Here is a 144,179-nt window from a genome sequence, read left to right as displayed (position 1 = left end):
AGCCTGGGGACAGAGCGAGACTCCGTAAAAAAAAAAAAAGAAAAAAAAGAAAAAAAAAAAGATGATGATGATGGTCTCAAATCTTAGGGAGATAAAGGCTTCCAAGAGGAACCTCTCCTCCCCTTTCCAGCCAAAGGCTTGAGTAGCTACTGCAAATAAGCAGACACTATAGAGCAAGCTTTCTGGGTACAATGTTTCCTTCTCTCTCCTTTAATCCTTCAGGTCATGGGAAGCATCAGATAAATGTCAGCTGGTGTGTTTAACCTAAATAACACATACATATGAAGAGTACCTACACACTAGAGAAACCCAAAGGCAAAGTGCCTGAAAAGAATTTGCAGCCTGGTCTTCGACCTGAGTCACTTTCCACAACCATCGTCATTTGGTGGCTAAGCCACTAAACACTTTAGGATCCCTGGAAAATTTGTTGAGGAATTGTTTAGACAAAGACTGACTGGTCACAGCAAAATACATACTTTTGACGGTAAACCTCCTTCAGTGTTACTTCTTTTATAAAACAAGGCATACCAGATAATCCCTAAGTTCCTTCCAACCCTGAACTTCTATGAGCATATGGGTGTGCTGAAGCCAGCGCTACCTGCTCTCAAGAGCCAACCGTTAAATATTTTTTATTTTTTACTTTTATTTTTATTTTTTTGAGGCTGAAGTGCAATGGCGCAATCTTGGCTCACCGCAACTTCCGCCTCCTGGGTTCAGGCAATTCTCCTGCCTCAGCCTCCTGAGTAGCTGGGATCACAGGCACGCGCCACCATGCCCAGCTGATTTTTTGTATTTTTTAGTAGAGACGGGGTTTCACCATGTTGACCAGGATGGTCTCTATCTCTGGACCTCGTGATCCACCCGCCTTGGCCTCCCAAAGTGCCGATATTACAGGTGTCAGCCACCGGGCCTGGTCAATATTTTTTAATTTTACAAGCCAGTGGTGAAGCCACGGACAGCGTGAAATTTGCCATGTTTGGAATATTTACAACACAGAAATTGGCAAAAGCTACAAATCAGGGCTTTTCTTCAGAGAATTAGCTTACTAGCATACACTCAATGGGAGCCATTTAACCAAATACCATCCATTTGAGGGCACTGTATTAGATGCTATAAGAAAGCAATTCTCAACCAGCCATATGGCCTCCCTCCCAGGTGGCAGTTGACATGTGAGAAACATTTTTGTTTGTCAAAATAACAGGTGGGCACTCTAGGCATTTAATGAGCAGGGGCTTGGTCTGATAAATATCCCACAATGTGTATGATAGTTTCCCCAATTTGCTCCCTGACTTCCTAAACTTCCAACCCAAGTTTATCCTTTTTTTTTTTTTTTTTTGAGTTGGAGTCTCACTCTGTCACTCAGGCTGGAGTGCAGTGGTACAATCTCGGCTCACTGCAGCCTCTGCCTCCCACCTCAGCCTCCTGGGTAGCTGGGATTACAAACATATGCCACCATGTCCAGCGAATTTTTGTATTTTTAATAGACACAGGGTTTCTCCATGTTGGCCACGCTAGTCTTGAAATCCTGACCTCAGGTGTTCCGCCTGCATCAGACCCCCAAAGTGCTGGGATTACAGGTGTGAGCCACCATGCCCAGGCTGTCCTCTCTTATTGAGTCTTTCTGTTTATTGCTACTCCACTGTGACTCATTTATCAAAAACTCATTTTAGTCTAGTTCCATTGAGTCAGACTGTGTATCACGTAGACTCCAAGTGACAGAAACCCAACTAACAGTGGTTGAAACAAGTGATGATTTTCTTTTCTCGCACTTACGATCATGAGGTAAACAGTTGCTGGCTTTGTTTCAGCAGCTCAAATATACCAGGCCTTAGGCTCGATAACCATCTGGCCTCTTCCTAATGATAATGTGTTAGTTCATTCTCACACCACTGTGAAGAAATAGCTGAGACTGGGTAATTTATGAAGAAAAGAGGTTTCATTGACTCACAGTTCTGCATGACCGGGGAGGCCTCAGGATACATCCAGTCATGGCGGAAGGCACCTCTTCACAGGGTAGCTGGAGAGAAAATGAGTGCAGCAGGGGAAATGCCAGACACTTATAAAACCATCAGATCTTGTGAGAACTCATTCACTATCACAAGAATGGGGGAAATCTACCCCCATGATTCAATTATCTCCCACCAGGTCCCTATGGAGACACATTCAAGATGAGATTTGGGTGGGGACACAGCCAAACCATATCAAGTAGCAAGTGGGTTGTGAAGCTGCAGCAGTTGAGACCATTTTCCCAGCAGGGGATGAAAAATTGAGTCAGAAAGGGGAAGCATCTATATCCAAAAGCCAAGGCTTGCACGGAAGTCCCCAGTGGAACACTTCAACTCATCCCTCAAGAGTCAGGCTATATCACACAGCCACCCCAGTTGAAGGCGAGCCAGAAGTGGGATCTTAGCTTTCAAGACTGTAGAATGAGAGGGAAATGGGGAAAGAGGGTTGGATGGGTAATGAAGAAGCCAACCACAGTAGCTGTCATAGGCAGGAACTCTTCTGCAGAACTTTAGGGAATACTGAGATCTAATACAGAAATATTAAAGCTATGGAAACAGGCTCACTCAGAATGAATTTCTTGTCGTAAAACAAACACACATAATCACAGGTTAGTTGGCACAGTTATGGGCTCTCATCAAAATGTCTGTCCTCCACTTTTATTCATTGAAGATCCCTGTGAAAAATGTTTACTCTTTGCATTCATAAATAATTCCTAATTTTCTTTCTTATTTCCTTTTCTTCCACTGGGCTTGGTATTAAGATAGGGAGAGGTTTTTCTTTTTTGTTCTTCTATCTCCTTTGGAGACAATAGGTAGAAAGTGGGTTAATTACTCAAAATCTAATTAGAAAGGCATTTTCCCATTCCCAAGAGTACATGTTAATTTGATCATAGAAGCATCAGGCATTAAGGTATCCTTATTTTCTCCACCTTGAAAAAATTAAAACATTGTTATTTACTTGCATGGTTTCCTGTCTATTGGCACTAGTTTAATCCCTGTTATCATGGAAACTTTACTTAAGAGGTTGGAAGTGTGGGAGAAAAAAGATTGTGCTCTTGCAATTCAGCTTTCAAATTAATGCAAAAAGGAAGTAACTTCCAAACATGTGTTAGTGATGGGTAGAATGCCAATTCCTTCATTTACAATAAAGGGGAATATGCCTTTTCAGTGGGTAATCTGTTTGGATGAACTAATATATGTAAAGAAGAATCAAAATATCACATGGGCCAGGTTTGGTGACTCACACCTGTAATCCCAACACTTTTGGTGGCCAAGGTGGGAGAATCACTTGAAGCCAGGCATTTGAGACCCACCTGGGCAATTATAGTGAAGCCCTATATCTACAAAGAATCTTAAAAACTAAAAATTAGCCAGGCATAGTGGCATATGCCTGTTTTCCCAGCTACTAGGGGAGCTGAGGTAGGAGGATGTCTAGAGCCCAGAGGTTTGGAGCTGCAGTGAGCTATGATCATGCCACTGCACTCCAACCTGGGCAAAATAGTGAGAGATCCTGTCTCTAAACTACAAAATAAAAATAAAAACATCACACACACCCCATAAATATATACAGCTACAATGTACCCATAATAATTAAAAATAAAAATTATAAATATGCTTATGTAAAGAAGAAATATATCCGTTAAAAACCAGGGGAGTATTAATGAAAAAAGAGGTACAGAAGCAAATATTGTCAGCATGCCCCAAAAGCACTCCCAGCAAAAGCCTTTTCCAATGGATTCTGCACAGTCTACTTCCACTGGCATCCTATATTTGCTGTGAAAAGATGAACCAAGCTAAGTCGGCCATTCATCACTTGATTTCTCTCAATGCCCTTGTTTCACACCAAATATCTTGGGGAAATGATTTTATTTCTCTATCAGATCTACTCCCAGGGAGAGAATGGCCTGGTCAAGGGGACCTTGCATGTCAGAGCCCCTAGCTTTAGGGCAGTGATTCTCAAACTTTGGTATTCCCTGGGAGATTCTGTTCAATCATGGATCACTGTGTTCTACCCAGAGAATCTGATTTAGTAAGTCCGCAATGCTGCAATGAGGCCCTAGAATCTGCCATTTAATAGTTTCCCAGGTGATGATGATGATGATACTGGTCTGGTGAGCATATATTGAGAAACAATCCTTTAGTTAAAACAGTATGTGGCAATAAATTTATAGGTGATGGGATGCCGGGAAAGAATACACCCAATTGTCTATATTTTATCTGTGAAGAAGAAGGCATGGTAATCAGGAAAAAGGAGTGGAATTGGAGAGAGAAAGGCTTGAGCAGAGTGTGAAAATTTTTAAATGATCACCATGGGAAATAATGAGCACTTAAGCAGTGCTAAGTCCCTAACCAAGGTCAGAGAAGGTAATTACCGTGAAGCTTCATTGAGTAATGACTCTGTGCTAAGTTATATGTTAGGAATCTTGAATGCATTTTTTGCTCCTAAAAGTCTATGTATTACAAACTTTTGTTATCCCCATTTTACCGGGGAGAAAACAGGCTCATAGGTAAAGTAAGTGGAAAAGCTAGGATTTGTATTCGCAAAGTTTAATTGCAGAGTTCATACCGTCAGCAATCATGCTAGTCTGAGACTAAATCATTAAATTTCTTCATTTTGAAATGGGAAAGTTTAATGATTAAAACTTGGGCTCTTATCCAAAAGAATCCAAATGGCTTTTTTCTGCAGTCAATGTTGAGACCACCTCAAAACATCATTTCGGTGTTCTCACTCTCTGCTGATGATAGTATTGAAGTGAAAGAGATGTGAAAGACACAGCAGGAGAAGACAAACAGAGAAGGGTGGGCTGGTTTCTCCGGAAGAGCCTCCCAGCTTAGAGCGTTGGCCATAATATAGCTGATCCTCAGCTCTTCAGATCCGCTGCTAAACTCTCATGTCACCAATGGATTGAATGCCAACTCATTTATTTATAGTGAAGGGGAACGCGTCTTTACAGTGGTAACCAGAATATTTGTATTCCACCTCCGGAGTACGTTCTTCTGCCAATCAAAGTACCTGGGATCCAAATTGGTCATCAGAAAGCCATTTGTTGGACAGATAGTCAGACTAGAGAAAGTAAAGTGAGGTTCCAGTATGTAGGTAGGAGATGCTGGTATGATCAGGCAGGTGTTTTCACCTAGCTTCCAATCTGATAGCCATACTTGTGCTACACAGGTTGATAATTTTTTTGTATTTAGGTTATCTAAATGATAAGATGCAGGAAACCATAAATTACAGCCACTCTATAGGAATATTCCATTTAGAAACAAGCAGCAAAAAATAAAATGATGACTAGCACTATAACGTAAAACATCTCATTAAGAAAGAGATGATTGAATGTTTACTGTAATTCAACAGTAGGAAGATGTTTAAGAAATTTCCGAGTCATAGAAATTTTTTTACATTTACATATTTAGCTAAGAAAAAAGCTTCGGTTTTCTTGAAACTTTAGTATGTACCAAAGTGAATTCCCATATGACATAAATGAGAATATATACTAAGAAACAACTATAAGACCCCTGGTATTTTTTTTACACTGCTATTAAAAAACTACCCGAGATTGGGTAATTTATAAAAAGAAGGTTTAGTTGACTCACAGTTCCATATGGCTGGGGAGGCCTCAGGAAACTTACAATGATGATGGAATGGAAAGCAAGGCACATCTTACATGCCGCGGGAGGAGTGCGCCCGCAAAGAGGGAAGCACCATCAACTCTTGTGAGAATTCCCTCACTACCACGAGAACAGCAAGAGAAAAATCCACCCCCGTGTTTCAGTCATCTCCCACCAGACCCCTCCTTTGACATGTGGGGATTGTAATTCAAGATGAGGTCTGGGTGGGGACACAGAGCCAAACCATATCACCTGGTGGTGGCTCCCCATTTAGTAATCTAAAAGGATTTTATCTGTGAAGAAGGAGGCATGGTAATCAGGAAAAAGGAGTGAGATTGGAGAGAGAAAGGCTTGAGTAGAGTGTGAAAAGATTAAGCATTTTAGATTACTAAATGAACTGAGCAATAACACAGGTACTTACCTAAACTTAAGCAAAGACCAGCTACTTGTGAAGCAAATATTTTAACAGATATAAAAGAGTCAAATGTTCACATTAAAAGGCCAGAATAATTAATTATTTTGGTTATTTTAACTTTACCCAACATAGAAATATATCCTTGGAGTATAAAGCTAAGAACTATACTCACACATACAGTCACGCATTTCTAAAGATGTGCAAAATATTGCTTTCCAAGGATATTTATACATAACTGAAACACTGTTCTATTATGTAAAAAGACAGAAACATGTTAATAATCCAGCATTATTTACAATGACGTACTAAAATGCTAACTTGAAATAATTACTAGATTGGTGCTATTCAATTGCCAAAGTCTGGACCTAAAAACTCCCCATTCTGAGTTGTTTCTACAAAAAGAAACTATCAGTCACCTAGAATGTAAGTCAGCACCTTATTTCATCTGCCTACAGCACCTACATGACACATCTCATGGAGAATAGCTTTAAAAGATGAATGGTATTAAAAGACAAAAGCTTTGAGAGCTAGTAAAATCAGCCTCATCAACACAAAGGTTACGGGCAGTTTTTTTTTTTTTTTTTGAGATGGGATATTTTTCTGTTGTCCGAGCTAGACTGCAGTGCCACAACATAGCTCACTGCAGCCTCCTGTGTTCAAACGGTCCTCCCACCCCAGCCTCCCAAAGTGCTAGGATTACAGGGATTAGCCCTGTGCCCAGCCTAACAGGCAACTTTTTACTGCTATAATTCAAAGTATTTTAAACTCTATAAAAGCATACTTTTTAGCACATAAAATAATTACCTCTAAGCATACTTTTTGTGATAGAATTCCAACAAGTATAATTAAAAACCTTATAAAATGCTCCCCAAAATAAACAGCACTTTTTCACAATATGACATTCTAAAATGTAGGGACATAGATGAACCTGGAAATCATCATTCTCAGCAAACTGGCACAACAGAAAATCAAACACCGCAGGTTCTCACTCATAGGCGAGTGTTGAACGACGAGAACATATGGACACAGGGAGGGGAGCATCACGCACTGGAGTCTGTGGGGGTGGGAAACAGGGGAGGGACAGCGGGGGGGTAGGGAGTTGGGGACAGATAACATGGGGAGAAATGCCAGTTATAGGTGATGGGGAGGAAGGCAGCAAACCACACTGCCATGTGTGTACCTGTGCAACAATCTTACATGATCTTCACATGTACCCCAAAACCTAAAATGCAATTTAAAAATGTAAAACTTTGGACTATATGACAAGAGGACAAAAAATGTAATCTAAGCTAATCTGATGTTCCTCAAAAAAAAAATGAGTAAAATGCTATCAAACTTATGAAATTTATTCCGCAATTTTGAAGACGTTTAATTTAAATACAGGTTGATTGGTAACCTGGTGTCTGGCGCCATCTACTGCACAGCAACAGTAACTTCTCCCTGTATGTTTCTTTAGCTAGACACCGCAAATTACTTAGTTTACATAAGAAACATGTACCTGTGTAAACTCCTAGCAATTAATTTGAAGATAGAAAAATAATTGCTATGTTTAGAGTATTGCTTTGTCTTTTTTAATGGCCTTATATTTTTTAAGAAAATATGTTGATTAAAGTTATTTACAAAACACAAAAAATACAACTTGATAAGCATGGGCAAAATTTAAAAATGAAGAGCACCAGGGTTTGGAATGAATTTTTTTTCTTGCTTTTTTTTGAGACAGAGTCTCACTCTGTCGCCCAGGCTGGAGTACAGTGGCACACTCTTGGCTCACTGTAACCGCCTCCTTCCAGGTTCAAGCGATTCTCCCGCCTCAACCTACCAAGTAGCTGAGACTGCATGTGCACGCCCCCGTGCCAGGCTAATTTTTGTATTTTTAGCAGAGACAGTTTCACTATGTTGGCCAGACTGGTCTCAAACTCCTGACCTCGTGATCCGCCTGCCTCAGCCTCTCAAAGTGCTGGGATTACAGGTGTGAGCCACCGCACCCAGCCAGGAATGAATTTCTTATTATTCCTTACAAGGAGGTCTGCATGGTAGATTGTCACAAAGCTGGGGATGGTGACCTAAGTCATGTGACAGGTCAGAATGAAAGACTTGCTTTCTCCATATATAATTAAAACTTGTTATCTAGCATAACATAAATCAAGACCTATAAATTAGCACTATGAGAAATGAGTTGCTCTCATGATCACCTAACACCAAGGGAGGAAAAGATATGAAGACATTTTCTGAATTGTCAAACAAAACTAAATATATGATTCATACAGTTCCGTTTGACTTGAAGGTTTCAAGATGAAATTCGAAGGTTTTGCTTTTGCCATGTGACCTGCAACACTGTGGGCTGCCAAACACTGAAATAATGTTGATGAGCAGATACCTTTCTGGGTAGCCATTTTAATAAATTCTCCTTTCCCACAAATTGTGTAAGACCAGTTATCTCATGCGGTTCAAGCCGCTGTAACCGAGTGCCATAGCCTGGGTGAATTACAAACAACAGAAATTGATTTCTCACAGTTCTAGAGGTTGGAAAGTCCAAGATTAAGGCAGATTCCATGTCTGTTAAGATCCTACATTCTGGTCATAGCGTCTTCTCACTGTGTCCTCACACAGCAGAAGGGGCAAGGGCGCTCTCTAAGGCCTCTTTTATAAGGCCACCAATCCCATTTACGAGGGCTGCACCACCATGACCTACCCACCACCCAAAGTCCTCACCTCCAAATACCAAAGGTTTCAACATATGAATTTGGAACGAACATAAACTTCAGGCTAGAGCACCGCCTTGAGTGTCAAGAAGGTAGCTTAGATACATTTGTAGGTAACTCTTCCTCCACAGCGTTTACAGAAATTACAATTACATACCCCTGCGTTGATTTGTTTGTTTCACACCTGTCTCCAAGAGCCCAGCATTAAGCTATTTCCATTTTGTTCTCCATCTATCCATAGTACCCAGCACAATGCCTGACACATTCTCACATATACAGTGTGGATACAGTAGGCACTTAATGAAAATTTTGACCAATTAATTAAAATATAGACCTGGGGCAGAAGTGGGAGTGTGGGCAACGTGGGAAAGTCACGAGAAGACAATAAAGGAAAAGAAGAAACAAAAACTCAGAAGTTTTATTCATTGACCTCATGAGAGGACCAGACAGTGCCCCAGCCATCATTTAATAGACCTGAGCAATATTTGTTTGGCCTATGAACACCTCTATGTTTTAAATTCCTACTGATACTTGATAAGACACATGTGCACACACAACGCTCTTCTCAAGAGGACTCAGTATCAATGGCTGATTAAAATGCGACCACACCTGGTGTCAGTCAGGGTTCCGGCAGAGAAGCAGAAGCGTGGAAGTGGGATTCATTATAGTGATTTGACCCCACAGAACTGTGGGAGTTGACTAAGCAGTTTATGGAGCTTTTGTTTCTGTATCCAGGCCCTGGAGGAAGCGGGGCTGTCATTAAAGAAGAAAAGATGGCGTGAGTAGGAAAAAGCAAGGAGAAACCCTGGCCTATAAGGACGAGATGGAACACACACGGGCAGGCCGAATCGCGCCTCAGTCTCTCGGTGCCCCCAACTCCAGCGAGGAAAGTGACCTGCTGGCACTCGTCCTCACAAAGGTAAACACACTCCCTGGGCACAGGAGCTGGAGCAGCTGTGAGGCCGGCTGCTGCCCATGTCCCCAGGGCGGCCAACAGAGGTGCAACCACAAGCATAAACAGAGCAGGCCGCGGGCCCTGCACCCACCTTCTGAGCATAAAAACAACATGCTGCTGCTTCTCCTCCGTCTTCCAAATCTTGTACATCAGTGTCCCTTCTGGACCCCATTAACTCTGCAGGGAAGAGAATTCAGGGAAACATCATTCCAGCGTGGCTTCGTTGACTCAATACAAATCTCCTAGAACAGGTTGGGTGATTTGGCGTTGCTCTACCGGCAGGTGAATCTACTCATTATGCAAGGGAGTGCCAGGAGTCTCACACAGGCACGTGTAGCGCACTGAAGGCCTGGCCTCGAATGGAGACGGCTTGCTGAGACACAAGTCGTCCTCTCTTAACCTAGAATCAAACTTTACAAAGTCAGGCATCTGCAGATGCTGCGATCATATTTACAGGTAAAACTAATGACTTCCACATGAGGAGAAGCCTACTTACAGTCATTTCAATGTAAAGTTACAACAGTTAAGATGCAATCTTTTTTTTTTTTTTTTTTTTTTTTGAGACGGAGTTTCGCTCTTGTTACCCAGGCTGGAGTGCAATGGCGCGATCTCAGCTCACGGCAACCTCCGCCTCCTGGGTTCAGGCAATTCTCCTGCCTCAGCCTCCTGAGTAGCTGGGATTACACGCACGCGCCACCATGCCCAGCTAATTAATTTTTTTTTTGTATTTTTAGTAGAGACGGGGTTTCACCATGTTGACTAGGTTGGTCTCGATCTCTCGACCTCGTGATCCACCCGCCTCGGCCTCCCAAAGTGCTGGGATTACAGGCTTGAGCCATTTTTTTACACATTTCATTTTATTATAACAAAGGAACGTGTACACTTTTAACGTTTAAAACTAAGCATCATCTTTCCTTTCCAGTGAAACAAAAAGAAAATTTAAAAATAAACAAGAACAAAATTACAATAGAGAATGTCTATTCCAAGTAAGATCCTACAGGTTCTGCTGATTCTCCCACTGAGTGGCAGGGCTCAAGTCATCATTAGCAGAGAATTTATTTTAAAAGTGTCATCTTCAACTGCAAGGATGTCTGTCACATGTCACAATTAAACATGCCAAAGGAGAAACCATGTTGTCAAAATGCCCACTTAATCCACCCAAATATCTCAAACCCAGACTTTGCTGACCTTCGATAACTCCATTTTTTAAATTTTTTTTTTTTTTTTTTTTTGTAAGCAAGAAAAAGTAGACAGATACATGTTGGTAAATGCTGTCCATACTCACAAAGAGACACAGTGTACCCTCTGAACCGAATATACAGAGAAAGGAGGAAAAAGGCTAGAATTCTACGCACTGCTACCCAGGGGCCTAGCACCCTCCAGCTTTCAGCAGGGCGAAGGGAGCAGGTTTTTCTTTTTTCCCACAGAGCTCAGTGGTGTTGATTCCATACAGGTTTTGTTCAGACAGGAAGGGATAAAAATGAATTTCAAACAGAAAGGGGTAGGGACTCTTTTCCCATTGTATTCTGCTCAAGATATTTACCCCAAAATAAGTTGAGAACCATGGTGTAGAGAAAAGAGACCTCAAAAACAGGGTGACTGAGCACAAGATGAAAAAAAAAAAAAGACTGCAACTTGCTCCCAGGGACTGGAGAAAATTTTTAAAAAGGAAGGTTGGAATCCCTCCGTGTTCTATTAGTCATCTTGTCCTTCATCCTCCTCTCCTTCCTTTCCTTCATCATCTTCATCTTCTTCACCTTCATCCTCATCCCCTTCTTCATCAATATCTTCTAATCCTTCCTCCTCTTCATCATCTTCTCCTCCTTCTTCATCATCCATGTCGGGAACCAAGTAGTATTGTAATGGGTTTGGCCAAATACCATCTTCGATGACCTCTCCTAACTCATCAGCACCTGCATCAGAATGGTCAGTAAACCAGGTAAAGCAGCTCTCTGGTTCCTCATGCTGCCTCTCTCTGCTGGCTTTATTCTGCATTTGACTTAAACGTTTCGTCAAATCCTTTCCAGATTTCCATTTGATTTCAGTGGACTTTGAAGATGGATCACCACTCTCATTCAGATGAAATTCTTTGGAGAGAACTTTCATCAGAATAAAAATCTATTCTGTAACCTGATTTACTTCAAAGTCTGTCCCTTCAACTCTGGTCAAACAGTGCAGTGACTCTTTGTCCTCCTTCCCAAGCAGTGCAGAAACTGTGGTTGGTTGACAAATGTTGTTACCCAAAAATTTGGGATTCTGGCCATCAATTCTGACCTCTTCTGAAAAAACGGTTGGTGGAGTTTGTCATAATTCTGTTCTACTTTCAAAATCTCCTCACTGGCTTGTTCATTAGTCTGTCTATTTCATTTTGTACTTTATCAATGTGTTCAATTGCTTCTTGCTGTTCTTTTTCTCCCTTCTTTGGCAAGCCTGCAGAGGCCGATATCTCCTCCTATCCCAGAGCTGGAGGTGGTCTCGGTTTCTTCTTTTGAGGCAGGAGTGGAGACTGGCGTCTGGGGGCCATGCTGCTGGGGAAGTCCGAGAACCAGAGCACGAGTCTTCTCGCTCGTGCGGAAGCAGGCAGAACACTCGATGTGATCGTTTTTGAATCATCTTAATAGCTAACTTGCCCATGATGACTTACATGGGTCAGAATCATGCTAATTGCATTGCATTGGCTGGGTACAGTGACTCACACTTATAATCCCAACACTTTGGGAGGTTGAAGTGGGCAGATCACTTGAATCCAGGAATTTTAGACCAGCCTGGACAACATGGTCAAAGCCCATGGAGAAACCTTAAGATGGAGTTTCCCGCAATGACGGGGCAGGAGGTCAGTCGCCCTCATTATACCCACTCCTTTCGCAGTTTAGACACAAGGACTGACCAGCATTGATGTTAAAATAGAGATCATAAGACTGACAGCATGGACCTTTTGTCGCAATAAGATACGAAATCGTAAACAGAGCCTAAGGCAGTGCCCTCTGCTTAAGAAACAAGCTGTCTTCTAACTGCCACAAGGCTGTTCTTGTTCTCTAGCGACTAAACAAGAACTGGCTTCGAGATGAACAGTATCAAAACAATCGCAGCTCATCCACCGCCAGATGCTGACCAACTGAACCCTTGTTCCACAGCCTTAACTACAGCTTTGAATGGACAAGAGACTGATTTCAGTAAATATCTCCAGGTCAGAAGAACCAGCAACCATCGACTAGCTCTGGTCAGTTTTCAGATGTTGTGTATTTGAATGCCTTTGTGTCCTAAAGAGACCTTTTGACATGTGGGACCTACTTGTAATACATTTAAGTGTGAACTCTCCACCCCAGAGTAAACATGGATCATATGTAACATGCATGTTTGTTCCACAGCCAAGCAACAGGATCACCTTCATGAATATTCATAGCTCCTGCCATAACCTGTTGAATACATATGTTTAGCCAATCTGTTCAGCATGAAAGTCCAACCCAACCCCTCCTTCAAAGTACCTGCCTCTGGTCTTTGCCTGAGACTATGCTTCCCCGCCTGTCAGAATGGCCACATTGCTAACTGTAACCCTTTATAAGAAATCTTCCCTTTCTAGATTTAAAAATCTTATGATTTTTCTTTTTTTTGAGATGAAATATCGCTCTTGTCACCCAGGCTGGAGTGCAATGATGCAATCTTGGCTCACTGCAGCCTCCGCCTCCCAGGTTCAAGCAATTCTTTTGCCTCAGCATCCCAAATAGCTGTGATTACAGGAGCATGCCACCATGCCTGTCTAATTTTTGTATTTTTAGTAGAAACGGGGTTTCACCAGTTTGGCCAGGCTAGTCTCGAACTCCTGACCTCAAGCAATCTGCCCACCTCGGCCTCCCAAATCGTAAGGATTACAGACGTGAGCCACTGTGCCCAGCTTAATACTTCTTTAGTTAAGTGCCTAAACAGAGTTCCACTCAGTACAGACTTCCCAAAAAGTAAAGTGATATTGGATGACTGGCGCCATACTTTTATGCTCCAGCAGATGCATAGATGTAAGGTACATTTTTAGAAATCGATTTAGCTCAAAATATGTTCCAGGAATAAGAGAGATTTACCTGTATTAATGTCACCCTTTAAAAATTGCAAACATGCATTAGGAGAGATAATCCCATTAGCCATTCATATTTTTTTCAAAGAAAACTATATAACAAATATTTATTAATACTTGTCATGACTCAGAAATGTATGGATTTTATTTATATTTCTATATAACTTTTATTATGACCATAAAAAACCCTATAGTCAGTAACAACGTAATTGTACATTTTACTAAAAGTCTGTAATTACACTGTTTGTAATGTAAAGGATAAACACCATACGTGTTTTAGGTTGACATCTAGTTTGGCTTAGAATTTACTTTTGTTTGAAAAGAGAAAACACGATCAACTGGAATTGTTAGGCAGTGCTGGAGGAACTTAAATTGGGTCACCAGGACATTAATGAGACTAGCGTACAGGAGATACTAAATACCTTATTTTTTAAATGAATGAATGAATGAATGATTCAGAAACAACAATGGAAGAGCTAAAAGATAAATTACCCGATTTTCACATTCCTCTGAAGCCCTAAATTGGCTGATGCTACTTCAAGTCATCTCCCACATTGCCTTGGGCAGGTGGCCTCAGATTTAGATTTAGCAAACATCTATTAGGCCCTTACCATGTGCCATACATTTCCAGAGGGATGTTAAAACCAACACACATCTGAAAGGATGCAAAGCTCAAACTCATAACAACTTCACCTCCTTGTCTGGGCACGGTGGTTCACACCTATAATTCCAGCACTTTGGGAAGCCAAGGCAGGAGGATCACGAGAACAGGAATTTGAGACCAGCCTGCCCAACATGGTGAAATCCCACCTCTATTAAAAATGCAAAAATTAGCTGGGCATGGTGGTGTGTGCCTGTAATCCTAGCTACTCAGGAGGCTGAGGCAGGAGAATTGCTTGAACCCGGGAGGCCGAGGTTGCAGTGAGCTGAGGTCACGCCACTGCACTCCAGCCTGGGAGACAGAGCAAGACTCTGTCTCAGAAAAAAACAACAATTGACCTCCTTGTTTTCCCCCTCAATTTTCACACATCTCCTGAGGGAAAAACAAAGAAAGGAGAGAACTATCTTCCCTTTCATCTGCCCCTTCTTTCCTGTCTTTACTGATAATAAATTCTTCTGAACTTCTAGAGCCAAACTACACACAACCTCTATTTCTCAAGAACGTTGAAGTCTCCCGTCTTGGACCTTCACCAGTCAGGATCTATTCCGTGAGGGATTTAGTATGAGAGGGCATTATCCTACAGAGCTCAGCAGTGGTTCCTCTGTTGTGCTTCTCTCTTACTTGTGTGGAAGAAATACATGGAGACCATCCAAATGAGAAAGAGGAAAGGTGATTCATTCAGAACTTGCTCCAGCAAGGGAGTCAGCCACATCGTTTGTGTTTGGCAGAGAAGCAAAGGCAGGCAGAGAGGTGGAAAAGCTTTATAGTGGAATAAAGGGAGGCTCGGGTACATCCTGATTGGAGGTTGTTGGCCTAGGAAAGCTGGAGGCAGAGTAATTAGAAGCCTACCCAAGCCCTCCTTCAAAGTGCCCATCTCTCATCTTTGCCTGAGACTACCCTTCTCAGCCTGTCAGAACTGCCACATTGCTAGCTGTAACTCTGTACAAAAAAACAAAGTTTCCTTTTCTATATTTATACATCTTATGATTTTGCTTCAGTTAAGTGCCTAAACAGAGCACTTGGTTAACGGTCGTATTTGACATTCCTGATTGGTTGGTGATCATATTTGACATTCTCCTGTTGGTCCTATGTTGTAAGTGGGGACAAAAATTAAGGACACTTAATTACATAGACCATGTTCATGACTGGGAATATAATGAAGATGTCAATTCTCTCCAAATTAATCTATAAACCTACTAATATTCCATTTCAGATTTCATCAAGGTTTGTTGAACTTGACAAGACAAAGTTAAATTCATTTGGAAGACCAAAGAGCCACAAATCACTTTGTATGAAAAAGACAGGTGATGTCCTCCCTCTAAGAAATATCACTGTAAATTGTCATGATTAAGACATTGTGATCTTGACGTAGTAAAGACAAAAAACATAGGTGAAACATATTAGAAAGTAAATATAGAAACCTGATGTCCACTGAATTAACATTATAAATCAGCAGGAAAGAATAAACTTTCAAAACATGGTTTGTAGACTATCGAAAGAGATTATTAAGATCCTTAAATTCACCCCATAGATAAAAGCCAATTTTAGGAGAATTAAAAGCCTAAATGTGAAAAACAAACTATAGAAAATTTCAGAAGAAAATGTAAGAGAATAACTTTTCTAAATTGTGCTAAGGGACCAGGCATGCTGGCTGGCCCCTTGTCACAATTGGGATTACATGCCTGTAATCCCAACATTTGGGGAGGCCAAGGTAGGAAGATTGCTTGAGCCCTGGAGTTCAAGGCTAGCATGAGGAATATAGTGACCTGTCTCTACAAAAAATAAAAAATTAGCCAGGCATGGTGCCTGTAGTCCCAGCTACTACTAGCTACAGGTACTATAGCTACTACTGGCACCTGTAGTCCCAGCTACTTGGAAGGCTGAGGTGGGAGGATCTCATAAGCCTGGGAGTCGAGGCTATGGTAAGCCATGATTGCATCACTACACTCCAGCCTGGACAACATAGTAAGACCCTGTCTCTTTTGAAAAATTTTGACAAGGAAGGAAATCCTATACAAGATACAAAAAGTATAAATCATAAGAGAAAATATCAATTAACTTAACTACATTAATTCCTGAAACTCTTATATGAAAAAAAGACACATTTAAAAAAGAAAATATAGCTAAAACCACAAAATTATATACTTTTAAAAGGGTGGGTGGTTTGGTTTATAAATTATATCTCAATTAGGCTGGCATTTACAAAGGGTAAACTTAACAATAACCTACCACTTCATACCCATAAGATTGGTAAAATTTTTAAAGTCTGGCAATACCAAGAGTGTGCAATCACGTGAAATATACCGTGGAAATAAATGCTGGTGAGATATAAATTGCTACAACCACTTTGAAATTTGTCAATGTCCAATATATTTGAAGATGTTTGTACTCTATCATCCAGAAATTCACATCCACATATATATATACTATAGAAACTTGAGCACATGTGACCTAGAAGACTTGTACAAAATGTGCCCAGCAGCGTTATATTAAAATTAAAAAATTTAAACTCATCTAAATAATCACTAAGGGAAATGATTAAATTATAGGATATTCATAAATGAATTACTGCATAGCAGTCAAGAAGAATAAACAAAAGCTGCGCGAATCATCATGGTAATGCCATGTCGCTACCCCTGGAAAGTAGGGGGCAGGGAAAGAGCCTGAAGGGGACACAAAGGGAGCTTCGTGAAGACGAAGCTTCATTTCGCATCTGCGGAATGCTTTATTTTGTGTTTCCAAAATCTGAGGCGAAATGTAGCACCAATGGCATTTGTAAGATCTGAGCAGTGGTACATGAGTGTTTATTATCTCATTTTTGTGCTTTGTTTATTTGAAATAATTTAAAATAAAGGAAATCCCTTTGGTGTTTAATAAGCATGCATTATTCTTAAATTAGAGTGAATATTAATAATATTAATGTCAATACACCTATTCTATCCAAACACTTCATTATCCAAAATTTTAGAAGCAAAGGAATAGTAGCAAAGATTTCCAAAATTTCCAAAATGTCCTAGAAGCAAGACTTATGAAATGAAAAGTGTTCTCTGCATTCTTCCCCCGCCCCCACCCCAAGATGGAGTTTCCCTCTTGTGGCCTAGGCTGGAGTGCAGTGGATCTCAGCTCACTGCAGCCTTCACCTCCCGGATTCAAGTGATTCTCCTCCAGAGTAGCTGGAATTACAGGCACGTGCTGCCACACCAGGCTAATTTTTTGTATTTTTAGTACAGATGGGGTTTCACCATGTTGGCCAGGCTGATCTCCAACTTCTGACCTCAGGTTATTCGCCTCCCAAAGTGCTGAGATTACAGGCGTGAGCCACAGCGCCCAGCTATTCTCTGCATTCTTACTGACACACATGTAAGAGTGGCACGCAGAATCCTTATAATTCAATCCAATGTATTCTTCCCATTTAAATGGAAGTCACTAAGTATGTACTGATGAAATGGTACTAATAGAGTATTCCTTCTATTTTTCAGTCCAAACCATGCTCTTTACAAGGCTTACCCAAAATATCATCATAAGGTAGTAATCCCAAACATGAACCAGTTTTTTTACTAGGCCCTCCATTTGTTTTTCCAGAAATGGCCAGGTTTTCTTGTTTGTTTTGCTCTTAGCTTACTGAAACCTCCACCCTCCCAGGTCCAAGCGATTCTTATGCCTCAGCCTCCCAAGTAGCTGGGATTACAGGTGCATACCACCACGTCTGGCTAATTTTTGTATTGTTAGTAAAGATGAGGTTTAGCTATGTTGGCCAGGCTGAAGACCCTGTTTTCAGTGTCCTCATAAGCCCCCAGGTAGGAAATCATCCATGGATTCCAGGTGCAGCAGCACTCTTTGGGTCTGTCCCCTCTCTCTTTCTATTGACTCTGGCTGTGGTATCTTTCACTTTTGAAGAGATACGAGCAATGAGAAAATGGGCAAAAAAAGCGAGCATCAAGATTAAGGAGAGATGTGAGACTATCAAGGCAGTGGGCAAGCCGTCCTGGCTGCCTGCCCTCCTTGATGGCAAATGAGCAAGTATGTCTCATGCATAATGTCCCAGAAACAGGATCTGGACCCATCTTAACAGACTGGACCCAGGGCTAATTTCTACCCAGAAAACACTGTGAGGGTAAATATAAAAGCCTTTACTTGGACACAAAAAAATCCCAGTGCTACATGTACGGGAAAAGGACTAAATGAATTCACAGCCATGTGTTAAATGTTTTTAATTTGTTTAATTGACCAGAATACTCACAGTCAGTAAACACTGAAATGTGGCTCAGACAATGTAAATGCTACTGCCGTTTTAGAACCCAGGAGAATATAAAGTGTGTGCTCGTTAGGCCCATCATAGATGATACCAACATCTGGAGCACTACATCTAATTCTGGGCACCATGTTTTAAGAGCTGCTTTAGCACATTTAAAGAGCAGTAAAACTTGTGAAGAAATCAATAACCACTTTATGAGGAAGAGTGGAAAAAACATAAAGAGAATCGAAGTCCTACGGATATAAGCAATGACTTAAATCCAAGAGCAGCCCTAATCCTGCTAGACACAGAAAACAGTGTGTGATCACACTGGAGGGGGCTGGTAGACTAATGGGGCACCCGTGGTGTCAGGCGAACGTTAGAAGCATGACACTATGGAAACCCATAATGGTGAGCTCATAGTGAAAAGAACTCATGTTAGAGAGAAAAAAATTAAAATGCTACTGCTGTGTTAGAATCCAGGAGGGGAAAGGGTGTGCTCATTAGGCCCATCATGTATGATATCATGTATGAATCATGTATGACATAGTGTATGGTATCATGTATGATGTCATGGGTATCCTACATGATGGGCCTAACGAGCACACACGATACCATGGGTTAATCATTCTAAAAATGTTAGTTTTTCTTCAGTTTCACCCAATTGATACAGATCAACTGCCTAAGAATAAAAAAACATATAATTTACTTACAAAAGACTGAATAAAGGGGTCAGCATGACAATTTTGGGGGGTGATGGGGTGATGGAATGGAACGGCGTCTTGATTATGGTAGTTGTTACAACTCTTCACATTTGTCAAAATCTATAGGTCAGTACATCAAAAAGAATAAATTTTATACTTCGTAAATTATAAAATAAACTAGTCGGCCAGGCACCATGGCTCACGTCTGTAATCCCAGCACTTTGGGAGGCTGAGGTGGATGGATCACGAGGTCAAAAGATGGAGACCATCTGACCAATATGGCAAAACCCCATCTCTAATTAAAAAATACAAAAATTAGCTGGGCATGGTGGCCCATGCCTGTAGTTCCAGCTACTGGGGAGGCTGAGGCAAGAGAATCGCTTGAACCCAAGAGGCGAAGGTTGCAGTGAGCTGAGATCGCGCCACTGCACTCCAGCCTGGGTGACAAAGTGAGACTCATCTCAAAAAATAAAAAATAAAAATAAAAATAAACTAGTCAAAATATTTTGTTTAAAATAAAGTGAATTTTTTCTAAAGATAGCTTCTTGTTTACACCATACTTGTTCACACTGATTCCAAACAGAGAAAAGTAACTAATGAGAGGCCAGGCACTTCATCTTCTTCATGCCTTGGGGAGGGAGGGATTTATGTATGGTAATTCTGGAGTGACTGAAAAAGAAAAGTTCCATTTGGTCTTTCTGTGTTCACTCCTAAAGGAGGTGCTGCTGATTCTTACTCTTATACTCAACACTCAGGTCAGCTCAGAAACGGGGGCTGGAGAAGAGCGGTCAGTCGCTTCTTCCCTTCTTCTCATAGGACCAGACAGAAACATGCACATGAACTGGAAAGGACATAGGACACAGGGACTAGGTCTGGTTGGATCCCCGGCCTCTCTAATCTGTCTGAACTGAAAAATAACAAACAAGGGAGAAAAGAGCGTTCACTCTTTTTTTTTCCTCTTGCTTCTTCTCCTTTCATCATAGAGGTGACTTACTACTGAGTTTTCATGATCTTAGCCTGACCTGGAAGTCTAAACATAAGATCATTTATTTGCCTAGAAAAAAAAATCTCTGTATGCATTCACACAAGCTTAGAATTGTGAAGTGATTTTTCTTTTTATGTACTTATATATTTATCTTAAGAGACAGGGTCTCCTATGTTGTCCAGGCTGGAGTGCAGTGAGTATTCACAGGCACAATCCCAGCATTGATCAGCACTGGAATTTTGATCTGCTAAATTTCTCAGCTGGTTTACCCCTTCTTAGGCAATCTGGTGGTGCCTCACTCCTGGAAGGTCACCGTATTGATGCCAAACTTAGTGTGGACACCCCATCGGCATAGTACACTGCAGCCCAGACTCCCCGACTCAAGTGATCCTCCCAACTCAGCCTCCCAAGTAGCTAAGACTACAGATATGTGCCATCACACCCAGTTATTTTCATTTTATATCTTTATATTATATGGTGTTTTATCAGGTAAGAAATAATAATAAATAAAAATCAACATCCGAGTTTTCTAACTAGTGGGTATTATTTAAAGACACTGAGAGGGTTCAATTATTATACCAACAGATGGAATTTTCATCTTCGGTACATGAGTTCTAAATTGTAGGTATGTCTAGAGCAACTCAACCCTAGCACCATGACTACTTGACACATGAACTGAAGAGGCTGCCTGCAACAGAAGAGGCTTTTGTGAATAATAGTCTCATACTTAATTGTGTCACCAAGAAATGAAGCAATGCCTGGCCAGGCGCGGTGGCTCACGCCTGTAATCCCAGCACTTTGGGAGGCCGAGGCGGGTGGATCACGAGGTCGAGAGATCGAGACCATCCTGGTCAACATGGTGAAACCCTGTCTCTACTAAAAATACAAAAAATTAGCTGGGCATGGTGGCGTGTGCCTGTAATCCCAGCTACTCAGGAGGCTGAGGCAGGAGAATTGCCTGAACCCAGGAGGCGGAGTTGTGGTGAGCCGAGATCACGCCATTGCACTCCAGCCTGGGTAACAAGAGTGAAACTCCGTCTCAGAAAAAAAAAAAAAATGAAGCAATGCCTAACCTCCTGCTCCAGATAATGCAGGAGCTCTATGCCAGCTCACCAGAGCCTCGCACTCCCAACCTCCTAAAGAAGGAGTCTGTAGAAGGCCTTGGCTCTCACCTGTCCACTGTGCCCCTAGAAGCTGCAAGACAGAACAATTGTCCAGTGGCTCCCATAAGAGACATACTAAACTAGATGTCTTCTGCTATGAGATTATTATATGAATCCTTCAGCTTATAATGCATCATTAAGAAAGCATACTTATATTTGCCCTTTTTTTGAGATGGAATCTTCCTCTGTCACCCAGGCTTGAGTTCAGTGACGCAGTCTCAACTCACTGCAACCTCCGCTTCCCAGGCTCAAGCAATTCTCTTGCCTCAGCCTCCTGAGAAGTGGGAATTACAGGCGCCCGCTATCACACCTGGCTAATTTTTTTATTTTTGGTAGAGATGGGGTTTCACCATTTTGGCCAGACTGGTCTTGAACTCCTGACCTCGTGATACCCACCTCAGCTTCCCAAAGTGCTGGGACTATAGGCATGAGCCACCACACCCAGCCTATATTTCCCCTTTAAAGCTGTATGTGTAAACCTGTTTAATACAAACCAATGCAAAAATAAACATGTTGAACTAACACATTCTCAACATCTGCTTCTAAAGGTGTTTCTCTAACACTTCCATTCTTTGAAAGAAAACAGCTTATGATGCATCTTTAAGAAAGCATGCTTACAAACACTTTATTTACTTACATATTTATCTTCAGAGACAGGGTCTCTTAGGCAGCCCAAACCCTGCATGTCAGCCACCATCACCCAAAATACCAGGCACATGTACTAATATGACCCAATTTCCCTTCCTCTCCACCCTTCCAAACCCTGCTGGTGCATTCTATAGAATGTATAGTGTTATCATCAGGAAACTTGCTTTATCTTCAAACTCTTCTCTGAGCCTACTCCTCTCATCTTTCATGCCCTTTCTAAAACCTGCTTATTCCATAAAAACATCTCCTCTTCCTTCCTCACAGCCCTCTAGAGGAGCAGCTCTCTTTTCTTATCCCATGAGGCTTGGGGTCTGGGGATGGGATATTGTCCTTTCTATGCTGGAAAACCTAGCAGTTCTCTTTCTAAATCATATTCCAATTCTGTCCAATGCACTGCATCTTCACCAACACTATCATCACCCAGGCCTTGCCAACCCTCTCCTAACCTGTCTCTTTCTCTCCACCCTTACCCTCCTGTGGTCCATCTCTCCACCACAATCATCTTACTTTTAAATGGCTGTGATATCACATCTCTCTGCTCCTTAAACCACACCAGGAGTTTTAGTCCTTACTTTGCCTTGCAAAACCTGCATGATCTGAGTCCTGTCTCCATCTCTGTCTCTTGTACCACTTCTAGCTTTGCCCACTGTAGTGAAGAGAATTGTGTCCCTCAAAAAGAGACATGTTGAATCTCTAACACGGCCTACCCTCATACCTGTAAACGTGATCTCATTTAGAAAGAGGGTCTTTGCAGATGTAATCAAGTTAAGATGATATCATTACAGAAGGCCCTACATCTAATAACTGGTATCCTTATTAGAAGAAAAGGTCATGTAAAGACAGACATTGGTGGAGCATGGTGGCTCATGCCTATAATTCCAACACTTTGGGAGGCCAAGGCGGGAGCCTCCCAGGAGCCCAGGAGCTCAAGTCCTGTCTGGGGAACATGGCAAGACCCCCATCTCTAAAAAAATTTTTTTAAAAATTACCAGGGCATGGTGGTGCTCATCTGTGGTCCCAGCTACTTAGGAGGCTGAGGCAGGAGGATGGCTTGAGCCCAGGAGGTCATGGCTACAGTGAGCCATGTTCATGCCACTGCACTCCAGCCTGGGTGACATAGAAAGACCCTGTTTCAAAAAAAGACACATAAAGAATGCCAGGTGACAATGCAGGCAGAGATTGGAGTAATGCATCCATAGTCCTCCCATAGAGGATCCTTTCTTGCCCTTCTTAGCTTTTGATAGCTAAGACGGACTGTAGCCCAGCTGACACCCTGATTTCAGACTCTGGTTTCCAGAACTGTGAAGCAATAAATTCCTGTTGAGCTAAGCCACCCAGTTTGAGGTCATTTGTCATGGCAGCCCTAGGCCACTAATGAACCCACACTCTCTAGGCACATTGACTCCTCTGGGCTCCTTGAACACACCACGCTGATTCCTGACCTAAAAACTCTGTTCTAACTCTTCTCTCTGACCAGAAGGTTCTTCCTTTATACGAACAGCTCTTGCATGCCATTCATCTCAGCTTCAATGTCACCTCCCCATTTTAAAACATTCTACTTAAAATAGCTACCCAGCTACTTCCTATTACCTTAACCTGTTTTAGTCCCCTGCATAGCCTATAGCAACTGATGTTACACTATTGTTTATATATCATCTGGTTTTCTCCATGCACTAGATGTGAAAGTGATTTGATTATCTTAGTTATTGCTCCTCTCCTGAGTGCCTATACAGCGCATTGTACCACGTAGGTAAGGTGACCAATTGGTCCCAGCTTGCCCAGGAATGTTTTTAAAACAGTCTCATGTCCTGGGAGGCCCCTTGGTACCAGGAAAAGCAGGATGGCTAATCACTCTACTAGCAGACGCTGTTAAGCAATCCAATTATCCATATATATTAGAAATTGAATGCATTCATTAAACTGTCAAAGAAATAAAGTTCTTACTCTAAAATCTAACAAAACGTATTTGAGTATTTCAGGCACAGGTGACCACTAGATGGCTAGATTCAGTAACATATCAACTTTCATTAAAATTAATACAAAGCGAGGAGACATTTCATTCCAATTAAAGTATTAAGGTACTTAGCTGTTTCTCATGCTGCTGTAAGGGTATAGAACTATATACCTTTGAAGAATTTATAATTCCCATCTGTATTTCTGAAAAGTCATTGAAATTTTCCATGCTGAAAAAAAAGATGGATTTATAAATACTATGACTAATAACATTTTTAATGTTATTTCTGAAATTTTTGTCACACTAACATGAAAAATCTATATTGGGACAGAAAAAACTGTGACTACAATGATATCTTGTGTCCAGGAATTTAAAATATAGTCAATATGAATTTATTCACAAAGTAACCACCTGAAGATTTTAATAGATGCAGGGAAAAAAATCAGCTGCTCTGAAAGAAACTCATTGTTGGAAATGTTGTGAAAGCAAGTTTTTCTCAAGTTTATAGATCTTAGGGAAGAGATAATCCCAAGCTGGTGTCATTTACTAAAAGAACCTCATAAAGTCGCTAAGGCCAAAAACTGCTCATCTCAAGGCTTCTTGTCTGTAGTGAAGATTTGCTGCTCTAATTACTCCAGAGATTAAAATTTGCTCAAGGAAACAGTTTCTAAAACAGAGCTTGTAACTTCAGGAAATTTCATTCTTCCTTATTCCCAGAGATCAGATCTATCTGATCTTTGCAAGACATAATACCACTTTTGTAAACTTATAAACACATTCAAGCAATATTAGCAATATTGCTAATAAATTTAACAAATTCCAATAAATATGCTATTTATTTAAAATACATGTTTTTAATTTTTACCAGAATTTAAAGCATAAACAGATATAAAAGAATGCCCACCATGGTGGCACACACCTGTAATCCCAGCTACTCAGGAGGCTAAGACAGGAGCATTGCCTGAACCTGGGAGGCAGAGGTTGCAGTGAGCCAAGACCATGCCACTGCACTCCAGCCTGGGTGACAGAGTGAGACTTCGTCTCAAAAAAAAAAAAAAAAAAAAAAAGAACGCCCACTCATCACTGTGTGGACCTATGGGAAGAAATAAAGGCAACAGGATCAGAGAGAAGATCAAGGCAACTTTATCAGAAATGTTTCTTAATTTTATAAGAGAGATAACAGTTTAATATGTTCTTATGGGTGCTAATGCTTGTTACTTTTTTTTCCCTTTGAACTTTTCCAATTAACGAGGAAGAAAAGCCGGGAACCATGGCTCACGCCTGTAATCCCAGCACTTTGGGAGGCTGAGGAGGGCAGATCATGAGGTCAAGAGATTGAGACCATCCTGGCCAACATGGTGAAACCCCTGTCTCTAATTAAATACAAAAGTTAGCCGGGCATGGTGGTGGCCTCCTGTAGTCCCAGCTACTCCGGAGACTGATGCAGGAGAATCTCTTGAACCCGAGAGGCAGAGATTGCAGTGAGCCGAGATGACGCCACTGTACTCCAGCCTGACAACAGAGCTCTTACTCAGTCTCAAAAAAAAAAACAAAGAAGAAATAAAGAAATACCTATTGCTCCCAAGAGTCGTTTGACTTTCCTGCAAGGAGTCTGACAAGCCAAAAAAAAAAACAGAAAGAAATGGAATGAGTTCAAGGTGAAGAGGCCTTTGGCCTATTTGTCTGAAATCCAGGAAGCTGTAAAAAATCAGGATGGATTACTCTAATTAGAAGCTGGTTACTGGGTAGATGGGTTTCTCTCTTTATACACATGTTATTAGAAAAACAGGCATTCTGCAAAAATGCAGTTCTGATGAGAGCTGCATTTATAAAATGAGAGCATTTTATAAACAATAGCCTTATGCTTATTGAGACTGGTGGGGTGAAGGTGAGAAGAGAGCGATGAACGTGTAGAGTCCAGCCCTACAGGGTTCTGTGAGCCCCTCTCTGCTGGTGCGGAGATGAGAAATTGTAGAAATAAAAGACACAAGACACAGAGATAGAGAAACGAGAGTTTGGGCCCGGGGGTCCACTGCCAACCAAATCGCGGAGTCCTGCAGTGGTCCCGAGTGTCTGAACACTGAGTTTTATTGAGTACGAAAGCTGGGGACAGGGTAGGTAGGGCGTGGCCTCGGTGGTCGGTGATAGGGAGGGGCCCCAGATTTTCAGGTAGCCGAGGAGCACTTTTCCATACTTGTTAGGAAAGAACGAAGACATTAAGATTGACATCACTTTTACTCATTAATTCTTACAAGAGAAAAGGAAGCAGGTGCAGAAGCGGATGATGAGGTTGGCATGGAACGTGACCACTGAAGCACAGCATCGCATGGAGACAATTAAGCCCCGGGATGTCTGCGCACCGACCTGACAGCCTCAGGCCTGCGGCAAGACCTTGCAGAAGCGGAGTTTTCGCCTAACTCCTCCGAGAGAGGAGACATCTCGGCTGTTTTGGACGTCTCCTTCCCTAGCTGGCCAAACAGCGGGTGCTTTCCCAGCGCTGGCGCGGCCGCTCAGCCAAGGCGCCCTCCAGCAGCGCTTATGCTGGCTTGACAGAGGGCTTAACGTGTCTTGCCTTAGAGTCATTCATTTCAGTGTCGCCCCAGGTTCACACTTCCGACCAGAGACACATTAGTAAAAGAATTAAGATACCTATGAATAACTAAAGTCACCTATGAATAACTAATAACCACTACGGTTATATTTCTAGTTACTTTCTTCTTCATTATTTATATGGAAATAGGCTGAGACTTTTGGCTCCTGCCTCGACCCTTATGGGATCTCCCCCCTACGTGAAGGTATGGCGAAGTCATAGTCAAAGAATCTCAGTTTCATGAAAGACATATGTGTTTTTCAGTTCTATTGCACAGCATGGTGAATATATTTATATTAGATTATTGTACCTTTCAAAATTGCTAAGAGCAATTATTTCATGCTGTATTTATAAATTATAACACCACTTTGTACCCCATAAATTTATACAATTATACGTTGACAATTTACAATTAAAAATAAAGTTTGATTTACAATAAAAAAGTTTGGGCCGGGCGCGGTGGCACAAGCCTGTAATCCCAGCACTCTGGGAGGCCGAGGCGGGTGGATCACGAGTTCAACAGATCGAGACCATCCTGGTCAACATGGTGAAACCCCGTCTCTACTAAAAATACAAAAAATTAGCTGGGCACCGTGGCGCGTGCCTGTAATCCCAGCTACTCTGGAGACTGAGGCAGGAGAATTGCCTGAACTCAGGAGGCGGAGGTTGCCGTGAGCCGGATCGGGCCATTGCACTCCAGCCTAGGTAACAAGAGCGAAACTCCATCTCAAAAAAAAAAATATATTAAAGTTTGATTTATAATTAAAAACAATGTGAAATAAAATAAAACATTGATAACGGAAGTGCAGGAGACAATAGCAGATGAAATTTTCTCTAATGCTTAACAGAAGCTTTTGAAGAGCCAAAATATTGGTTCACAAATATCAAAACAATGAAAGGTCCACGTCCTTGTTCTACAGTCTGGGAAAAGTGATGGCCAGAGAGAAAGGAGCATGGAAAACTGTGTGGATTAGCACATCCCCTCATCACCCCTGAATCAGTCAGGGTCTAGTCAGAAAACGAAAGTCACCGTAGTTTATTTAGAAAGGACGGCATTTGAAGCTGGGGGAGGGTAAAACCCAAGGAGAGAAAAGGAGGGGGAAAGAGGAAGGGACAGTATAGAGGGAGCTGCTGGGGTGGGGGGGAGACAAAGCCGCTTCCCAAGACTCCAGCTGAGGGAGAGACCCAGGCTTTTCCCAACCTCTTCTCCTCTAGTCTTCCATTGGCAGAATTTACGTGGAAACAAGAGGACAAGAGAGCTGAAGGCATTTCCTGCATTGCTGAGAAGGGAAGAGAAGGGAGAAAAATGTACCTGAGAACAAACAAATAACCAGCACAACCCGAGCCCACCAGCGATCAATGGAAGAGAGAAAGCGAGCCAGTGCGAGCAGCGTTTCCTGATGAAGATCATGGAGCAAGGTCCATGAAGTCCTAAGCAATGTCTACAAAAATTCATCTGACCCCATTACTGACCCCATTACACTCGGTAAGTTGTTCGAATAAGGCTCCCAAACGCGAGAGAGTCAGAGACTATTTACTGCACTCATGAGACCTCCCAGAAAACAATAGCTGACAGAATCAAACCAAGAGATAACTGGAAAACAGTGGAAAAAGCACTGCTGGAGGGATGGAAGCAATTTAAGAGGCAGTCACAGAACCGGGAAATGTGGTATGCAGTGTCCCAGAATGCAGCAGTGTAGCAGTAATAATAAAATGGGAAGTGGTGAGAAGGGAAAGGAGTGAGAAAAGAGGGGAAAGGAGATGGGAGAGTTGAAAAGTAGGCAATACAGCTGGAAGCCATTTATCATCCAACAGCTGGAGGTGACTAAATGGGATGGGAAAACTGGCATGTTTAAAATGTTCTTGTAGTAGGTTCAGTAGGTTCTTTCCTTCCTTTAGGCTTTTTTTTTTTTTTTCTTTCGAAAAAGAGTCTTGCTCTCTTGCCCAGGCTGGAGTACCATGGTGCAATCTCGGCTCACTCTAACCTCCACTCCTGGGTTCAAGTGATTCTTCTGCCTCAGCCTCCCAGGTAGCTAGGATTACAGGCACATGCCACCATGCTTGGCTAATTTTTGTATTTTTAGTAGAGTAGGGGTTTCACCATGTTGGCCAGGCTGGTCTCAAACTCCTGACCTCAGGTGATTCTCCCACCTCGGCCTCCCAAAGTACCAGGATTACAGGCACCCATACCCTTTCAGCATTTTTGAATAAATAGCTTTGAAGTAGACACTTCTTAGGGAAATAAAATTTTTTAATATAGTCAGGATTTTTAAAATATTCTTCCATATATTTATATCATTTGGTTTGGATCAGTTCAGATTCCTTAACAACAACAAAAAAGAATGTCTGCAGTGAGGTTAAAAACCACAATCCTACTTTTCATTCCAGAAGCTAAAGTGCACAGAGAGGCAAATAAAATACAGAAACAGGACAGGCGTGGTGGCTCACATCTGCAATCCCAACACTTTGGGAGGCGAAGAGGGAGGATTCCTTGAGCGTAGGAGTTCAAGACCAGGCTGGGCAACATGGTAAGACCCTCCCATATCTACAAAAAAAAAAAAAAAAATTTAATTAGCTGGATTCAGTGGCATGCACCTGTGGTCCCAGCTACTCAGGAGGCTGAGGTAGAAGGATCTCTTGAGCCCGGAAGTTTGAAGCTGCAGTGAGCTGCGATCACGCCACTGCAATCTAGTGTGGTGACCAGAGTGAGACCCTGTCCCAAAAAAGAAAAAGAAACAATATGTTTATCAAACATCTTGTGAAAGGTAAATGGGAATGAATATATGAAGCTTCCATATAATTAAAGTTATTACGTACATACCACAACCTTGTATTTAACACTTTGAATAAAGTGCATTCTAAGATTCATTTTGTAGTTTACTCTCTTTTATAGTACAAGATCCAATTTAACTTTTTCTTCAAATTCAAAAATGCTAGTTGTTTCCCTGGGCAGTGAGTCTAGAGGTGTTCTCAGAAGCTACCTTAAGTGCAGTGTGTTTGCTCAAGGTCTTATCAGCTTTTCTTAAAAGCTACTTTGTTATTGGGGAGGGAGGGTAGTAATAGGTTCTGATGTTCCTTTAGGGCTGCATTTTTGTGTATTTGTTCTTTCTCAGATGTGATTTTGAAGAGTTGTGACTGAATCAGAGAGCCAAAAAGTGAGATGATGTAACAATTAAGATAGGATCATACATAGACAGGGGTCGCAGAAACCTGCAGGATTCCTGGAGTTCTCTACAGATACCTGTAATTAATTAAATCCTCTCTCTTTGAAGTTTAAAAAAGAAGATACTCTTCAAAACTGTCATCTGCCAAAAATATGTCGGGAACTGAGTCATATACTAAAGTAAATATGTCTTATTTTTATATCAGAGAGGCAGTGTATATAGTGATTAAAAGCCTCTTAGCCAGACTGGCTGAGTTCTATAGATTCTGGAGCTAGTTACATGAATTCCCATGCCCCAGTTTCCTCAGTTGTAAAATGGGTATTATAATAGTACCTACCCATAGAGTTCTCTCTACCTCATAGAATTCTCAAGAAGAAAAACATGAGTCAGAATTGGTAAAACACTTATAACTGTGCCTAGAATATAGAAAGTACAATTATTATATAAGCTAGATTAAAGGGGGAAAAAGGAATTTTAAGAGAAATGGTTTTGGTCCGTATTCCTTAATGTTGATGTTAGTGTTTTCGTTTTCTCTGTGACTCTGAGAACAAAGTATATTTGAATATACATTGGCCCTCTATATCTGTAGGTTCTACATCCATGGATTTAACCAACTGAAGATCAAAACTGTTTTCGTAAAAGCAAAATGGATGGTTGTATCTATATCAACACGTACAGACTTTTTTCCTTGTCATTATTTTTTAAACAATGGAGCATAACAACTATTTACATGGTATTTACATTGTACTGGGTATTATAAGTAATCTAGAGGTGATTTAAAGTATACAGAAGGATGTGTGTAAGTTATATGCAAATACTATGCCATTTTATATCAGGGACACGAACATCCTCAGATTTTGATATCAGATGAAGGGTCGGAATCGTTCTCCCACATACACCAAAGGATGACTGTACAGTTCTGACCAGGCCGGCTTCATAGGCATGTGACCTGTACAAGAAGGGTTCCCTCCACCCATGTTAGAAGAGAGTCCCTTACTTGGTTTAATGCTCTACTGTCACTGTCTTGAGATTCTTAAGACTATCTGAATACATATTACTTTGCACTGGGCCCTAAAAATAATGTCCCCAATCCTGACTTGGACTCCCTGTTCTGTTTTCTCTGATTCTTATAAGCCCAGAAGCCCTAGGCTGCTTCTTGTATCTTCTCTCTGCTCACAGGTTTGAGGTCGATCACTCTGGAGCAAGGACACTAAGAGAATTGAACATTCAGACCCAGTCAGGTGCAGTGGCTCACTCATGCCTGTAATTCCAGCATTTTGGAAGGCCAAGGCAGGATCCTGTGAGGTCAGAAGTTCAAGACCAACCTGGCCAACATGATGAAACCTTTTCTCTACTAAAAATACAAAAATTAGCCAAGCATGGTGGCACACATCTGTAATCCCAGCTACTGGGGAGGCTGAGGCAAGAGAATCACTTGAACTGGAGAGGTTGCAGTGAGGTTGCAGTGAGCTGAGATTATGGGCAACAGAGGGAAACTCTATCTCAAAAAATAAAAATCAAAACATGAAAATCCAGGCCTATTGCATTGTCTTTCTCATAGAATGTTTATATCAACATGCATCTATACTGAAAAGAAAAAAAAAACATGGGGAAAAAACAGCTCCTCCTCTGTGGAAACACAACCTGCACAGAACGACCATTTCCCCTCAGGAGCTACATTATCCAGTGCAGAATTTCTGTTCTTTCCTTCAGGATCTCTTCCTTCCTTAGGAATGTAGCTTAAACTGGACAGATTTTATTCTACTCGTGTGACCTCAAACAGGCAAGGTCTCACTTTCAAATCGTGTTTAACCGAGGACTATAGTTAGTTGCCAGATACACAGACAATGTGAGATCAAAAGAAGATAAAGTATGCAAAAACATGTTCTCATCCGGAAGGCGGGGCAGTAGGCACAGCAAGAGGCAACGCATTTCTGCTTTCTGTCCTGGGGCCACAGGAGCACCTGGCTCACAGTAGCTGGCTTCATTTTCCCAGTAAAGAAAATGAGTGCCAGGAACATTAAATTGTTACATAAACATTTCAAAGTCAAGGTGAAGCACAGGTATGCACGTTAATTAAATCACCACTGATTAGACAACTGCTTTGGGTTGGTCAGAGAAAAGGCATGGAGAAATGGAAGATCAATAAGAAGCATGCATTTTCCTTAAAGGGCTCACACTCTACATAGAGTGACAATTAAAGGGTAAAGAATTACCATGTAGAATTGTAAATATTTCCATTAAGGGAAACTTAGAAAGTGCTGAGGCATCATGCTTTCTCCCAGCAGGCCTTGGGGAAGGCTTCCCAGGGAAGGCCAGAAGGAATTAACCCCTTGGAGAGGGCAGAGGGTATTCTAATAAGGGCAGAGGCCCCAAGCAAGGAAGGTGTGTGGCGGAGGAGTTCATCCACATGGGGCATCTGGAAAGAACAGGCAGTGAGACTGAAGTGGGGAATGGGCATAAGGCTTCATTCTGTGGGTGAGCCACTGGGGAACCTTGACAGGTTTTCATAAACAGGGTGCTGTGATCAGAACTCTTTGAGAAGATAATTCTGGGCATTTAGCAGATTATGCATTGGAGTGAGAAAATTAAGGAGGCAGGAGAATTTATTAACAAAGAAACCAGTCCCAACTGTCCATCAACTGAAGAATGAATAAACAAATGTGGCATACTCATACAATGGAATACTATCCGGTCATAAAATAAAGTTAAGGCATATCACGACTTTACCTTTTAGTTTTGTTTCCAAAGGAATTTCTTGCCATTTCTGGAAATGCATAGTATACAAATGCTACAGGATATAAATAGAAAATGTAATTAATGAAGAAAAAAATTCTTCTCACTGAATGTGGTTGTGAAGCGAACAAACTCATAAGCCCATTTTTCACTTTGCAGGAAAGTCGTGAAGATAACACCTCCCAAGTCACTCCTTTTCAATGTATTCTTTTATGTTTTAGTATTTAGAAGTTTTCCTTTTGAAACCATTGGATATAAAGCAGTTACAAGGAAATACAAGCCCTCTTGTAGGAAAGCACAGGGGTGTTCTGTTGGGAGACCCCTGCTGGCTCCCACACTGCAACTACCCCACTCAGCGAGTATGGAGGAGGCTGAGACCATGCTGGGCCTTAGTGTCCATATTTGAAACAAAGGGGCTTAATCAGATGGTTTCAAGGCAACCTTCATTCTTGAACTTCATCTGATAACCTGATGCGTACAGTGACTATGAAGAAGGTCCCTGACATTTGGCCAAGCTCGACTTGACTCATGGTTTTGCTATGTATTTTATCACCTTGCTAAGCCTCAGTTTCCTCGTTTCAAAGATGAGAATAATGAATATGATAACATCTACTTTATCATATTGTTACAAATATTAAGTAAGGAGTATATAAAATGCCTACTTTGGACACTGGCATATACTAAGATTTCAAAAAATGTTTCCTTCTGTTGTTGATATTAGTGATACACTACAGAAAAATTAGGAAAGGCTCTGATATAGAAAGTATAAGAAACTTTAAATTCTAACAAGAACAAAAGTGAGTTTTTTTAATTGACACATTTCTCATTTAAAAAAAAAAATATATATATATATACACCGCTCAGGCCAGGCGCAGTGGCTCATGCCTGTAATCCCAGCACTTTGGGAGGCTGAGGAAGGTGGATCACCTGAGGTCAGGAGTTTGGGACCAGCCTGGTCAACATGGTGAAACCCCATACCTACTAAAAGTACAAAAATTAGCCGGGTGTGTTGGTGCACCTATAATCCCAGCTACTTGGGAGGCTGAGGTGGGAGAATTGCTTGAACCTGGGAGGCAGAGGCTGCAGTGAGCTGAGATGGCACCATCGCAGCCTGGGCGACAGAGAGAAACTCCATCTCAGAAAAAAAAAAAGAAAGAAATACTGCTCATTGTAAGAATTTTAGAAAATAGTTTTCAGGCATTAGTTCTTTTAAGAAAGGATATTTGAAAAGATAATATCTCTTCCAAAACATAATATTTACAATTAAAAAATGACCAAATACCTTCAACCTTTAGGATTGCCAAATCTAAAGCACTGAAACTTCAAAAAGTCATTTTTTCAAGCTGCGGAATGCAAAGCCGTGCAGAGTACAATTCCCGTAATTCATGCTCTCTCTTTTTGTGACCCTGCCATTTATTTCCTCCCAAGGAGGGAAACTATGGAAACCATTACCCAAGATGTTTCTTCTGGACCCCCTGCTTGTGCCAGCCCTATTTCCGGTCAGCAAGCAGCAGCTGCTGTTGATCTACAGTTGCCCTTTTCCTCTGCACCTGCCCTGCTCAGCCCAGCAGAGATAATTTGCAGCAAGCAGGGCCTCAGAGCTGGAAGCCTGGCAGCCTTCCAAGGTCTTCATATCTTGCTAGTGAACAAGATCCTGCCTGTATGGCTTCGAGGCAGTATCAGTGAAACAGCTCAAAAAGGATTTATGAAGAACAATTTCGTGCTAAAGACAATGGTATATACCAACAGGGAAGACAGAAAGCATCACTATGATTTTGCAGTCCTTGGCGGCCCTGTACTAGACTAGGTGCTAGACCAGACTATGATGGTTGTAGTTTTTATGACACTAAAAGCCTCCTATAAATGTTATTCACCCATAAAAAGTAATGACATTTTGATATATACTACAACATGGATGAACCTTAAAAATAAGTGAAATAAGCCAGGACAGAAGAACAAATATTTTATAATTCCATTTACATGATGTACCTATGATAAGCAAATTTATAGAGATAGAGAGTAAAATAGTGACTATTTAGGGCTTGGGGAGGGTGGAGAAATGGGTAAAGAGTATATATTAGGGATCATTATAAAGTCCTGCATATAGACAGTGGTGACAGTTACATAAATTATGAATGTACATAAGGCCACTGAATTGTACTTACAAATGCTTAAAATGACACATATGGACCCAGCAATCCCACTTCTGGATATTTATCCAAAAGAGTTGTGATCAGTTTGTCCAAGAGATGTCTGCATGTCCCCGTTCATTGAAGCTGTGTTCACAATAGCCAAGGTATGGAATCAACTGAAATGTCCAGGAATCAACAGAAGAATGGATTTTAAAATACACTGTATATGCACAATGAAATATTATTCAGCCTTAAAAAAGAAGAAAATTCTATCATTGATAACAACATGGATGGAACTGGAGAACATTATGCTAAGTGAAATAAGCCAGGCACAGGAAAGAAAATACCATATGTTCTCGCTTACATGTGGAACCGAAAACAATTGAACCCATAGAGGCAGAGAGTAGAATGGTGGCGATACGGGCTGAAGGTGAGGTGGGTTGGCAGGTGATGGTCAGAGGGTACCAAATCTCAGAAGAGAAACATGGTGTGGGATTTTTTTTTTAGTTCTATTGCACAACGTGGTGAATACCGTTAATAATAGAGTATCGCACATTTCAAAATTGCTAAGAGTAAATTTCAAATGTTCTTAACACAAAAGAGGTTAAGTTGTTGAGGTGATGGATACGTTAACTAGCTTCATTTAATTATTTCACATTGTATTCATGAGTTATAACATCACTTTGTCTCCCATAAATATATACAATTGAGAACATTCAATTTATAATTAAAAATAAAAATAAAATTACAAATATTATTTTTCTGCAATTTGAAAAAAGCAAAGCAATAAAATGTACTGGGTAGAGGGGAGCCTGTTGAATGCAGTTTCTCAGAGAAATAAGCAGCTTCAAATCCAACTTAAACAGTCCCAGTTTGAACTTCATGCATAAGTATGGTATACACCAGTTTTGAGAGAGTGGCTATCTTTGAGAAGATGGAAAGGGAAATGATCAACAGAGAGTTACTTTGAGTATCTCTGTAACTATTTTAAAAAGAAAATCTATCATTTCTTGGCCTTTTGGCTAAGACTAAGTGTGTTTAAAAAAATCTAAACAAAATACAGCAAAATGTTATCTGTTTAAACTTAGGGTTGTGTACAGGTATCTGTTACATCATTTTCTATTCTAAATAAGTAAATTTTTCACACTGTCAGCTTCTTTCCTCAAATATCCACCACTTCCTCTGCTATCTTTGCTTTCTGCTTGGGACCTTGCGTCTTACTTCCCAGAGAGCAATAATGCCATCAGAGGGTCCTAAGCCTCCCTACCACACCCACCACCCACAAGCATCTATACCCACAATTTCTGCCTTTTTGCCCATTGGCATATGGGACCATCCACATCCGATTCCCGGTGCTTCAGCACTAGGTACCATGGCCTGTCATCTAGCCGAGACTATCTCTGCGATTGTTCTTCATCACCTGCCTACTCTGCTAGAATATATTTTCCAGAAATCCATGGATTTCTGTCTACATGGTTCTCTGATGTATCCCAAACATAGAGATCAGTTGCTGACATGTAGTAAACTCTCAATAATTATTTATGAAGTAAATAAATGCAATCCTTTTCTATATTTTAAAACTTAAATATTTGAATAGAAGAATACAACTTGAATGCACAGAAATTTGGGTTTAAAGATTCTGCCCCTGATTCCATAAGCCATTTAAATGTCTCTGAAATGCCAATATTCTAGCACCCACGCTGCATCTCCCAGTAGTCAAAATAAAATGACAAAATATTTTGTCATCCATGTTCCCATTATTCTTTTAGAAATAATGTTTATTATTTGACAGCACAATAGGGTGACTATAGTCAATAATAAGTTAATTATATATTTTAAAATAACAGGGCCAGGCACAGTGGCTCATGCTTGTAATCCTAGCACTTTCGGAGGCTGGGGCAAGTGGATTGCTTGATCCCAGGAGTTTGAGACCAGCCTGGGCAACATGGCAAAACCTCATCTCTACAAAAAATACAAAAGAAATAGCCAGGCATGGTGGCATGCACCTGTAGCCCCAGCTACCCAGGAGGCTGAGGTGGAAGGATCACCTGAGCCCAGGGAAGTCAAGGCTGCAGTGAGCCATGATTGCACCACGGCACTCCAGCTTGGGCAACAGAATAAGGCCCTGTCTCAAATAATAACAATAATAATAACAATTAATAAAATAACTTCATGTAATTGACTTGTTTATAACCCAAAGCGTAAATGCTTGAGAGGGGCATGAATACCCTGTTCTCCGTGATGTGCTATTTCATGTTGCACACCTGTATCAAAGCAGCTCATGTATCCCATCAACATCTGCTATGCATCCACAAAAATTACAAAACATATTTTAAAACATTAAAAAATAATAGGTCTGTCTCTCTTTCCATGGCATGGTATCTCTAGAGACCAAGAAATTTACGTAGGAGGTTACATTCAAACCCCTAAGAAATGTGAAAATAATTTTAGAACAGACAAAGTTGGAGCCATTAGAATACCATGGATTAAAAGCCGAAGGCACGTTTTTAGACAGCAGAAATTGCCAAGGTAAGCTCTCTCTGACTGATTGTCATAACAAATGCCTTTGCTCTGAAATGCATATGCTATGTTTCTCAAAACACTAAACGAAATATAGGCTTAGCATATAAATGTGGTTATTTGCTTGACATCTGGACTTCTATCCTCAAAGCAGGAAACGAATGTCATCATTGAAGAATTTTGTCCTTCTGACCTATTTGAGTACAGTCTGAGAAGATGCAATGTAGAACACTTTGGAAATTTGTCCATGCTGACCTTCATGGTAACACAAAAGATGAAGGAGTGTGTGTCTTCAGGAAGGTCTCATCCAGCGGGATTGCATAGGTGAGTTTTATTTTTGAAACATCTCCTCTACTGAGTGACCATTCCAGTTTGAAACTTGATACAGTTTCTTATGATATACCATAAATTACTATCAAGAGTCTTTTTAGCTGGAATGTGAACTAACAAAAATTAACTTTTACTTTTAAATACTATACGTTTTAGCGCTACAGCTAGTTATTCTACTACACCTTAAATTCAATAAACTTAGTAATAGCTGAAGAAAATCTTTTAAACATATTTTTCCCTTGATACATGATATTTTGACGTTGTGGAATCTGACTTCTGTGCATTTTGGGGGTGGGGGTTAAGTTTTAAGACTAAAGAACTGAATTTTTCTTCTGGTCAAAGTGATGTTCTATGATCTAATTTAGGGGAAAACCAGACCTAGGGGCCAGAACAGCATGTTAAGTCTCAAGAATTTTAATCATTTCTCTGAGCTTGTATTCAATCTAAAGCATTCTCTGTGGCTCTATTTCTACATCTAAAGAGTGGAATACTAAACTCATCACGCAAATACTGCCCTGAGTTTGTTACGTAGGGGATTTGGTGCTTCTGTGGCCCTTTCTGCAGCGGCTCAGCCCAACTTGAACATTCAGGATTGAGGTCAAAAGTTAAAGTCTGTCATTGTCGGTACCACCAAATAATTTATGTTCTTAAACTTCCTTGTTCTCAGTATAAGAATGAGTAATTCTTTTTTTTTTTTTCTTTGAGACAGGGTTTCGTTCTTTTTGCCTGGACTGGAGTTCAATGTCGCAATCTCGGCTCACTGCAACCTCCGCCCCCCAGGTTCAAGCGATTCTCCTGCCTCAGCTTCCCAAGTAGCTAGGATTACAGGTGCCTGCCACCAAGCCTGGCTAATTTTTGCATTTTTAGTAGATACAGGGTTTCACCGTGTTGGCCAGGCTGGTCTCAAACTCCTGACCTCAGGTGATCCACCCACCTCGGCCTCCCAAAGTGCTGAGATTACATCAGTGAGCCACTGGGCCCAGACTTCTTTTTTCTTTTCTTTTCTTTCTTTCTTTCTTTCTTTCTTTCTTTCTTTCTTTCTTTCTTTCTTTCTTTCTTCCTTCCTTCCTTCCTTCCTTCCTGCCTTCCTTTCTTTCTTTTTTTTTTTTTCTTTGAGACAGAATCTCGCTCTCTTGCCCAGGCTGGAATGTAGTGGCATATGACGTTGTCTCACTGCAACTTCTGCCTCCTGGGTTCAAGTGGTTCTCCTGCCTCAGCCTCCTGAGTAGCTGGGATTACAGTCACATGCTACCACATGCCTAGCTAATTTTTGTATTTTTAGTAGAGATGGGGTTTCACCAAATTGGCTAGGCTGGTCTTGAACTCCTGACCTCAAGTGATCCACCCACCTTGGCCTTCCAAGTGCTGGAATTACAGGCATGAGCCACAGTGCCTGCCCAAGTAACTTTTTTTATTTTTCTTTTATTCAAACAAGTAAATATTTACAAAGGAGATTCAAGTATGATATTCATTACGGCATAAAGTAGAGTTACCGAGTGTAAATCAGTTATTGCAGAAGATGTTAAGTCTTTCAGCAAGTTTCTTTTCAAACTAACTTAATATTTAGTCAAGTGCTCATTGGTATATACCCAGCTCAAGTCAGTGAGTCATAATAAATCTTTTAAAGGTTATTTTTGTCAGCTACCACCAAAACGGAAAAATATATCATGTATTCGTTGATAAAGATGGGCTCATCTTGTTACACAGTTGATATCAGAATATTACGGATTAACAAATTAATATTACTTTGTACAGAGAGAAAAAGAGAGAAACTTGTCTTAGTGCTTCACTATAAGGGCACGGAAAGCCTTAGATCTAACTCATATATATAATTTGTGTTTGCTCTACATTGGCACATTTCCAAAACAACATTTTTTAACAGCTACTAAAATATCCATCACTGATTTGTGTTCTCATTTTAGCAAAGACCATGTCTTATTCATTTTTGTATTTCTTTTTTTTTTTTTTTTTTGAGACGGAGTTTCGCTCCTTACCCAGGCTAGAGTGCAATGGAGCAATCTCGGCTCACTGCAACCTCCGCCTCCTGGGTTCAGGTAATTCTCCTGCCTCAGCCTCCTGAGTAGCTGGGATTACAGGCACGCGCCACCATGCCCAGCTAATTTTTTTTGTATCTGTAGCTGGGATTACAGGCACGCGCCAGCATGCCCAGCTTATTTTTTTTGTATCTTTAGTAGAGACGGGGTTTCACCATGTTGACCAGGATGGTCTCGATCTCTTGACCTCGTGATCCACCCGCCTCGGCCTCCCAAAGTGCTGAAATCATTTTTGTATTTCTAAAAATTAAAAGGATCCTGGGGGTACATTTGACAATAATGAAGATTCACTGAGTAAAATGCAAGCACACATTGACATTGGCAAGTAATACTTAGAAATCTGTTCCCTTCTTTAGCATACAAGTTTTTTATAGGCACAAACTGAGCATCAGTTGATTTGGAACATCAGTCTTTAATGTACTTCTTTCAAACTGATTTGTAGTAATTTATCCTATTGCTTTTACTGAAGGTTATTAGTAGATGCGCATTTTCTTACCTTTTCCCTCTTCCCCATGGATCTTCTTCAAAGGCCATTTTCTGAGGAGGTGCCCTTCCTTCTGCATTGGCTTATTCCATCCACGGAGATGTCCCAGAAGCCTTCACCAGCAGCAATGGCACAGAGACTGTCATCCCTTAAGGAAAAGATGGGCCCAGTCCTCTGCTAAACAGAAACTATCTTCCATCTACCAAGGGAAGGACTGATTTTCTAAGAATCAGAATGGAATTGTGGAAACCATCTGAATACAGGAGAAAGGTGGACAGCTTCTTACGGTGCACTTACGTGAAATTTCATCTTCTCTGTAATCAGATAAAATGAATAAAGCGAGTTTCTCATGTTCATTGCCAATGCTTACAAGAAACACTATTTGGAGTGATTATTAGCAAATCCAGCAGCTTATGTTGCACTGCTTGGGATTTAAACTGATCGCTTAACACTTCTCCAAATCTCTTTCACCGTTTCAGTAATTAGGAAACAATTTAGAGAGATGACTATCTTGGAAACATTTTGAACAAAAGAATCAATGAGGGAAATTTAGGCTTGGGAAAATGTCAGAGCTTTATTCCCTCCTGTTTTAAAAGAACATAAGGAGGCCAGGCGTGGTGGCTCATGCCTGTAATCCCAGCACTTTGGGAGTTCAAGGTGAAAGGATCACTTGAGTTTGGGAGTTTGAGACCAAACTAGACAGCATAGTGAGACCCTTGTCTCTAAGCAAAGATTTTAAAAACTAGCTGGTTGTGGTAGCTTGCCCCTGTAATCCCAGCTATTTGGGAGGCTGAGGTGGGAGGATGGCTTGAGCCCAAGAGGTTGAGGCTTCAGTGAGCTATGACTGTACCACTGCACTCTAGCATGGGCAACATAGCCAGACTCTGTCTCAAATAACAAGAAGAAAGGAGGAGGAGGAGGAGGAGGACGAGGAGGAGGAGGAGGAGGAGGAGGAGGAGGAGGAGAGGAGGAAGAGGAGGAGAAGAGGAGGAGGAGGAGGAAGAAGAAGAAGAGGAGGGAGAGGGGAGGGGGAGGAGAATGGGGAGGAGGAGGAAGAAATAAAAAGAAAATAGTCTTTGCTAACAGACATTAGTCTGAACCTGGATCAATGTTACCAGTCTGATGGCTTGCTGGGAGTTTCAGGGAGAGATTTGATAGTTACCCTAGATACTCAAAGGCACTTGCTTCCTTGGTACCACTTCCAAGTTCCACCTAAGGTTCTTCTTATTATTATTATCATTATCATCATTTTTACTGAGACAGGGTCTCACTCTGTCACCCAGACTGGAGTGCAGTATTGCGACCATGGCTCATTGCAGCCTTGACCTCCTAGGCTCACACATTCCATCCAACTCGGTATCCCAAAGTGCTGGGATCACAGGCAAGACCCACCACACCTGGCCAATTATTGTTTTTTAACGAGTGTAATTTCACAACCTCTCAAGGTTACATCTCAAACAACTCTAGGGCCCCTTCCCTCCCACCTTTGCCTAGAGAGCAAAGTATACTCTGTGGAGTTCAGTAGGAGAGACATTTTGCCCTTCCCTTGAGATATCCATCTAATGCAGCACGTGCAGCGGGCTCCTCCCCTTGGCTTTATATCTTAGCTCTGGCCTTGGGATCTGAAGACTTTCTTGGCTGCAGCTAATTTCAGTGGCTTTCCTGAAAGTGTTACATGTACGTCCAGACATTGAAATCTATTGCCAGGTTAGACTTCAGTTTCCATGAAGGAAAAGCAAGCATATTGAGCTACACCTATTTGTAAAGAATATTTAAAATCAACGTACTGGGGAAACTAACAGCATGTTCTGCCATCTGATTTATTTCCACATATGGTTCAATGCACTACTAATGGTTTCCATCTGAAAGGAGCAAATTTATTTACAAAGATGTTTTGCGATACAGGTTACAAGACTTAATGTTCTTAAGAACACACCAGTTCTTTAGAAGTCTGAATGATTCAGGCTTCTAAATCTAAGAATTGCCAGTCATAAGTTCTAAATATAATTAAACAGTATTTGATTTTACTGGAAGTTCCAAATGATAGAAAATTAGTGTATTAGTCAGGGTTCTCCAGAGGGACAGAACTAACAGGATATATGGATATATGAAAGGGAGCTTATTAAGAAGAATTGACTCACACAACCACAAGGTAAAGTCCCACGATGGGTCGTCTGCAACTTGATGAGCAAGGAAGCCAGTGCTGGATCAATCCAAGTCCCAAACCTCAAAAGTAGGGGAGACAACAGTGCAGCCTTCATTCTGTGGCCAAGGCCCGAGACCCTCTGGCAAACAGGTCCGAGTGTCCAAAAGCTGAAGAACTTGGAGTCTGATGATGCAGGAAGCATCCAGCATGGGAGAAAGATAAAGGTCAGAAGACTCAGCAAGTGTCTTCTGCCTTTTCTACTGTGCTGGCAGCTGCCTCTCCCAGGCCACCGGCTCAAATGTTAATCTTTGGCAACACCCTCACAGGCACACCCAGGATCAATACTTTGCATCTCTCAATCCAATCAAGTTGCCACTCAGTATTAACCGTCACAATCAGTCCACAAATGGGGGTTCACGTATACTCCCCTCAGTAAACTCTTGTACAAGAGGTAAAGAGTGGGTGAGCATAGATGGTAATAACATTATTTTCTGAAATATCTGCCTAAGGGTGCTCCCACATATTTACCTCCATTCTCTATGTTCAAATCCCGGCCTCAAGAAACCTCTTGGTCAAGCCTAGTGGCTCACACCTATAATCCCAGCACTTTGGGAGTTCGAGGTGGGTGCATCCCCTGAACTCAGGAGTTCAAGACTAGCCTGGCTAACATGGTGAAACCCTGACTCTACTAAAAATACAAAAATTAGCCAGCCATGATGGTACATGCCTATAATCCCAGCTACTAGGGAGACTGAGGCTAGAGAATAGCTTGAACCAGGAGGTGAAGGTTGCAGTGAGCTGAGATCACACCACTACTCTAGCCTCAGCAACAGAGCAAACCTCTGCCTCAAAATAAAATAGTAAAGAAATAACACGGGGTAGCTCCCGAAACTCAGCTCTCTTTCTTCTTTCCTCTGGATTGACAGCCAGTTGGAGCCACCATTAAAGAAAGTACTCAAATTCTAAAATCCTGGTGTTTACATCTAACACAGTTCCTATGTTAGCTGGCCGATAAGTTTGGAAATTTATATTTAATGTATCTCCAAAGAGCTATTTGCATTTCCAAGAGCGTAACAACCGTAGGTGTTTACTTGATAGGCAGACCAGCTTTAGACCATCTAACTATACAGCATAGCTTATGCAATTCCCTCGCCTTTCAGAGGCTTTCTCAAATCTTGGTTTACCTGGGTAAAAAAGCACCAACTCTATGCTTACAAGATCAGACTAGGGAATAGAAAAATCAAACATCATATCAGGTTTTAGACTAAATTTTACTGTGGTTTAGGGTAAACATCACCAACGGACAAGGATCGCTGCTTTTATGATTATGTAGGTTAATGGCCTGATGAAACCAATGGTCTTTAGTTTCCATTTTGACTGCAGAGCAGTGTAAGTTCAGAGCCTGGTCTTGCCATTCTGCCTTATTTCCCCGTGTTGACATCAAGGAAACCCATTTCAAAGGAAATATTCATTTACCATTTCAGAGTGTACATTTATGAACATGAAACTCATTATTAATATAAGAGAGCCAATTTCCTTTGGATGACATTTGAGCTAAGAACAGGAGGAAGGGCTGGGTGTGGTGGCTCACGCCTGTAATCCTAGCACTTTGGGAGGCCAAGGCAGGCAGGCAGATCACTTGAGATCAGGAGTTGAAGATCAGCTGGTCCAACATGGCAAAACCCTGTCTCTACAAAAAAAATCCAAACATAGGCAGGCATGGTGGCACACACCTGTAGTCCCACCTACTCAAGAGGCTGAGGCAGGAAAATCACTTGAACCTGAGAGGCAGAGGTTGCAATGAGCTGAGATTATACCATTTGCACTTCAGCCTGGGTGAAAGAGTGAGACCCTGTCTCAAAAAAACAAAAAGAACAGGAGGAAGAGCTGGCATAATCCAGCTAGAAAACCTACTCACCAATAGGAAAACTGTGATGTTAATCAAGTCCTTCATTAATCAAGTCCTTTGTTAATCAAGTTGCAGTAACTTACTTCTTATATTAACACTCAGAAGAAAATTTATAAAACAATATAGTACATTTATTAGAGGAAAAAAGTGAATGGAGGCTGATGAATGTATGTATAGGGAAGAAATATTAGCAGAATGATGCATTAAATGTCTGATTTTTCTTGTGATAGATCATCTGTTCATTTACGTAACCCCTATGCTTTGATTATAGCTATCAGCAAACAAAAATATTGCCTATGCTCCCCCCCAAAAGAAAATCACAGAAAAAGGTTTCCAGCCTCATTCAGTTTGATAAATAAGCATCAGAATAATTTCAAAAGTATTTAGTGACAAAGAAATATAATATTTGTAACTATTAGCGAAAAGTAAAATTATACATTATGCATCTATGAGACTGGCTATGGAGATGAAGGAAAATGCAAAAACAAATTAAGAAAAGTAATATATTCAGGGGCTGCAATGTAGGATGTTTCTGTGCAGCGTTTTATTTAGTGAAGTTAAAGATACCAAGAAGCACACCAAACCTGTTTATATTTGAAATAGAAAATCATGCTGGGTGTGCTGGCTCATGCCTGCGATCCCAGCACTTTGGGAGGCTGAGGCAAGTGGATCACCTGAGGTCAAGAGTTCAAGACCAGCCTGGCCAATGTGGTGTAACCCCATCTTTACTGAAAATACAAAAATTAGCTGGGTGTGGTGGGGGGCACTTGTTATCCCACCTACTCAGGAGACTGAAGCAGGAGAATCACTTGAACCCAGGAGGTGGAGGTTGCAGTGAGCCAAGATTGGGCCATTGCACTCCAGCCTGGGTGACAAGAGCAAAACTCCGTCTCAAAAAAAAAAAAAAGAAATCATTTCTCCATCTGAAGGAAATCTATTGGTTAAGTTTTAGTAAACTCTGAACCAGAGAACCTGCAAATGTCACTCTTCCAACAGGAAGTATCTGGTTCATTCAGGGTATACCACAGGCTGGCCATCATAACATTTAGGAAAAATGTCAGCTATCACAATCCTCTACCTCCATATTTTTACCCCACCTACCTATGTTGGTTTCCTAGACTGCTGCCACAAAGTACTGCAAATTTGCCTGTACCAACAGAAATTGATTCTCTCACAGTTCTGGAGGCCAGAAGCCTCAAACTGAGGTGTGGAAGGACCATGCCCTTGATGAAGGCACTTGGGAAGAAGCCCCTTTGCCTCATCTAGCTTCTGGTGGTTGCTGACATTTCCCAGTTCTTGACTCTTCACTCCAATTTCCACCTCCATTGTCATGAGGCATTCTCCCTGTGTGTCTCTGTATCTTTATGTGCCTTTTTAAAAACACCAATCCTAGCCTGGACAACAGGGGGAGACCCTGTCTCTACATATAATTTAAAAATTATCCAGGCATGGTGGTGGTGCACACCTATAGTCCTGGCTACTGGGAAGGCTGAAGTGGGAGGATCACCTGCCCTGGGAAGTCAAGGCTTCAGTGAGCTGAGATTCTACCACTGCACTCCAACCTGGGGGACAGAGTGAGACCCTGTGTCCAAAAAATAAATGCAAAATAAAAAATAAAACACCAGTCATTGGATTTAGTGTGCAACGCAATCCAGTATGATCTCATCTTAACTTGATCACACATGCAAAGACCCTTATTTCCAAATAAGGTCATGTTCTGAGGTTGCAGGGACACATGAGCTTGGGGAGGCACTATCCAACCCAGTACGTTCACCAATGATAAAAATACTTTTTTAGTAATCAGTTATCATCTAAGAATCGAAAAGTTTTTTTTAACATACATACTGTGTTAAGAGTCCAAATACAAGTACTCCCCAAATTATCTTTTTTTTTGGAAACAGAATCTTGCTCTGTCACCCAGGCTGGAGTGCAGTGGTGTGATCTTGGCTCACTGCAACCTCCCCCTCCCGGGTTCAAGCAATTCTCCTGCCTCAGCCTCCTGATAATTCAAATTATCTTTTTAAAGTTTCTTTTTTGTGTGTGAGACAGAGTCCCCTCTGACGCCCAGGCAGGAGTGCAGTGGTATAATCTCAGCTCACTGCAACCTCTGCCTCCCAGGTTCAAGTGATTCTCTTGAGTAGCTGGGATTACAGGCATGTGCTAAAACACCCGGCTGATTTTTGTACTTTCACTAGAGACAGGGTTTCACCACGTTGGTCGGGCTGGTCTCGAACTCCTGACCTCAAGTGATCTGCCCACCTTGGCCTCCCAAAGTGCTGGGATTACAGGTGTAAGCCACCACACGCGGCCCCTGAAATGACTGAAATTATATGTACACATCAGACAACTTCTCCTGCACTGGGTGCAGCAATGCAGATTGTTGTTGTTCTTTACTTCCTGTTTTTTTCTTTTTTAGTTATTTTTAAAAAAAGACAGTTCCTTGTTTTAAAAAAAAAATGCACACACTGCTGGAGAAATCCATCATCCCTGACCCTCTTTTTAAAACATGACCTGCTTCAGGAACATGCTCTAGTTTTATGCTCCCCTCTTTAGCTATAAAATAGATTTAATTTTTTCCTGTGTACCTATCATTCTGCCTTAGACAAACTTACAATACCTGGTAGCTTCGGTTAACAAATAATACTATGGAAAACAGGTGATAGTCATCATTAATTTAAGATAACAAGGACAGCCATGTGGTTAAAATGCAAGTTTGAAGAAGTCCACTCTTACAGCTTTTGTGTATGGAGAGCAGTGATCTCAAGACATTTCATCTTCAAAGACTGAACTGGCAATGGTGCTTTTATGAGCAGAAAAAGTGTCATACTTGAGATAGCTGTTGTTTTGGTCTGGGGCTTGAAGAGAAAAAAAATTATTGAGCCAGGCAAAGTGGCTCATGCCTATAATCCAACACTTTGCGAGGCCGAGGCAAGAGGATCACTTGAGCCCAGGAGTTCAAAACCAGCCTGGGCAACAATTTCTAAACATGTATACTCTGTTTTACAGTCCAGATACAAGTACAATACAAATACAGAGCTTCTATGGCAAACACCTGTCTCTACAAAAAATACAAAACTCAGTGGGGCATGGCGGTGAGCACCTATAGTCCCAGCACTTGGGAGGATGAGGTGAGAGGATCACTTGAGTCCCGGAGGTTGAGGCTGCAGTGAGCTATGATTGTGACACTGCACTTCAGCTTGAGCAACAGAGCCAGATTCTATCTCAAAATATGTATATATATACTCATGTAGGCAAGAAATCCTACCTAAGAGGTAAAAAGGGCTGTATCTCTCAGGTGTAAGGATTGGTGAAATCCACAAAGAAATTGCCCCTAGAAAATTCTATCTATACATGTATTTATACGTACTGCTCAAATTATATTTATGAGCACCTAGAGTCCCAGCACTTGGGAGGCTGAGGTGAGAGGATCACTTGAACTCTGGAGGTCAAGGCTGCAGTGAGCTATGATTGTGCCACTGCACTCCAGCTTGGGAAACAGAGCAAGATAAATGTGTGTGTGGGGGGGGGTAATTTTGTGTTTCTGAATTTTAACATTTATTTTATGGAAGACCAGGCTATTTAACCTCCTGTGCTCTTGGACTCAAAACTGCTCCTTAAAGATGTTTTAGTCCTGAAAATAAGAGGAATTATTCTAAGTCACATCCAAACCTCTAATTTCTCATCTCACTCAAGTCCATGGAGAGGCAGTTTTGGATCAGTAAGCTCTGGCTTCTCACTGAGGACTAGCAATTACATGCAGAGAAGGAATAAGAAGCGCTGAAGTAACACATCCAGTGGAAGGTCAATTTCTTGGATTCTATTTATCACCCAAATGACTATTTGAAGTCAACATAAAGAAATATTTTTTTGCAACTGAGTGCAAAGCTGTGCTTGAATATAGTGAGAAAGAGCACAGTGACCTGTGTGTAGATAGACTCTTCTGGGGCAGTCTCTATGGATTTCACCAATCCTTATACCTGAGAAATACAGGCTTTTATTACCTCTTAGCTAGGTAGGATTTCTTGCCTACATGAGCCAAAATAATCACATCGGCTCTTTCTACCTGGAAAGCCTCCCTAGCTAACACCTGGTAAGACTTCACAGGAAAAAGGAAAAACTTGACTAGATTTGACTAAACTATAAAACTATTTCTTAATCTTTACTGTTTAAATCATTAGTGGTATTTCTAATTAGTCCCTCTAAAGCTCTCATTTCAGTAACAGGACCCTGCTAATATTATCTAATGATATAGCAAGAGATCCCAGGCATTGAAACTGTTGTTCTTATTTTTCATTTGCTAACCATTCACATTAAACCATGGATTATGACACGTGCAATGTAACTGCACTGTTGAAGTAGGTGGGGTTTCATTTCCATCTACTCCAGAGACCAAGTTTAATTTTACATCTTGGGAAACTGACACCACACGTGCTTGCAACAGTATGTTTTACTTTTTCACTTATATAAAATACAATGCCATATATATGGAAAAGGGTTAAAAGACTGAAAAGGGCTGTGTGTTTTAACATATTTTCTCTGTTACACAAGCCACACTACCAAAAAATATTTTTAAATATCTTACAGGCCAAATCTATTTAGTCGTTATTTTTCACTGCTTCTGATTCAAATCATTTCAGGCTAAAATAACAAGCATGTATTTAGACCCAGCACCCAATTGGGTGGTGTCTGGGGAAACAAAGAATTAAGAGGAAAAAAAAAATCACCTTCACTCCACCCCACCCCTCCCCTCCCTCTCTTGGCCACACACAGCATCTCAGCTCTACCCAGGATGGTCCTAATTCCAAAACCTTAAATTCAAACACACTCCTCTCGGAAGATGATCTCCTGCCTCCGAGTTCTCATTCTCTTCTATTCACTCCACCTCTTCCTAGTTTCATCAAGACCTCTAGGTATTTGAGCTCTTTATTTCTTGCCCATCTGCCATGACCTCTTTCTTCCTTATCCACCACAGACACGGTACTTCCTCAGATACTTTCCTGCCAATTCTCTTGCCCCCTTGTCCCCTCAACATGCCTCTTCCCTGAAACGCCAAGCTCGAGCTAACCAACCCTTCTCCTGTTGATGTTCTCAGGGGCATAGTTGGAGGCTGCTGGAGGAAAGCCCACCACCCCACAGATTGCAGCTGGCCATGAATGCTGCCCACCAGGCTTGTGTTTCCTGGTCAGCTGTTCCCCCCATGCTCCAGTGACTATTTCTAACCTTCTCAGCTGTCTTCAAACCTTCTACCCCCGTAGCGCAGAGACAGCTAGCTGAGGAGCCAATTAGCATCGCCTTCCTCCAGGGCCCCCAGGAAAGCCACAAACTACCAAGTTCAAATCATGGAGTGTGAGCAGAAGTGATGTGCCAGCTCATTGCAGCTTCTGCCCCCAAGAAGGTGGAGGAGGCTCAAACAATCCTGCCACCATAGCCTCCCAACTAGCTGAGACTATAGGCACATGCCATCATGTCTAGCTAAATTTTTTGTATTTTTTGTTACAAGTTTGTTATAAGTTTATATGTTGGATAAGTTTGACTTACTCAAACTTCTCACAAATGTTCCTCTCTTTCCCCATCTGCAGAGTGGGTGCTAGGGCCTGGCACCACCAGTTAAAGAATCAGAGTCTGTCTCTCTCTCAACTGAAATGCAGAATGACTTTGTGAAGCAAATAAGCAAATCAGGCACACACCTTCAAACCCTGCCGCTCTGCTCTGTGCCCAGTGGGAAATACATTATTGTTGGAAATGTCTAAAACTTTTAAAGTAAAAAAAAAAAAAACCCAGGCATGGTGGCTCATGCCTATAATCCAAGCCCTCGGGAGGCTAGGGCAGGTGGATCGCTTGAGCCCAGGAGTTTGAGACCAGTCTAGGCAACATGGTGAAACTCTGTCTCTACAAAAAAACAACAACATTAGCCAGACATGGTGGCATGTGCCTGTAGTCCCAGCTAGTTGGGAGGCTAAGGTGGGAGGATCATTTTGAGCCAGGGAAGCAGAAGCTGCAGTGAGCCAAGATCACACCATTGCACTCCAGCCTGGGCAACAGAGTGAGACCATCTCAAAAAATAAAAATAAAAAATTTCAGTGATGTGTCCCTCCTCTGGACCAGGCTTATCCAAACTTCTCTCAAACGTTCCTCTCTTTCCTCATCTGCAGAGTAGGTGCTAGGGCCTGGGGCCACCAGTTAAAGAATCAGAGCCTCTCTCTCAACTGAGGCACAGAATGACTTTATGAAGCAAATAAGCAAATCACACACACACACCTCAATCCCTGCCGCTCTGCTCTGCCCAGTGGGAAATACATATAGGCTCACCATCGAGACGCTGCTGGGGTAGGGTGGCCCTTCACTAATCCACCCTGTCCTCACTCCTCCTACCCAGCAGAAGGCCTTGCTTCCTCTTCTACCAAAGAAGAACGGAATGTATTTTGTTTTCCTTTAAATAATAGATACCAGCTTCCCATAGCCTGAGTAATTAGGGCTTAATGATACCCATGGTCATCAAGGAGATGAGCTCTCAGCTGATGTGAGAGCAGCAGACATTAGGGCCTCCAGCCTCTAAAACTCAGCACAGAGGGCAAGGTCTGAGGGCCTGGGGGCAAAGGAAGCTCACAGACCCCAGCTGGAGACCTCTGCCTTTCCACATTCCCAACAGAATTATATTCTAATGGAATGTGTTTTTCTGCCTAAAAGTCTATTATTGCACTTCCTTATGTTTCTATAACAAAAATAGGTGTATACATTGAAGTAAAAAAATTTATTTCCTTTAATCTTAGAGCGCTGAATTTAATTTTTTTCTGGATTAAATTATCTTTACCATTGTGATCAGTGAACAGTTGATCTAAGTACCTAAATATTACATATTTTAAGTCATTAAACAGAAAGTAAATATCAAATGCAAATAAAATATATTGAGAATGAAGCTCCTGAAAGGTGAATGGTACTATTTGCTTAATATTTTAGAGGGTTTTTGCAACTTTTAATGTATCTGTAGATGAGAGTCTGAGACAAATTTGGCATTGATTTTATTCCCATTTTCGTTTTTTGGTTTTTTTTCATAAATGCTGTTGTGAAAAACTTGTTCACATAAATAGAAATGGGAAGAAATTTGGGCATAGAAATATTATTCAATTCTCTGAACAACTTCTCAGTTTTACTGATAAAGTTATTGTGAATGCTTTACCACTAGAAATAAGGAACTTTCTTAGTTCATCTGTCATTGAAAAAAATCACTTGATTAGCTGCCAGGTGAGAAACAAATAAACAACATGATTATTTCCTCCTTGAACTGAAAACTCTCTGGTTTGCAAAGGAGCCTGTCAGTCCATCATTCACTTTCTCAACACTCCCACTGCTACCATTTGCTTGCTTTCTTGTTTTTTGTTTTTGGAAACAGAGTCTCACTTTGTTGCCTCCCAGGTTCAAGTCATTCTCCTGCTTCAGCCTCCCGAGGAGCTGAGATTACAAGGGCCCACCACCACACCCAGCTAATTGGGGTTTCGCCCTGTTGGCCAGGCTGGTCTCAAACACCTGACCTCAGGTGATCCACCCACCTTGCCTCCTAAAGTGCAGGGATGATATGGGTGAGCCACTATGCCTAGCCTACCATATGTTTTCATATTCAGAGGAGTTAGACCCAGGGAAAATACACTTCAGAAAGGTTTGTGTGAAGGCAAACACTCAGGGAGAAAAATTTTAGGAAAATATACATATGGAATGTGTTGCCCCCAGCAGTCTGGAGGAAAAGGACATCCACTCAGTCTCTTGAGGCTGAGTCCCCCCTGAGACTAGGCTACTGGACCTTTCTCTCTGATTCCATCAGGTAGGACTTGGTATCTTCTAGGACCTGCAATCCGGTTGAGAGCCAGCCCCTGAACCCAGGGGTAGGAAATTTCAATCCTTGAACTACATCTGGACAGGAACACTGCTCTCCTTCACTCCCTCTGGGTCTGGGGAGGAAGCATTAAAACTTGCTTTGTGGCTGGGCACCGTAGCTCACCCCTGTAATCCCAGCACTTTGGGAGGCTGAGGCAGGTAGATCACGAGACCAGGAGTTCAAGACCAGTGTGACCAACATAGAGAAACACGGTCTTTACTAAAAAAATGCAAAATTAGCCGGGTGTGGTGGTACAGGCCTGTAATCCCAGCTACTTGGGAGGTTGAGGCATGACAATCAGTTGAACTTTGGAGGCAGAGGTTGCAATGAGTCAAGATCATGTCATTGCACTCCAGCCTGGGCAAAGAGAGCAAAACTCTACCTCAAAGAGAAAAAAAAGAATAAAACCTTTCTTTGTGTGTTCACACTGTATGTGCATTTTCTACATAGAGAAAATCTGTAACGACGATGAGTGTTCCAGCACGTCAACACACTAGAGATTCTCACTGAATTCTCTTCCTCAGGTTTGGGCAAGGGCTGTTCATGTCACGTCACTTCACGGGCTGCTTGTTCTGGAATGGCTGTTTGAACCAGAGCAAATCCATCTTGAATAGGGGCTGGGTAAAATAAGGCTGAGACCTACTGGGCTACCTTCCCACATGGTCAGGTATTCTATGTCACCGGATGAGCTACAAGGTCAGCACAAGATACATGTCATAAAGACCTTGCTGATAAAACAGCTTGCAGTAAAGAAGCTAGCAAAAACCCACCAAAACCAAGATGGCGTGGAGAGTGACATCTGGTCATCCTCACTGCCATGCTCCCACCAGCACAACAGTTTACAAATGCCATGGCAACATCAGGAAGTTACCCTATACGGTCTAAAAAGGGAATGCGTGAATAATCCACCCCTTGTTTAGCATCTCATCAAGAAATAATCATAAAAATGGCCAGCCAGCCGCCCTCGGGGCTGCTCTGTCTACAGAGTAGCCTTCTTTCATTCCTCTACTTTCTTAATAAATTTGCTTTCACTTTATAGACTCTCCCTGAATTCCTTCTTGTGTGAGATCCAAGAATATTCATTATTCATTCAAAACTCCATGTTATAAGCTTCTCTATCATGTAGGGATCAAGAACAAAAGCAAGGCTGGGCTCCTGGCTGCACGGAGTGGTACCTTGAGCCAGGCCTGGGTCCTGAGGGTCCCTGGGCCCCATTTCCCATCCATAACCCGAGTCTGCTCGACCACAGTCTATCCTGATGCTCAGTGCACAGACACAGGGCCCTGCTCCTGTGGGCCTTCAGAGGGACAAAACAGAGCAATCCCCCACAGTCGGACCTCCCAAAGGCCCACAATGGGAATGCTCTAACTAAAGCTCTCCTTCCACTCCTGCACTATTCCTTTAATATTACTCTCTCAACAAGCAGAAAAATGGGCTATCAGGAGGCTTAGGCGGCACTGCAGACACCCCAGGCGGACACACGCTCAGACAGCTCTCTCTGCGTACAGCAGACCTGCCTCCACCCGCTTGTGTATTATTGTTCTGGTTAGTTTTAAAGGAAAAGCCCCAAAACTCGGAAGCTCCAATCAATTCCTAATGTGGGACATGTTTTCCAAATATGGCCACCAAAACCATGCAAGAATAACCTGAGAATAAGAAGCTACGGTTACACAGATTTCTGAAGCATCGTTTTTCAAAAGCATCTCTTCATTTGGCTGTTCTGAGTTGTATCCTTTTTAACAAGCCAGTAAATCCTACGTTTTTCCAGCAAATTCTCAAACATGCGGAGAAGGGCATGGAAACCCCTGGTTTATAGCCAGTCAATCAGAACCAACGTGCAGGTGGCAACCCAGGACATGCAACTGGCATCTGAAGTGGTGCCAGTCTTGCAGGATTGAGCCCCGACCTAAGGGACCTGCACGATCTCCAGACAATTATCATCAGACTTGAATGGAATGGCAGATCACCCAGTTGTTGTCCAAAGAACTGGAGAATTGCTTACTGCAGGGGGAACAAAAAAACCCACACACATTTGGCATCAAAAGTTTTGTGAGTAAACACATTTCGGGCACCAGCGAACTGCTAGAACTGTGTCCCCTCCATTTCCCCAGGTCACTAATGAAGTAGAGGAAAACTGTAGCCTCTTTCTCCCTTCTGTCTTTTTTCCTGCTAAACTAAAGAAGACTGGCAGCAGCATTTGAATTTGCTTTTGTTTTACTCGTATCCCACTTCTCTGTGTGACAGCCCCATGCACTTAGAAGAAAAACATCTCGCTTCAACTTCCACCTATGGACCTAAAAATTCTGCTTGTAGTCCAGCTAGTGCAGTAGAGTTTACGATACCTATTTTTCAAATAAGAACGTTGAACTTTTAACATTAATTGGCCCAAGTTCACACAACCTTGCAGTCTCAGGACCCAACGTGGAAGCCTGCTACAGAGGTTACTGCCTGAGGGAACCACTACCACATCACACATAAGGTGCCCAATCATTTTTCCCCCACACATACTTTTTCTAAATCCACCCACATTTGGGAAACCTCTCTGGTTCACTTATTTCACTGAGGAGGCAGAGATGGCTCACCCCAGGAAGTCACACGGAGTAGGGAAGAAGGGACAGTAACCCAAGGGTAGGAACCCTCCTCCCAGTAACCAAGCAAACAGTGAGAATGAGGTTGGCAAGAGTGGAGTGTCATTAAGCTTTCAGTCTCCCGCATATGTCTTGTCAGACCCCACAATGATTATTTGTGGAACGTTAAGGAAGAAAAGGTCCCATGATAAATAGTTGTGTCTTCCTCTTCCCTAATCTCATTTATCTACCTCCAGAAATGTTTCTGACTCAGCCCTAGAATTTGAGTCATAGACACACCCGCACATACTGGGCAAGTCTTGTCCTAGATATTCTGTGATCTCAGACCTCCAGACTTATCAAACTGCTTTGAAATTAAGCTTGGTCTTTCTTGCCAATTATAGATTCCTTTCTCTGTTAAAACAACCCTCCAGCTTGGAAAGGAATTTCAACACCATCCCCGGACTTTCCCTTTGGGCAGGTCTACAAGCACTCAGCAAGATGATTGGTTCAGCAACTGACTCTGACAATGGGTTTTCAGTGTGAATCTTTTCTAAAGGAGTAGAATTGTGAGGCACCTGTTAGGAAGCATGCTTGGACTTGTGAATCTCCAAGACAGACACTCATTTTCACATTCAGACCTCTTGTGCAACTGGCCTCATCATTTTTTTAAATTAACATATTAGCTGGGCATGGAGGCTCACACCTGTAATCCCAGAACTTTGGGAGTCCGACGAGGGCAGATCATGAAGTAGGGGATTAAGACTATCCTGGCCAACATGGTGAAATCCCGTATTTACTAAAAATACAAAAATTAGCTAGGTGTGGTGGCATGCGCCTGTAGTCCAAGCTACTTGGGAGGCTAAGTAGGAGAATCGCTTGAACCCGGGAGGTGGAGGTCACAGTGAGCCAAGATTGCACCACTGCACTCCAGCCTGGCAACAGAGGGAGATTCCATCTCAAAACACACACACACACACACACGCACACCACACAAACACACACACACACACACACACACACGCACACACACACATGCACTCACCCACACACTAGTTTTTTCCCCACACTGTTAGTTTCTACTCTTCCTGGAAAATGTGCTACTAAAACAGAAAAGCAGTGGCAGAGTTATGTCCAGGGAAGATGATAACACCTAGCTAATTATTAGTAACAATAGTAGCAAACACAGGTATGCTTACCGTGTGCCAGGTACTGTTTGAAGTTCTTTCCATATATTAACTCTTTTCATCAGCACAGCAACCCTATGAGATAGGTCTGGTGTTATTTCTACCTTACACATGGGACTGAGCCCCAGAGAGGTTAAGCAACTTGACCAGCTATTAAGTGGTAGACTTGAAATCAGAGTCTTTGCCCTTAACTACTGCACAATTTTGCTTCTCATGGAATGTATTTCTGAATAAGCTTCTGTAAGGGCAAAGGTCTCAGGCTTCAGTGGAAACCGTAATTCAGACCTCATAAGCCCTCCGTTCCTCAGCAGATATGACGTGCCCCAAACAGAAATGCGAAAGCATGAAAAAGGCTTTTGGTCAACTACTGATTTCTGAACATCTTTGCTGCTGTCTTTTTGTGAGAAAAAAATGATGGGGGAAATGAGTATGCATGCATGCATGCAGCAGGACACTAATTTTGAAAAACTATTGGAAAAAGTATGGTTTTTTTAAAGAAATGTGGTTGGTTATTTTCCGAAGACTTACAGAAAGTCAAAACAAGCCAGGCATAGTGTTCACACCTGTAATTCCAGCACTTTGGGAGGCTGAAGCAGCAGGATCCGTTGAGGCCAGTTGTCCAAAACCTGCCTGGGCAACATAGTGAGATCCCACCCATTTCTACTAAAAAAAAAGGAAGGAAGAAAAGGAAAGAAATTAACCAGGCACGGTGGCATGCGCCTGTAGTCAGTTACTTGTGAGGCTGAGGCGAGGGGATTATGTGAGTCCACACTCAGGAGTTCAAGGTTGACAGTGAGCTACGATTGTACCCCTGCTCTCCAGTCTGGGCAACAGAGTGAGATCCTGTCTCTGAAACAAAAAAAAGAAAAGAGAATAAAAACTACCTAAATCTCTTCTTAAAAATATCTAATGCCCTTTAATAACAGAAAAAGAATAATTTGTAATTTGTACATCTGTATTTTATGAAAGCAATCTCCATAGCATTATTTTTTACCAATACAAACATAAAATAACAATAACCAAAAGAAAAAAAACCTATACAGATTTCAAACCATATGAGAGATTTACCTAAAAATCAGTAAAGAGATTGTTTTTCCCGTTATAAGTCTCTGATCTAGGATCCCTAACATACAGGGGAAAAGGGGTAGCTAAACTATCTATTGAACTATCACTTTGGAGGCACTGGACTACAATTTTTTGTTTTGTTTTATTTTTAAATTTTTTCACTATGATATGCACCCTATGTATTAGAGTATTTATAATATAGATAAACAATTTAAACACTATCAGTGAACACTTACTAAAGCCACCACCATTTGTGACTAAATTCTGAGCCAGGGGATATAGATAGAAAAGATATACTACTTGCAGACTTGGGCCATAAAGAATTCCTAGATGGGACTCTCTCCCCAATCATCTGTTCCCTGGATGATGCTGAGGTATAGGTATTAGTTCTCAAGGGCTACCATGACAAAAATATCATTGACTGGGTAGGTGGGGGGAAGCTTAAATAACAGGAATTTATTTTCTCACAGTTCTGGAGGCTGGAAGGCCATCATCAAGGTGTTGGCAGGTTTGGTTTCTCCTAAGGCTGCTCTCACTGGCAGGCAGACAGCTGCCCTCTCACTGTATTCTCACATGGGCTTTCCTCTCTGCATCCACCTCCCTGGTGTCTCTTTATATCTCCAAATTTCCTCTTCTTCTTATAAGAACATCAGTCACATTAGATTAGGGCCCATCCTAACAGCTTCATTTTAACTGAATCACCACATTAAAGACGCTGTTTTCAGATATAGTCACATTCTGAGGAACTGCCAGCTAGAGTTTCAACATATGAATCTGGGGAAGATACAATTCAGTGCATAATAGCAACCTGGAAGCCAAAATACAGAGCCACAAGATGGAAAGATCCAGGGTCCTCAAATCGCCCCTTGGAAGAGAAAAGCCTAGAAGATCTCTCAAGTGGGAACAACAGCATTAGACTTTTTGTGAGCAACCCATGAACTTCTAATTTTGTTAAACTACTTATATTTTGAGATTATTTATAACAGTATCCTACACTGACCAAATGAAATAGACTCAACCATCCCCTGCTGAGTGTGTCTAATTAAATCAGGTTTTAATATACTGGCTTCTGGTGAGGAGAAAGAGTACAAATGACGAGAAATGACTCTAGAGCTGTAGCCTCTGAAACTGATTTGGTGAAACTGACCATGTACATTAGGTCCTGTAATGAACTAATACATTAATTAATGCTAAGTGGTATGATTAATTTGGATTATGTTTTCACTAAGTGCAATGAATAGTTTGGGTTCTTATCTGTATCTGAAAAAAAATTCAGAATTAACACATCTGAATTAGTTAATTTGCAATTGTTTGGTAAATCAATCAAGCCCCATATTCTTGGGTAAACATATTTCCGGAGAGAAAAAGAATGAAAAAGAAAAAGCCCCATATTCTGACAGCTTTATGATCTCTACAAGGTCAGTTGAAGTGTGACTACCAAAAGCAGAGTTATGCCAGCACCCACTATTCTTCTGTTCAGAGACAGTAAATTAGGATTTTTAATGGAAGAAAAAGGGAACTGGAAAGGCAGCTTCTTGACAGCTTAAATTTCCTAAGCTGCCGAAAGAGGGATCCTCCACAGTGAGCAGTGAGATGCTGAAAAAAGACAGGGTGCAGGCAAGTGTTGTTCACAGGCAGCCCACAGAGGAGAAGAACCCTGGTTACGTGGGAGGTGAAGAATGCTTCTCAATAGAGTGTGGGGTCTGTAGAGGATCCACGGAGGCTCAACACCACTTCCTGGTGCTGGAGACAGACCGCACCTGCTTCAACTGGTCCCCTTGTCCACAGCCTCACTAAACTCTTCCCCTCTTCAAGTCTTTTCTGTCTTGAACAAATAGATCTATCTAATCTTCAGAGATGGGAAAAGTGACTCGGCTTGGCCACCTATTCCTCCCAGTCTTTTGCATCTTCCACCTGGCTGTTAGCTTTTGAAACGAAAATCCAAGAGTTTGATTCTTAATTCTCAGATTCTACTATGATAACTCTCCCTTGAGGCAACAGAGCTTGGTTTCTGTCTGCCCAACAGCAGAAGGTTCATGGAGTAACAGGAAATATCACACACACACCGAAACCCCTTTTAATATACCAAAGCATATTTCTGCCAAACTATCAAAATAAAGCGAGGGAAAAACTTTACCCTCATTTTATGTTTGTTTTGGGAGAAAAAACAACGAAGGAAACTGCACCTTATCTAAGAAAACCCTTTACAGACAAATGCAATCTGTCCTTTTATGGGAATCCCTGGCACAAAATCCAGTGAATGATGTGGTCCCACTGTACTTAACACAGAGGCTGCGGCTGCGGCTATCCAGTGAAACAGAGCTCCTCACAGAGACCAAACAAGGTTTGTGGGTTACCAGGCACTGGTGTCCTCTTACAAAGTGTGGTCTTGTCAGGTGACATTCCAAAGCCACATGTCATCTTGAGTGTTGACTTTAAAGCTACCATTGTGGAGAACGAGTCTCCTGTTTAGATGACAAGACAATATCAAGCACAGCTTAGAAATTCTACATTTGCCTGGCCGACATGGTGAAACCCATCTCTACCAAAAATACAAAAAGTAGCCAGACACGGTGGTGTGCACCTGTAATCCCAGCTACTCAGGAGGTCGAGGCACAAGAATCTCTTGAACCCGGGAGGCGGAGGTTGCAGTGAGCCACGATCGCACCACTGTACCCCACCTGGGATGACAGAGTGAGACTCCATCTCAAAAAAAGAAAGAAGAAAAAAAGAAAGAAAGAAAGAAGGAAAGAAAGAAAGAAAGAAAGAAAGGAAGGAAGGAAGGAAGGAAGGAAGGAAGGAAGGAAGGAAGGAAGGAAGGAAGGAGAGAGAAAGAAAGAAAAGAAAAGAAAGAAAGAAAGAAAGAAAGAAAGAAAGAAAGAAAGAAAGAAAGAAAGAAAGAAAGAAATTCTACATTTGACATAGAATTAAAACATTAGCCAGTTCAGAGTGGCTTCTTTCTCTGTTTCATAGAAAGTTGACCTAGATAAAAGTTGAACTCACGGTTTGTGTCTAAATAATTAAAAACTTGAAATGATGTACAAGTAGCAGTAACTGACCAAGCCTCAAGAAACAAATGGTCTAAAATGCTCTTATTTTAAGACATTTTGGGCCAGGTATGGTGGCTTATTCCTGTAATCCCAACACTTTGAGAGGCCGTGGCAGGTGGATCACTTGAGGTCAGGAGTTCGAGACCAGCCTGGCCAACATGGTGAAAGTTCATCTCTACTAAAAATACAAAAATCAGCCAGGCGTGGAGGCATGCACCTGTAATTCCAGCTACTCAGGAGGCTGAGGCTGTAGAATTGCTTGAACCCAAGAGGTGGAGGTTGCAGTGAGCCAAACTCACACCACTGCACTCCAGCCTGGGCAATGGCAATGGAGAGAGATCCTGTCTCAAAAATCAAACAAACAAAGACATTTTGCATTTGAGACATCAGGAAGTCACCAAGTGACTATCACTATTTTGACCCCAACTCTGAGTATTGTTTGGAGTAAGTTATATCCTCAGAATTGTTTTTACCCTTCTTTGCCTGTGGGAGGCTCTAAAAAAGACCAGAGAATCTTCTTCTAATTCAGAAACAGCCAAAGATCAGCATAAACACAAAGCAGAATGAAGAGCTGTTTTCTACTGCTGGGATACCAGAAAATCGGAGCAGGAGACAAAGGATGTCGCTGAGACAGGGCTTTAGTGGTTGGCTTGGTTGGGTGGGCAGGTGGTTTGGTTTGGTTCTTTCCCCTGCATTCAACTTATAAATTATGTGGCAAATAACAAGAAAATTGGCCAAGATCATGAGCCATTAATGGGAGTTAAGGAATTACCCACACCCAACCTCACATTTTCTAGACAGGGAAATGGACATCTGGAGAAGGGGTGACTTTCCACCGAACCTCAGCAAGTTAGTTACAACACTTGGAACAAGAATCCAGTTCTAACACTGAGTCCAAGATGGCTCTCACTTCAAAAGTGATCAAGGGCTTCACCATAAAATCCACCTACCGGCTCTGAGCCTAGCCATCTTCCCTCACCCCCACCACAACCACCAACCACCGCTTCTGCACAATAGCCCTACTATATCGGCACAATGAAAACTCACGAGAACAACAGCATGGAAGTTCAAGGTTCTAACTGAGACAGAAACTGGATGTACGGCATGTAGTAGGTGGTGAATGAATATTTTATTAATAAAGTAATGACTGATCATGTGAATAAAGTTGGTGTGTTGTCAGGGCATTACATACATAATGAGCAGTTTACAGTGTATAATGGGCTTCCTTTTAGAGTTTATTTTTTCAAAATATTTGGATAAGGGTTAATTGATAATGCTAAACATTCAAAATATTCACAACAGTAAGTATAGATTTCAAATTAGACCCATTCCACTGGTCAAATGCTTTAAGTAAAATGTCAAAATTCAGAATGTATGGTATGAAATAAGGCTTGGTTAGTCTTCGTAATTAAAATACTCTTATAAAAATCAGGCCAGGTGCCTCGGCTTACACCTGTAATCCCAACACTTTGGGAGGCCGAGGTGGGTGGATAACCAGAGGTCAGGAGTTAGAGATCAGCCTGGCCAACATGGAGAAACCCATTTCTACTAAAAATACAAGAATTAGCCAGATGTGGTATGTGCCTGTAGTCCCAGCTACTTGGGAGGCTGAGGCAGAAGAATCGCTTGAATCCTGGAGACAGAGCTTCCAGTGAGCTGAGATCGCGCTATTGCACTCCAGCCTGGGCAACACAGCGAGACTCTATCTCAAAAGAAACAAACAAAGAGAAATTATATTTAAAAATAAAAAACAAAATTTTGGTTGTTGTTTTGTTTTTGTTTTTTTGTGCTTTTTGAGACAGTCTCGTTTTGTCACCCAGGCTGGAGTGCAGTGGTGAGATCTCAGCTCACTGCAACCTCTGCCTCCCAGGTTCAAGCGATTCTCCTGCCTCAGCAGCCCAAGTAGCTGGGACTACAGACACGTGCCACCACACCCAGCTAATTTTTTTGTATTTTTAGTCGAGACGAGGTTTCACCGTGTTGGTCTGGATGGTCTTGATCTCTTGACCTTGTGATCCACCCGCCTCAGCCTCTGGGATTACATTTGTGAGCCACTGCACCCAGCCTCAAAATGTTTTTAAATATATTACAGTGGTTGTTGTTGGGACTGCCATTAGGGATGAATTTCTCCTCCCTTTTTTACCATTCTCTACATGCTGAATTTTTTCATATTAAAAATAAGATTTAAAAGGGCAGGCTGGGTGCGGTAGCTCATTCCTTTATTGCCAGCACTTTCAAAGGCTGAGGTGGGTGGATCATTTGAGGTCAGGAGTTCCAGACCAGCCTGGCCAACATGGTAATATCCCTTCTCTACTAAAAATACAAAAATTAGCCTGGCGTAGTGGTGCACACCTGTAATCCCAGCTACTTGGGAGTCCAAGGCAAGAGAATTGCTTGAACCCGGGAGGTGGAGGTTGCAGTAAGCCAAGATCATGCCACTGCACTCCAGCCTGGGTGACAGAGGGAGACTCTTCCGTCTCATTAAAAAATAAAAATAAAGGAGAAACTGGCTTGAGAATGAACTGAAGGAGGTCAAGCACAGTAGCCCCTATCACCTTGCCTGCCAGGTTCTTGATCCTGGGGATACAGCACTGCATGGAAGAGCTCAGGCTTTGGCCCTCAGAGCCCTACATTCAAGAGAGGGCATCAGATGACAAGCAAATGAGCAGATCTATATGAAGCAGTGAAGAAGAATAAAGCAGGTTTGGATAGAGTGAGTGATGGTAGGGGGCACAGTCTTTCAACAGGTACTCGAGACTTCTCTGATAAAATGACATTTAAGCAGAGATCAAAGAGGAGCAAGGGGAGAAGCTGGAGACAAGTTAGGAGGCCTCCGTACCACTCAGGTATAGAATGATCGTGGCTCTGACTGCAGGGGAATAGAGAAGGGTCATACGCTGTCCATACTTAGAAGACGTAGCTGCCAAGATTTGCTGAAGGAGTGACAGCATGTGAGGTCTATAGAAAGAGAGGGGTCTCAGCATCGCAAGATGCCTGAGCGTGGCCTGAGCCTCCTTTGCTTCAGAACCAGTCCAGCCAAAATCCAGGTAGCTTGTGAAAGACGAATGAAGCTTCACTTTTCGAGCACCTATTACTTTTCAACATGCTGTCCCCATCCGTTCTCTTGTCTGGATTCACGAGTCTTTTAATAGCTGGAAAAAAAAAATGTTGTCCCAGTCTACATAAATCAGCCATGATCACACCACCAGTAAAGGGTAAATGGAGACTGGAACCAACATTTCACAATTTGCCTGGATGGTTCTCCTAGAGGATACTGACCCCCTGATAACAGGGGCCACACGTGTCGGCACTGTATTCTCCACCATGCCCAGCAAAGCACCAGGCATGCTGTAGGCCCTCAACAAATACTCGCTGAATTAATTCCCCATAGGGAGAGGCCACAGGTGGCTATTTGGCGAGGCTTCAGGATGCAGGCATTAGAATCAGACAGATCTAATCTTCGTCACTATCTCTGCATTCAGTCCTCTGACTTTCAGCAGTCTTCCAAATCTCCTAACCGTCAGTCAGTGTTGTCTCTTGTTTTTTTTTAAAAAAAAAAAAACAAGGGAAGAGAGAATAAACAAATGAAGATAATGATACTTAGCTCTCAGAGTTGTTAGAAGGATTAGATGAAATTGTATTTGCAAAGCAATAGCTACAGAAGCTGGCACACATCAAGGAATCAGAAAGTATAAACCATTATTAAACCAAGGACCTCGAGACTGTGCAATCCCTCCTCACTCAGCCAGTACTTCAGTTCCTACCAAACCTGTTAGAAGACACTGTAGCTTAAAATAGAGCAACTGGGGAAGATCTCTTCCGCTCCACTGCCCTCAGCCCCACCCCGCCTGGCCTTGCTATGTTGGCTGAAGAACGCAGCAAGCTGAGTCATCCCAGCTGCTGGCAGGGCAATTTTAAGTCCCAAGGGGCCATGTCTCTCACCCGATTCATGGCACACCCACACCTAGCTTTCCTGTCTGGAGAGACAAATGGCAAACGGGGAGGCCATGTGTCATTCTGAGTAGCTGGGCTTATGAACTTGTGGAATGTCCATCTTACCTGAGCTTCTCTCAGCCTTGTTTTCTGCATCTGTGCTGGAGAGACACCTAGCTAATATAATGTCAGTCTGCAGACAAAAGTAGAGAAGTGTAAATCACTAGATTATTTCTGTGAATAGCTAATTAAGCAATTAATGCAATCTCCACATCTGACATAAGAAACCAAAAAGTCTGGGGGCAATGGCTCACACCTGTAATCCCAGCACTTTGGGAGGCCAAGGCAGGAGGATCACTTGAGCTGAGGAGTTCAAGACCAGCCTGGGCAACATAAGGAGACCCTGCATTCATTCATTCATTCATTCATTCATCTATCTATCTATCTATCTATCTATCTATCTAGAGATGAAGTCTCACTCTGTTGCCCAGGCCAAAATGCAATGACTTGATCTTGGCTCACTGCAACCTCCACCTCCAGGGTTCAAGAGATTCTCCTACCACCTGAACCTCCTTCGTAGCTGAGATTATAGGTGCATGCCAGCATGCCCGGCTAATTTTTGTTTTTAGTAGAGACGGAGTTTCATCATGTTGGTCAGGCTGGTCTCAAACTCCTGACTGCAGGTGATCCACCCACCTTGGCCTCTCAAAATGCTGGAATTGTAGGCGTGAGCCACCATGCCTGGCCCCCGTCTCTATTTAAAAAAAAAAAGAAAAGGAAATTGAAATTTTTTTCAGTCCTATTAACTTATCTGTTCACTTGATGCCCTTCACGGGCCCATTAAAAAGAAATTAAAAACGAAGAAAAAACACTTCCTGAAAACTCACCTGCTAAGTCATCCTCCAAAGGCGGCTATGACTTGTGCTCAGGAACTGGCTCACTTTTCAGATTCACATTGCATAAACCCATCCCCAGCACCTCTCGCTTGTTGCCCTCTTTCTCTTTGACATCCCCCCGACCCACTTTGGAGGATCAATTTGCAGCCCCCTGTGGGCGCTCTCAGTGCATCCCCTTTGAAGCAACACAGTGGCGTCCTCTGTAGAACTTAGTCTCCCTGCATGCACAGTGGTTTGGGAAGCAGGGGAGAGATGCCCCAGGAGCCAGCTGCCCAACCCAGAAGAGCAGAGGTGCCCAGAAGCCTAAGGGAATGTCTTGAAATGCATACCAGAAGTATATTAAGTCATAATACTCAGGCTCTGAACAAGCCCTCTCCCCAGGGCAATGGCAGTTTTGATGGGATACGCCGTATTATTTATATAAAGGGCAGAGGGCAGCAGAATCTGAATACTAGTGCCAAAAGGGTAGGTGTAGGAATTGTCTGGTGCTATGGTGCCCAGCCCAGCCGCACACCAGGATCACTAGAGGAACTTAAAAAATACCAGTGGATAGGCCCTATCCCAGACTAATTGAATAAGAGTCTCTGGGATTGAGACGGGGCACTTTGGATCTGTGCAGGTGACTCTAATGTGCAGTTAAATGTAGGAAATCTGGTCCAACGGCTCTTAAGTGTTACTGAGTCACAGACTCCTGTGACAAGTACAGTGTATTTCATTTGGAAAAAAAAAAAACCTCTTTTATACGCAATTTCAGGGAGACACTGACATTCTGAGGTCACTGACACTGACATTCCCTCTCAGGTCAGACTTTTCTTTGGGCAAATGATGAGGCCAAGAACAGGTTTCTTAAGAAACCTCAGCCCCAGGCCAGGTGTGGTGGCTCACACCTATAATCCCAACACTTTGGGAGACTGTGGTGAGCAGATCTCTTGAGCCCAGGAATTTGAGACCAGCCTGGGCAATATAGTGAGAACCCATGTCTACAAAAAATTTAAAAATTAGCCGGGCTAGTAGCTGAAACTACAGGCCCTTATTCTTTCAGGGCCTGTAGTTCCAGCTACTTGGGAGGCTGAGACAGGAGGATCGCTTGAGACCAAGAATTTGAGGCTGCCGTTAGCTGTGGCTGTGCCGCTGCACTCCAGACCCTGTCTCAAAAATCAAAATAAAAGCCTCAGCCCAGCCAATAAGGCCTGTGAGCTAATAAAAGCTGGGCCAGTATGTTTTCTCCTTTTTCAGTGGTGAGCACAAGTCAGAAACAGTTTTCTCTGACCTAATACAGCACCACAGATAATGAGAAAAGCAACGATTACCATCTATCTTATCCAGTTCATGTATTGAGCAGATGTCAAGCAAATCCTGTAATAATACTAAAATCCATCCATCTACTGAAACTGGCCTTAGTGAAGGTTACTAATTATTTTAAACAACTCCTGTTATGGGTTGAATTTTGTCCCCCCTCCCCCTGAAAGATATGTGAAGTCCTAACTCCCAGTCCTTGTAAATATGGCCTTATTTGGAAATCAAGTCTCTATACATACAATCAAGTTAACGTGAGTTCATCAGGATGGGTTCTAATCCAGTGTGAACTGTTGTCCTTATATGAAGAGGACAAAGCAAATGGAAGGCTGAGACACAGGGAAAATGCCATGTGACAAGAGTGGCAGAGGTTGGAGTGATGCATTTACAAGCCAAGGATGCCGAGGATTGCCAGAAACCACCAGACGCTACAAAGAGGCAAAGAAGGGTTTGCTCTTACAGGTGTCAGAGGGAGCGTGGCCTTGCTTGCTGACAGCTTCATTTTGGTGAAAACAGGAATTCTTGCCGCTTTAAGCCACCCAGTCTGTGTACTTTGTACAGCTACCCGAGAAAATGATAAACCTCTTAATTGTTCCAAGCAAGCTGGGACACCTAAGCCACAGAGAAGAGCTGCTAGGAATCTGCACCCAGCCTTCCTGCCTGGCTTGGTGACAAGAGATGTCCTTGATGGAACCTCTAAAACTGTGTGCCCCTGCTCTGCTTTGTAAAAAGAGTCTACTTGAATATTTTGTGCCCTCTTGGTTTTGCTCATGGCACTTTCTGTATTTACTTTGGGCACTCGTAACTGTCTCTAATGTCCATCTTACCCACTGGACTGTAACTTCCCTGGGGGAGGGAAAATGTCTGCCTTATTCATGGCCCATACCTAGCTCAGTGCCTGGTAAGAATTGAGTGAATAAATGAATTCGATGGCTGCTTTATCATGATGGATTTCTCTGCTGCATCTGACCAGCTCTCATCCTTTAACTCGAATAATGAGATCTTTCTATGTTTCCCAGGCTGACCTCAAACTCCTGGGCTCAACATTTCCTCTTTCCTTGGCCTTTCAAAGTTCTGGGATTACAGGTGTGAGCCACATGCTGGGCCAATATTTTCTCTTGGCATCCGTTTCTGATTGTCCCTTCTTATTCTTTCAGGCTTCTCTTTCTCTGTACATTCTTCACACCCTTCTATTCCCCAGATGATTTTCATCTCTTTTTCTGTTCAACTCTTCTAGTTGTACTCACCACCAATATTTATATGAGTCACAAACTTTGGGCTAAGTTCTTTCCTGAGCTTCACAGATATATAACCATGCTGTCTGAAAGATGTTTCTCCCTAAGTGTCCCCAGATATAACAAATAAAATTCAACCCACTTTACTTTTTTTTAATATCTCAAGCCCGTTCCCTACCCTAAAAGACTGCCAACATTGAGGCCTTCGTCATCTTTCTACAACAATCTCCTTTGGCTTCTCAGATTCTAGATTTATCCCTCCCAAATTTATCCTCTATCTAGGCATCAGAATGAGATATCTAAAATGTCAACTTTCCAGTTACCCCTTCTTATACTAGCACAATCAACATACAAGATAAAGTCCAAGCCATATGACAGACCAGGCCCTGCTTATCTCTCCAGCCTCAAATCCCACCTCTCCTACTTTAAACTTTAAAACCCGGAAACACCAAAGTGTCTCCATATGCATTCTCCTTATCACTCATTTGCTGAGAAAGATGACCTGAGTTAACTCCTTAAAGATTCACTGTGGTGGCGAGACAGCCTTTAATAATGGATCCTTGGCCACATACTCAGTGGCTCACACCTGTAATCCCAGAACTTTGAAAGGCCAACGAAGAAAGCTTGAGGCCAGTAGTTTGAGACCAGCCTGGGAAACAGAGAGAGATCCCATCTCTACCAAAAATTAAACAAAACAATATCGGGAGTGGTGGCATGCACATGTGGTCCCAGTTCCATGGGAGACTAAGGTGGGAGCATCACTTGAGCCCAGGAAGTCAAGGCTGCAATGAGTCATGATCATAACACTGCACTCCACCTTGGGTAACAGAGTGAGACTCTATGTCAGAAAAATGAATAAATAAACATAAAATTTTAAAAACTTAGCCAGGCATGGCAGCATACATCTGTGGTCTCTGCTACTTAGGAGACTAAGTTAAGACTATCCTTAAGTCCAATAGGTCAAGGCTGCAGTGAGCTATGATTGTACCACTAAACCCCAACCTGGGTGAAAAAGCAAGACCCTGTTTCTAAAAAAAAAACAACTCCATAATCCCCAACGCCTACTTTTCACACCCTATGTGGTCCCTTTTCCTCAAGTATAGGTCTGACCTAGTGATTTGTTTCTAAGAAATAGAATAGAATGAAAGGGATGAGAGGTCACTTTCATGATTAGATTATACATGACTGACTTCATCTTGTTTGCACTTTCTCTCTCTGGTTCTTCTTAAATGTTTCTTTTGAGGAAGCAAGCTGGAGAGTCCTCAGTAGCAAAAAAATAGAGGCTGGCCTCTTGACAACTGACAGCTAGGAACTGAGGCCTTCAGGCAACAACAATGTCAAAATCAAGGCCTTCCAACAACAGCAAGAGAGCTTAGAATGGATCCTTCTCCATTGAGCCTTCAGTTGAGACCACAGCCCTAGCCAACAACTTGATTGCAGCTTTGTCAAACTCTGAAGGAGAAGATCCAGCTAATCCATGCCGAGAATCTTGATCCACAGAAACTATGAGGCAATAAATGCATGCTGTTCTAAGCTGCTAAATTTCAGAGTAATTTGTTACAGTAATATGTAACTAAAACAATCATTTCGGGCAATCTCTATTCCATGAAGACTTCAGTCCCTCCTGCCAGACTCAAGCACACACACACACGTTTTGTGAGCCTCTTCAGAGCTTCCACAGTGCTTTCTGCTCACCTATCACTGTACTTAAAGGCTTATAATTAAGCCCTTAATTAATTTTTGAATTGTTGTTCTCACTAGACTTTGAGACATTTGAGGCTGTGGTATTTCCTCCTGGTTATTCTGTCTCAGTATCTCTAGTGTCAAATAGTTCTTGGCACATCTGGACAAAAATTATTTTATGGATGATTCAATGAATGAGTGAACAAATGGATATAGTCATTTTGCTAAGTGAAGCAGAGGGAAAATAAATTAGATCTATGGACCTATAGGAACATATAATCTAGTTGAAGAGGCAGACAAAAACCTATTATGCCTATAATTGTATTGCACGAGTCTTTTTTTTCAAATGGAAAAAGGGTGGTGTTTTCTGATGAATTAATAAATGTGTGTTTCTTGAAGACAGAGCATGTGGGAACCTCCTATTAAAAAGTAATCTTTCTGGCTGGTGGCTTACGCCAATAATCCCAGAACTTTGGGAGGTGGAGGCGGACGGATCACCCGAGGTCAGGAGTTCGAGACCAGCCTGACCAACATGGAGAAACTTTGCCTCTACTAAAAATACAAAATTAGCCAGGCATGGTAGTGCATGCCTGTAGTCCCAGCTACTCTGGAGGCTGAGGCAGGAGAATCACTTGTACCTGGGAGGCAGAGGTTGCAGTGAACCAAAATCATGCATTGCATTCTAGCCTGGGCAACAAGAGCAAAGCTCCATCTCAAAACAACAAAAAAAGTAACCTTCGTGAAACCAAAGGATTTCATCATACAACCACCCATTTGTCCCTGCCAGGTCCCTAGTACTTGTCCAAAATGAATCAACAGTGACGTAAGGATCATGAAAAGAAAAATGTGCTATGGGAATCTAAAAGATAGAACGGCTTTTCTGTTCTGAACAATCTGAAAAGACTTCTCAGAGCAAATAGAGTTTGACATGGATCTTAAAGGCTAACAGAGCTTTGATTAGCAAAAGTGAGAAAAGAGAAATCCAGAGTTGACAAAAAGCATAAACAAATCCTAGAAAGAGAAGGAATCTAGCAGAGAAACAGAGGTTGGGGGAGGGGAGAGAAGCCAGATAAAAGATGAAAATTGGAAATAAATTAGCTTAAAGAGGGCACATAAGGTCATTACTCTTAGATAACATGATTGAAAGATGAACCTTGTGAAACTGACATTTAAGGAAAAAAAGGAACTTGCTAAGTAGAGTTCAGAGGACCTGAGGTGCATGGAGACATGTGCCAATCACTTCACATGAGTTTGAAGGAGAAGACGGCACTGAGAGGTTTAGCATGATGCAATGTAAAAAGAGGCCTTTGGATGTGGCAATTAGACCACTAGTGACATTTAGGAAAACAGTAACTGTGGGGAAAAAATGGAGATGGAAGACAGATTACAACATGGTAAAAGTACAGCATATTTGAGAAAGTCAAGCAACTCGTTTTTGGAGAAGAAGTCCCAGTAATAACTTGATAGACCTGCTCATTCATTCATTCACTAGTGGTTTTGACAATAAATTAACTCATCTAATTGTGAGGAAAACACTTTCCTTTACTTGAAATAAAAAGTTACTGATATTACCTGACTTTTTTTTTCTTATTTTGAGACAGTCTTGCTCTGTTGCCCAGGCTGGAGTGTGGTGGCACACTCTCTGCTCACTGCAGCCTAGACCTCCTGGACTCAGGCCATCCTCTGGCCTCAACTCCCAGAGTAGCTGGGGCTGCAGGCACACACCACCGTGCCAGCTAGTTATTTTTAATTTTTGTTTTTTGTAAAGACAAGGTTTCCTGCTGTCGCCCAGACTGGTCTCAAACTCCTGGGCTCTAGCAATCTCCCCATCTAGGCCTCTCAAAGTGCTGGGATTACAGCAGTAAGCCACAGCACCCAGCCACTGCTTCTGTTTCCTAATGAATACTTTCTTGGCTTATAACCATGAGTTCTGAACCACTTGCAGATATTTCATCTGGCTGTGTTCATCTGTCTTCTCGACTGTAAAGTCTGTAAATCAGGAGGAATGTCTTTATCTCTTCACTCATTATGTACTTATTCCAACAACTATGATAACATTTGGCTTTTGTAAACTCTAATCCTACAAAGTAGTTTTTTTAGCCATTTACTAGGGCTTATAAACAGTCATGCCCTGGGCTGAGAACTTTGCCTCCATGGTATCTTTTACCCTAGTGACCCTTGTGATAGGCGAGGAATTATGATTATATCCTTCTCACAAATTAGTCAAAAGTGGTGGATAAAAGTAAGTGGGGGCCGGGTGCAGTGGCTCATGCTTGTATCCCAGCACTTTGGGAAGCCGAGGTAGGTGGATCACTTGAAGTCAGGAGTTTGAAACCAGTCTGGCCAATGCGGTGGCCCCATCCCTACTTAAAACACAAAAATTAGCCAGGTGTGCTGGCATGCACCTGTAATCCCAGCTACTGGGGAGGCCGAGACACAAGAATCGCTTGAACCCCAGAGTCTAGAGGTTGCAGTGAGCTGAGATTGCGCCACTGCACTTCATCCTGGGTAACAGAGCAAGACCTTGTCTCAAAAAAAAGTGGGATATAGCTACTTAGATGTAGATTCTTAGGATTATTATATCCGCTAAAGTTTCTCATGGAATCACATTACAACTTTATAAGCGTGACTTGCGTGATTTTCCTGGAAGTCAGAGCATTTCCAGGACATTGTACTTTCAGTTTTATTTTATTTATATTACATTTTATTCTTTTTTGAGATGCAGTCTTGCTCTGTCACCCACGCTGAAGTGCAATGGCACGTTCTTGGCCCACTGCAGCCTCTGCCTCCCGGGTTCCAGTCGTTCTCCTGCCTTAGCCTCCTGAGTAGCTGGGACTACAGATGCCTTTTTTTGTATTTTTGTATTTTTAGTAGAGACTTGGTTTCACCATGTTGGTCAGGCTGGTCTCAGACTCCTGACTCAGCTTCCCAAAGTTCTGGCATGAGCCACTGCACTGAGCCTGTTTTTATTTTTATTTTATTTTATTTATTTATTTTTAAATTTTTGAGACCGAGTCTCACTCTGTCTGTCACCCAGGCTGAAGAACAGAGGCTCCGTCTCTGTTCACTGCAACCTCTGCTTCCCAGGTTCAATCAATTCTGGTGCCTCAGCCTACCAAGTAGCTGAGATTAAAGGTGAGTGCCACCGTGCCTGGCTAATTTTTGTATTTTAGTAAAGACAAGGTTTCGCCACGCTGCCCAGGCTGGTCTTGAACTCCTGGCCTCTAGTGACTCTTCTGCCTTGGCCTTTCAAAATAATGGGATTTCAGGGAACTGGATCAAGGAACTTTCAGTTTTAAAACCATGACAGTCAGAGGCAAGTCAGTACCAAAGAAATTTCCATATTCATTAAGGATTCAACAATAAGATGCTTTCATAAAGACAAGGGCCAATATCTATGGCCTCCCACAATATTTTTAATGAAAAAAATTCCAGTGTGACTATAAGATAACTTGGGCTGAAACTTACAGCATAGTATGTTTTAAGCAGATACATACACTTTTTAATTTAGCCAACTTATTCTAAAAATAGTATGGTTGGCAAGTAACACACTGATGCCTTGTTACTGCCCTTCACCCTTGTTTACGTTAATTTAAAGTCCTAAAAAGAACCCCAGATTTCTTAGACTAGGTGCTTTCCAAGACTCCAGGAAAGGTCTTTGAATGCCAGGGTAGCTCAGGAGTCACTGATAAGTTATTAGCACGACTTCCTTATATTCCTCCATAATGACATTTTGAAAGCTAAAGTTTTCCTCGTGACTTGCTAATTCTCAGAATCCTGTCCATTTTAATATAACATCAGTCAAGATTTCAAAAGGGGCGAAGGAGCTGTTTTCTCACTTCAGAGCTGTATTGTATTGTGTCATTTTTATTCAGATAGGAAAAGGGGAGTGTTTTCCTGATGAATCAATAAATGCGTGTTTCTTAAAGAGAGCATTTGGGAATCTCTTACTAAAAATGCAAGCTTTGTGAAACCAGAGGATTTCACAATATAACCACCCGTTGATCTCTGACGGGTTCCCAACACTTGTCCAATATGAATCATCAAGAACATAGACTGGTTAATCTAGATGTTCTGAATTGCTTGATTTTTTTTTTTTTTTAAAGTGATAGCAACCGTTTTTTCTTCCTTCCTAACTGCTGCCTAGACTTGCTGAAATAGGGTAGATACTGCAGGGGATCCAAGAAGACACACCCATTGCTGTTTTGACAGGCTTCTTTTAATACCTTTCTTTCCATTTACAAATAGCTCCTGCAGGTCTATCTCAGTAGGTGCTGTTTTGGCTTCAGTTGAATAGTGTTTCTTTCAGAATTAATTCCATTCTCCTCCATCACAAAATCCCTCCGGAGGGGGGTGGGATGCCGCATTACTGTGCCTGACTGGCTCGCTCTACTTAGCTTCTTGGCATGACATGAGACAGTTTATAGGGCTAGTCTCATTTATTGCTGAAGATTGGAAAGCCCCTATACCGGATGAGTGCAAATGGGGGCTGCAATGGTCAGCCTTTTTTTTTTTGCGTTTCAGCTGGCTTAATCAACAGCCCTCCTCAGAACACCTAGAGGTGTAAACCTTGGTTTCAAGTAATGAGACGCTGGATGAACAAACTAGCGTTGTTCTGGGTTAGGGCTCTTGCCTCCAGCCCCACGCTGGGACGCAGTCGTGTTGTGGTAGCAAGAGAAAAGAATTTTTTGAGGTCAGGCAGGCACAAGTGCAGGCAGGGCGTGGTGGCTCATGCCTGTAATCCCAGTATTTTGGAAGGCTGAGGCGAGGGGATCACTTGAGGTCAGAAGTTCAAGACTGGCCTGGCCAACATGGCAAAACTCTGTCTCTACTAAAAATGCAAAAATTGGCTGGGTGTAGTGGTGTGAGCCTGTAATCCCAGCTGCTGTGGAGGCTGAGGCATGAGAATCGCTTGAACCCAGGAGGTGGAGGTTGCAGTGAGCTGAGATCATGCCACTGCACTCCAGCCTGGGCAACAGAGCAAGACTGTCTCAAACAAAAAAAGGCCCAAGTTTAAATCCTGTGACTTCTTGTTATTCGCCAATTGACTACTTTGGGACTTTGAGGACACTGCTAATTCTCTGAGGCTGCTTCCTTGACTATAAAATGAAAATGACTTTATTAATCCATCTGGTACGTACCAGATGGATTAATAAAGTTATGTTTCTAAAGTATTTGGCATGTGAGTAGTATTTATCTTGTGGAAGTTTTGTTCCTATATACGTACATATGTGTATACACACTAAGTATATATGAGTCATATGAGTATAGTCTGAAAGTAGCAGTGTTGCACCCCTGTGGATGCATGCGACTGACTCCCTAAAGGCAGCTGGGGTGTAACCTGTGTTTTCCAAATTAAAACATTTTTTATCTTCTCTCAGGGAGAGCGTTTCAAAATTCCCCTTTGAAAAAGTACTGTACCCAAATTTAGCCTTACCCCAGTCCAAAACCACTGGGCAGGAACTTTCCTTCCACTGCTTGAGAGTTGGTATTATGTAAATCAGGACATGAATTTTTATACGAATACATGCAAGGGGCTTTGGACAATTAAATAGTGTTCGTGAAACCTGTTGTATACCAGGTAAAAATAAACAGTTTACCATTACTAAGAGTCTGTAAATTCACAACAGATGGCCTCAGCCAGGCACAGTGGCTCACACCAGTAATCCTAGCACTTTGGGAGGCCGAGGTGGGTGGATCATTTTAGATGAGGAGTTCGAAACCAACCTGGCCAACATGGTGAAACCTCATCTCTATTAAAAATACAAAACTTAGCTGGGCGTGGTGGTGGGCGCCTGTAATTTCAGCTACTGAGGAGGCTGAGGCAGGAGAATTGCTTCAATGTAAGAGGTGGAGGTTGCAGTGAGTTGAGATCGCGCCACTGCACTCCAGCCTGAAGGATAGAGTAAGACTTTGTCTCAAAAAAATAAAATTAAAAAAAAAAAAAAACAGATGGCCTCGTCAAGGGAGAAACTGCCACTTCCCTCCAGTTCCACCACTGCCCTACCACCTTCCTTTGAAAGGTTTCATTTCAGTCTAACGAGCTTAATTGGGTAAGATCTTCCATAGCTTTGTAAGAAAGCTAATCTCTACCCCTTCCTCTGTCTTGTTGGGAACGTTCACTCATACTTACTGGACACTGACTATGAACCAGACACTGTTCATTTCATTCCTTTTGATTTTCTTCAATGATGCTTTGAAATAGATATATTTTAGACCAGTTTATAAGAAAACAGAGATCAAATATTTATCCAGAATCACACAACGTTGAAAAATGACAATTCTGAAGCCAGAGGCAATGACCATGACAATTGTGGGAGACAGACATAGTCATTTTGAAAACAGCTGAGTAAGGATGAGCAAATCTTGTAGGTTCTGCTGGAAATCATAGTGAGAGAGCAGAGAAGAACAATAAAGGACTTTTCCTAAAACACAAGAAGCATCAAGGAGTTATTTGCATATTCTATGTTGTTCTATTATCTTATTGCACAGTGTAAACCCAGGCTTCTTGCACTGGGCAATGTCTAATGGCAGAGAGCATAGAGTACATGGAATGTGTCGGGACAAGGGGTGGAAGAGTTAGGAGGTGCCCAGAGCATGTGGTTAATAACTTGCTAAATTAAAGAGTCCCAAATTCCCGTCTATAACTCTTACCAACTCTCTCACCTCTCTGGTGTTTTAAAGAATGGTATATTTGAAAGAAAAACGTAAGGGAATAAATCGTGAGTATGAATGTTTCACCCTGAATTGGCTAAACTGATTTCTGAAAGTTTTTAAAAGAGAAAGTAAAGTTAGCGCCTGGGCTGTATTGACAGATGTTTTGCTCTTTAACCATGACCTATTATTACTTGAGGAAATTCATGTGATTTCACAGCAGGGTGTGTCTATCAGGTGACCCTATCTATTTTCAGCTACATATAAGAAGAAATTCCGGCATGGGAAAACTGGCATGCATAGCAAAGTCTCATTTCCAAGAAAATACAAGTCCAAGAAGTTCCCACTCAACCTCCTCTAAGGTTTACAATCAATGTTTGGGAGAAGAATCCAGAACACAGAAATGTTGAGGGGTCCTTTCAAAATCCCACTCCCTGCTTCTTTTTTCAAACCCTTGACTTTTCCTCTTACTGTGTCTGAAATGAGCTCAGGAGTGGGAGCCAATAGACTTGGAACTATGGTGGGAGACCCTCTTCAGACTCTTTTGCCACCCCATTTTATGATCCAAGCTGCAGGCACCTTAAAGATGATGTGAGTATTGATTTCAGATGAACTCTGGCTCAGAAAGGTTGTCTTGCCCAAGGTCACACAGCTCATTCGTAATTTTGCCTTGACAGTCCAGCTTCAGGGTTCTAAAGGGGAACACTCCTTGTATCACATCACTCCCAGTCACGATTCTATTTTTAAGGTGTTGTTTCTCTTCCTGATCGATCGTCCCCTTTGACAAACATTTCAGGAGATTGATAGGATTTTCACCCTTTAGGTGGGTTCTGCTCAGTGACTGAGCAGAGGAAGTGGGGCAGGGAGGGGTTTGTAGAGTTATTGGAATAGATTCCAAAACCCAAATCACAGCACACAGTTCTTTAAACTGAAAAACAACGTATTCATGGATAGATGCGTTTTCTTTTATAATATAAGTGCAAGTTTAAAAGCTAGCAGTTCTTGACCGTCAACAGACACAATTAGAATTGTCTAAACATCTTGGAAATTTTTTTACATTAAAATATGATTCTCAAAAATCTATACATAAAATTGTAATATCTTAAGATTGTGAATCTGTGACTAAGTCTTCATGTATTACTCTTTATATATAAAAGAGCTTGAGGCACACTTTTTTTCCTTATTTGTTTTCTCGTGGTGGCAAGAATAAGGTGCAGTTTTAGCAAAATAGTTCTGGTATGCAAAGAGGCTTAGGGACAGGAGTTACTCTTCCAGTGATTCTCCAATTAAATCATCAGTTCGACCCCACCTTTTCTGAAGCCAAGCTCCCCCCAGCCCCACCACCTTTTTTCACAGACGAAAGCCTTTCCCTTCAGGCATTGTTATGTATCTTCTCCATAACCCCGAATCCTTCAGCTCTCTGGTTCTTCTTTTCATCTAGTAACTCCTCCTTCTTCCCCCACGTTTCCTATTTTAGGAAGGCAATTTACATTCCAAGATGTCAGCCGACTGTTTTTGAAGGCAGGGGTGGAGTGAAGATGTGGTTCCCAGATCGAAGCTAAAAATTAGGGCTATCTTTTAGTTCTCACACTCAAACCGGAAGGCCATTGAGTTGCACCTACTTTTGCACATGACTAACCTCAGATGAAGCAATCTTTGCTGCTTTAGGGCTGGAAGCAGAGGAAGAAGTGTGAGGTCATGGGGAGGGGGGTGGGTGTGAGGGGAAGGGGGCGTGGAATAAAAAAACCCTCACTGCAGCTCGCCAGACTGGGGAGCAGTCAAACTGACAGATCACAGAACACCTCTAATTAGATCATGAATCTCTATAGGCTGTCATCTCCACACCATGGGAGGCAGAGCGGGCGGATGACTTGAGGCTAGGAGTTCAAGACCAGCCTGGCCAACATGGTGAAATCCCTGTTCTCTACTAAAAATACAAAAATTAGCCCAGCCTGGTGGCACACGCATAGAACCCCAGCTACCAGAAAGGCTGAAGTACAAGATTCACTTGACCCTGGGGGGCAGAGGTTGCAGTGAGCCAAGATCGTGCCACTGCACTCCAGCCTGGGCAACAGAGCAAGGCTCTGTCTCAAAAGAAAAAAAAAAAAGACCTATGCCTCGTATTCATTTCCTATTTTTCAGTATTTCCCCTCCCAATTAAAGTGTTTAAGTCCCTTGACAGCAGAAATCATGCAAATTCCCCTACATTTTCTACTCGAACCAGTGGGAGGAGACAGTGCCGTCAGAAGGTCAGTGGATGTCTGCTGATGGAAATCAGTTAAAATACTTTGGCTTGATAATGAACACTTAGCAGCTTACAAGATGAAGAAGAAATGAACACACGGAAAAGAACAATGAAAGCTTTTAACAGTTTACTGCCACAGTATCAACTTTTATATGTGTACACACGTTTAAATACAAGTTAGACCATAAATACCCAGATGGTAAGATATCTGCTTCTAGGCTGAAAAAAAAATCTCTGCAACAAATAGACCATCTTAAGTAATACTGAAGAAAAGAGATGTGAGGTAATCTTCCATCTAAAGTGACTATAACCTATATTAAGACATTTTAACTAAAAATTCAAGTAGCCTTTGGAACTCAAAAATGTAACCTTAATATACATTTTCAAACTAAAAAATATTTTAATCATAAATAGGCAAAATAAATAAAATTATTTTTGCTGAAATAAAATCATATTATTTTTTATGTATTTGAGGACTGTATATAGACCAGATAAAAAATGAAACTTATTTGAGACTCTTCTAAGAATCTATATAATACTCGAATGCAAATTATCCATACAGATATCCATATAACTATGTAAGTATATGTAGACATATATATTCGCCAATGCATATGTGGAACTTTCATTCTAGATGAGAACAATCTGTTCCTCTTTTTAAAAAAAGCATATTCCAATTATGAAAACATTCTTACTTTGTATTAAAAGATCACTTTTTGTAGGATGCACATTAATGAGACAAGGAGCATTTTCCAAATTTTAGAAACTTCTTTAGAAACCTTCATTTCGCATCAAGTTACTGTGAATATTTGTTTTACTAAGTTTTAATTACATCAATTAAAAATCAACTTCATTTTTCTTTTTATTATCCCTAGTTATACAAAATCCCCGTGTTGTTTTATTATATTGAATGTTCAGTCTACCAATATACTGGCCCCAAGTAACCTCCTATACTTCTATCCAATTTTTTTGAAATTATTTTCCAGTTTTCCATAGTTTCCAACAGGAACACATTGAATGATCATCTCAACAGAAGCAATACAATTTGAGTCAAAGGAAACAAATTCTTTTACATTGTGTAGTGACCTAAGAAATCGACATTCACTATGACATTTCAGTGTTCTCAGAATGAATTTTTTTCCTTATAACAAGGTAATATGTATAAACCAAATCATATACATTGTGCTGAGTTGGCACTGAAAAGCAAAATACCAAAAACAGCAATAACAACAAAGCACTCAACTGTTTCTTCCCAGCCACCAAGTCTAACCATGGGCCATCCCCCTTTCCACTAGGCCAGCAGTAATCTTCAACAAAAACACTAGAACAATTATCTAAGTAAAAAGGAAATGTATCAATCTTTACTTCCCTATTTCCAAGGGTCTCTCGTTCTTGCTTTAAAATAAACAAGTGGTTTTATAACACTCTCATATCCCAACAAATGATAATCTGGGAAATTGCCAACAGAAATTCATTTTTGATGCATTCCATCTTCCGTTTCCAAGGGCACTCGTGAAAGCTTCTTCACATTCCTCTCAATTACAATTCAGTCTTCAAATTGCAATCTTCAAAATGCAATCTCCAAACTGATAAAATGAGCACCTCCTGAGAAAACTTCTCTTTTGAAGAAGTCCCCTCATGCCAGTTTCTTTTATGCAGTCAGGTTCCTGAGCAGAAGAGTTTGGATATCAGATTCAGAAGTTTCTGCCGGAAATTCAGTTTGTCTCCAAATCTCCTGAGTTGAGTGGCACACTCGACTTCAAGGTCTGAGAAGGAAAGCAAAACACGGACATCAACATTGATGATATTACCAACTGTAACCAGTAAGACCTAATATGCCCATACTAGTGACAAACTGAGTAACCCAGGAAGCATTTCTCTTAACTTCGGCTTTATGTGCACCTGTTTTCCAAATGTGACAAACACACACACACATTGTGACTCACCAACAGCAATCCATAAAATAAAATAAAGACATTTACTTTGAATTATTTTTAAATACATCCTGGATGAGGCAAGTGTTACCTTTACCTTCAAATATGGCAAATACTACAAAGAGTAACATTAGTCATTTTACCAGCCTCAGATGATGTCATCTTCTTAGCCTTCATTTAAGGTTGTCTGGGGAACAGAAGTCAAGTTCTGTGTGGATTTCAAGTAGGATTTGGTTTTCAAATGGCAATAATTTACAACTTAGGTTACACTCTCATTATATAGGCAAATCTAAATGTATTCTTTTTCTCACTGAAAAACTCTGATATTTTCTCATAGAAGACTCATAAAATCGTATTCTAAAATTGTCTACATTCTCTAAAATAATTTAAATATTTCTATTTTAATGTAAGCCCACTTCTTCCTACAACCCCATTCTGTACCAATCCATTGCCTTTATGGACATGAGAGGAGCAGTAAACAAGTAATGTTTAATTCACATGTTTCCTACTTTTTGGAATTGAGTTATTCTAAATGAATATTAAGAAAAATAATGCCTATAATTTCCAAGTACACTTTGTTCAGTAAGTGCAATTAACACTATACTGACTATAATATCACACCTATACTGACGATAATTTCAATTTTTCTTAACTATTTCAAAGAGCAGCTTGAGGTCTTTTGGGTCTACTTCATGATTATATACATGAAAAATCATGATTACAAATTAAAATATGGCCTATTTTATAATCGACCCCGAAAAGACCACATTTAGGCTCAAAATAAATAACTGTAAGTACATAGTAAAGCAAAATTTTAAACCTACATTTCAACTAATTTCTCTCTACAAGAGCTGAGTGAAATCCTTCCTAACCCCTACACCAAGAGACCTAATAAATCTCATTAGACGTTATTCTTTATGGGCTACAAGATCAAACATTTTGTGAAGTTTTGTGTTGTTGTTCTTGCTGCTGTTTGAGAGGGAGTCTCTCTCTGTCGCCCATACAGTGGCGCAATCTCAGCTCATTGTAACCTCCACTTCTCGCGTTCAAGAGATTCTCCTTCCTCAGCCCCTCGAGTAGCTGGGATTACAGGCGCGTGCCACCACGCCTGGCTAATTTTTTGTATTTTTAGTAGAGATGGGGTTTCACTGTGTTACTCAGGATGGTCTTGATCTCCTACCCTCGCGATCCGCCCGCCTCAGACTCCCAAAGTGTTGGGATTACAGGCGTCAGCCACGGCACCCGGCCTATATAAGAAGTATTTACATAGACATGTTGTCGACAGAGATTGAGATACATTAATACACAGTTCTAAAAGAAAAACCAATACCATTCAGCACCCAACATTGGAAGCCCTGTATCCGTCTCACCAAAAAAGTAGAAAAAAAGGCAGAAAATAGTTCCCAGTTGTTTCCTTAACTTTTAAAAATCGCAGTTACCTATAAACATATTAGTATCAAATCAAGTTTAAGAGGGACTTTGTGCTGCTTCTTGTTCTTGGAAATTAAGTCAAACCACAAAGTGCTATGCACAGGTCAGATCCTTCGGCAAGAAAACATGGTCAGAATTCTTGGACATCACAAAACGTAGACAAAGCTTTTTCCGTCTTACACAAGAGGCAGAGACAGCAGCCTGTTACCAACTTAGGCATGGGCACATTTGCAATGCACCACTTCCTTTGCACGCCCCACGAACTCTATAAAATGAAAGTAACTTAAAAAGTGGGGGGGGGGGCGGGTCGGGGGCGTCTAATCGTCTGATGCAACAGCAGTACGGCCCCAGAGATTGTGGGTCCGGGGCAGAACCATGGGTTCTCTGATTAGATTTATAAAAAGGATGGGACCCGGGGCTGGTGGGGGGCTGGCCTGAAAAGTATGAATGGGGGCGGGGAGTGGAAATGGATGAATGAAAAAAGGGAGGGATCAACACCTATTCTCCTATCCCACAATACCGATTATTTAAAGGTTATTAGAATTTCTAAGCTCCGAACACAGGGTCCCTTGTGGGGCCGTCTCTGGAAGCGCCAGGAGTCCAGGCGGTCCCCGGAGCCCTCTCCTGCCCCTTCTGCGGCGACAATGACTTTCTCCTAGAGGCAGCCTCATACACTTGCACTTGTTTTCCTCGTGACCCCGGGGAAGGGCAAGTGGGGAGGAGGAAAGAGAGGAGGCCAGGAGCTTTTTGCCGCTGGTGAGACGCAGCTACATCCCAATCCCAAATAGGGCTCGGCTTCTCGTCGTCCCAGTGAGGCTGGGGAAAACCCCTGTAGAACTTCCTGGAGGCGCCCCTAAGGCTGGCGCGCGGGCACAGACCTGGCCCGACCTTGGGCCCCCGACAGTGTGTGCCCGAGCCCAGACGGGCGGAGCCCGCCCCGACCGATACCTCGACCCCGGACCCGACCCCGCCCGGCCTGAGTCCCCGCGGGCCCCAGCGGGTCGGTACCTGCTGGAGCCCGCGCGGGGCTCGGTTGCGCGCTCTTGCGCGCCTTCTTCCCAGGCATCTCTGCCGGTGCCGCAGCCCACTCAGCTGCGGAGCCTGGGAGCCTCAGCCTCCGCCCGGGGCACCTCGGACGTCCGCAGGACGCGAGCCGCACAGAACAGACCCGCAGGCTGGGGTAGCGGGATCTGATGGCGGGATCGGGTGGCCGGACGCGCGGAGCTGACGAGCGAACTCCGTGAGTGCCAGGGAACTTGTGAGGTCCCAGCGCCAGAGACCGTGCTTTTGTTCCCGCGGGGGACTTCCCTGGTGACGTAGGAAAACTTCACGCCGGGCCCGCCCCCTGTCCCCGCCCCTGTCCGGGCCCCGCGGACTGAGTTTCTGGAGCAAACACTGGGTCCCGGCTGGCTCGAAAGTTCGGGCAGGCGGGGAAGTTCCCCATAGAGCGCGGCCTGCCGGGACACGCTCCGGACCCGCGGCGGCGCCGACCCGCGGCGGGGGATGCTGAGCGCTCGGCGGGCGAGACCCTGTTGGGCCCCAAATTACTTCCTTACAAAACGGGAGTGGGAGGAGAAGAGGGTCGGCCTGAGCATCTGCAAAAGCGGGACGTCGTCCGCGGCAGTGGTGGCGGGAGCTGAGAGGGGCGGGAGGGGAAGGATATTCCCAGGAGGAAAGCTGGTGGGTGGGAAGAGACCTGGCGCCTGGACAATTAGAGAGAGACTTGGGTAAACAAGCCCCGGAAAGAGATTGGAAAAGGAAACTTTTCGAACTTGGAGAGTATGCGCAGTAGCAGGGAGGGGAAATGAGGAGAACATTAATCGCGGCAGAGGAGAAGCCAGAGGCCCTGTGAGAAGGCGCCGGGGTCCGGGAAGTCACTGCGAACGCGAGCCCTGGTGCCAGGCAGAAAGAACTTCGTGTTTGAGTTGGGAAGGGGTTTGTGTGTGTCCTTCCAGAAAGGTCGATATCGCCCATTCTGGATGTTTAGCAAAAACGAGTGGATCATTATCATATGGAAAACGTTCAGATATTTTGTGGGAGGGATGAGCTACCTGGAAAAGTGAAATTATTAATGCAACACTTGGCGAGGCCCCGAGTAAGTCTACTATTATGAGGAGGTAATTAGGAATAGTTAACGGTTACTGGGAGTCGCTCCGTGCTAAGAGCTTTGGCATGTAACCGTCGCTACTTTACAGGTGCCGAGACAGATTTATAGAAAATTGCCCAAGTTCACATAGGCAAAGAGCACTGCCGTGATCCCGACCCACGCAGTCCCACAGAGAGCAAGCGCTCTTATCCACTGTAGCCTTCCCAGCAATCAGTTTCTTGGAAAATGTGTGTTTTCTCCGGTCGCGGTGGCTCACGCCTGTAATCTCAGCTCTTTGGGAGGCCGAGAAGGCTTGTTCACTTGAGGCCAGCAGTTCAAAACCAGTCTTTGTAAAATACAAAAAATTAGCCAGCCTTGGGTTGGCGCACGCCTGTGGTACCAGCTGCTTGGGAGGCTGAGGCACGAAAATCGCTAGAACCTGGGAATCGGAGGTTGCAGTGAGCCGAGATCGCGCCACTGCACTCCAGCCTGGGCGACAAAATAAGACAGCCTCAGAAAAGAAAAGGAAAAAAAAAAATGTGTGTTTTCATATTAGCTGTACTGTTTAATGGAAATATTGCAATTTGGTTGCATGGACTCTCTAGAAGTGTTTGGTTTAAATTGGCCTTCAAAATATATTGCAAAAATGTGAATTGATTACCAACATTTTAAAAATTGAGGATTGCGTTAAAAGCCAAGATCCCAGCATCTCTTGGAAAACCAGAAGCTCTGACAACCTGTGATCCATTTTCCAAAAGTGCAGAATGGGCTGGGAGTGTGGTCGAAGCCACACCCTTTAGCGGAAACTTGGGTGCTCCTGTTCACCACACTCCCTGCTGTTTGCTTTCGCCATTTACATTATCTGGCCTCAGTAGGCATTTGAGGTTGTTTATTTATCTTAAATCATTCAATCAACACAAACCAGCAAATATTTATTTATGGCTTGGTCCTGCTGAAGGTATGGATAACACTATATTCGAGGCTGATGTTGGGTGTTTTTGAGTGAGGTATATATACAAAGGAATCAGAATGGACAGAATTCAGGAATAATTATGAGGCACAGGAAGCACAGTGGAGTTGCTGCCTTGAAATCTATGATCCCCAGGTGGTATTAGCAAAACCACTCCAGGCTCATTTTGACTGACTTAATCCGAAGGAACAACATTAACTTTTTGGTTGCATAAATTAAGAAATTTCTGCCGTTCAAATCACACGCCCTGAAATGCAGTGAATATACTCAACGACAACCCCCCAAAAAAGTAAATCATAACATTGTTAATCTACAAAAGATATGTTAATCCCATCCTCTAACATTTTCATTATAAAAGAATTGGTCACGTGACCCATACTGGATACAAATCTTAGGCAACTCTGCTTTTTAGGGAATTGCAAATTCAGCTTGCAAGCAGGAAAAGAGTGGAAAGAAGTGGGGGAGGTGGCTTCGGAAATGTGTCAAAGTCAGCTGGATTATATAGAAGACTTTTAAAGATTTGGGATTTGAGATGGTCCATAAACCCTGTGGTAGATCTCACATTCTCTAAAGAGAATTGGCCAGGCATGGTGGTTCATGCCTGTAATCTCAGCACTGTGGGAGGTAGAGGCAGGAGGATCGATTGAGTCCAGGAGTTCATGAGCAACCTGGACAACGTGGCAAAAACCCGGCTCTACAGATAACACAAGTACAACCTATGGTTCCAGCTACTCGGGAGGCTGAGGTGGGAGGATTGCTTGAGCCCAGGAGGAGGTGGTTGCAGTGAGCTATGATCGAGCCAGTCCATGCCTGAGCAACAAAGTGAGACTCCGTTTCAAAAAAAGAAAGCTAGAAGCAGAGGGAATAGCATCTCTTAACTGTATATCCTCTGAAAAAGGGAGATATCATTTGATGTTGGGCTTGCAACAATATAAACATGGAGATATTTGACCAAACAAAATAGTAAATAAAAATGTATCGTGAAACATTAGAATTCACTACTCTTTTTTTTTTTTTTTTAAGTAGGACTGGTAAAAATGACATTTTAAACAACTATTAGCTAAGCCAGTCTCGGTGGCTCATGCCTGTAATCCCAGCACTATGGGAGGCTGAGGTGGGGGGATCACCTGAGGTCGGGAGTTTGAGACCAGCCTGACCAACATGGAGAAACCTCGTCTCTATTAAAAATACAAAATTAGCTGGGCATGGTGGCCCATGCCTGCAATCCCAGCTACTCAGGAGTCTAAGGCAGCAGAATTGCTTGAACCCGGGAGGCAGAGGTTGCAGTGAACTGAGATCCCACCATCGCATTCCAGACTGGGCAACAAGAGCAAACTTCCGTCTCAAAAAAAAAAAAAACACTTATTAGATAATCCTTTCTCATGAAACAAGTTCAAAAATGATCATTTATGTGTCAGTGTTAAACAAAAAACAAAAATGTATATATATGTATATCTATATATGAACCACAATGACAAACAAGCATGCTTAGTAATAGAAGTCATTCATATATTTCATGCAGAACATAGGTTTGACAGTTAAACAAGAGGATCTGAGATATGAATGAGACATATTTAGAGGCAGTCCGGGATAAAATATACAGGCTGTAGATCTGATTGTGAAAAGGGAAACGTTGTTGTTTTCCTGTATTGCGTGTTTGTTAACAGGAAATTAGCCACAGTATTTGATGGATTAAATCTCTTTAAGGCCAATCGCAGAGGCTCCCCCTGTAATCCCAGCACTCTAGGAAGCAGAGGCAGGTGAATCACTTCAGATCAGGAATCTCCCAGGCTGGCCAAATAGCGAAACCCCCTCTCTACTAAAATACAAAAATTAGCCGGGTGTGGTGGTGTGGCCTGTAATTACAGCTACTCAGGAGGCTGAGGCAGGAGAATCACTTGAATCTGGGAGGTGAAGACTGCAGTGAACCAAGATTGTGCCACTGCGCTCCAGCCTGGCGACAGAGCCAGACTCTGTCTCAAGAAGAAAAAAAAAATGTATTCTCTCAGACCAGGCACAGTGGCTCACACCTATAATCCCTGCACTTTGGGAGGCTGAGGTGGGCAGATCACTTAAAATCAGGAGTTTGAGACCAGCCTGATTAACATGGTGAATCTACTAAAAATACAAAAATACAAAAATACTCTACTAAAAATACAAAAATTATCCGGGCGTGCTGGTAGTCCCAGCTCGCCTGTAGTCCCAGCTCGCCTGTAGTCCCAGCTACTCGGGAGACTGAAATAGAAGAATCACTTGAACCCAGGAGGCAGAGGTTGCAGTGAGCCCAGATCTTGCCACTGCACTCCGGAAGTCCAAAATCAAGGCGCCTTTGGGGTATGCTCTTTCTGAAGCCACCAGGAGAGAACCCTTCCCTGCCTCTCGTAGCTTCTGATGGGTGCCTACAGTCCTGGCATTTCTTAACTTGTAGATGTGTCACTGCACTCTGTCTTCACATGACCTTCTCCCCTGTGTGCCAGTGTCCAAATTTCCCTCTCATAAAAACATTAGGCCAGACGCCGTGGCTCACGCCAGTAATCCCAGCACTTTGGGAGGCTGAGATGGGCAGATCACAAGGTCAGAAGTTCAAGACCAGACTGGCCCTCATGGTAAAACCCCGTCTCTACTAAAAAACACAAAAATTAGCTGGGCATGGTGGCTCATGCCTGTAATCCCAGATACTTGGGAGGCTGAGGTAGGAGAATTGCCTGAACCAGGATGCGGGAGCTGGAGGTTGCAGTGAGCCGAGATTGTGACACTGCACTCCAGCCTGGGCTACAGAGACTCCATCTCAAAAAAAAAAAAAAAAAAAAAAAAAACAGATTAGAGGACTAGCGTTCACCACAAGTTAGTATAAACTCATTTTAACTTGATTACATGTGTCAATACCCTATTTCCAAAAAACTCACATCCATAATTTGTGGGGGTTTGTGTCTAGGACTTCAACATATCCTTTACGGGAAACAGAATTTAAGCGTAATATCTCGTTGTATCAACTGCCCTTTTTAAAAAGTTGTATATATACATTTTTCCCCCTTTTTTTTTCATGTTTACATTTACATCATCATAGGTATTTTTAGTTCCCATGCTGTTGGCACATACATACATTTTTCATCCTATTTACAATTTGGGCCGGGCGTGGTGGCTCACCCATGTAACCCCAGCACTTTGGGAGGTCAAGGAGGGCAGATCATCTGAGGCCTGGAGTTCAAGACCAGCCTGGCCAACACGGTGAAACTCCATCTCTATTAAAAATACAAAAATTAGCTGGGCATGTGGCGCACACCTGTAGCCCCAGCTGCTCAGCTGAGGCAGGAGAATTGCTCAACCCTGGTTGGCAGAGGTTGCAGTAAGATAAGATTGTGCCACTGCACTCCAGCCTGGGAGACAGAGCAAGACTCCATCTCAAACAACAACAACAAAAAAATACATATTTTGCAAATCATAAGGCTCTTAGTACACTTGACAATGAATTTAAAACAGCCTGAAATATTCAAGCACAGTATAGACAAGGAGTAAGATGACTTCTGAGGGACCAGGCTCAGGACCTCTGCCAGCCAAGAAAGTGTGTGTCCTACATATCCTTAGTTGGAAGTTATGGTGTGACTCCACCCTCCACCCACACCCCGGCTTCCCACTCAGAAGGCAAAGCAGGTTTTCAGTAAGTGCCCTGAAGGAGCTTGAAAGTAAATTTAATTTCTATTAGTACACCATATAAGCATATTATAAAATGTGAGAAACAGAGAAAAAAACTTTGTGGTCTCTTCTCATCTCAGCACTTTAACAGAATCATTATAAGGATTTGGGGACACAGTGTACTTGTGAATTAGCAGCAAATAATAGAAAATAGATTTTAATTGATGTGTGAAATTATGTGACATGGAAATATTTTCACCAGTTAAGTGAAAAAATTTATAATGATTTATTAATAGTGACAAATAATGTAAAATGAACTACTAATCTATACTACTTTATTGCTTTTCTGGTTTGGTGTTATGTTTTACAAGTTTTTTTCTTTTTGGCAATGAAGTCTTGCTTTGCTGCCCAGGCTGGGGTACAATGGCCCAATCTCCGCTCACTGCAACCTCCGCCTCCTGGTTCAAGCCATTTTCGTGCCTCAACTCCCAAGTAGCTGGGACTATAGGTGTGCACCACTATACCGGACAAATTTTTGCAGAGACAGGTTTTCACCATATTGGCCAGGCTGGTCTCCAACTCTTGGCCTCAAGTGATCCACCCACCTCGGCCTCCCAAAGTGCTGGGATGACAAGCATGAGCCACAGCACCCAGCCTGTCTTACAATTTAAACAATCTGTGTAGGGAAAGGAAAAAAAAATCTTCTTTATTATCCTCAGGAGGCAAAAGAATCCTAGGCCTCCCAGATACTTAGGCAAACAGGATGAAAACAGTAGTAATACACACACACACACACACACACACACACACAGGCACGTGCGAGCAAATACAGTTGCCCCATGGAATGGGGGAAAAGATAGTCGTGATTTACAAGAGGAAGCAGGAAGAAGATAAGATACATGTGTTGAGAAGAAGGGACCGGATAATTAGAAGATGCTCTGAGTTTGCAGAAGCTTTGAGTGTTACTACCAGCATGCAGAATTATTATCCAGCTGTGTAGATATCAGTGGTTGCTGCCTTTAGTAAGAGATATAATTTCACTCTAGCAGATAGATTCGGAAGTTGAGGGGGGCTGCATCCTTTTTATTTATTTGTTTGTTTATTTTTCTATGATGGGGTCTGGCTCTGTCATCCAAGCTGGAGTGCAATGGTGCAGTCTCAGCTCACTACAACCTCTGCTTCCCAGACTCAAACCATTCTCCCACCTCAGCCTCCCAAGTAGCTGGGACTACAGGCATGCACCACCATGCCTGGCTACATTTTGTATTTTTGGTAGAGATGGGATTATAGAGCCTGGGTGACAGAGCAAGAACCTGTCTCAAGAAATAATAATGAAATAAAATAAAAAATAAAAACAGAGCAACTGCAGGCCTTGGGAAGGCAGTGGGAGATCAAGACATCTGATCCAACCTCCCCTGGTCTTCATTTTTTTTTTTTCCTTGAGACAGTTTCCCTCGTGTGGCCTGGGATGGAGTGCAATGGCGTGATCTCAGCTCACTGCAACCTCAACCTCTGGAATTCAAGCCACTCTCCTACCTCAGCCTCCCGAGTAGCTGGGATTACAGGCATGCACCACCACACCCAACTAATTTTGTGTTTTTAGTAGAGACAGAATTTCTCCATGTTGGTCAGACTGGTCTCGAACTCCCAACCTCAGGTGATCCGCCCACCTCGGCCACCCAAAGTGCTAGGATTATAGGCATGAGCCACTGCACCCAGCTCCTGGCCTTCTTTCTCAAACACACCTGAGCACCTTCCTCCTTCCTCCTCCAGGTAGGTTTGTGGTTTCCATACCCAGGGCCATCTTCAACACCCCTCTGGCTGTTCCAGCCAGAGGCCCAGGTCTTCCTCTCTGACCCTCCCTCTTTGTCACCCCACAACCAATCAAGGTGAAGTCATCTTGAATGTCTGTAGGCTCTGTCCATTTCTTTCCATGGTCTAAGACATCGCTTCCTCGCACCTGAACTGCTGCAGATGCCTCCTATTAGGTCTTCCTGCTTCCAGACCCGCCCCTCTTTCATCTGTTCATTGCTGCAGCCAGAGTGCTTTTCTTTAATACAAATGTTCCCAGGTCCCTTCTTAAAGCTCTTCTTTCCATGGCTTCGAAAGGATAAATTTTTGTTTTTGATTTATTTTTGTTTATTTATTTAAGACAGGGTTTCACTGTGTTTCCCAGGCTGGGGGCAGAGATGCCATCATAGCTCACTGCAGCCTCTGAACTGCTAGGCTCACATGATCCTCCCCACCTAAGCTTCCAGAGAAGCTGGGACTACAAGCATATGCCACAACACCCAGCTAATTTTTTATTTCTTATAGAGATGGGACCTTGCTATGTTGCCTTAGCTAGTCTCAAATTCCTGGCTTCAAGCAATCCTTCCATCTCAATCTAACAAAGTGCTGGGATCACAGGTATGAGCCACCAGGCCCGACCCAGATTTTTATTTTTAAAAGACAGAGTCCCTGCTCTCTTTAAATGCCAGAGTTCTCCAGCTGCCCTAGTATCAAATCCAATTGCCACAGCAAAAGGGGAAATGTGAGTGACAGTTTGTTCTTATGTCCAGATAGGGTGGAAGAGGGGCCAGTGCCCAGGAGAGCATGCCCCAAACCATTGATGTGGAGAAGGGGACAGATGGGAAGTGAGTAAGAGAGAGAAGAGAGGGAGAATGAGAATTGAAAAATGAGAAAGACCTTAGAAATCATGAGATTTCAATCAGGCCAGATACCACATTAGTTTTTTAAACAGACTTTGACTCTGAGCTGAGCAGCTCATGCCTGTAAGGCTCGTGCCTACATCCTACCTGGAGAATGAAGGAGGAAGGTGCTCAATGTGTTTGAGAAAGACAAAGCTACTTGGGAGGGTGAGGCAGGAGGACCAGTTGAGCCCAGGAGCTCGAGACCAGCCTGGACAATATAGTGAAATCCCATCTCTAAAAAAGAAAAGAAAAAGAAAACAGCCTTCTTATAGTCTGTTATAGTTCAGCAATGACAGACTATTGTTCAGTCATAATCGGTTAGAAAAAGCAAGGTTTTTAAACAGCACCATTCAATTAGCAACATATATATACATATGCTTGGTGTGGTGACTCACAGCCGTAGTCCTGCCTACTTAGGAAGCTGAGGCAAGAGGAGCGCTTGAGACCAGGAGTTTGAAGTTGCAGTGAGCAGTGATGGTGCCACTGCACTCCAACCTGGGCAACAGAGCAAGAACTCATCTCTGAAAAAAATAAAAATTATCAATATGCTTACTAAGACATATGGGAAACCTCAATGAAGAATCCTGCTTGTGTCCTGAACGACATGATGGAAGAGTGATTTCTGGATGAGAAGACATTCCTCGGCCCAATTATTCTACAAACACAATGCAATTTCACTTAGATTGCTATGAAGACTTTTTTAGGAATGCAAAAATCCCGCAGAGAACCACCCCTACCCTTTAAAATATTACAAAGCGAATATAAAGACAGTACTAAATAGTTCAGCAGAGCAGAGAGCTAAAGATACAGACCTCAAAATCTGGGAATGGTGTATATGATGGGGGTAGCATTTCAATTCAGTGAAGATAAAATGAATTGGAATTATGGAATAATAAGTGGTTTTAATACAATTGATTACACATTCAGAAAAAAATGTCAGTTTTCTACCTCATTATCTGCATCGAAACAAATTTCAAAATTTAACATGTTTAAATATAACTGTCAAACACATTAAAAAGTTCTTAAATCATAGGTGAATATTTTCTTCATTTTAGGATTGGACTGGATTTTGAAAGCCTGCTGTGAAGAGTAAATCCCAAGGACACATTTGACTTCCTAGGAATATAAAAGCTTGGATCAGTAAAATAACACTGCGAACAAAGTCAAAAGACCATCCCCAAAATGAGGGGAATAGGGCAAGTAAGTGGAGCAGTTCCACCCTGAGAATCCCTGGAGTAGATTTTAAAATGGTGCATTCTTCGTTTCAAACACAGAAGCCTTTCCTGGGTAACTTTGCAAGCCACAGTGCTTGGCTGGAAACGTGACAGGCCAAATTGCAACCAGAATTCTGCAATTATAAACAGAACCATTTTTATTTCGGAGAAAAAAAAAACGGCGACAGAGAAAGGAAACTAAAAGAAAAAGAGGAAATGAATCAGTTTCGAAGCATGAGACCTCAAGCGCACAAACAAGCAGGGGAGTGGAGGTAAGTTAGCTCGGTCATCATTAGTAGGTAATTTTTTTTAAGCTGTCTCTCGGGAAATATGCAAAACCCAAATACCCACATTTATCTAATTAAATGACTTTCTGGCAGGAAAGGAGCACCGGGATCTCCAGCCTTTGTCGGGGCCATGAGAGTTTCACCCTCTCCTTTCAAGGTCCCTAGAACTCTACCCTTTGGAGCTCTGGAACTTTGGGCTAAAGGAGGCTTGGGTCCAGCACAAATTCCTGGGCAGCTGTGGCTCTCAAGAGACACAGGAGCCCTAGGTACCCAGGCACTGTCAGTTTTGACATTGCTGCTGTCAGATATTAGCTCTGATTCCTTAATGCAGGAGATAACTAAAACTAGTTACCTAGTTTTAGCCAGAAATCTGGACTTACTCCTAATTCTGCCTTTTGAAACCCAACATGTTTTTAGGCAAAGGACTGACTTCTCTGGGGCTTAGTTATCCCATCTGTTAAACAGTTATCTTAACTCTGTGCCTACATACTCAGTTTAGGAGAAGATTAAATAGTGAGAGTAGATAAAAGTATGTTATAAACTATAATGTTCACACGTGGTTTATTAGTATTATTAGGACCAAAATTCAATCAAGTAGGATGTGTTTATAAAGCTGCCATTGTGGCCAGGCGTGGTGGCTCACGCCAGAAATCCCGGCACTTTGGGAGGCAAAGGTGGGTGGATCACTGAGGTCAGGAGTTGAAGACCAGCCTGACCAACATGGAGAAACCCCATCTCTACTAAAAACAAAACAAAACAAAACAAAATTAGCCAGATGTGGTGGCGCATGCCTGTAATCCCAGCTAGTTGGGAGGCTGAGGCAGGAGAATCGCTTGAACTGAGGCGGCAGAGGTTGCAGTGAGCCAAGATTGAACCACTGTACTCCAGCCTGGGCAACAAGAGTGAAACTCCGTCTGCAAAAAAAAAAAAAAAAAAAAGCTGTCCTTGCAACTGATAAAATCTGATAGTTCCAAAAATGAAAGAAAAAAGCTATTTTTATTTTTATTTACCTATTTATTATTTATTTAGTTATTTGAGACAAAGTCTCACTCTGTTGCCCAGGCTGGAGTTCATTGGTATGATCACGGCTCACTGCAACCTCTGCTGCCTGGATTCAAGTGAGTCTTGTGCCTCTGCCTCCCAAGTAGCTGTGACTACAGGCGTGTGCCACCACGCCCAGCTAATTTTTTTATTTTTAGTAGAGACTGGCTCTAGCTATGTTGGCCAAGCTGGTCTCGAGCTCCTGAGCTCAAGTGATCTGCCTGCCTCAGTGTCTCAAAGTGCCACAGGTGGGAGCCACTGTGCCCAGTGCTATATATATATATGTGTGTGTGTGTATAAATATACATGTATGTATGTGTGTAAATGTACATATGTGTATATACATAGATGTGTACATATATGTGTGTATATGTATACATATGTGTGTACATATATGTTCGTATACACACATGTACATATATACACACGCATTTTTTAATGAGCAACAAATAACAGTAAGCTTCTTAGAAGAGAATGGAGTGGTTGGTGGGCAGGAGTCAGAGGAACAGCTATTTTCTATTGTACACTCTTCTGTGACTTTTGAATATTTTAAGGCATATGTATGTTCATGTTAATTGCTTAAAGAACATGTAAATAAAATTCAAGTTCATGTGGACCTAGTGATTTCCTTCCCAGTTATATATTAAATAGAAATGTACGCACATGTCCACCAAAAGGCATGTCCAAGAATTTTCATAGCAGCCCTAATTGTAGCAGCCCCAAGCTGGAACCCTGTCTAAAGCCCAGCCACTATAAAACACATAAATAAATCGTAGTATTTTCCCACAGTGAAATACTATACAGCAACTACAATAAGTGATCTATAACTACAGCAACAATGTGAATGATTATGGCAAACGTGGAGTGAAATAAATCAGAGACAAAAGAATACATATTTTGTGGGTCCATTTATAAAAGGTTCAAAAGCAAGCAAAACTACTATAGGCAATTAAAAGTCGTAATAATGGTCTCCCTTAAAAGGTTTTGTATCTTGGGGGTCAAGAAAGGGCTTCTGGAGTGTAGATAACCTTCACCCATCTCTTCATCTCTTGACTGGGGTGCTGCTGTTTGCATAGGTGTGTTCAATTTGTGAAAATTTATTACACTGTTTTCTGTATGTTACACATCAACTGAAAGTTAAAAGAAATAAACAAAGATTGAATGGAGCAGGAACCATCCTAATGGGACTCACAAGAAAACAACAGAACAATAAAATAAATTTTGCTTTGAGCTTTTCCATGATCTCCAAAGGTATCCATTTCATTCCATCTCTAAGGAGCAGTTTCAGAAATGTACAGAAGCTACCATTTGTTAGTGGCAGCAGAAATTAAAATACAGAGTAACGGATGATATTAAAATCAGAGTCAAGAGGATTAGTATCTTTTTCAGTACTATCAAGTAACTGTACAATGAAATAAAAATATGATGTATAATTGGAACAGTGTCAGGGTCTTAAAATGAAGTCACAGAGTTAGCAGTGTCTAAGTGTTAGAGTTTTAAAAGTCAACGTGAGAGTAAAAGACATTTTTATATTCCTCAGAACTGAAAAATGTCGCTGTACAGCATAGGAAACTTAGCAATAAGTATCCAAAACAGAAGTCAAGTGAAATGCAAATAGATGAATTCTAATCCCAAAGGAGGTTAGATGAAGACAATGTATCTAACCACTATCTCTTATGACCTCAAGAATCCCAGAACTCAGGAGGTACACAGGCCACAGAGCTGGTAGGCTATGGAGCCAGGATTTGAACCCATATCTGGAAAGTCCAATGTGAAGCACCTTGACCTTCTGTCAGTTACTGGACCTCATGTAGCTTTCTTCCTCAAACTTTTAAACTTATTCACACTCTCCTGTGGAGGTTGGCATTTTCTCATCCTCCAGATCCCAGCTGAAATGCCCTGAGGCCTCTTCTGCCACCTAATCTGAAATAGTTCTCCTTCTTGATCTCTATGTCTTGTTTTCTTTCTTCATAACATAGCAGAAGTCACAGTTGCCTCATTTACTGGGAGTGGTCCTTGATCCTGTATTCACTTATCAGTCTCCCAGCTGGACTACATGCTCCGTGAGGTGACAGCCACATCTATTGGGTCTCCAGCTCTTCCTCCTGCTCCTGGCATGCTAGGGATGCTCAACAGATGACTATTTTAAATGTCAGTCATGGCCAGGCGCGGTGGCTCATGCCTGTAATCCCAGCTACTCCGGAGGCTGAGGCATGAAAATCCTTTGAATCTGGGAGGTGGAGGTGGAGGTGCAGTGAGCCCAGATGGAGCCACTGCACTCACTCTAGCCTAGGTGACAGAGCAAGACACAGTCTCAAATAAATAAATAGATATCAGTCATAATTAGTGCCAGGTGAATGTGAATCTGCAGTAGTTGCAGCCTAACTCTGTTTGCTGTTTACCTTCTGTGTGATCTCAAGCCTGAAGCTCCCATCTCTGGACCATCATTTCCTCGTGTGTCAAATAAAGGCTGATTACTTTCTAAATTTCCTTCATTCTAATCCCCACTGACTAATGAAACTAATTCACAACAACGTGAGAATGGCTGATGGCTTATTACCATTCCCAGACGGAAGTGCATTTTTAAAAGATAATGCTCCACATTAATCTCTATTTTTAGGCTATCAGCTGGATAGGTGAAAATAGTGGAACTGATTGGAGAGAGATAATTTTGTGCTGAGAGCAATTGAACCTGAGATTCTGCCCGGTGAGTCAGCAGCCCTATTAGTTCCTGCTTTTCTCAGCTTCTTCCTCTCTCCTTATTTCAACTCGGGCTTCAAAAGCATGGAAACTTTTTTTTTTTTTAACTTTTTCCACCACACACCCTCCCCGACTGCTACAGTACACATGGCCTCGGGCTTCCGCCGTGATCCACGTTAGAGAGTTGTAAGCTGTGCCCAAGAAAGGCAGCGGCTTTGTCTGAAGTTGTATGGTCCCAGTGGGTTTGGTGTCTAGAAACCTCAGGATTTCTTTCTGTTTCCAAGTGTGGGGCTCTAGCTGGTGGCCAGGCATTGTGGTTTTGCATACGGGGCAGTCATTATCTCTCCCTGAGCCTCAGTCGCTCATCTTGTCTTCTTTCTGGAACTCAAAGTGTCCCACCAGGAAAATGAGTGTCTGGGCAGAGAGGACAAAGGTTGCCGCAGAAGAACAAACAAACAGAGGAAGCACTCAGTAGTAACCACAACATTGGGTAGAGCAACAGTGAGTAGAATTCGGCCTGTGTTTCCAGCATGGCTCTCTACAGCCTTGTCTTTCATTGTTTTGATCCAACATCTCGAATCTGAATCCTCCAGAACTCGAGCCAAGGGCTGGGTAATCCACCCACCTGATCCTAGCTCCTGATGAAAGTGAGAGCACGTTTTGCCTCTGGGCCCCACCCTTGTTTTTTCCTTTGACTCCTTTTCCTCCTGGCAGCTGGGCGTTGAGATGGCCTTCTTTGATGCCTGGGTTATAACTCACCCTGAGGGATGTTGCTGTCAGGCCTTACTGGGCACTTGCATCCACACTCACCAGCACTGAAGTGACAATTGAATGGCTTTGTTCATTGTTTCTTCAGCCAGGGCTTTCTTTCATCTTAGCCTCAAAATTCCCTGCCCTAAAGGTTTATTATCAGAAGAGTTTATTTAAATAAACAACTGCTATGCCAAACTTTGCAGGATCCCACCTTGAGAAAAGAACCCTCCCCTCTTTTTTTTCTTTTTGAGAAGGAGTCTTGCTCTGTCCTCCAGGCTGGAGTGCAATGGCGTGATCTCGGCTCACTGCAACTTCCACCCCCCAGGTTCAAGTGATTCTTCTGCCTCAGCCTCCCAAGTAGTGGGATTACAGGAGGACAAGTGGCTAATTTTTGTATTATTAGTAGAGAAGGGGTTTTACCATGTTGTCCAAGCTGGTGTCAAACCCCTGATCTCAGGTGATCTGCCTGCCTCAGCCTCCCAAAGTGCTGGGATTATAGGGATGAGCCACCGCACCTGCCAGAGCCCCTTTCTTTTACCCAAATTTGAAGGGATTCAGGAATTCTGGGGTGGAATCACCATAAATACACTGAATGACAGAGATCCAAGAAAAAGGGGGTAGTTCCAATATAGAAGAGATTCATCAGTGTTGTGTGACTTGAGGAAAACTTGCATACCCCCACCACCCAGAATGTTTTTAGGAAAGGAAAATCCCACTTACAGAAAGCCTTTACTTTTCTTGTGAGATCTTGCCTTATACATTTTTGCCTCCAGAGCAAAATTCAACTCTAGTTCTGACTTGGTCTAACTCACTGCGACCATCCTTGCTACTCAATATGAGAAGGGGACTAAGAACGTCTGCATCTTCTCGGAGCTTAATAGAAATGCAGAATCTCAGGCCCCAACAAGATTGAGGCCGACTGAGTCAGAATCTGCATTTTAACAAGACTTCCAGGGGATTCATATTCACCTTAAAGTTCCAGAAGCCTCTCTAGACTCCCTCGCTGTTAACTCTTATTTTATTTTTTATTTACCTTTTAATTTTGTTGAGACAGGATCTCCCTCTGTCAGCCAGGCTGGTGTGCAGTGGTGGATAACAGCTCATTGCAACCTTGAACTCCTCGGCTCAAGGGGTTCTCTGCCTCAGTCTCCCAAGTAGCTGGGGCTACAAGCATGCACCACCAGGCCCAGCCAGTTTTTAAAATTTATTGTAGAAATGGGATCTCACTACGTTGTCAAATCTGGTCTCAAACTCCTGGCTCCAAGTGATCCTCCCACCTTAGCCTCCCAAAGTGCTGGGATTATAGGCATGAGCCACCGGCCCCAGTAACTCACAGTTAACTTGTGAACTAGTGTCACGCAATCTAAGAGAATTGATGTGGCATTGTTGTGTTCATAATACACTGAGATCAGAGCATTTACAGAGCAATTGGAAGACAGAAAATGCGTGAGCAGTTTAAAAAAAAAAACAAACTCTGGCAGGCATGGTGGCTGACACCTGTAATCCCAGCACTTTGGGAGGCAAAGGCGGGCAGATTGCTTGAGCCCAGGAGTTCCAGACCTCATGGTGAGACCCGGTGTCTACAGAAAAAATGCAAAAATTAGCCCAGCGTGGTAGAGTGCACCTGAAGTCTCAGCTACTGAGGAGCCTGAAGTAGGAGGATTGCTTTAGCCCGGGAGGTGGAAGTTGCCGTAAGCCCAGATCATGCCACTGCACTCCAGCCTGGGAGACAGGGCAAGACCCTGTCTCAAAAACAAAACAAAAAACGAAACAAAACCTCTGATACCTATTGGGATAGTGTAAAACTTTTATTTTATCATCCTTTTCTTATTGTTTGAGCTTATTTATGAAAGGAAGATTTAGGTTTTGTCTTATTTTTATCATTTTTATTTAAGGAAGTGAGTAGAAAGTATGATTTGCTCTCAGTCCTAACAAAATCCACAGAGGTAGAAAGTTTTGATAAATGTGAAATGTTCTAAGAGCTACTGTAAAGTAAGTAAATAAACAAACAAGATTCTTAATGTTAGTTACCTCTGTGAATGGGCAGTGCTGACTGATTGGGCATTTGGGGGCTGGGGGGGGGTGCCCAGAGCTGGCCCACGTTCACTTTGGGCATCAGTGGAAGTAGGATCCCTTTCAGGTGACCATTTTGTTTTGTTTTGTTGTTTTCATTAAGACAGGGTCTAGCTCAGTGACCCAGGCTGGAGTTCAGTGACATCATCACAACTAACTGCAGCCTTGACCTCCCAGGATCAAGCCATCCTCCCGTCTCAGCCTCCCAAGTAGCTAGGTTGGACCACAGGCATGTGGCACTATACTCAGCTACTTAAAAAAATTTTTTTTTCTTTTGAGACAGAATCTTGCTCTGTCACCAGGCTGGAGTGCAGTGGCACAACCTCTGCAACCTCCACCTCCTGGGTTTAAGTGATTCCCCTGCCTCAGCCTCCCGAGGAGCTGGGACTACATGCGTGAGCCACTGTACCCAGCCTAAAAATCTTTTTGTGGAGATGGGGTCTTGCTCTGCCCAGAGTGGTCTCAAACTTCTGAGCTCAAGCGATCCTCCCGTCTTTGCCTCCCTAACTGTTGCAGTTATAGGTGTGAGCACCTGGCCCAGACAACCACCATTTTGTACGGTCCTGCAGTGTGGACGTACATGGTGTCCCTTTGACTGGACCTTCAACTGTCCTGATCTGAGTCACTGTGTAAATCACTTTTATACTTGAGGAACGGGTGGGGGTCGGGAAAAGGGGCTTTGGAGGAGTCTGCTGAGACAAAGTAGAGTGCGGAGGAGTTGCCTTAGTAATTCTAATGTCAAATTAGGCCCAACTTTCATAAACACTTACTCCAGAGAATAACATATAGGTCCAAATTTCTTGTACATTCTACTTTCTTAAACATACGTAGAATACCAGATACGGTACACTCTCCTCACAGAATGTTAATCCTGAAGATTTTATTCTCTGAAACCTTTGTATACCTAATACACATTCTTCTCCTGGCAGAAAAACATAACACAAAGGAAACTATCTTTTCAAGCTATCTAAATCTGGGGTTTATCTTTCCATGTAATTTTCAGGATAGGCATGCTCTCATTGGGCATGGTGACAGAGCATCCTGAACATTATTGTAGTCTGTAACAGGGACTTTATAATTTGTGGGTCTGTAGCCTATCGCGACCTCTCATTTCATGCTCTTCTACCGATGAGACGCTGCGATTTTTACCTGAATGGTCTCTTGATTTTGCATTTATTTGGATCTTAAGTTATGTCAATGGGTTTTTCATCTCACCTGAATATGCTTTATTATTATTATTGAGACAATGTCTGGCTCTGTCACCTAGGCTAGAGTGCAGTGGCATGATCTTGGCTCACTGCGACCTCCGCCTCTCAGGTTCAAGTGATTCTCCTGCCTCAGCCACCCAAGTAGCTGGGATTACAGGCATACACCACCATGCCCTGCTAATTTTTATATTATTAGTAGAAACAGAGTTTCACCATGTTGACCAGGCTGGTCTCGGACTCTTGACCTCAGTGACCCACCGCGTTGGCCTCCCAAGTGCTGAGATTTACAGGCGTGAGCCACCGTCATCAGCCTTGAATACACTTTTCGTAAACATCCAATCTCAGGAACATAATCTTCCATGATAAAAGGTGTCTGATTAGATTTAGTGACAGAGCTATGGCTTTGCATGATCATTTGGTCACAATGTCCAAGATCATTCTACTGACACACACACATGCATACCCGTATGCATGTGCACACGAGTATACACACACACACACACACACAGAGGCATGCACAGGGCAAATGAAAATAGTTATAAAAGGGAATTATTTCTCCTTTCTCAGAAGCCCAGAAATCATTTTAACAAATCGATATATTTCTAACCAACATCACTGAAAACTACAAACAGAAAAATGACATCTGGGAGGCCAAGGAATGCTTGTGTAATGGAACGGTTTCTTAACTGGGCACAAACTAGTAAAAAAGGGGAAGTCATCTATTCTTAGTTCCTTGGATATCCATCCATGTAAAAGAGGAAGGAAAAACTCCCTGCCCCCCAAAAGCATAACTTTACCTTAGGACAAGTCAATGAAATTAAGTATGTTCTTCCTCTAATTTAGCTGATTACAGCCTTTTTTTTTTTACTGCAATGCCCTAACCTGTATATTTGTGTTAAGTATTAATGTATTTATTGATAAGCAATAATTTATGTGGTAAGTATGTATACTTGTGATCAAACACAAACATAGTGATATTTTGATAAATATAATGTATCGTGATCAGATCAAAGTTAATTAGCAATGTCCATTATCTCAAACATTTATTATTTCTTCTGTTGGGAACATTGAATATCCTCCTTTTGGCTCTTAGAAACTGTACATTATTGTTAGGTATGATAATGCTACAGTGGTGTAGAATACCAGAATTCATTCCTTCTGTCTAGCTGTAATTTTGTAACCTTTAACAAATTTCTCCCTCTCTCTCTCTCTTCCCAGATCCTTCACAGCCTCTGGTATCCTCTGTTTTACTTTTCACTTCTATGAGATTAACTATTTTTAGCTTTACCACAAGAGTAAGAACATGCTGTGTTTAACTTTCTGTTCCTGGTTTATTTCACTTAACATAATGTCCTCCAGTTTCATCCATGTTGCTGCAAATGACAGGATTTCATTCTTTTTTATGGCTGAATAGTATTCCGAGGTGTATATGTACCACATTTTCTTTATTTATTCATCTCTTATTGGAATCAACGATTCCATATCTTGGCTATTGTGAATACTGCTTCGGTTAATGTGAGAGTACAGACTATCTGAAAATAACTTTGGGACTAGAGCACAAAATTCTGACCAGTTGAGGCTAGAGAGTGATGGCTAAGCATAAAAGACACTCCTTTTTTTGAGATTTTCTTTTGTGAGATTTCTATCAGTGTCATATCTTGAGAAAATTGTTTGTGATGTCACTTTCCAGTGCAGGGAAATCTCTGCTAGATGCTATTTTCAGTTGAGGATTTGTTTTAAGTCACAAGTTTCAGTTCTACATTATTATTCAGCAAATATGTCTCCTGTGTTTGCTTTTTATACCTATAGGCTCCTGGATAACTAGGAGAATGTCAACGGGCTAGGCTGTAATTGCAGGGGCACAAATCTCATACATTGTCGTATTTAACTTTCAGTGCCACCCTGTAAAGTAAGAATTGTTTCGATTTTACAAGATATGAAAACTGCCCTTGGCTAAATAGCTAGTAAAGGTAGGGCAGAGCTGACATTCAAATAAACAAGGTTCAAGCTGGAGGACATTATGCTGGGTGAAATAAGACAGACACAGAAAGACACATGCTGTGTGATCTCACTTCTATGTGGAATCTAAAAAAATCAATTCACAGAAGCAGAGAGTAGAATGATAGTTGCCAGGGGCCAAGGGGGATGGTGAGAGAAATAGGGAGATGACAGCCAAAGAGTACAAGCTTTCAGTTGTAAGATGAATACGTTCTGTACTTCATAGTGACATAGTGACTATAGTTAAGGATACTGCGTTACTTGAAATTTGATGAGAAGATCTTGTGTGTTGTCACACACATACACATTCACATACACACAAAATGGTAACTTGGTGAGCTGATGAATGTATGCATTAAAATGATTATGGTAATCATTCCACAGTATATACATACATCAGATCATTATGTCGTAAACCTTAAATATACATATGTGTATGTGTGTATATATATTTTAGATGGAGTGGTCTCTCTGTTACCTGGGCTGAAGTGCAGTGGTGTGATCTGGGCTCACTGGAACCTCTCTCCCCTGGGTTCAAGTGATTCTTGTGCCTCAGCCTCCTGAGTAGCTGGGATTAAAGGTGTGCACCACCATGCCAGGCTAATTTGGTGCTTTGTTTTTTTGGAGATAAGAGTTTTGTTCTTGTCAGCCAGGCTGCAGTGTAATGTCACGATCGTGGCTCACTGCAGCCTCTTCCTCCTGAGTGCAAGCGATTCTCTTGCCTCAGCCTCTCAAGTAGCTAGGATTATAGGCACCCACCACCATGCCCAGCTAATTTTTTGTATTTTTAGTAGAGATGGGGTTTTGCCATGTTGGGCAGGCTGGTCTTGAACTCCTCCACCCATGTTGGCCTCCCAAAGTGTTGAGGCATGAGCCACCACACCTGGTCATGAATATATGTAAGTTTTTTGGTCAATTTTTCCTCAATAAAGCTGGGGGAGAAAAATCAAAGCCCAACAAGATAAATATAAGAGGTTTTCATTTTGAAATTCAGGCTATTTCCTGACACCGAGGTTCTTTGCACTGATCCATACCACCTCTCAAGTCTGTTTTCATGGGTTTGTCTCAGACACCTCTGAAAGAGAAGTGATCTACCTCTAAACCTGAATATCAGGAGTAGAGTCTGAGACAATGGTCCATGCATTCTGGGTGTGTGAGACGTCAGCCTTTGATGATGAGTCATATCAGTAGTTTATGATTTCCACCAGTTTATGAATTCCACCAAGGAAGGTTAAGTCCAGGCCATTTGAAAACAAATCAGCATGATGTAATTTCTCCTTTGATTGCTCAGATGAGCAAATACGTGTAAAACCCCTCGGTAAGCCCTAAGAAAATTTTATGAAAGGAAACGGATTTATTGTAGTCCTATTTTGGTTTTTTAGTTGCTTGTTTCTTCAGTCTTCAATTGGAGCTATTCTGGAAAAGTGTCATTCCAAATAGACATTGTAATTAAAAGACTGTAGTAATTTCTAGTAGGATCATATCTACTTAAAGTTTTGTCCCAAAAGGATTTATCTCACACAATAGCAGAGTGAAACTCATTAAGATTTAAAAAGAAACAAGAAATAGTGAGAGGCTATACCTAAAAACACTTGTGTGGTTTTTTCTTCTTGTTGTCGTTTTGAGAGAGTCTCTCTCTGTCGCCCAGGCTGGTCTCCAACTCCTGAGCTCAAGAAATCCTCAGCCCTCTGTCTCCCAAAGTGCTAGGGTTGCAGGTGTGAGCCACTGTGCCTGGTCCGCACTTAAGTTTTAAAGAGGCATTGAATTCCAAGCTTAGAGTCACTTCAGCCAGGTGCAGTGAGTGATATGAGCTTTTAGTCCCAGCTACTCCATAGGCTGAGGTGGGAGGATGCTTGAGCCCAGGAGGTCAGGGCTGCAACGTGCAGTAACGGAGCCTGTGAATAACCATTACACTCCAGCGTGGCCAACAGAAAGATACCCTGTCTCAAAAAATTATTTCATAAAACACTAAAGGGAGTAAAGGGAAACAAGTTTAGGGGAGTCTTGGAGTCTAGTTCTGACTCTAACTCAACGAGTCATCTTAGGCAAGGAATGTGTCTGAATTGAGGAGATTTAACACTTTGTTGAATACATATTTGCCAGGACCTGAGTTTTGTTTATTCAAAGTATCAGACTCCTCATCTTCACAGTCAAAAATGTTTTGCAAATAGAACTTAGTCTTCAGGTTACAGGTTATAAAGAGCAATTTCTTTTAGTTTTCTGAGACAGAGTCTCACTCTGTAGCCCAGGCTGGAGTGCAGTGGCACAATCACAGCTCACTGCAACCTCAACCTCCTAGGCTCAAGTGATCCTCCCTCTTCAGCCTCCTGAGTAGCTGGGACTACAGATAAGTGCCACCATGCATGGCTAGCTTTTGTATGTTTTCACAGAGACAGGGTGTCATTATGCTGCCCAGGCTGGTCTCAAACTTCTGGGCTCAAGTGATCCACCCACCTTGGCCTCCCAAAGTGCTGGAATCATTGGTGTGAGCCACTGCACCCAGCCCTAAGAGCAGTTTTCAATACAGCAAAAGTCTTCATCAAAATTTACCATGAGAAGCAGGCCCATGTATCTTTTTATTGTTGTTTTTTGACTATATTTACTTATTTGGGACAGGGTCTCGCTCTGCCACCCAGGCTGGAGTGCAGTGGTGCAATTATAGCTCACTTTAACCTGTAACTCCTGGGCTCAAGCCTCTCAGGTGGCTGAGACTATAGGTGTGCACCACCGTACCTGGCTATTTTTAAATTTTTTGTAGGGACATACAAGCTGTATTACCAGGGCTGGTTTCAAACTCCTGGGCTTAAGCAAATCCCCTTTCTTTCTTTCTTTTTTCTTTCTTTCTTTCCTTCCTTCCTTCCTTCCTTCCTTCCTTCCTTCCTTCCTTCCTTCCTTCCTTCGTTCCTCCCTCCCTCCCTCCCTCCCACCCTCCCTTCCTTCCTTCATTATAGCTCTTTTATGACATGTCCTCCTTGAAGAGGAGGACATAGAAGTGGGGGAACGGAAGGGAGAGAGTCCCTTTTCCTGACATATATTCATTACCTCACCCCACTCCATGTCATAAAAGAGCTATAACTCAGTAATATTGAGATGTTTTTAACCAAGTTTAATAGTTGTGAAATTTCTTTTTATTTCCACACGCTCTATTTGCTTGAAAATGTGTGTTCTTTCTTTAACAACAATGTTGGTTTTAAAAAATTAAAATATGTAACAAAAGATGAAAGTAAGAAAAAGTGAATAAAAAAGCATTAAAGACTGTCGCATGCATACAATACTAAAGATGCTGGTGACATGAACTTTCTCCTCTCATTTGTGATCTCTAACTTACATTTTTCAAATGAAATTTGGATAAAATCATTTACTGGCCAGGTGCAGTGGCTCATACTTATAATCCCACACTTGGGATTATAAGGAAGGCTAAGGTGGGAGGATCACCTGGGCCCAAGAGTTTGAGACCAACCTAGGCAACATGGCAAAACTCTGTCTCTACAAAAAATACAAAAATTAGCCAGGCATGATGGTCTATGCCTGTAGTTCCAGCTACTCTGGAGGCTGAGAAGGGAGAATTGCTTGAGCCTGGGAGGCTGAGGCTGCAGTGAGCAGTGATTGCACTATTGCACATCAGCCTGAGCAATCGAGTGAGACCCTGTCTCAAAACAAAACTAAAACCCATTTACTGTGCCCCAACATTACACTATTGTTGAATGCATTATAGAAATTTGGAAAATACAAAATAGAAGAAAGACTAGGGAAAAGACAGAATCCTTTTTTTTTTTTTTTTTGAGACAAAGTCTCGTGCTATCACTCAGGCCGAAGTACAGTGGCGTGACCTTGGCTCAGTGCAACCTCTACCTCCTGAGTTCCAGCAATTCTCCTGTCTCTCAGCCTTCCTAGTAGCTGAGACCACAGACATGTGCCACCACTCCCAGTTAATTTTTGTATTTTTAGTAGAGGCAGGGTTTCACCATTTTGGCCAGGCTGATCTCGAACACCTGACCTCAGGTGATCCTCCTGCCTCGGCCTCCTAAAGTGCTGGAATTACAGGCATGAGCCACATTTAAAAAATTAAATGTATATATAGTTTTCTCATTATATAAGTAATATATAGCTGGGCATAGTATCATCAGCTTATTGTCCCAGCTACTTGGGAGGCTGAGAAAGAAGGATTATTTGAGCCCAGATGTTTGCAGTCCAGCGTGGGCAACGTAGTGAGACCCCATCTCTAAAGAAATTATATGTTTATTACATATGTATATATATGTAATCCATTCCATAGTCAGTTCAGAAAACTCAAAAGCATAGAAATGTAAGAAGTGAGAAGTGAATCCCCTATTATCCCATTCAACCAAAGATAACTTAAGTTTAGTATATACTTTTAGACTCATTTATATTTATATAAATGTATTTGTACATATATGTATATATATTTAACAGAATAGATTATTATGCATATCTTGTTTAGACTTTTTAAAAAAATAGAAACAGTCCCATAGCATTTATTGTCATCTTGTAATAACATAAGGGTAATCAGAACAATATGAATAAATGTTCATATTGGCAAAGGACATCTAAAAACAAACTGTATCCTTCTCAACAATTTCTCACTTCATTGATCATTTCTAGTTGGAGAGACAGGTTGTAGCAGAGTAACATTATCTCCTTTTAGCATCATCTGACCCAGTCGTTTTCGTGACTTTGTTTTAGAATGAATCTCTTCTGCATCACCTAATACAAGGTTCATATATTTGTCAATACCAATGACACAGCCTTCTATCCGCATATTCACTTGCTCATAGGGCCACACCTGAATCCACAATCTATTTTGTAAGTATCTGAAGATGAGGTTGATGGGCTGCACCATAACCTTCTGTACTTTCTGGCCCTGGCCAGGGTAAGCCATGGTGGAATTTCACAAAGCACACCCAGACGCTGCATCTGAAAGCAACTTCCAGAATCTAGTAGACTTTTTTTACACTTAGAGATGTATGTTAACATCTTTTCCATATGTCTATTTCATTAAGTGGCATAACAGAACATGCAATTAATAACCAACTAGTTATGAACATTTTAGGTTCAGTATTTTGCTATTATGCACATCCTACGAAGAATATCCTTGAACCTAGTTATCTTAAGTTCGTAATATATCTTAAGAACCTAGTTCCTATGTTAAGAACCTAGTTACCTACTTCTGTACATATATCTGAGTAAAATAAATTCTAAGCATTTGTCCCTCATACACATTGCAGAAATTATTTTCTCTAACTTGATGTTTGTGTTTTAACTTCATGTTTTTGACATTTAGAGTGTTTTAGGTAGTCAAATTTGTCTCTTTCAGTTTATAAGTTTTAGCCTTGGTGCTATTCTAAGCAGGCACTACCTCCATCAAGCCTGTAACAATCTTTAGAGCTGGGCATGGTGGCTCACGCCTGTAATCCCAGCACTTTGGGAGGCCAAGGTAGGAGGATCACTTGAGGCCAGAAGTTTGAGGGTAGGCTGGACAACATAGTGACACCTCATCTCTACAAAATAAACAAAGTTAAACAAATCAGCCAAGTGTAGGGTGCCCTTCTATAGTCTCAGCTACGAGGGAGGTTGAGGGGGGCGGATCACTTGAGCCCAGAAGGTTGAGGCTGCAGTAAACTGTGACAGAGTGAGGCTGTCTCAAAAAAAAAAAAAAAAAAAATGCTTGTTTTCTACCAATATTTTATTACAGTGTTACATTTTTACTTATTATATTTTAATGTAACAAAAATGTAACAAATAAAATATTTGTTACATGTTTATACTGTTAAGATCATCCATACTGTTTCTTTCTTTTTCTTTTCAGAGGAAAACAATTTGAAACAAACTGCCCTTCAGAGAGGCTCCCGCCCCCAGTGAATGACAGCAGAAATTCGCACAGCCCTCCATTGTTCTGCATAGTGTCTTTCTTTATACTATTTGTCAATCTGAAAAGAAAAACCTGTTTCCTTCTTCTTATACTTTACATCTTCTTTATTGTTCATAAAATCAATCTCTTGTTCTTTGTTTCTGTTTTGGAGACAAGGCCTCTCCCTGTGGCCCAGGCTGTGATGCATTGATGCTGTTACAGTGCAGCCTTGGCCTCCTGGGCTCAAACAGTCCTCCTGCCTCAGCCTCCCAGGTAGCTGGGACAACAGGTGCATGCCATCAAGCCTGGCTAATTTTTTTTTTTTTAATTTTTGTAGACATGGGGTCTCACTATGTTGCCCAACCTGGTCTCAAACTCTTGGGCTCAAGTAATCCACTCACCTTGACCTCCCAAAGTGGTGGGATTACAGATATGAGCCAACATGCCCAGCCCAACCTTTTAAGATATGTTTATTTACAATTACTATTTTTTCTCTTGAAAAGTATTTAATTACATGCTTGGTTAATTTTTCTCCTGGGCTTTAAAAAAATGAATTTGTAAGAGTTTGTCATATTTTCAAATACATTTAGAACAAGATCCAGAAGAAGAATGTGAAGGATATGGACCCTTTTAAAATTGTATCTGTTGCAAATATTTTGAATTGTATTTCAAACTGTATATGATGGTTTGGAGATAAAGCTAGAGGTTGTGCAATATCAGCTGTCATTCAGAGGTAAACACGAGGTCTAGGTCTCGAGGGGGTGGTTCTGGGTAGAGAAAACTTTCCAAAGAGTTTATGCTAAATAGCAAGACAAAGGAAATCCACAAAGAGCAAACAAGCAAGCACAAAGCATGGCTCATTCTCATGTTAATAGTCATCTGCTGATGGTGTCTTCGGGTGTATGAGTCCACTGGGCTCAAGCCAAAAACAGCCTAGGGAAACGGAAGAGAAAAGGAGCTAAAAAGAAAGGAAGAGAGAGAACTCAGAGGTCTTCGGGTCTCTCCAAGCCCATGATACTTTAGAACATGCTCTTGGGACACACTTGGAGATTGCTGTAGACGAGAGAGTGCATTTTGTTTCTGCTTTGATTTACCCTTGTGACGCATGGATGAGAACAGAGAATTAAATACACAAAGTACTGTGCAATGTAATAAAAATGTGTTTTTTCTGTTAAGCCAGAGCTCTAGGATCATAAAGCTTTATTGGCTTCAAATTACACCCTCTCCCCTCACTCCCACCAAGCAATTAGAGACCAGTGTATTCTACTCACCATGGAATCAGGTCAAAACAGAAAACAAATTATTTTTGAACGTAAGCCTTGCCTATAATGCTCAACGTCTCAAGATTGTGATTTTGCATCTCACTCTTTCCAAGGTCTGGACTCTCACAGGGACGCCTAGCTATGTGTGACATCATCATTAGCACCTCTATGTTGTATTAGAATGTGGACACATAGGTAAAAAGAACATGATGTTTCCCATCCCACTGTACCCACTGCCACTGATGTTGGCACATTATGTCAATGTTAGGCAGCTGTACCAGGAAATATCTCCTTTATACACTTGCTGCGAGAACACAGCCTCACATATTTATGCCAGATAAAGTCTCCCGATTTGACCTTTGGTGAACTTTTGTTTGTTATGAGTCTACTAACAGCACTGTTACTTAACGTTATCTGGTTATTATAGTAGAATGGTTGGAAAACGTTCTGAATGGCAATCAGTGTATATCCATTCACCTTTATGGCTATGAATTTCGGTGCATCCCTGCTGTCCCTCCAGGTCCCACTATGGCCCCACTACGACAGTGACCAGCAACTGAAAATCGACAGGAGTGTAATGGTCATGGCTGATGTCTTTTGCTTATTCCTGAATCTTAGAACTATTACTAATAGTCTACATAATATATGCTAAATAGAATTCGCTAAACAAAACACTCTATGCTGCTTGGAACCTTTCAGGGAAGACTCGTGATCTTCCACCACCTTGGAAGTACAGGGCAATCTCACCAAGTCAAGTACTTGTAGAAAAGTGTGGCTGACATCACTGTGTGAGGGATGCACATATATATTCTGCATATTCCAGGGACTCCTGGCTGCACCTGCAGCCGTCTTTTTTTCAATCTCTTTCATGTCTTTTCTAGAAGAAAAAAAAGCCTCAGTTTAGTGCTGGTGTGTCCCTAACCCCTTTGTAGTACTACAGCATTTGTCAGTTAACAGTTTTACTTAGAATTTTTTTTAGAAGATTTGTTTTCATTTTTACTTTTAAACGTAAATTTATTTTATATTTAAAATAAATAGAGAGGGAAGCACACATATATCTTCTGTATATGTCGCCCCAGATGGCAGATGCAAACAATTGTAGCCTCTGTTTCACGTGCCATTTTTTCCATGACGCTGAAATGTGATCAGTCTTATCTAATGAGGAGGTTAAGTCAAGGGGAAGAAAGATAGTGCAGAAGGAGTGGAAGAGAATGAGGAGAAACAGACAGAGGTGCACAGTAGGAAAGCAGATAAGCCTGCTTACTAGTGTTGACCTGTAGAACCTTCTAGAAACACTCCAAAAAGCTCTATTTCTCTCTAAAGCAACATAAGAGAAAGGCATCTTCATTTCTTTCTTTCTTTTTTTTGTTTTTTCCTTTTTGAGATGGAGTTTCGCTCTTGTTACCCAGGCTGGAGTGCAATGGTGCGATCTCAGCTCACCACAACCTCCGCCTCCTGGGTTCAGGCAATTCTCCTGCCTCAGCCTCCTGAGTAGCTGGGATTACAGGCAAGGGCCACCATGCCCAGCTAACTTTTTGTATTTTTAGTAGAGACGGGGTTTCACCTTGTTGACAAGGATAGTCTCGATCTCTTGACTTCGTGATCCACCCGCCTCGGCTTCCCAAAGTGCTGGGATTAAAGGCATGAGCCACGGCACCCAGCCGGGCATGTTCATTTCTTTATGCCATAGTTAGGATAGAAAAGCATAATTACATAGTCTGACTACTAAGCCACTCTGAGGATAGTCTTAAACTCTCTGGATTCAGAGACTTAAGTCTGTGCATGTAGAGAAACACTAGCCACACTTAATTCCACCTACCTGACCCTGAGTAACTCCCTAGCTGGGGTGACAAGTGAGGGGGACTGCAGGGATATAAAGCTGAGCACTGCAGCACAGGTGAGGGGAGTGACTGTGGAAGTTTGTATTGTTGAAGATAAAGACCTTTTGTGGACTGGCAGTGTAAAATGCATGCCGAACTTGGATGATCCCCCAACAGAAGCTTGTCTTACACAGAAAGCAGCAAACCACTATCACATCCCTTATGACATTTAATCTGTAAAGTTTTGTGTAACTTCACCATCTCAGGCCATTTTCTATAATTTCAGAATTTATTTATTTATTTAGAGACCGTCTCACTCTGTGGTCTAGGCTGGAGTGCAGTGGCGTGGTCTCCGCTCACTGCAATCTCCACCCCCCAGGTTCAAGCCATTCTCCTGCCTCAGCCTCCTGAATAGCTGGGATTACAGGTGCCCGCCAGCCTAAATATAGACTCTAAACTTCCATTGGCTTCCTAGGAACAAGATTAGGTAATAATAACTATGTTCACTAATAGTTTCTTAGATTCCCTTTATTCATAGTCAACTGTGTAGCCACATAATCACTTTATAAATAACACATGACTAGGCTTTTTATCTGCCCTATCTCACACTGTTTTATAATGCAGTGTTTTCCCTGCACCTTCTTTTTTTTTTTTTTTTTTTTTAACATCATACTCTCAAAGTGCTGGCACTGCAGGCATAAACCATCGTGCCCAGCCAGTCGTATTATTTTTTAACTCTTGCCTTGGCCTTTGTTCAGGCTTGAGTCATAAGGTCAATTAGTCATTGCTAGATAATGTACACGGTTTCTGGGCTGGTTTCGAAAAGCAAGGAGTGGGAGTAATCCAATTTGTGATGCAAACTTTGTTTACCAGAAGGTTTGTTACCAGATGGTAAACAAAGTGTTTGCCCTTATAGAAAAGTGTTTGTCCTTCACTTCTCATACAACTGAAGGTGAATACACATCAGAACAGCCACAGTCCCGGAAGCTTCCCAGGCCTTGGTGCATTGTTATGGAGATGAGCTTGTGCTAAAGATGGCTGCAGGTGCAGCCAGGAGTCCCTGGAATATGCAGAAAGACTCCTGACTGTGTAAATCGCTCCTAGATGGTTTAAGCAGTAGGCAAAGGGCACTGATTCAGTAATTGTGGACGAAACTGACGTCTGTCCTCCATTTCTTGAGGAGGTCTGAAACTTTTTTTTGAAAGATTATATTTTTAGGACAGTTTTAGGCTCAACATAAAATTAAGAGGGAGGTACAGAAATCTCCCGCACACCCTCTGCCCCCACATGCACAGCCTCCCTTATAGGCACCAGCATGGCACTTCTGTTACAATGACTGAATTCACATGCCATTATCATATAGAATTCAGAAATACCATAGCTTACACGAGGGTTCACTCTTGGTGTTGCGCGTTCTATGGTTCTGAACAAATGCTGTACATCCGCCATTATAGTATACACAGTACATTCACTGTTCTAAAAATCCTCTGTGGGTCTGAAACATTTTTGTTGTTGTTTTGGTTTTGGGGTTTTTTGTTGGGGCGGAGGGCAGAGTCTCACTCTGTCCCTTAGGCTGGAGTGCAGTGGTGTGATCACAGCTCACGGCAGCTCAACCTCCTGACTCAAGCAATCTTTCCACGTCAGCCTCCTGAGTACCTAGGAGACTACAGGCACACATCACCACCCCCCAATTTATTTCTTTATTTATTTTTATTTTTGAGAAAGAGTCTTGCTCTGTCACCCAGGCTAAAGTGCGGTGGTATGATCCTGGCTCACTGCAATCCCCACCTCCCAGGTTCAACCAATTCTGCCTCAGCCTCCAGAGTAGCTGAGACTACAGGTGCACACCACCACACCCAGCTAAGTTTTGTGTTTTTAGAAGAGATGGGGTTTCACCACATTGGCCAGGCTGGTCTCGAACTCCTGAACCCAAGCGATCCATCTGCCTTGGCCTCCCAATGTACTGGGATTACAGGCATGAGTCACTACTCCTGGCCTTAATTTTTAATTTTATTTTTTGTAGAGATGGAATCTTGCTGTTACCTAGGCTGGTCTCTAACTCCTGGGCTCAAAGGATCCTCCTGCCTGAGCCTCCCAAAGTTCTGGGATTACAGATGTAAACCACTGTCCCAGGTCTGAAACTTTTGTTTGTTTGTTTGTTTTTTGAGACAGAGTCTCGCTCTATCGCCAGGCTGGAGTGCAGTGGCCTGATCCTGGCTCACTGCAACTTTCATTTTCCAGTTTCAAGCAATTCTCCTGCCTCAGCCTCCCGAGTAGCTGGGACTACAGGCACGCACCACCATGCCCGGCTAATTTTTTGTACTTTTAGTAGAGACGGGGTTTCACCATGTTGGCCAGTAGGGTCTCAATCTCTTGACCTCGTGATCCGCCCACCTGGGCCTCCCAAAGTGCTGGGATTACAGGCGTGAGCCACCGTGCCCGGCCTAGGTCTGAAACTTTTTAAAGGAGAATGCCAATTGTTGACCCCTTTTCTTTTGATGCTGGGAAGGGAGTGCTTAAATGGGTAATGCTTTTCTTCTCAATGTGAAGGGGAGGCTCTTCCTAGTCTCTTTGGGGGTGATGGTTGCCTTTCGTCAAATGAAAGTTTGTGTCTGCTGTCTAGGAAGACATAAACAGAACCACCAATAAGCACTGTGGTTATAGCCAGAAAGGCCTGGTCCTGAGGCTGATTAATTGGGTGCAGCTCAGGCTGAATGTGCCCCAGGGACTGCAGAAGTCCCAGGTTCTTCTTGACTGCTTCTGCCAGATGTCTGTTGGCTCTTCAAGATAACCAGGCCCCTTTCTTTGTTTCACTAATCATTGGTTCTTTAGGACCTCGGCTGTGCCTGGGCCAGACCTGGAAAACTATTTACCAACCACTTTATCTATTGAAAACAGACAGTAGCTCTTTCTACCTTGATGGACAGCCTTGTAGTACAAGTCTTATCTCTTCTTCTGGGGACTTCAGCTTTTTTCATGGCCAAGTCTTTAGAGCCCTGATGCTCAGCATTGTGCCTGGAACAGAGAAGTCACGAAATATTTATTGGATGAATAAAGTAAAATATGAGTGTAGTGGAAACATTGTGACGTGTGAGAGACAACGATCAAACCCCTGACTCAGTCTCTCCAGTTACTGAATAATAATCATTATTACTGGTCTTCAAAAAAGTGTCGTGGTAGCACATCGAATCTCTAGTCAAGGCAAGACAATGCCTTGCAAGATAGATACAAAACTCTGCTTTTTACACAGGAAAAGACAGATACTTTTAGAAATTAGGCAGTTTGCCTAAAACCACATAGCCGTGAGAGGCAGGTTTGTCTCCTGTGCCCTCCTTATATGACACCACCTCTCCGAAGTTCCTAGAGGTGCACAAAATGAGGTTGCAGTTAGGAAAACTCAGTCCAATGCATGGCCTAGTAAATCAGGCAGTGCTGGAAAGTGCTGGAAAGTGCTGGAAAGTTCAGGGGAGGAGGGTAAATTTCTTGTCCTTAAAGTCCCTGCACAGCCCCACAGGGTGACAGCAAAGGCCTTGGTTGCCCGTTTCTCCTTAGCCTGGACATTGAACCCTGGGCACCATGTTGAAGGCCAGTAACCCACAAGGCTGCTGGCTGCCCACCCTGCCTCTTGCCTTCGAATTCTAAAAAGAGTTGAAACAATCAAGTATTGATGTCAAGTGGGGGGAAAAATCGTGCATTTCCAAATTGAAATTCAAAGTTAGTCCTTCTGAGACAGGCAAAGAGTATATGGAAATTGTTTAAGACAGCAAATTTCCCCCCAATTCTGCCTTCGTGTCTCAGCTGCTAACAGAAGTCTGCAGAACTCTAAGAAATTTTTAATCAGACCCTATGGCTGGCCTTGTTCTTCCCTCAGTGAACCCCCGAGAAGAGTATTCTGCCCCTAGAACGATCTAAAATAATCTCGAATCTAGAATGACTTCATTTCTACCTGTCTCTTCCAGAGCCTAGAAATGCTCAGTTTCTCTCTCTCTACCTTGCAGCCTCAAATCCCTAACTCTGGGGTGACTCACTCTCAAATCAGAGTAGATAATTTAAAGCATTGTTTAACCTAGGAAAACTCTCTCTAGGAAGAAAGGTTTACTCATCACCCTCCATGCAGTCACAGGAACCTTGACTAATTTAAGAACTGATAACAATGTGTACAGATTGTTTTCGAAATTCCACTTTTAGAGCATTGTTACTGATGAATATTTCTTCTCATCTATAGGTGTTAAGCTGCTGGAGAAGCCAGACTCACAGAGTCCTCAGAGGCAAGGATTCGAATCATGCCTCCACCATGACATAGCCCTGCAGCCTTGCACAGACTACTTAATCCTAATTTCCTGTATCTTAAAGAAGGAATAACAGCAGCACTTACCTCACTGGGCAGCTTCATGTGCTGAGATCATGCACATAGTGTACATAAACCTCTTAGTACATAACATGTGCTCAGTAGTCCCTGGGATTATCATTGTCATTCTCATATAGGAAGTACTGTGAAAATGCTTGTCCTATAAAGAATATTTGCTGGAGTTTGCTCCTAGTTCTAATTTCTTTTTTTTTTTTTTTTTTTTGAGACAGTCTTGCTCTGTCACCCAGGCTGGAGTGCCAGTGGCACAATTGATCTCAGCTCTTTGCAACCTCCACCACCCAGGTTCAAGTGATTCTCCTGCCTCAGCCTCCCGAGTAGCTGGGATTACAGGTGTGGCCACTGTGCCTCCTCCCCCCTCTACTTTTTTTTTTTAAATCTTTGCTGCTAAATAAATTAACCCATTAAAAAAACAGTTGGGGAACAAAAACACCTGCAAAAATATGAATTAAAGAATGCCAGGGGAGGGGAGTTGTTCTTTTTTCTTCTCCTGTACTTTAGAATGTTTGGCTTCTTTATTTATGTGGCAGGACTGTATCCTCAGCAACTTAGCGGCATGGCCGATATCAGTCAGCCGCCTTGGAGGGTGATAAAGAGCTGCTGGCAGAAGATAGGGTGAAAAGAGCACAATAGAAACGTATGTAGATGCCCAGTGCACACAGATGCTTTTGTGTCTCTCTTGTTTTCAGCAGAGTACAAAATAATGACATATATCAGAGTTTGCAAACTGCACCCAGCCACCTAGTATTTTTTTTTTTTAACTATCTTGAAACAATTCTAAATCTACAGGAAGTTGCAAAAATATTACAGAGAGCTCTGTACCCTTCACCCAGCTCACCTTCTCCACAATGGTTGGATATTAAGCAACTATCAGCTATCACACTTTTTTTTTTTTTTTGAAACGGAGTCTTGCTCTGTCACCCAGGCTGGAGTGCAATGGTACGATCTCGGATTACTGCAGCCTCCATCTACCTCCTAGGTTCAAGTGATTCTTGTGCCTCAGCCTCCAAAGTAGCTGGGATTACAGGTGTGTGCCTCTACACCTGGCTAATTTTTGTATTGTTCATAGAGATGGGGTTTCAACATGTTGGCCAGGCTGGTCTCCAACTCTTGACCTCAAGTGATCTGCCTGCCTTGGACTCCCAAAATGCTGGGATTACAGACGTGAGCCACCGCGTGTGGCCAGCTATTGCTTTTTGAAGATGGTTGTGCTGGGAACAATATACTAGAATTATTTGCTGCAAAATGCTGCAAAACCCCTGCAGGCTCACCCCACCCAAACCGCTGACTTTGAAAAGAATCTGAATTCATAGTTCCCCAGGCAACCTTCCGAAATCTACACATGCAGACCCTTTCCTCTGATTTGGTTGATCCGGTTTACTCTTTTCCCTTAGGGGATTTCTGTCACCCACCGCGGATGCCACTGTCCACTGTGATGAGGAGAAAGGGGAAACTTGAAAGCGGGGCAGCTTCAGTCCCTGCCATGATGACACCGAGGGGTTGCAGTGGAGGAGGAGTCTAGACTATATTCCTGGTTTCATCCAACTCATGTTCATCAGTGGCCACCTGGGGAAGAGACCCCAGTCCAAAGGGAGAGAGATGGGCTGTGCCATCGTGTCAGTAAGAGAGGTGAAGTGACTGATGAAAGGTGAAAGACATACACTAATGAGAGTGATCCCCTCTGAGACGCATACCAGTACGTGAGGAGTCCTGAAACGGACGGAGTTTTAGTCACAAGTGGTGGCACACACCTGAAGTCCCAGCTACTCAGGAAGCTGAGGTGGGAGATCACTTGAGCATAGGAGTTTAAAGCTGTAGTGAGCTAGGATCACACCACTGCACTCCAGCCTGTGGGACAGAGCAGTATCCTGACCTATTTAAAAAATAATAAATAGGTGTGGTGGTTCACACCTGTAATCCCAGCACTTTGGTATCACCTGAGGTTTTCGATAAGCCTAGATCGCACCATTGCATTCCAGCCTGGGCAACAAAAGCGAAAGTCCTTCTCAAAATAATAATAATAATAATAATATAATAAATTAATTAATTTTAAAAATCCCAATTTGAGTCAGAAAATACAGAATAATCTCAAAAGAAAATAAGTCCCAGCTAACCCTACCATCCTGTAGTAAAATAAAACAAAAGTTGTTGCTCTCTTTTTTTGTCTATAAAAAGATGTATGTTATAAGAAAACTGTTAAGAAATTTCAACCATGTGGCTCAGGAAAGAAGTTAGTGATGTTTTCCTTTCTGGAATTATATTGTCCAACTTTTCTGTTAAGTTTACCAAATGCTGTGTTTTCCTTCCTTTCTTCTTTGCATTTATGTGTGTGAGTGTGTATGTGTTTTACAAATTGATCTTACTCTGCATATACTGTTTTATATATTACTTTTCTTTACCTTAATCTTAGAACATACATCATGATTATTTTTGTAAGTCATGTGAGTTATCTTTTAGAACTCTTCGTTACTACAAGAAGAGAACATCTACATCATAGAAAATTGGAAAATACAGGCATAAAATTAAAAATAAGACCACTAATCTTTCACCTCTCACTCAGCTCACTATTATCACACCTTAGAGCACTTACCTTGGACACTATTTCTAATCCTGTGTGTTGTGTGTGTATATACACAAAGCAACAAAGTGAACTGCACACTTTTGTTTGTTTTTGAGATAGCATCTGGCTCTGTTACCTCGGCTGCAGTGCAGTGCTACGATCTCGGCTAACTGCAATTCTGCCTCCTGGGTTCAAGCGATTCTCTTGCCTCAGCCTCCCGAGTAGCTGGGATTACAGGCATGTGCCACCACACCCAGCTAATTTTTATATTTTCATAGAAACAAGATTTTTTTCATGTTAGACAGCCTGGTCTCAAACTCCTGACCTTGTGATCCTCCCACCTCGGCCTCCCAAAGTGATGGGATTACATGTGTGAGCCATCATGTCCAGCTGAATTGCACACTTTAAAGGGGTGAGTTTTATGGTATACAATTCTCTCAATAAACTTAAAAATGTTGCCAAAACATATTTAGAGAATGATCACCTTTTGGAGAGAGAGAGAGACAAAGTGTGTGTGTGTGTGTGTGTGTGTGTGCGCGCGCACGTGTCTCCTCCAGCATCGGAACATCCTAAATAAACCTGAACATTCAAGTTTATCCAAAACAGTGTCCCACACAGGGTGTGTTCATCTGGTTACATCCTTTAAGCCTCTGGTTACGTCCTTTATGATCTTCTGTAGTGATGAAGCATTAAGTTTAATGGTGGCTCGTCATGCAATGATCATCTGCTTCATTAGACAGAGGAGGAAGTGAAGGCTCAGTAAGGGTGTGGGATCTATGGTACTTGTAAGTCGAGTCAGGACTCTGTGATACAGAGCACTCGCCAGCACTCAACAGCCTCCACTACATCCACCACGTTGTTCTCATGGCACTTGCTGAAGCCTCACAGAACAACTGTATTTCTCTTCCTCAAAATGGTACCCTCCTCCCCTTCCAGCCATTAGCTACTCCCCACCTGGGCCCTAAGTTGGGTGCTGGGGATGTAGCAATGAAAGGTGGAAGAGCCCTTTTCAAGAAGGCTAGACTGGGCATAGTGGCTCACTCAGTGTAATCCCAGCACTTTAGGAGGCCAAGGCAGGCAGATCACCTGAGGCCAGGAGTTAGAGACCAGCCTGGCCAACATGGTGAGACCTTGTCTCTACTTAAAAAAAGAAAGAAAGAAAAACACAAAAATTAGCCAGGCTTGGTGGTGTGCACCTCTAGTCCTAGCCCCTCAGGAGACTGAGGCAGGAGAATCACTTGAACTAGGAGGCAGAGATTGCAGTAAGCCAAGAGCAAGCCGCTGCACTCCAGCCTGGGCGACAGAGCGAGACTCCGTCTCAAGAAAGAAAAGAAAAGAAAAGAAAAAAAGAAAGAAAGAAGGAACGAGGGAGGGAAAAGAAGGAAGGAAGAGAGAGAGAGAGAGAGAGAGAGCGAGCGCACGCGCCTGTTACCAGGACTGAAGAAAAAAGAAGGGATCACATCTTGGGGATCAGATAGGAACTCAATTTTGGCCCTAGGGCCCAAAAAGTTTTCAGGGCCAGACTTACAGTGTCCAAGGAAAGAAGGAAAGAAGGAGAGGAAGGGAAGGAAGGGAGAGAAGAAGGAAGGGAAGGAGAGCAGGAGGGAGGAAGGGAGGGAGAGCGGGAGGGAGGGAGGAAGGAAGGAAGGAAGGAAGAAAGGAAGGAAGGAAGGAAATGGAAAGGCAGGGAGGGGAGAAGGGAGGGGAGAAGAAGAGAAGGGAGAAGGAAAAAGGGAGGGAGGGATTGATTAATCCTTAAACAACTTCAGGGATGTTTTTTCATGCAGTAAATAGCTTCACTTTATTGATGAAGAAATGGAGGCTCAGCAGTTCCCTGAATTTCCTCCAGTCCCTAGAACACATCTAAATACCCCAGTTTGACTTTCAGCAGACGGGAAGCAGGCAGCAGGCAGTGTAAATATGTGTAACTATGGCCTCCCAAGTCGACTCTTCCTCGTCTGCAATCCTGTGCCCGGCCAAGTGCTCAGCATACCCCGGGTCGGCCTTCTGGATGGTGGCTGTTATGTGACACCACCTCCTGCCATCTCTTACACTGCACTCACATTTTGCCTGCGTGGTCGTAACAACAAATGATCAGTGCAGTGTCCATTTCTGTATCTGTTGCTGTTTTAACTAAATGTAGAAAGTTCCCTGGGAGTTGCAAAGGTAACTTTTGGAGGGCCTAGGGCAGACTGTGTCTTAAAGAGGCAGCCTCGGGAAGTGGGAAGCATTGTAACAGGAGTGAAGGTTGACATAGCCCAGGTGGTCAAGGACACAAGGTGAGAGTCTTCCTGCCTGACCTTCATTATTGGTGATTGGTCCGCTAAGGACCAATAAAACGTCTAGGAGCCTATCCAAGCGATTTAGAATTACAGAGGTGCCGGTAGGCACCAGGCTTATAAATCTGCCTTTTATTATCTGGTTGGCTTAGCCAAGTCTCCAAAAGGAACAGTAAAAGTTTTATGATGTACTTTAACGAGCTGACTTTCGGAGTCAGGCTTTGTCCTGGATGAAATTTCCCCAGCGGCAATCGAGATCAGCTAGATCTCCTAACCCTGCTCAGAGTCCATTTGTTGTTAGACTGTTGATCAGAATCATTTTCTCATTCAAAACAGTGAAATGTCTTTTTGTGTGTGTGTGTGTGGGAGGCACGGAGTAACAGGAGCATCTGCCCCACTCCCTAAATGTCAGCACACATTGATACGAGTAGACGCGCGGCCTTTCCACTTTGGTTTGGTTTGGTTGTTTTTTTTAAGACGAAGTCTTGCTCTGTCACCCAGGCTGGAGTGCAGTGGTGTGATCTTGGTTCACTACAACCTCTGCCTCCCAGGGTCAAGCGATTCTCTGGCCTCCTAAGTAGCTGACATTACAGGCACGCACCACCATGCCTGGCTAATTTTTGTATTTTTAGTAAAGACGGGGTTTCACCATGTTGTCCAGGTGGCTGGTCTCAAACTCCTGACCTCACCTGCCTTGGCCTCCCAAAGTGCTGGGATTACTGGTGTAAGCCGCCACTAAAATTCATTTCTTAGATAGAAAATGCAACACTAGTGCCTAAACAGTCAGCTTATTATTGGTCTGGTTAATCTAAGAGTTTATCTGCCCAAAAGCAAATTCTAGTATCATTTTATCACTGGTTCAATATATGAGCCAAAACAAACAAACAAACAAAACTGATGCTCTCATTACTTCATGCTACAGAAAAAAGAATGTTTTAAAATAATTATAAAACATAAAGGCCCAATTTTAAAAGAAGCTGATCTAAAATTTTATATATAAGTAAGGGTGGTTACCTTCTGGGTTGTCCTCATGGTTCAATGTTATCATTGCCAAGAAAAGTTCTGGAAACTTTTCTGAGCCCAAAGTTTGTTCTTTGGATATCCCCTAGGGTGAGAAACCTTTTTCCTTGGAGCTTTGCTTTCTGTAAACAGCTTGAAGTTAATTCTTTCAGTAATGCAGGTGGCCCATCTGGGCAACACTGTGTGGATCTAAAACCCAGTTTGGACCCAGAGAATGCATTTTCTTGTGCAGTTCATAAATCCATCCTGAAAGCAACCCCAGAAGAGTTTCAGATGTGTTTTAAACAAAGTAAAGATCATAGATAAGAAACAGAGCTTCCCAAGCGGCTGTTTTAAAGTTATTATTAATCTGGCTAGAAATCACAATGCATTTAAAAAATAAATTTATGTGATTTTATAGCCATGGCTCAGACACGTACACTTCTGGAGGTGAAAATGCTTTAGGGAGAGATAAAGAGAACTTTAAAATGGTTTACTTTTCAAGTACGTGCTTAGGGGAAAAATAATTTTATTGCCTTCGCCACCATGCACAAAAGAGTGAGATGAGAACTATTCCATGTCTCCCAATGCTGCTGTTTTGCAGAGAGACTTACAGAGAGTTGAGAACAGAAATGAAATAACGCAGAAGTGGTGGTGATCAGGGGCCTGTAACTCAGTTTATGATTTGGGAACCGTGTTGTTTCCCTCCCTCATTCAACGCCATCTTTCCCTTACAAAAGCATTCATGCTAGTAACCTAAAGATTCAACAATTGTGAGTTTAACATCAAGGCTAGTCCAGATCCCAAATAAAACACAGAATGGCTTGCATTTATATATTGCTCTTTTTTTTTTTTAAGACAGAGTCTCACTCTGTCACCCAGGCTGGAGTGCAGTGGTGTAATCTCAGCTCACTGCAGCCGCTGCCTCCCAGGTTCAAGTGATTCTTATTTCTCAGGCTTCTGAGTAGCTAAGACTACAGGCACCTGCCACCACACCCAGCTAATTTTTTTATTTTTTGCAGAAACGGGGTTTCACTCTGTTGGCTAGGCTGGTCTTGAACTCCTGACCTCAAGTGATTCCCCTACCTTGTCCTCCCAAAGTGCTGGGATTACAGGAGTGAGCCATGTGCCCGGCCACTTTAGATTTTTTACAGAACTTGCTTGCATGAGCCTTCTGACAAGTGGACAAAGCTAGGTTTTCCCCCTTTTAAAGATGGAGGTTTTAATTTTTTGTTTGTATTTATTTTTATGTATTTATTTAGAGGCAGCCTCAGGAAGTGGGAAGCATTACAGGAGTGAAGGTTGACACAGCCCAGGTGGTCAAGGGCACAAGATGAGAGCCTTCCTGCCTGACCTTCATTATTGGTGATTGGTCCACTAAGGACCAATAAAGTGTCTAGGAGACGCTTTTCACATAGCATCTCACTCTTCACATAGACTCCAGTGGTGTGATCAGAGCTCACGGCAGCCTCCACCTCCTGGGCTTAAGTGATCCTCCCGCCTCAGACTTCCAAGTAGCTGGAACCATGCCCGGCTAATTTTTTCTTTTCCCTCCCTTCCTCATTCCTTTCCCTTTTCCCTTTTCCCTTTTCCCTTTCCCTTTCCCTTTCCCTCTCCCTTTCCCTCCTTCCTTCTTCTTTCGCTCTCTCTGAGACACAAATGCACTTTTAAAAATATATTTTTTTGGCTGGGTGCAGTAGCTCACACCTGTAATCTCAGCACTTAGGCAAGCCAAGGCAGGCTGATCACCAGCTCAGGAATTTGAGACCAGCCTGGGCAACATGGTGAAACCCCATCTCTACCACACACACACACACACACACGCACGCACGCATGCACACACACAAAATTAGGCTGGCATGGTGGCCCGGGACTGTAGTCCCAGTTACTCAGGAGGCTGAGGTGAGAGGTTGGCTTGAGCCCAGGAGTTGAAGGCTGCAGTGATCAGTGATTGCACCACTGCCCTCCAGCCTGGGTGACAGAGCAAAACTCTGTCTCAGAAAAAAAAACAAAAGGATTTTAGAAACAGGGCCTTCCTATGTTGCCCAGACTGGTCTCATACTCCTGGCTGCAAGGGCTCTTCCACCTTAGCCTCCCATAGCATAGTGCCCAGCTAAGATGAGGATACTGACGTGCAGAGGGCAGAGTGCTTTGCACAAAGTTACAGGACTGGTCAGCAACTGACACAGACTCAGGCATCTGGGTCCTGTTAACTCCTAGGTCAAGCTTCCTTCATGGCCATACATGCTTCTGGAACTGAACTAAAATCAGCACAGAACTACGCATTCCAAAGTTTGCAATGAAGTACGGTATACTCAAAATGTAACTTACTATGAACTCTTTTAGACCTCGTGCTGAATAGTGGGGATTTATAACCATGCCATCCAGCTGAATGATGAAATTTTTAAGCTAAGGTTTATGTCTCCTTTTCCCCACTTTTCCTTTCTTGCCTCCCCACAGGCAGCCACTCTTGTGGGTGAGCGATTTAACATTTCAGCTGTGCTTTCTGCATGAAGACGATTGGCTTGGGCTTTGGTGTAAAGCATCTAAGGTGTAACAGATCTTCTGAGATGTGGTAATCCCTGCTGCTCACCTGCCTCTTTCCTGAGTTGAGTGAGACTGGGGGCAGGTGGGGAGTGGAGTGAGGCTTGCACAGGGAAAGACCATTGAGCCAACCAGGATCCTGTGACATCAGAGCTGAGCAGGTGAGATAGCAAAGGGAAATTCTGCCTCCCCGAGTACTAAATTGGTCTCTTTTCCCAACAGTTTCACTCTTTCCCGGAAAGCACATGGAGCAGAGTGAAGTAAGTGAAGTGTTTACTAGAAGCCCCCGCCCCCCACTTTTCTTTTCACGTTCAGATGGTCCTCAAGGGGACTCAATAAGACACCTAGCTCCATGTCTACTCACACCAGGCTCCCTTTCCAGCAACCAGCCAGGCCTTGCTGTTTTCCTTTTTTCTTTTTCTTTTTTTTTAAACAGGGTCTCACTCTGTCGCCCAGGCTGGAGTACAGTATCACATTCTCGGCTCACTGCAACCTCCACCTCCTGGGTTCAAGCGATTCTCCTGCCTCAGCCTCTGAGTAGCTGGCACTACAGATACCGGCCACCATGCCTAGCTGATTTTTGTATTTTTAGTAGAGACAGGGTTCCACCATGCGGGCCAGAGCAGTTTCGAACTTCTGGCCTCAAGTGATCCACCTACCTTGGCCTCCTGAAGTGCTGGGATTACAGGCGTGAGCCACCACCCCTGACCCTCAATTTCTGTTTTTTTGTCCCCACTGGACATTACCAACTCAGACTTGCTCCAGCTGTGACTTCCAAAGAGATGATTTTGTAAACTAAACTGATAAAGGGAAAGGATTAAGGAGATACCAGAAAAGGGCTATTTGTGCATTTGAACTGCAGTTTATGCTTTTGCTTTCCCTGCCTTGCAGGATTGTTTTGACCAGAGGGAATTTTCCTGCCCAGGGCAGCGAACAGCCCCAAGGCAGGGCTGGAGGAAGAGATCTTTGTATGTAAACAGTGCTTGCTGATCTAGGCCCACAGTGGGAGGAAAGGTGGCTCAGCCTTCACATTTAGGAACGCCTTTAATTCGGATCCTTGAGATTCTCTCCAAATAAGATTAAATATAGCTTCAAACCTTTGTCTATTACCAGACTAGTTAGCCTATCAGGCACTATGGACCATTCGTTTTTGTTTTTTGTTTGATTGTTCCTGTTTTTGTTTTTGTTTTGAGACAGTCCTGCCCTGTTACCCAGGCTGGAGTGCAGTGGTGCAATCTTGGCTCACTGCAACCTCACCCTCCTGGGTTCAAGTGATTCTCCTGCCCCAGCCTTCCTAGTAGCTGGGATTACGGGCACATGCCACCATTCCTGGCTAGTTTTTGTATATTTAGTAGAGACCGGGTTTCACCATGTTGACCGGGCTGGTCTCAAACTCTTGACCTCAAGTGATCCGTCCTCCTCAGCTTCCCAAAGCACTGGGATTACAGGCATCAGTCACCACACCTGGCTCCAATTGTTTTTTGTTTTTAATTTTCTATTAGTCATATTTTATTTGTGTGTGTTTTTTAATTGATGTGTAACAGATGTATGTTTATGGTTTATGTAATTATTTTTTGACTATGACAGTCTATTTTAGTATAATATATTATATAGTGTATTTTTTTTTCTTTTGTTTTCTAAGACAGAGTCTCACTGTGTCACCCAGGCTGGAGTGCAGTGGCGCAATCTCAGCTCACTGCAACCTCTGTCTCCTGGGCTCAGCCTTCCTAGTAGTTGGGATTATAGTCATACACCACCATGCCCAGCTAATTTTCGTATTTTTGATAGAGATGGGATTTCACCATGTTGGCCAGGCTAGTCTCGAACTTCTAACCTCAAGTAATCTGCTCACCTCAGCCTCCCATCAAAGTGCTGGGATTACAGGCATGAGTCACCGTGCCTGGCTCCAATTGTCTTTTGTTTTTAATTTTCTAGCACTCATATTTTATTTTGTGTGTTTTTAATTGATGCATGACAGATGTATGTTTATGGTTTATGTAATTATTTTTTGATTATGAGAGTCTATTTTAGTATAATATATTGTATACTATATATTTTTTTCTTTTATTTTCTAAGACAGAGTCCTGCTCTGTCACCCAGGCTGGAGTGCAGTGGCGCCATTTTAGCTCACTGCAAACTCTGCCTCCTGGGCTCAAGCGATTCTCCCACTTCCACCTCTCGAATAGCTGGAATTACAGGCATGCACCACTGTGCCCAGCTAATTTTTGTATTTTTAGTGAAGAGGAGTTTCACCATGTTGGCTAGGTTGGTCTCGAACTCCTGACCTCAAGTGACCTGCCTGCCTCAGCCTCCCAAAGTGCTGGGATTACAGGCTGGAGTACATTGGGGCGGTCTCAGCTCACTGCAGCCTCCGCCTTGGCCTCCCAAAGTGCTGGGATTACAGGAGTGAGCCACCACATCTGGCCTCATGATGTATATTTTCTGCCCTAGCCCTAGAGTCAGCCATTTCTTCAAGGAGCTCTGTTTCCTTTTATTGGAGGATACTAGACAGAAACCAAGATCAGGGTGCCAGGTGTGCTCATTGCCCCTGGAGTGTCATTACTTCTGGGCCATCTCAGCTGAAAGAGCAAAGAAACATATGTGTGTGTGTGAACCTTAGCATACACACCCATCTTTAAGAATTTCTATATGGAATCGCTGTATCTATACAAGCTAAACATGAGTTCACATCAACTCCAACTCCAATCCAGGATCACACGGATCATTCTAGCCTCTCCTTGTTCACCTGTAACTTCCTTCTCCAACAACCTGGCTCCCACTATCTGCCATCTACTTACTTAACTGCTCATTTATTTTTTAAAAAATTTAAAATGGGCCAGGCACAGTGGCTCACACCTTTAATCTCAGCACTTTGGAAGGCCGAGGTGGGCAAGTCATGAGGTCAGGAGTTCGAGACTGGCCTGGCCAATGTGGTGAAACCCCGTCTCCTCTGAAAATACAAAAATTAGCTGGGTATGGTGGCACTTGCCTGTAATCCCAGCTACCCAGGAGGCTGAGGCAGAAGAATTGCTTGAACCCAGGAGGTGGAGGTTGCAGTGGGCCAAGATCATGCTACTGCACTCCAGCTTGGGCAACAAAGTGAGACTTTGTCTTAAAAAAAAAAAAAAAATTGAATGTTAGTACCATCAGTGCCATTATTTTTTCTGATGCCCTCACTGTCCCAAATCGGGCCAGTGGGATCCCTTTTCCACCATTTCCTCTTCCACATCACCATCAGTCTTTGAGCACAGCTCACTGTTTTCTGGCATAAGCAGATACTCTAGAAATCAGCCACAACATCAGAGACTCCTAATTTCTTTTTTCCCCTCATTCCTTTTAATAGGAAAGTTGCTGTGTTTACAGAGTAAGAGCTGCCAGCCTGGTTTGCTAATTGCTCCAGGGTTTTTATTGCGTCTAGGCCACTTTAGTGGACAGAGCTCATCATCTCTATATCATAAATTTTTACTGATGCTTCCAGTCATACCCACATCCAACACTGGGGGTGAAGTTAAGACGTGTCTGAGAAAATCCTTAGAGAAATGATGGACAATTGTCTCATGGGACTGAAAATAGACAATAGGAATAAATTTTGTTTTTTCTTTTTTCTCCTTCTTTCCTTCCTTTTCATTCTTCCATGAACTTCCGGTGAAGAACTGAGTTAATCCTTCTAATTCCTAGCTTGTTTCCAGCACAACCGCGGCAGGGCACGTTTGTTTATTTTTCTTCTTCGTACCACACAGCTGCCCAAGTGATCTTTTATTACATCAATCAGATCATGCCACTCCTTCCCTCTCGACCCTCCCACAGCTTCCCGTCACACTGGGAGTAAAACACCTTGCTTCTGGTTACCCTCCGACATTTTCCCTCCCCTCTGTTTCTCCTCTTCAGCCACTCTGGCCTCATTGTACTTCAACTTACCAGAGATGTTGCAGCCCCCAAGGCCTGTGCATGAATATTCATCCTCCATCTCCAGGTAGCTCCCTCTCTACTGCATCCAGAACTCTGCTCGCATTCCCCCTCCCCTACCGGAAGTAGCTCTCTCCATGCCCCTCTCTGTACTTCCGCGTTGGATTCTTCTTCCTGCCACTTGTCACTCCCACCTTGCATTGGTCAACTGTTTATTGTCCATATTCCACACGAGAATGTGAAGCAACACAAAGGCAAGACTTAGATTTATTCCATTTATTCACTGCTACATTCCCAGCCCCTAGGACCAGTGCCTGGTGAATAGAACTGTCTTCAACACTCCACATTCTTCTCTCCCCAGTTGAGCACCCATTCAAACAAGGTATGCTCTTATATATAAGCTTATTAAATGCTTAGTACTGTATTTATGACGTCTATGGGGATCTGTTTGGGAGGAGAGTAATCAGTTTGGGAAAATCTCATCCCTGCCTCGTTGTGGTTTAAGTGCCACTCACTAGGAAGTGAAGGTGGGAGCTGGGCTCCACCCCGTTGGGTTAATCATTAAGAAGTTTGTTTTGTTGGAAGAGAGGGAAAGAAAGCAGGAGAGTATAATTAGAGGTGTTAGGGGACTTAGTGTCAAAGATGTTTTTTGGCTGAGCATGGTGGATCATACCTGTAATCCCAGCACTTCAGCAGACCTTGGCTAGGCGGGAGGATCACTTAAGGACGGGAACTGGAGACCAGCCTGGGCAACATACAGAGACCCCTGTCTTCACAAAATTAATAATAAGAATGATAATGGATTTTCTTTAATTAGATGTGTTCATCTGATCCAAGGCTCTGTAAAGGAAGCTGGAGGAAACACTTTTTATTCAGAGCCTTTTGGGAGGAGGAATGAAGGAGGCAGTGTATTCATCCTCAGGTAGACAGGAGATGCAGTCAAGGCATCTTTAATGGAGAAAGGGCTCTGCTGATGGCAGAAGCTTAGTAGCCTTGTAAGGACCCATACACTAGTTGAAAAACCTCAAATCTACTTTTTAATTGTTTTTTCAGATAGGGTCTGGCTCTGTCCCCCAAGCTGGAGTGCAGTGGCTCCATCTTGGTTCACTCCAACCTCCGCCTTTCCGCTTCAGGCTATTCTCCAGCCTCAGCCTCCTGAATAGCTGACATTACAGGCCCCCATCACCACGTTCTACTAATTTTTGTATTTTGTGTAGAGATGGGGTTTTGCCATGTTGGCCAGGCTGGTCTCGAACTCCTGGGCTCAAGCATTCTGCCTGCCTTGCCCTCCCAAAGTGCTGGTGTGAGCTACTGCACCAGGCCTACATTTTCTTACTATAGTAGATTGTCTTTTATACTGAGTTTCTGTCTCTTAGGTGGCAAATTGTGATTAACTAAAGTCTACTTCGAACTTGATGTAGAGACAATATGCTATCTGCAATGTATTTAATGTGTGTGTGTGTGTGTGTGTGTGAGTGTGTGTATGTGTGTGATGGAGTCCCACTCTGTGGCCCAAGCTGGAGTGCAGTGGCACAGTCTTGGCTCACTGCAACCTCTGCCTCCCCGATTCAAGCGATTCTCCTGCCTCAGCCTCTTGAGCAGCTTGGATTACAGGCACGCGCCACCACATCCAGCTAATTTTTATATTTTTGGTAAAGATGGGGTTTCACATATTGACCAGGCTGGTCTCAAACTCCTGACCTCAAGTGATCTGCCCACCTCGGCCTCCCAAAGTGTTGGGATTACAGGCGTGAGCCATCACGCCCTTCCTGTTTTGAGAAATTTTCGAGGTCATTAGAACATCTCTAAAGATTACCCAGATACTACAAATCTAGACAGAGGTATTCCTGCTTACTCTAAACCACATCTCAAAGCAGGACCACCATATTAATGTGCTAATTGTGATCCATGGATGCAAATGCCCGCCTGCATTAGGCCTGTTGTCCCAGCCTAATTATTCACAGCGCCTCCGGTCCTTCAAAAAAGCAGCGGCTGAATTTAGGATTATGTTTCTGCAGCATCTCCGCCCTCTAGTGGCAAAATAGTGTCAGTAGACAAAGTGAAGAAAAGTAGGCTTTTGTGCAATACAGTCAGGAAGCAAAAAGTACCCGCTTCAGAGTGCAAAAGAGCTATCTATTCTCCTAATCACCTGGCGGACATGATGAGATCACTCAACTTGTCGGAACAAAACAAGATGGGGCCCTCACAAATAGTGAGGTTTTTTTGGATTGGTTTTTGTTTTTATTTTTACTTATTGGTGTAGGCCAGGCACGGTGGCTCACACCTGTAATCCCAGCACTTTGGGAGGCCGAGGTGGGCAGATCACCTGAGGTCAGGAGTTCAAGGCCACCCTGGGTCAGGAGTTCAAGGCCAACATGGTGAAACCCCGTCTCTACTGAAAATAGAAAACTGAGTGCGGCATGGTGGTGCACGCCTGTAATCTCAGCTAGTCGGGAGGCTGAGGCAGGAGAATTGCTTGGATCTGGGAGGTGGAGGTTGCTGCGAGCTGAGATCGTGCCGCTGCACTGCAGTCCGGGCAACAGGGAGATTCCGTCTCAAAAATAAAATAAAACAAAAATTACCGAAACCCAAGAGAGGCAAATGAAAAATGAGCACACAAGCATAATTGCTGGTAGTACAAAGAGGAATAGCTTTCGAGGAGGACATTTTGCCATTAGGTTCCAAAATGTGACATGTTAGTACTGTGGACTGTATAATCCCGCCATTGGGAGTTTATGTGAAGAATATGTTTATGCAAGAAGCAAAAGATAGAAATAGGAGACTATTCATAGTTTAAAGGTTAGAATTTGAAAATAACCAGTGCTCCCAAATAAAGAACTGATTAAATAAATACAGCTCATATGGACTATTGTAGATCTACACTTACTGACCATCAATAAATTGTTGAGTAAAAGTAGGAGATAATGCAATTGTATAAATATTAGAATTCCACTTATACAAATGTGGGTCTGTGTGTGCTTATATAGATATGTGCATATGTATACACACGCTGGAAGATGTTTGAAAGAATGGACATTAGAATGTTCACAGTGGCTACACTCTAGATGATTGAATCACAAATAATCATAATCATTTTTTTGTATTTTTTGAATAAATAATTATTGCTTTTATATTTTATTTTATTTATTTTGAGACAGTGTCTTGCTCTGTTGCCTGGGCTGGAGTGCAGTGGCACGATCTCGGTTCACTGCAACCTCCGCCTCCTGGGTTCAAGCAATTCTCCTGCCTTAGCCTCCCAAGTAGCTGGAATTACAGGTGCCTACCACCATGCCCAGCTAATTTTTATATTTTTAGTGGAAACGGGGTTTTGCTATGTTGGCCAGGCTGGTCTCTAACTCCTGACTTCAGGTGATCCACTGGCCTCAGCCGCCCAAAGTGCTAGGATTATAGGCATGAGCCACTGTGTCTGGCCAATTATTCCTTTTATTAAACAATTTCTATATTCAAAATCAAAATAAATCAAAGAAATTGGTTAAAGTATAAAATAAACAAAAGCATCATTTTTTCCACTTAAACAAAAGTCATACTGAAATAATACCCAGCAATTAAAAAGGAGTGAACCACCAATTCATGGCATAACCTCCTAAGTCGCAAAAGTATCACGTTGTTTGATAAAAGCCAGAGCAAAAGAGTACATACTATGCATTTTCATTTACATCTAAGAGGAGAAATGAATCAATATTGACAGTGAGCAGATTGGTGGGTGAGGCCTAGGTAGGAGATTAACTTAAAATACGAGTGTGGAAATTTTAGGGGGAGTGATGGAAATATTCTATATGTTAATTGAAGAGTGGTTCTGTAGATTGTGTGTGTGTGTGTGTGTGTGTGTGTGTGTGTAGACAGGGTCTCACTCTGTTGAAATGCAGTGGTGTGATCACAACTCACTGCAACCTCCCAGGCTTGGGTGATCCTCCTACCTTAGCTTTCCTTGTAGCTGGGACTACAGGCAGATGCTACCATCCCCAGCTACTTTTTCATATTTTTTGTGGAGACAGGGTCACACTATGTTGCCCAGGCTGGTCTGGAACTCCTGGGCTCAAGCAGTTCACCAACCTTGGCTTCCCAAAGTGCTGGGACTACAGGTGTGTGCCCCTGTGCCCAGCCCTGGAGTATATGTTTTAAAAACTTTGTCAAACCCTATCCTTAGGATGGGTCCATCTGATAACACACTAAAGCAAAGCTGCTCACCCACAGGTTGTATCCCTCTAGCTCAAGAAGATAGTGCAGCTCACTTGGAATCCTTGAATTCAAGATGGGAATTTTGGGCAAGGTGGGCCTTGGGCAAACTTGTGAGGTCAGCAAGATTGCCACTTCCCAACTCAGTCCCTCCTCCTCCAACCCCATCCATGACCTTAGGCGATACTTTCATGCTCCCTGATGAAAACTATCCTCAGAGCTTTCACTCGGATACATTTGAAAATTCTTATTATTAGCTTCACGTTTTATACTGCCCAGAGATGTTTGTATGTATATATTTTTTCTTTTTCTTTTTGAGACAGGGTCGGGGTCATGCTGGAGTGCAGTGGTGCAAACAGGGCTCACTTCAGCCTTGACTTCCTGGGCTCAAAAGATCCTCCTGCTTCAGTCTCCTATATAGCTGGGACCACAGGAGCATATCACTGCACTCAGCTAGTTTTTAAATTTTTTTGTAGAAACTGGCTTTCACCACGTTGCCCAGGCTGGTCTCCTATCTCAGCCTCCCAAAGTGCTGGGATTACAGCTGTGAGCCAGCATGCTCAGCTGTATTTTGTTTGTTTGTTTGTTTTGAGACAGAGTCTCCCTCTGCCATCCAGGCTGGTGTACAGTGGTTCAATCTTGGCTCACTGAAAACTCCACCTCCCAGGTTCAAGCGATCCTCCTGTCTCAGTGTCCTGAGTAGTTGAGATTGCAGGCGCCTGCCACCATACCCGGCTACATTTTGTATTTTTAGTAGAAACAGGGTTTCACCATGTGGGCCAGGCTGGTCTCGAACTCTTGACCTCAAGTGATCCACCTGCCTTGGCCTTCCAGAGTGCTGGAATCACAGGCATGAGCTACCGCGTCCGGCCTTTAGTTATATTTTAATTAAAATCTAAATCTGTGGCTAGTGAAAAAGAACCCAAAGAGACAGTGAGAAGGGTCTGTGTGTCAAAGGTCTCTAGGGACGCTTCAGAAATAACTCACTGCTAATGGACAAGCTGTGCCCGACTTGAGGCCCACTGCTTGTCACAATTTCAATGTTCAGATATTTGGAGCTAAAAAGCACCTCACAAATCATCATTCATATGCAAAGTGAGTTACTGAACACCCTTGGAATTCCCTTGTGCTAAGTACGGAGGATACAGAAGAAATAAAACCAGCAGGTCCCAATCCCTGTGGAGCTGACCTAGCTGTCAGGTGTCACCCCTTCCCAGCATTCTGCTCCCTGAAGCCAGTGCCCATGGAAGGCAGATCACTGAGCAGCTATGTCTCTGCATGGTACTTCCAAGCAGCTACTACCAGCAATCGGTGTGGCATCAGTAAGGCTAATCGAATCCACCCTACATTTTACAGCTCAAGAAACTGAAAGTAAAAAGATAAGTGATTACCACTCCCAGGAATGTGTTAGGAGGTGAATAAGGTAAAATATTCTAGGATAAGCCTATGTTTTCAGACAGTTTTCTGTGTAACTGTGGATTATTTTCAAGATCCCTCTTACCTCTGGTTTTTGACCCAAGATATAATTTTTTTTAATTTTTAAATTTTTTTTTAAAGACAGGGTTTCACCATGTAGGTCAGGCTGGTCTTGAACTCCCGACCTCAGGTGATCCGCCCCCCCCCCCCGCCCTTTGGCCTCCAAAGTGCTTGGATTACAGGCGTGAGCCATCATGCCCAGTCAAGATATAATTTTCAAAAATAAAGAATTAAAGTTCATTTTACAAGGATTCTTAGTAAACTCAAGTTTGCAGCATCTGAAATGATATTCTCCAGAAGGGACTTGATAACAAAATAGAATAAAGTTTTTTTTTGTTTTTATTGTTGTTGTTGTTGTTTTTGAGATGGAGTCTCATTATGTTGCCCAGGCTGGAGTGCAGTGGTGCGATCTCAGCTCACTGCAACCTCTGCCACCCAGGTTCAAGTGATTCTGCTGCCTCAGCCCCCCAAGTAGCTGGGATTACAGGAGTGGGCCACACGCCTGGCTAATTTTTTGTATCTTTAATGGAGACGGGGTTTTACCATGTTGGGCAGGATGGTCTTGGACGCCTGTCCTCGTGATCCACCTGCCTTGGCCTCCCAGAGTTCTGGGAATACAGGCGTGAGCCACTGTAAAGTATTTTTTAAAAAAACAAAAAACGAAACAAATAAAACCCAGTGCTCTTTCAAAAGAGACTAAAATGATTTTACCCTATTTGGCTGCATTTAGCCTGTGAAATTACTACTATGATACCTTCTTTTTTATTGTAATAGAATTTCATTTTATTTTAAATCAGATTTAAAATTCATATTCAATAAAGTTCACTTTTTAATGTGTACTGTTTTATGAATTTTCACAAATGGCCATATAGGTGTCACCAGAATTAAGGTATCAGATATGGAAATACCCGATATTCCCACCAGCCCCACAGTTTCCTAATGCCTCCTTATAGTGCCAGAATACAGCATTTTGGAGGTGAACTGAAATTCCAATTGAACTGTCCCACCTGGTAAACCCAGCTTTGCAAAACGAGATGAGAACAAGCCAGCCAGCTTGTTTTTGCCTCCTCTACCCCCCACCCAAATCCCTGTTGATCTTCCCAAGTGTCTCATTGGTCTAAATGATTTTAGCAGGTTACCATTGTTTCTTTGGCTTTGCAAATTTTCTTTTAATTTACATGAAAATTAGATTGAGTTACCATGAGATTTAAAAAGATAGTCCAATTCTAAAACAATACAACATTATTGACTAAGGGAGAAAAAAACCCAGCTTGTGGGTACCTACATCGCATCGGGCTGATAGAATTTGCTTAACTCTTGATGCTTAAAGGCCGGCAGGGAGACGTACTGGCCTGGGGAGGTGGGTGACAGGCAGTAGCAGCCAGACACCTGCTACCTTTCCAAGAATTCTAGGCTCCAGTGAGCAGCCAGATACTCCAAGAGCAATAGCACATTAAATCAGACTGAATACGGGAAGACACAAACATATTTTAACAAATACCATCACCTGCTATAACATTGCCACTGAAGTCACATGGGTGAAGATGCAAATTTTTCTGAAATTTTCATTTCTTTAACGATTGTTTGTTTTAGAAGGCTGTCAGTTGCCAGGGTTCTTTGTAATACTAAATACTGTTCTCTTTCACTGTTGTGAAAAGACTAATTTGATCTTTCGTTTGCAGATGTATGAAGATTGAGATGCTTTGTGCTAACTGGTCAAAACAGTCCCTCCCTATTCTGGCTCTGTTGTGTCTGGTGGCTAGTGAGCACAGGTGCCCTGGAGGGGCTGCTTGTCCAGACCACCTGTGTCTTTTATTTAAATTAGCAGGCCACCTAGAAGTGGTTCATCCTGAGTGATGAGTGAAAATCAAGATAGTTAATGTGACCTGAGTCCTTTTACGGACTTTTCTAAAATGCAAAAAAAAAGAAAAAGAAAAAAAACTCATCATAGTGATTTGATAGCAAATATCAGAATACCTAACTGAAAATGGGTTAAGCAAGGGGAGTTTATCACCTTAGGATAAACACTCCATGGGTAGTGAAGTCCAGGCTTGGTTAACTCAGCAGCTGAGGCTGTCAGCCTTTCACTCTGCCTCTGTCAGTAGAAGGGAAATCACTCGTGATTTCAAGGTGTCAATCACAGTTTCACACACCCAACGAGCCAGGGCAGAAAAGTAGTATTCTTGCCCCCACCCAAGATTCTATTTTCTGTGATGGAGAAGGAACTTTTCCAACTTCAGCATGTGTATGGGAAGTGGCTGTATTATAAGAAGGAAGGGAATGGCTGCCAGGTAGAGACACAAGACTTTATTCTAGAGATTTCACTGGCATTCCCACTAGACCCCTGTGAGGAGCTATGATTGCCCTCCTTTGCAAGTTTGGAAACAGAAGCTCCCAGGATTCCAGTGGTTTATACACAGTTGGTGGGAATGAAAATGAGTTCAGCCACTGTGGAAAGCAGTTTGGAGATATCTCAAAGAATTTGCCATTCAACCTGGTAGTAATTCCATTACTGGCTATATATCCAAAGGAAAACAAATCATTCTACCACGAAGACACCTGCCCTTGTATGTTCATCACAGCACTACTCATAGTAGCAGAGACATGGAATCAATCTAGGTGCCCATCAATGGTGGACGGGATAAAGAAAATGTGGTGGCCGGGCGCAGTGGCTCACACCTGTAATCCCAGCACTTTGGGAGCCTGAGGCAGGTGGATCACGAGGTCAGAGATCGAGACCATCCTGTCCAACATGGTGAAACCCCGTCTCTACTAAAAATACAAAAAATAGCTGGGTGTGGTGCCGTGTGCCTGTAGTCCCAGCTACTCAGGAGGCTGAGACAGGAGAATTGCTTGAACCTGGGAGGCGGAGATTGCAATGAACCAAGATCATACCACTGCACTCCAGCCTGGTGACAGAGTGAGAATCTGTGTCCAAAAAAAAGGAAAAGAAAAGAAGAAAATAAAATGTGGTACATATACACCATGGAATACTACAAAGCCATGAAAAATATGAAATCATGTCCTTTGCAGCAACATGGATGCACCTAGAGACCATTATCCTAAGTGAATTAACACAGAAACAGAAAAACAAATACCAAATGCTCTCATTTGTAAGTGGTAGCTAAACATTCAGTACACATGGAGATAAAGACCGAACAGCAGACGTCTACTAGAGGGACTGCTGGAGAGGGAGGGACTGCTGGAGGGGGAGGGACTGCTGGAGGGGGAGGGACTGCTGGAGGGGGAGGGACTGCTGGAGGGGGAGGGGCTGCTGGAGGGGGAGGGGCTGCTGGAGGGGGAGGGGCTGCTGGAGGGGGAGGGGCTGCTGGAGGGGGAGGGACGTAGTAAGGACTGAAAAACTACCTATTGGTTACCAGGCTCACTACCTTGGTACTAGAATCAGTCATACCCTGAACCTCAGCATCATGCAATATGCCCATGTAACAAACCTGCATGTATACCCGCTGAGTCTAAAATAAAAGGTAAAATAAAAAAAAGTGGAACAACATTCTCCTAATTTAATTTTTTTCATTAAAACAAGATATAATTATTTCACTAATTGGCTGCATATATATATATATATATATATATTCTTTTTTTTTTTAAGTAAGCCTTTATTTCCTTGTTTTGCAAATAAAGCTGGCTGAGTTGGTTGCTTTTTGGTGATTAGTCAGAGAGACGAGATCCCATATTCTTGTCCGACTCCTCCAAATCTTCCTTGGCTTCAACCTTAGCTGGGGCTATAGCAGCAGCAGGAGCAGCAGTGGTGGCAGTGGCCACAGAGGCAGCAGCTGCAAAGGCAGATGGATCAGCCAAGAACAGCTTGACCTTTCCAGCAAGTCAGAAGGTGTAATAAGTCTCCACAGACAAACCAGGACTCATTTGTACCCACTGATGATAGAATAGGGTGCTGATGCAACAGCTGGGTAACCAGTCTGCAGACAGACATGGCAACGTTGCGGACACCCTTCAGGAATCCAGGATGCAGAGCTTCCTCTGTGATGTCAAGCCCTTCAGGGTTATGGCTGCTCTTGTCAGACACCTGCTGGATGTCCAGCCCGAAGGAGAAGGGAGACATGCTGAGCATGTTCAGCAGCATGGCTTCGCTGGCCCCCACTTTGTCTCCAGTCTTGATCAGCTGCACATCACTCAGGATTTCAGTGCTGCCTGGAGATTTTAGTGATGATACCTAAAGCCTGGAAAAAGGACATCTTCTTGAGGCCCAGACCAGTGTTCTGAGCTGGCACAGTAACGCCACATGGGGCAATGGCACCAGCACAGGTGGCACCTGGCACTCTATTGGCTAGCAGCGTGTCCCTGATCTCAGTGAGGTCCTGCTTGGTGAGCGAACACAAGCCCGCATTCCCCTGGATACGGGGCAACAGTTTATCCAGAGCTGGGTTGTTTTCCAGCGGCCCTTGAATGGCCTTGCGCCTCGTGGCTTCTTGCCCATCAGCACCAGGGTCTTCCCTCGGAGGGACATGCGGATCTGTTGCATCTGCTTGGGGCTCATATTGTCTGCTCCCATGATGAAGCATTTCAGATAATCATCCAAAAGTTGGATGATCTTACGGAAGCAGTTGGTCTTCCAGGTCGACCTGTCTTCCCTGGGCATCGCGACAGTGTGTGAAGGATTGCCACATAGGATTTAAAGATGATATCACTTCCACGAGGAGCCTGGCAAGAGAGAAAAAAAGATACTGTTTACAGGCGGCAATAGCTCTCACAGCCTAGCTCCTGATGCTGAGTGTGAAGATTCTAGATATCCCTTTAGTGCTCCAAGAGCTATTGCCACCTGTTATTTAACTGGGATGACAAGAGATGGCGCTGTGAGCGCAATAGAAAGAGAAGACGGTAGGCCTTGAGCCACCCCCCAAATGATCAAAGGCCACCAACATGCAACGCCTGGGATTTTTCCGATTTCCTTTCTCATTCCTTTAAAGGCTTTCTGAAATCCCAAATAAATGCCCATAACAGAGTACATAACTACATTGAGAATTGTTTTCTTCTCATCCTCAGAAGGGACTCAGCTCCCAGGCATACATGACATAAAACTGCAAGGAAGACTGAGCAAACCCTGTGAGTTTCCAGTTTTGCTGGAAAGGGGACTCGCAGGGATTGGGGGTTCTTTGGAAAGCTGTGACTGTCATAAATGAGAACCTGCCCTAAATGACAGAGTTGGGTATGGGCAAGCCAGAGGAAAACAGATGAACCAAAACAAAAAGCAACCAACAGTAATTGGCCCCATACATCGCTGTTGAGCTCTTGGGAGGATCTAAATCTTCTGCTTTCATGCGAGGAGCACATTTGTCTTACTTTGTCCAGCTGTTCACAGAATGTCATTTCACTTTGACCATGGGATCGCTCCATTGAAAACTAAAATCTCACCCAGCCTCAGTCTTTTTATCAGTTTCTCAGTCACATTTTCTTTCTTTCTGCCATGTTAGGACCAGAGACACTCCCTTAAAAAAAAAAAAAAAAAGCAATAACTTTTCTGAGATAGGGTAGAAGGCAAAATGATGAAGGAAGGATGGAGCTAATTTCAGATCTGAGGTGGCGCCAACTCTTTATGGGCTCCATGTGGAATTCATGTGAATTACAATTAGAAGATGTTTACTCACAAGAGGCTCTCCTCCCCCAGGCATATTTTAACTATAATCCTAATTTCCACTTTCACCCTCTTACCCCAGACCAATTAGCAGGTTTATCAAAATAAACATAATTAGGAAGATGAAATCATAAGGCCAAACACATTAAATAATGCATTCATATAATTTACAAGTCGAAGGCCCTTAGCAATGCTCAGAACAAGCTTTCGGCCATGTCATTGTGATTAAGAGATTCATGTGATGAGAAAATGTTTGTATCCCCAAAGGAAGATCTTGGCATCCCATTTCTCTGGGAGGTAAGTTAAAAAAAGAAGAAAAAGAAATTGTTAGACAAAAGAAGGATTTATTGATTAAGCTGGCATTTAGACTAGGAATTTTCTGGGTTAATTACATTTTCATAACACAAATTGCTTTAGACATTTTATAACTTATTTGAAGACAGGCTTATCGACACATGCGGGGACTCCCAGCTACTTGAGAGGCTGAGGTGGGAGGATGACTTGAGCCCAGGAGTTTGAGGCTGCAGTGAGCAGTAATCGTTCCACTGCATTCCAGCCTGGCGGATAGAGCAAGGCCCTGTGTCAAAACAAAACAAAACAAAAAGCAATTTATTTGCAATCAAGTTTTGGAGCATTTTAAGAGTGGGTCTAGTTCTCTAGAATGGCCCTTCTGGTAATGCCCAACCTTCCCAGAAATAAATTCCTTCATTAAGGCAAACCAGTTTCTGCTTTTCCTGTTCTGGTGGCAGCAGGGAACATCTGGTTACCATTCTCTTGGTACATCTGAAGAACCAGCATTACATTGCCACATGCTCATCTCCTAGCATAACAGCCCCTTCATTCTCTTTGACCTTCCTCAGAAAACTTGTCCTCCAAGCCTTTAATCATGAAGTCGTTTTTATGAGTTTAGAATTTTGTCCGAGTGTTTCACACCGTCTTAATTGCATGGCTTTAAACTGGGCTCAGTGTGTCAGAGTTTTGAGTTCGAAGGGAAGAACTTTCAGAAGGGTAAGCTGCATTTTCCTCCATTGGTCTGCTAGGCCTCCAGCCATATAACTGATGAAACTTTCTGGTATGAGCCATGTTCTGAGTTTATAATGAGGGAAACTAGAAATCTGGGCACCCTTTTATTTCTTGGGAGAAAATCCCCACTAAGCCATGGAAAGCTATTTTCCTCATTCTCTCTCAGAAGGGCAGGGAAAAACCATTTTTTGTTTTGGTACCCAAAGAAAATGTGCCCCAAATATGGAAACAGTTAGGCATTTTTGGAAATCCTGAAGAACTATTTGTTATGCTGAGATTTAGGAAAATTTGGGGAATGGAAAACAATGTAGCAATCACTGCCTCCAAAAAAAGAAAACTTGGGATCAAATGACCCTGGTCTCCTATTTACTGTCTTGCATTCAGGGTATTTTCAGCAACTTGCTACAGAAGAAAGAGCACTTTTTTTTAATCCAATTTTTATTTGGAAATTTGTCTTTTAAAAAATTTTTTTATTTAATTTCTTTTCACCATTTCCCTAAGAGTTGGAAGGAAAAATTTCATATCAACAGAAAAGTTGGACGCACATATACCCTTCATCTAGATTCAGCAGGTATGAACATTTTCTTACATATGCTTTATTGTTCTCTCTTGATATATACCTATGCATATACTCACACATACACACACTCACACATATACACACATATACATACATACACACATACATACACATACACACATATACACACACATACTCACATATACACACATACACACTCACACATACATACACATATACACACACTGACACACATACACACATACACATACATACACACACATACACACTCAGATATATACACATACACACACATATACACATACACATATACACACATACACTCACATATACACACATACATACACACACATACACACTCACATAGACACACATACACATATACACATTCACACACATACACATACATACACTCACACATACACACTCACAAATACACGCATATATACACATACACACACATATACACACATACACACACACGCATCCCACTTTCTTTTTTTGGTTTAAACATTTGAAAATAAGGTGCTGACAGTCTAACACTTTACCTGTAAGGACTTCAGCCAACATCTCCTGAAAATAAGGCAGCATCTTACATAAACATGATATATGTTTATGTAAGTTTTACTGCACTACTCCTACAAAAATAAATATTAAATCCACACTATCATCTAATAATCTCCAGTCCACATCCAGATTTCCCCAGATGCCCCCCAGATGTCTTTTTTATGCTCTTCTAGTTTCTGCTCCAAGATGCAAATCAGGTTCTCTTCCTTAGTGTTGAGTCTCTGGAGTCTCTTCCAATCAAGAACCATCCTCCCACTTATTATTTTCTTTCAAAATATTGATGTTTTTTGAAGAATCCAGGCCAACTGCTCTTGTAGACTGTCCTAATATTCTGAAACTGTCTGATTGTTTCCTCATGATTAGATTCAAGGCAGACAGTTTTGCCAAGAATGCCACACTGGTATGCTTGTATACTTCTTGCTACTTCCCATCTGGGGTTCATAATGTTGAGGCTAAGTTTGATCACGTTCCCAAGGCGATGTCCACCAGTTCTCTCCGAAGGTAAAGATAGGCTTTTCCTTTGTAAATTCTAAATATTGTGTGAGTGTTACCTTGAGTCTGTGTGAACAACTTGCTCTCCATAGTCTTTCCCCTGACGGTTTTACCACACTTTGTTGATATTTGCCTGAATCAATACAGGGGAATGCAAAATGGCAATTTTCTGATTTTATCATTCCTTCCAATATTTAATTGTACTGTGGAAGAGTTTTCTCCCTTCCCTTCTTCTCTCTCTCTCTAGTTAGTGCTCTTGACTAAAAGAACTTGGCTGGGCACAGTGACTCATTCTGGTAATCCCAGCATTTTGGGAGGCCAAGGTGGGCAGATCACTTGAGTTCAGGAGTTTGAGACCAGCCTGGCCCACATGGCGAAACACCATTGCTACTCAAAATACAAAAATCAGCTGGGAGTGGTGGCGCATGCCTGTAATCCCAGCTACTCAGGAGGCTGAGGCAGGAGAATTGCTTGAGTGGAGGGCCCTGTTGCTTTTATGACTTCTTTCACATCATTTTTTTAGGATGCAAAAATGATGAAGAGCATGTTGAAATCCATTTTATTGTGTTTCTCATCATCAAATCATAGGAATTTAGAGACCACTTCAAAACGAATTCAGGTTTTTTTCTCTTCTTGCTTTTGTGTGTGTGTGTGTGTGTGTGTGTGTGTGTGTGTGTGTGTGTGTTTGTTTTGAGAGAGGGTCACATGTTGTTGTCCAGGCTGGAGTGCAGTGGCACAATCACAGCTCAATGCAGCCTCGAACTCCTAGGCTCAAGTGATCTTCCTACCTAGCCTCTTGAGTAGCTAGGACTGCAGGTACATGCCACCACGCCTGGCTAGAATTTTCATCTGTAGGGGTGGGGGGCCTCACAATGTTGCCCAGGCTGGTCTTGAACTTCTGGCATCAAGCAATCCACCCCCTTTGGCCTCCCAAAGTGCTGGGATAACAGACATGAGCCAATACGCCTGGCCTTGCTTCCTTGTTGACACTTAAAACAGGTCACAAATGTACAAAACGGTATTTAATGGATGGAAGAGCAGTGCTATGATTTGAAAGTTTGTGTCCCCCTGGAAATTCATACATTGAAATCCTAACTAGCAAGGTGATGCTATTAGGAGGTAGGCCTTGGGGATGTGATTAGGTCATGAGGGCGGGGCCCCTGTGAATGTGATTAGTGCCCTTATAAAAGAGACTAGAGCTAGCCAGTTCCTCTACCACATGAGGACACAGAAGGTGCCATTTATGAGAAATCAAGCCCTCACCGGGTACTGAATCTTCTGACAACTTTATCTTAGACTTCTTAGCCTTTAAAACTGTGAGAAATACATTTCTGCTGTTTATAAGCCACCTGGTTTATGGTGTTTTGTAATAGCAGCCTGAACAAACTAAAACGGGGGTGACCATGGAGTTCAACTGGGCCTTACAAGTGATCACCCATTATTCTGTCTTCCTCTAGTCTCTTCATTTACCCTCTCCCTCCTCTGGGTGTTTATTTCACACCTATTCTCCCTTCAAACCTTCCATGCCACCTCAGATATCTTCACTCTTAGCTAATAACCTTGCTTCCTGCTTTAAGTCCCGGGACGTGAAGGTTTGTTACATAGGTAAACATGTGCCATGGTGGTTTGCTCCACCTATCAACCCACCTCCTAACTAGTAAGGCCTGATGCTCTCTCCCCCAACAACCCACCCAAGAGGCCCCAATATATGGTGTTCCCTCCCTGCTTCTGTTTCTTTTCTTCTTTCTTTCTTTCTTTCTTTCTTTCTTTCTTTCTTTCTTTCTTTCTTTCTTTCTTTCTTTCTTTCTTTCTTTCTTCTTTCTTTCTTTTTCTTTCTCTCTCTCTCTCTCTCTCTTTCTTTCTTTTTTTTTTGAGACAGAGTCTCCTTCTGGCACCCAGGCTGGAGTGCAGTGGCATGGTCTCGGCTCACTACAGTCTCCACCTCCTGGGTTCAAGAGATTCTCCCGCCTCAGCTTCCCAAGTAGCTGGGATTACAGACCTGCTACCACACCTGGCTAATTTTTGTATTTTTAGTAGAGACGGGGTTTCACCATGTTGGCCAGGATGTTCTTGAACTCCTGACCTCAGGTGATCTGCCTGCCTTGGCCTCCCAAAGTGCTGGAATTACAGACGTGAGCCACCGTGCCTGGCCGGCTTCCTGCTTCCTGCTTCTTGAATCAGAGGGAAGCTATTAGAAGAGATTTCCACACCTGCCTGGCACTATAGCTCCCACCTCCCAGCACCTGCTCTCCACACTCTGCTTTTCCGCCCATTAGCACAGGTGAGCTCTCCATGCTCATGGCAAAAACATCCCTCCACTGTGTGCTAGACACTCAAAACACTGCTCTAGGAAAGCTCTCCTCTCTCCTGCATCATCAAATATGTTAATTCTATACCATACGTCATCAGCAGCAAACCACAGTGTTACTGTTTCTCTCGACTAAAGAAAACTCTTCTTAAGATTTTCCTGGCCAGGAACCAACGCATCACTTAGTTCCCCATTGAGGCAAAAATCCTGAAAACAGTGATCTCTGTGTGTCTCCACATCTTCTCTTCCCATTTTCTTTATTCTTTTTTGTTTAGAGTCAGAGTCTCATTCTGTCACCCTGGCTGGAGTGCACTGGTGTAACTGTAGCTCACTGCAGCCTCAAACTCCTGGGCTCAAGCAATCCCCTCGCTTTGTCCTCCCATGTAGATGGGACTACAGGCTTGGATAGAGTCACTGCACCTGGCTAATTTTTAAACATTTTTTTAGAAATAGGTTCTCAGGGTATCACTATGTTGCCCAGGCTTGTCTC

General features: G+C 42.6%; 1 protein-coding gene, 1 long non-coding RNA gene and 3 pseudogenes across 3 annotated transcripts; 1 reads left to right on the top strand and 4 right to left on the bottom strand.

The window, feature by feature from the left end:
* Positions 1 to 11,382: 11,382 nt before the first annotated feature.
* On the bottom strand, positions 11,383 to 12,211 carry LOC128929493 (protein SET-like; annotated as a pseudogene).
* A 65,747-nt stretch (positions 12,212 to 77,958) lies between these two features.
* On the bottom strand, positions 77,959 to 82,473 carry PMAIP1 (phorbol-12-myristate-13-acetate-induced protein 1). The gene is made up of 2 exons (XM_002757290.6): positions 82,222 to 82,473; positions 77,959 to 79,614 (listed from the first exon to the last, which is right to left on the bottom strand). Exons 1-2 carry the CDS (start codon positions 82,277 to 82,279, stop codon positions 79,508 to 79,510), a joined length of 165 nt encoding a protein of 54 aa, XP_002757336.1. The 5' UTR covers positions 82,280 to 82,473; the 3' UTR covers positions 77,959 to 79,507.
* Positions 82,474 to 92,032: 9,559 nt separating this feature from the next.
* On the top strand, positions 92,033 to 117,338 carry LOC128929492 (uncharacterized). Its single transcript, XR_008476102.2, has 3 exons — positions 92,033 to 92,081; positions 95,758 to 95,844; positions 115,046 to 117,338. It is a non-coding gene; the product is annotated as an uncharacterized LOC128929492 (long non-coding RNA).
* LOC103787692 (small nuclear ribonucleoprotein E pseudogene) lies at positions 106,360 to 127,608 on the bottom strand (annotated as a pseudogene). Its single transcript, XR_001906667.5, has 4 exons — positions 127,487 to 127,608; positions 113,736 to 113,835; positions 109,748 to 109,877; positions 106,360 to 108,671 (listed from the first exon to the last, which is right to left on the bottom strand). The product of XR_001906667.5 is annotated as a small nuclear ribonucleoprotein E pseudogene (transcript).
* A 9,208-nt stretch (positions 127,609 to 136,816) lies between these two features.
* Positions 136,817 to 137,765, bottom strand: LOC100391513 (large ribosomal subunit protein uL10 pseudogene; annotated as a pseudogene).
* Between the last annotated feature and the right edge of the window lie 6,414 nt (positions 137,766 to 144,179).

Source organism: Callithrix jacchus, chromosome 13 (assembly GCF_049354715.1).
Source record: "Callithrix jacchus isolate 240 chromosome 13, calJac240_pri, whole genome shotgun sequence".
NCBI classification, from domain to species: Eukaryota; Metazoa; Chordata; class Mammalia; order Primates; family Cebidae; genus Callithrix; species Callithrix jacchus.
The sequence above is the reverse complement of the archived record's forward strand: the minus strand, read 5'-3'. Positions and strand labels throughout refer to the sequence as shown.

What these genes read in the sequence shown, in the direction of transcription:
- PMAIP1 (XM_002757290.6), bottom strand. Translation starts at nt 82,279, where the DNA reads ATGCCTGGGAAGAAGGCGCGCAAGAGCGCGCAACCGAGCCCCGCGCGG. An exon ending in CCCCGCGCGGGCTCCAGCAG is followed by an intron (nt 79,615 to 82,221) that starts GTACCGACCCGC and finishes TTTCCTTCTCAG; the next exon opens with ACCTTGAAGTCGAGTGTGCC.